This window comes from Symsagittifera roscoffensis, chromosome 2, assembly GCF_963678635.1.
Source record: "Symsagittifera roscoffensis chromosome 2, txSymRosc1.1, whole genome shotgun sequence".
Taxonomy (NCBI): domain Eukaryota; kingdom Metazoa; phylum Xenacoelomorpha; order Acoela; family Convolutidae; genus Symsagittifera; species Symsagittifera roscoffensis.
Genome location: NC_087063.1, coordinates 41,551,184 through 41,695,362, shown reverse-complemented (window position 1 = coordinate 41,695,362; position 144,179 = coordinate 41,551,184). Strand labels below are relative to the sequence as shown.

Sequence of the window (144,179 nt, the reverse complement as noted above, 5' to 3'; positions counted from 1 at the left end):
CATCTTGTTTTTCGGCGATTTGTCAATGCTCCATCTCCTCCTCCTGCGACATTGACTCTGCACTTTCAGTTTCCGTGTCCTGCAACACATCGGTAGCTATCCTGACGCTGTTGGAAGCAGTCCTCCAACACTTCTGCTTTTCTACCCTTTGTTTACAATAAAGTAGGGGGTCAACGTTAGATTCTCTGTTTCGGCAGAAGCTGTTGTGGAGGCACAACGTCACGTTTCTCTCCAAATCTTCCTTCAATATCTCTTCTTTCTCCCTTCCATTACATTCACTCGTCCTGGAAGTTCTCTTCACTGCGGTGGTCACCGCATTCCGATGAGTTACAAAAGCTCGCTTGAAAGCTCCTGCACCAATGTCCAGCTGATACGCACTGTACACTCTGCCGTGCTTCGAAAAAAGCTTCTTAGCATATTTGTACAACCATGCAGTCATGTTGGCTCTAAAACATGGCATCAGACGTCTCCTGGCCAAAATCTTTTTCACTTCCATCGGAATGTTCAAGATTTTGCACATTGTCTCAAAAAGATCTCTGCAATTGTTCTCCCGTCGGCGCCTCCTGTCAATTGATCTCCTTCACATGAGCTTCCAGCCAACGTATCGCCATTATAATTCCCACTATCACTATCGTTATGGGCCGTGATGAGTCTGGTAAACCCATGGAGAGCAGCTCTCCACAGTCCCAGATCAACTACGCCCGGGGTACCACCATGTTTGCAACAAACAATGGCAGGGAAACTCATCATGTGTTGACATATTGCTCCTTCAATTACGCTTTCCCGAAGCTTCCAGTAGTGGTCCCACTTCCATCATCACTCGGTGGACTTCATCATTTTCATCTACCGCATTGTAATCCGTGACGGTTGATCCTTTCTGCTTCTGTCTCTCAAAGTCACTGAAGTTCCCACTGGCGCATCCCATGAACTTCCTTCCCAGTATCGACTCTAACTCTTCTTTAGTTCTCTCCGGAACCGCTGAGAGTATTTTACACAATAACTCGTACCATTTTTCTGACATTCTCGCTAGTCTTACGCATTTTGGCACCGAGAAGGCTTGATCCACGTTCGTTCTCGTACTTTTCACAACCACAGCTACGAAATGCACTGGGTATCTGCTCTTACACATTGGACCCAATGTCGATCCCACCAAATATCGCGCTCCCGACGGTCTGCGATATGTCTCACTGTGTCGGATGTTCATTTCCGCCTCGACTGCTTCTCTCCACCTTCCTATGTGTTTTTGCTCAGTCTGCAAAACTCCTGGGACCACTTCTACACTGATGGCCGTGACCATCTCATGCGTTTGTTCTAGATTCAATAGTGACTCTAAAGAACCAAACATGCTGTAGAATCCTAGTGCAGTCACTAGATTCACTTCGGTTTCTCCATGGCAATCCGCAGTTAGTTCCGTTTCTGTCTTCGCCTTCATCACAATGTTCCCAAACGAAATCGTCAACTGCTTGTGTTGTTTCTCCAAGGTCTTCACGCAATCCAGACCGCCACAGACATGACCTTCCAGTCCACAGACTTCTGCCAGACAGTTACCAGGTTTGACCCCGTCCTCTGGTCCCCAGCCAGGCAACTCTACTTTGTCTTCTCCGTTGCTCCTAGAGGCTGTTGTCATCACGTTATAGATGATATTAAGATCACGCAGATTACAGTCTGAGTTCAGTTCCCTCTGTACGTCTTGTGTTGCACGTAATATCGAATCAGCGTTGGGACTCGGACACCACGATAGTTTCATCATTTCCCACACTACCATCAAATTCGTTCTCAGCAGTTCGTCTGAGAATCCCAATCCAAATTCTACCCGGTTGTCCAATTTTGGCACTAAAGGTGCAGTCACCGTTTCCTCCAAAACTAGGCCCAGCTTGGCCTGCTGATTAGCAACGCTTCTTTTTGTTGCAATTCTCGACGTCCAGAATCTTAGCAACACTGCTTGCTCGTAATCAAAGATGCAATCGCGTATGTCCTCATTTAGGAAAGGGTTGTACGCAATCCCTATGATTCCGCACACGTAACTGTAGGACTTCTTCCTGATTGGTCCACAGTATTCACTGGATTTCGGCAGTGCTCCCATGAATTCCTTAGTGAGCTTCAGCTCTTTGTTTGAGAATCTCCTTATTTCGTCTATTTTTCTCATGGGTTCTAGTTCCACGGGTTCCTTCATGTTCACTCGCATTGGTTTGCTTTGATGCATATCTAGCAGTGCTAGCAAGAGCAAGGCTTTCGCACGTTCATCGCCTTCCTTTAGCATCTTAATACAGGTGTTCAAAACTGGCACTGACATTTGTTCTATCATGAATCGAATGAAACAGAGAGCGTCTCTCCGCTTCGCGCACGCTATTGCTGCTCCTTCTTGGGTCATCAGATCTCTCACACTCGTCATTAAGAACACTTTCTCCTCTTTCCATCTCTTCCTTTCTTCTGAATCATATTCTCCACGGGTCAGTCCGATCATGCACCAGGCGAACCTCAGTTGTAACTCAGTTCTCACGTAAGGCACTGCTATCAGAGTGTGTATCTTCGGCGTGGTTCTCATCTCTTCTTCGAAAAACCGTAACACTATCGCTCTCCATGGAAGGCTCACCAACTGCTCTATCGTTTCTGTATGCATCTCAGAAGATACCAGAGTCCCGTATGCTTTCTGCTTCAGGGTGGTGCCTTGGATCATTGTTTCCAAGTAACCTTCCATGGCACTTGGATCTTCCAGAGCCATCAAGTGTCCTCTGGCCAAATTTCTGTACTCCAGCATCTCCATGTATCCATTAGCGGGTTCATCTATTGATACAGTACCCGACACTGTCAGCCGGTTATATTCCACTGGGACTAGCTGTCCTACAACACTTCCTTTTCCATGGTTCATGGGAGACGGTTTAAAGTCTTTCGTAGTACTCTCCCCACATTGGCTGAGTATTTCCATTTCTAAAGTTGCTCCAGTCAGAGTGCGGTCACTCTTCTTGGTCTTGTAACCGGTTGACTTTATTCCTGCCATGAAAATGGGTGGCACCATCGCTACATCAGTCAGCATCCTGTCTGTGCCAGGCAATCGATCATCACCTTGTGCCAGATCCATAGCTTCTTCGACTCGCTTTCTTTTCGCTGAATTGACAGCTTTATCAAGATTTCGGAATCCACCTTCGTCTTTCCCGCCTTTCTCAATGTTACCTTGCTGCCCAGTTTAATTTTCATTTCATTAATCTTGACAATTACTAATTTTGACTGCATTGTTCCTTTCCGGGTTTTTGACAGATTTACCACTTCTCCTTTGTCTTCTTGCGGCGTCATCTTGATAGGAGAGTTTGCCTTACTTTCGTCAGTGGCTGAGTCGAGCAATTACTCGCTCAATCTCCCTTCACACTTGTCGAATTTGTCAAGGACCTCCCGCATTAGTTGTCGGTTGAGACCTAATTTCAAAATGGACTGGGTACGTAGCTCTGAACTACCGTCCAGACCTCTTCCATAAAGGCTACTCTGTCCATTCTACATCCCGTCCTATTTTCATGGTTCCTTTGATGCACCTCCCAATCTTCTTTGGCAACTTTCCTAAGAAGGGTACTCTGGCAGCGCCTTCTATTCTTCTTCTCCTTGGTGATTCCATGAGGAGTCTCTGTTCGTTGTCTTTAGAATTGCCCGGAGAGCTGCTCTCCGGCAAATTCCGGTTCATTTCCATAAAGGCCGATGGAGGTTCCAGCGTCGAAGTACCTTCTTTTGCTGGTTCAGTCGTCTCCAACGCATCCAGCTAATTCAGCCCTGAGTGGCCTCAGATTCTCCATCTTTATCTCGCGATTTGGGGCAGATTTGATCACATCATATTTCCCTTCCGAGAGCAAAACCACAATCGCATACACGAACTTCAGTCCATCCGGGAGATGTGCATATCCCGGAGACAGTGCAAACACGGCTCTCGGTGTTATTTTAGTGAAAGCACCCTCTTTCAGGGTATCCTCTACTTCACCCATTGACTCGAGGATATCTTTTATAGCTGGCCATACAGCGGCTTGGGCTGTCGTAGGCTCTCTGAGTCTGCTCAGGAAACCTCTGCTGTGTAGATGGTCATTGATGCCAGCGAACACAATTGTGATTGGGTTCATATCTGACTGCCTTTGCACTCCGATCGCCATCGACACGGATTGTGTTAGGTCCAGGTCAACCGCTGCCAACACTAACACATCAGGCAAAAACATAGACTTTAAAATTGAATTATAAAAATCAAAAACAAGGAACAATCTCAACCGAGCTCAGTAGGTCCAGCGGTGCACCACCAGACTCTTCAAGCCAGTTCCAATTTCCCACCTCCCCACAGAAAGCCACTTGACAGACCTGGCTCTAAAATCCCTCAGAGGGCGCTCCAGAAACAGGCACAAACATCAAACATAACAAATCTATTTGATAAGCTTATCACAACAATTGCAGTGTAACTTATTAAATAGTTTCCGATTGTGATGCGATGAGTCTGACTCGATCACAATCCAGGTCTATTGATTCCCAACACCAGCGATGCAGCAGCGCGTCCCATTGGAACTTCATTTACAGAGGCGAAGCAGAGCTTCGCACCAGTTGCGATACAAAAATGAATGATTATCACTTCTTGCAGTGTAACATTAGCCCGGAAGTACATATCGACGGAAAATAGAGCTAAGCTATAAAACGACTGGCCAGCGTCTAAACAAAGCTCTACATGCTTTTCACCGACTCTACCAAAGCCAGTTCTTTTGGTGGTCTTCCTAACATCGGGTCGACAAAATGTTACTGCTTTCGGCTTCGACCAGAACGCTCAAATTAACTTACTTACATGCAAAAATAGTGAGCTCATGGCTAGGTCTCAGTATCCCCAGACTACGAGGTCACTCCTAAAAACAGGGCTTTTACTATTTCTTATTTTACTAATGTTTTTATTCAGTAGATAAAAATCATCATCTCTATCGAAGATGGATCAACCCTTTCCCTTAACTCCTAGTTTCTCATCGTCAGAAAATGAATCCAGTTGTTAATTAAATTCAATTCAGGACATAACCAGGAAGCTAAAAGTTCGTGTAAAACGGTTCAAGTGCAAGTCCCAAGAACCCTCCGGATTCCCGAATCCGGGGAAATAACACCCCTATTCCCTCTCCGGAAGTCTGGTTTCTACCCTTCACCATTAGCGTGAATGGCCTTGCAACGATTAATGCGACACAATCGTTGCAACTCGGAGCGGTCTCTACTAATACTCTGTCGTATTTTTCTATTTCATGTCGTCGTTTTTCTCGCAACTATCGTCATTGTTGTTTTCGCAACTTCTATCGTTGTTGTGTTTCATTTTAGATTTCTTCCAAAATGGACGTTTTTGACGTTTCTTGGAAAATCTGATGTCATCATCCGAAATTTTAAAAATTTAAAATACCAGAAAATTCTGACCCCCACAGTTTGTCTAATGGTTCAAATAACGTCACTAATCTGCTAAAACTGCCAATTCTCAAGGTCACCGGCTATTAACTAGCCCGGAAGTACATATCGACAGAAAATAGAGCTAAGCTATAAAACGACTGGCCAGCGCCTAAACAAAGCTCTACATGCTTTTCACCGACTCTACCAAAGCCAATTCTTTTGGTGGTCTTTCTAACATCGGGTCGACAAAACGTTACTGCTTTCGGCTTCGACCAGAACGCTCAAATTAACTTACAAACATGCAAAATTAGTGAGCTCATGGCTAGGTCTCAGTATCCCCAGACTACGAGGTCACTCCTAAAAACAGGGCTTTTACTATTTCTTATTTTACTAATGTTTTTACTAAAGCTGTTGTGGAGGCACAACGTCACGTTTCTCTCCAAATCTTCCTTCAATATCTCTTCTTTCTCCCTTCCATTACATTCACTCGTCCTGGAAGTTCTCTTCACTGCGGTGGTCACCGCATTCCGATGAGTTACAAAAGCTCGCTTGAAAGCTCCTGCTCCAATGTCCAGCTGATACGCACTGTACACTCTGCCGTGCTTCGAAAAAAGCTTCTTATTATATTTGTACAACCATGCAGTCATGTTGGCTCTAAAACATGGCATCAGACGTCTCCTGGCCCAAATCTTTTTCACTTTCATCGGAATGTTCAAGATTTTGCACATTGTCTCAAAAAGATCTAAATCTTTTATACAATCCAATTTCTGCAATTGTTCTCTCGTCGGCGCCTCCTGTCAATTGATCTCCTTCACATGAGCTTCCAGCCAACGTATCGCAGTAGTATGCATATAGTGCGTTAGGATCGGGGGGGTTGTCATACATGGATGACCATTAGGTATAAATCATAATGGTCACCATGTATTAAATGATCAGCAATGGTCACCATGTAATAATCCTAATTGTCACCATGTATAATTTTATACCTAATGGTCACTATGTAATAATCCTAATTGTCACCATGTATAATTTTATACCTAATAGTCTTCATGGAGAACTTCGGTATATTATTGAGTATTCCCACTGAACGTTGTGGAAACGGGAATGGAATTAGGTTTTGGTCGGTGCATGTTTTCCCTTCTAACGTTTGGGGTATTGGTTTGTTTACATGTAAAATGACGTTATATACCTATTATATGCGACCAAACTATATGGTATATAGGAAAGCACAAGATTTTGGCAGCGTAGCTTAACTGTTGGCTGCGGTGAACGATTTCCTTCAAAAATGCATGTTTTATTACTGAATCTCGAAGAAAGCAAACCTCGTCAAGTGCGGCGGCCGCCACCTTCATTTAGGCAAAAATCAATTTGACTGAAATAAGAATGAAAAATTTCGTTCAGCCAAATGAAGGTAAAAACAAAGAAAAATTACGAAACACTGAAAACTCTAAAATAATGAAATTGGCTTGAAAATTTCGACATTTCCATTTTCCGTGTCTACAGGAGACTGAAAAAACTTCTAAAATCTATGACAAAAGCTTTGATTTAATAGAAAGGTTGAAAGAGCTAATAAAGTGAAGTGGGTAAAGATCTTGAAAAACGAGAACACTGATGAAAACCAAAATGGCCGATTAATTGCTGCAGCCATTTCTAAGACTTGCATATACCACTTTTTATAGTAAAAAGGAAACAATTTTCGGGGCTTCTAGAAAACGTTTAGTATTTCCTATTAACTTTTTTGTGCTAACAGAAATTTTGAAAATTTTCATCAAAACGGACATAGAAACTGGGGGAAAACTGTTATTTGTGTGCCAATATATACGACAGAACAGAGTAACCATCGAAAAAAGCAGGTGAAAACTTATTTGCGACTTTTAAGGAAAGCAGTTATTCAAATTAGAGCAAATTCAATCGGGAAAGACTGAACACAAACTAAGACAAGTTATGGATACAAACTCAAAACTTGATATGAACTCGGAGTTATAATTAGAGCATCCAAAATTTTTGATTTTTCCATTAAAAGAATATGCAATTAAATAATTTTTAATTTGATACTACAATCTAGTCAACTGTTCTCAGTATCTTCTAATTAAATCAATTTGGTTTTAGCAAGAGCTTTCTATTCAAAATTTTGAAGCGCTATCAGTTATTATCAGTGATTAACCCTCTGTTCAACAATTTAAATTTTGAGTTTTTTAATATAAATCTGATCTTTTGAATGTTTCCTTGATTACGCTATTGTCTCTCAAAATACGGTGGCTTTTTGACCAAAATAATTGATTATTCATCTGCAACTAATTGTGTTATCAAGAGTTCAACCTTTCTTTCAATATATGTTTGAGGTGATCACTACTAGCAGTATCAAAACAGTTCGCATCATGAAATTTCTTCTCATTTTTGCATCGATATTTGTCTTCTCTATTAACAAAACATATCTTCGAAAAACGGTTAGTTGATTGAAATTTTAAGATAAAAAATCAAGCCTTATCATCAACACTCTACCTGAATCTTCGGATTCCGTCAGGATGATACCTGTTTCACACTAAACAACGCTTTCACACCAATTTGGCTACAGCAGTTTCCGAAAACTTGTAAGTGCCATTTTCTAGTTTCAATGCATTTCGATAAACGTCAAACGCCGAGAGCAAAGCCACAATCGCATACACGAACTTCAGTCCATCCGGGAGATGTGCATATCCCGGAGACAGTACAAACACGGCCCTCGGTGTTATTTTAGTGAAAGCACCCTCTTTCAGGGTATCCTCTACTTCACCCATTGACTCGAGGATATCTTTTATAGCTGGTCATACAGCGGCTTGGGCTGTCGTAGGCTCTCTGAGTCTGCTCAGGAAACCTCTGCTGTGTAGATGGTCATTGATGCCAGCGAACACAATTGTGATTGGGTTCATATCTGTCTGCCTTTGCACTCCGATCGCCATCGACACGGATTGTGTTAGGTCCAGGTCAACCGCTGCCAACATTAACACATCAGACAAAAACAGAGACTTTAAAATCGAATTATAAAAATCAAAAACAAGGCACAATCTCAACCGAGCTCAGTAGGTCCAGCGGTGCACCACCGGACTCTTCAAGCCAGTTCCAATTTCCCACCTCCCCACAGAAAGCCACTTGACAGACCTGGCTCTAAAATCCCTCAGAGGGCGCTCCAGAAACAGGCACAAACATCAAACATAACAAATCTATTTGATAAGCTTATCACAACAATTGCAGTGTAACTTATTAAATAGTTTCCGATTGTGATGCGATGAGTCTGACTCGATCACAATCCAGGTCTATTAATTCCCAACACCAGCGATGCAGCAGCGCGTCCCATTGGATACAAAAAATAATGATTATCACTTCTTGCAGTGTAACATTAGCCCGGAAGAACATATCGACGGAAAATAGAGCTAAGCTATAAAACGACTGGCGAGCGTCTAAACAAAGCTCTACATGCTTTTCACCGACTCTACCAAAGCCAGTTCTTTTGGTGGTTTTTCTAACATCGGGTCGACAAAACGTTACTGCTTTCGGCTTCGACCAGAACGCTCAAATTAACTTACTTACATGCAAAATTAGTGAGCTCATGGCTAGGTCTCAGTATCCCCAGACTACGAGGTCACTCCTAAAAACAGGGCTTTTACTATTTCTTATTTTACTAATGTTTTTATTCAGTAGATAAAAATCATCATCTCCATCGAAGATGGATCAACCCTTTCCCTTAACTCCTAGTTTCTCATCGTCAGAAAATGAATCCAGTTGTTAATTAAATTCAGTTCAGGACATAACCAGGAAGCTAAAAGTTCGTATAAAATGGTTCAAGTGCAAGTTCCAAGAACCCTCCGGATTCCCGAATCCGGGGAAATAACACCCCTATTCCCTCTCCGGAAGTCTGGTTTCCACCCTTCACCGTTAGTGTGAATGGCCTTGCAACGATTAATGCGACACAATCGTTGCAACTCGGAGCGATCTCTACTAATACTCTGTCGTATTTTTCTATTTCATGTCGTCGTTTTTCTCGCAACTATCGTCATTGTTGTTTTCGCAACTTCTATCGTTGATCTGTTTCATTTGAGATTTCTTCCAAAATGGCCGTTTTTGACGTTTCTTGGAAAATCTGACGTCATCATCCGAAATTTTAAAAATTTAAAATACCAGAAAATTTTGACCTCCACAGTTTGTCTAATGGTTCAAATAACGTCACTAATCTGTTAAAACTGCCAATTCTCAAGGTCAGCGGCTATTAACTAGCCCGGAAGTACATATCGACAGAAAATAGAGCTAAGCTATAAAACGACTGGCCAGCGTCTAAACAAAGCTCTACATGCTTTTCACCGACTCTACCAAAGCCAGTTCTTTTGGTGGTCTTCCTAACATCGGGTCGACAAAATGTTACTGCTTTCGGCTTCGACCAGAACGCTCAAATTAACTTACTTACATGCAAAAATAGTGAGCTCATGGCTAGGTCTCAGTATCCCCAGACTACGAGGTCACTCCTAAAAACAGGGCTTTTACTTTTTCTTATATTACTAATGTTTTTATTCAGTAGATAAAAACCATCATCTCCATCGAAGATGGATCAACCCTTTCCCTTAACTCCTAGTTTCTCATCGTCAGAAAATGAATCCAGTTGTTAATTAAATTCAATTCAGGACATAACCAGGAAGCTAAAAGTTCGTATAAAATGGTTCAAGTGCAAGTCCCAAGAACCCTCCGGATTCCTGAATCCGGGGAAATAACACCCCTATTCCCTCTCCGGAAGTCTGGTTTCCACCCTTCACCGTTAGTGTGAATGGCCTTGCAACGATTAATGCGACACAATCGTTGCAACTCGGAGCGGTCTCTACTATTACTCTGTCGTACTTTTCTATTTCATGTCGTCGTTTTTCTCGCAAGTATCGTCATTGTTGTCTTCGCAACTTCTATTGTTGTTCTGTTTCATTTTAGATTTCTTCCAAAATGGCCGTTTTTGACGTTTCTTGGAAAATCTGACGTCATCATCCAAAATTTTAAAAATTTAAAATACCAGAAAATTCTGACCTCCACAGTTTGTCTAATGGTTCAAATAACGTCACTAATCTGTTAAAACTGCCAATTCTCAAGGTCAGCGGCTATTAACTCGAACTGGCCTTTTTTGTCAATTCTGGTCGAACGTCACATACTCCCCGGACAGCCCGGTTAATGTCCCCATTGAATCTCGTAGTCTTCGTAAAAATGGTACAGTGCCATTGAACAGAATTTACAAAATGCACGAAATCACTTTTATCCACGTCATATCGACTCACTGCAGAATATAAATGGCATTATACTACATCACTATAGCCTTCCAAATTCTTTCATTAATCTGCACTTCCGAGGATATGATCTAAGATAAAACATTTTATCTGACTTTCAATGCCAATGCCCTGATTTAAAACTTTTTCTCCTAGGTATTAAAAGATGTTAGTTTGCAGGACAGTCCTGCCAGCCAACAAGCTAAAATTATCCTACTATGCTTCTTCCCTTCGTAAATTTTAGTTGTTCTTGGTCCTGAATATTTAAATTAAGGAATTCTGTGGTTAGAAAGAACAATGAAATAATCTCCCTCTTCAAGAGATTACCCAAGCCTTTCATGTCACCACAAAGTGATCAGTCGTCCTAGTTGAATAAAAACAATAATGCAGGCTAGAATATTTAAATATACTCTTCACTCAAGCCTTTCTAAACAAATAGTAACTGTCTCTAAAGCCACTAACTAAAATCAAAATGCAAATTTATAATTGCAACAAATTCTTCTAATAATCAAAACTCAACTAAATGTTTTCTTTCAGTTTCAATTACAACTTGGTTGCTTTGTTTCTCATATGAGTTTTTCTGTCACATACAAAACAATTCCGAGTTTTAACTTCTTCTCTTTCATCACTTCTTTGTTTCTTCGTTTTTCATCGTTTAGAAAATCTACAACTTCTAAATTCTTCTAATTTCGTTTCTTTTTGCATCTTGTTTTTCGGCGATTTGTCAATGCTCCATCTCCTCCTCCTGCAACATTGACTCTGCACTTTCAGTTTCCGTGTCCTGCAACACATCGGTAGCTATCCTGACGCTGTTGGAAGCAGTCCTCCAACACTTCTGCTTTTCTACCCTTTGTTTACAATAAGGTAGGGGGTCAACGTTAGATTCTCTGTTTCGGCAGAAGCTGTTGTGGAGGCACAACGTCACGTTTCTCTCCAAATCTTCCTTCAATATCTCTTCTTTCTCCCTTCCATTACATTCACTCGTCCTGGAAGTTCTCTTCACTGCGGTGGTCACCGCATTCCGATGAGTTACAAAAGCTCGCTTGAAAGCTCCTGCTCCAATGTCCAGCTGATACGCACTGTACACTCTGCCGTGCTTCGAAAAAAGCTTCTTAGCATATTTGTACAACCATGCAGTCATGTTGGCTCTTAACCATGGCATCAGACGTCCCTGGCCCAAATCTTTTTCACTTCCATCGGAATGTTCAAGATTTTGCACATTGTCTCAAAAAGATCTAAATCTTTTATACAATCCAATTTCTGCAATTGTTCTCTCGTCGGCGCCTCCTGTCAATTGATCTCCTTCACATGAGCTTCCAGCCAACGTATCGCATTAGTATGCATATAGTGCGTTAGCATCGGGGGGTTGTCATACATGGATGACGATTAGGTATAAATCATAATGGTCACCATGTATTAAATGATCAGCAATGGTCACCATGTAATAATCCTAATTGTCACCATGTATAATTTTATACCTAATGGTCACTATGTAATAATCCTAATTGTCACCATGTATAATTTTATACCTAATAGTCCTCATGTAGAACTTCGGTATATTATTGAGTATTCCCACTGAACGTTGTGGAAACGGGAATGGAATTAGGTTTTGGTCGGTGCATGTTTTCCCTTCTAACGTTTGGGGTATTGGTTTGTTTACATGTAAAATGACGTTATATACCTATTATATGCGACCAAACTATATGGTATATAGGAAAGCACAAGATTTTGGCAGCGTAGCTTAACTGTTGGCTGCGGTGAACGATTTCCTTCAAAAATGCATGTTTTATTACTGAATCTCGAAGAAAGCAAACCTCGTCAAGTGCGGCGGCCGCCACCTTCATTTAGGCAAAAATCAATTTGACTGAAATAAGAATGAAAAATTTCGTTCAGCCAAATGAAGGTAAAAACAAAGAAAAATTACGAAACACTGAAAACTCTAAAATAATGAAATTGGCTTGAAAATTTCGACATTTCCATTTTCCGTGTCTACAGGAGACTGAAAAAACTTCTAAAATCTATGACAAAAGCTTTGATTTAATAGAAAGGTTGAAAGAGCTAATAAAGTGAAGTGGGTAAAGATCTTGAAAAACGAGAACACTGATGAAAACCAAAATGGCCGATTAATTGCTGCAGCCATTTCTAAGACTTGCATATACCACTTTTTATAGTAAAAAGGAAACAATTTTCGGGGCTTCTAGAAAACGTTTAGTATTTCCTATTAACTTTTTTGTGCTAACAGAAATTTTGAAAATTTTCATCAAAGCGGACCTAGAAACTGGGGGAAAACTGTTATTTGTGTGCCAATATATACGACAGAACATAGTAACCATCGAATAAAGCAGGTGAAAACATATTTGCGACTTTTAAGGAAAGCAGTTGTTCAAATTAGAGCAAATTCAATCGGGAAAGACTGAACACAAACTAAGACAAGTTATGGATACAATTTCAAAACTTGATATGAACTCGGAGTTATAATTAGAGCATCCAAAATTTTTGATTTTTCCATTAAAAGAATATGCAATTAAATAATTTTTAATTTGATACTACAATCTAGTCAACTGTTCTCAGTATCTTCTAATTAACTCAATTTGGCTTTAGCAAGAGCTTTCTATTCAAAATTTTGAAGCGCTATCAGTTATTATCAGTGATTAACCCTTTGTTCAACAAATTAATTTTTGAGTTTTTTAATATAAAACTGATCTTTTGAATGTTTCCTTGATTACGCTATTGTCTCTCAAAATACGGTGGCTTTTTGACCAAAATATTTGATTATTCATCTGCAACTAATTGTGTTATCAAGAGTTCAACCTTTCTTTCAATATATGTTTGAGGTGATCACTACTAGCAGTATCAAAACAGTTCGCATCATGAAATTTCTTCTCATTTTTGCATCGATATTGGTCTTCTCTATTAACAAAACATATCTTCGAAAAACGGTTAGTTGATTGAAATTTTAAGATAAAAAATCAAGCCTTATCATCAACACTCTACCTGCTGAATCTTCGGATTCCGTCAGGATGATAGCTGTTTCACACTAAACAACGCTTTCACACCAATTTGGCTACAGCAGTTTCCGAAAACTTGTAAGTGCCATTTTCTAGTTTCAATGCATTTCGATAAACGTCAATTATGTTGTGTTATCTTCAGCTAGAACGACTAGCAAAGACATGTTTAATTTGACAATAAAAAGTTTGTTAGACAGTTTTACTTTGAGGAATTGAAATTTTGAGCCTCAATGCAGAAAGACTTGCTATTCATTTCAAAAAAAAAGGCGTAAGCATTTTGAGCTATTTCATAAAAAGCTCTATCGATTAAATAAATCTTGAATTTAAAAAAAGTGGTACTGACTGTTTATCTGATTACACAATTGCTTCACTTCTGTGGGTTTATAACTTTGATTCAAAATAATGATTTTTCAAATGAAAACCATTGAAAATTTGTGGTTTTTAAAGATTGATCAATCATCCTTCAAATATACAGTACCTGCCACTGAGACTTTGCTCGCTTACCGTCTTCAGCTCTCCAGCCGCATGTCTGCACGATCAATGATTTTCCTCAATAAACCATAAATTTTTTCTAATAAGTTTCTTATCGTAATTTTTACATCTATGAGTAACAGTTCATCAAACACTTTGGACTCCATGCTGTCTCCAATTGGACTTGTTGTTTGATGCTTCCATCGACAAAATTTTGTGAAAACTTACTGATCTTTCTTGTTACAATTTTGAAACACTTTTCATAATCCTTGATTGCAGATAAATTGAAATTATCAATGCAACATATGCCACTTTTTCAAAGTGAAATGTTCATAATGAGGATACCTGGAAGATCAAATATTTCACGGAAAACTTTTTTAAAAAAATTATCAAATTGTTTTGCAAATCAAGAAAACGAAAAAAAAAAACAGTCATTATAGTGTCTAGTTGATTATTCTAGAATATTCGAGAAACTTAAGAAGAAAGATAAAAAAGATTTGGATTGAGTTACATATATACTTTTATATGAAATAAAATAAATGATTACAACTAAACTCAAACATATATAGCCCATCAAACATATAAAGCTGCATACTTGTAAAGATAAAAAAAGATAAACACATTTTCATAAGTTGCAAACTTAAATGCATACTCACAAAAAACAGTCATGCGTGTTTTATTACAAACATACGTTTATTCATACACATTTAAATACTTACATAAGGTTAATCATGCAAACTTTTATTCAAAAACAATAACGTACACACTTACTGAATACAAACATACATACATGTATACATAAGTACAAACTTACTTAAACACATACATACATGCATACATAGATACATACATACAAACTTACATGTATACATACATATATAAAGTTACTTAGAGACATTCATACAACCATACGTACAAAATTACATACATATATGCAAAAATACTTCTTTACATACAAACATTCAAAAATGAAGTCTTACATAAAGGTATGAATACAAACGTACATAGTCTTATACATAAGAAGAAGGCAAATAAACTACCATACAAACATAAATTTTACATACTTACTTACATGCTTTTAAACCTGCAACCAATTATACGAAAATTTCGCTTTTACACATGCAAAGATTTTGACTTAATATTTCTGCTGACCTTTACAATAGAACCACATTTAAACACACAAACCAGCTTAATTTCACTTCACACTTTCGAGACGAATATATACACACATTCAGACAAAAAGAGTCAGGCATTAGAGACTGGCATTCATGCGTCTTTACATACAATCATATAAACGTGTCTTTCATACTCATATACGAAAATGCATAAGTACTTAACTACGAACAGACATGGTTCGTACTATACAAGCATGTTACGACTCATGTGTACACACTTTCCTTTTAAACAGGCATGAAACTTCAATCATAAGTTTGTACAATTTGCAAACAAGCAAATTTTAAAATATTTTTAAACTGAAAAACATACATTGATACAAAATAATTGCTGGTCTTCATTCACTCAATCAAGCGGACATGCATTCAAGAATTCTTACTTACATAAAAACATACAAATATACATTTGAAAAAATACAAACTTGTAAGAACTCAAATAGTATGTGCATACATGATTAAGTACATTTATAAATGCAAAAAATTGTACACTTTTACATAGATACATACAGTTTACATATATAGACACACACGCAAGTTTTGCTTACATACATGCAAAGATTTCACTCATTAGTTCTGCTGACCTTTAAAATACAAGCACATGTAAACACACAAACCAATTTGCATTCACTTCACACTTTCAAGACTAATTTATACACACATTCAGACAAAAAGAATCACGCATTACAGACTGGCATTCATATGTCTTTACATAAAATCATATAAACGTGCCTTTCATACTCATATACGAATATGTATAAGTACTTGCCTGCAAAAAGACATGGAATGTACTTTACAAGCATGCAACTACTCATGTGTACACACTTTCCGTTTAAACAGACATAAAACTTCAATCATAAGTTTGTACAATTTGCAAACCAGCTAACTTTTAAAAGCTTTTAAACTGAAAAACATACATTGATACAAAATAATTGCTGGTCTTCATTCACTCAATCAAGCGGACTGGCATTCGAGAATTCTTATTTACATAAAAACATACAAATATACATAACTTCTAAATACTCAAATGAATACACACAAATAGTATGTGCATACATGATTAATTACATTTATACATGCAAAAAGTTGTACACTTTTTCATAGATACATACAGTTTACATAAATAGACACACACGCAAGTTTTGTTTACATACATGCAAAGATTTTACTTATTAGTTCTGCTGACCTTTGAAATACAAACACCTGTAAACACACAAATCAACTTGCATTCACTTCACACATTCAGACAAAACGAATCACGCATTACAGACTGGCATTCATACGTCTTTACATACAATCATATAACCGTGCCTTTCATACTGATATACGAATATGCAGAAATAGTTGCCTAAAAACATACATTGGTTAAAAAAATATGCTTGTATTCATTCACTCAATCAAGCGGACATGCAGTCAAGAGTTCGTACTTACATAAAAACATACAATTTTACATAACTTCTAAATACTCAAATGAGTACACACAAACAGTAGGTACATACATGATTAATTACATTTATACATGCAAAATTTGTACACTTTTACATAGATACATACAGTTTACACATATACACACATACGCAAAGCATATGTGCGTACATATATACTATGCTTATAGTATCTTGTCTAACTTTCAAGAAAAACTAGAAACATTAGTAAAATTCAAGTTAGGTTATAGTTATTCTTCTAGTTACAATTGGTTTGGTTTACGCGCGCATAAGGAAAAAAATTGTACTCATACTTACAAACACATCAACTTGCATACATACACGCATACACAAAAAGTATTTTTTCTTGCATTTGTTTATAGATTACCAGAAGTATTCACACAAAAATATATTCATTACGTTTTACGTATGACTATATTCAAATACAGTCAAACCTACATACACACTTTGATTTTTACAATGCAAACGTCGCAAGCAGAGATTTGCAAAGAAATGCCAGCTTTCAGCCAACTCATCTACACCATTTAGCAATGTTGTTCATCTTTGAAAAAATAAAAAAGGGCGATAAACAATTTTTTAATATGTCTGTTGATCTCCCAAACGAATTTTCCAACGGTATCAAACTTCAACTCAAAATTGACCAGTGAGTCATGAGAAGCGCTTTTAGTGCTCAGAAGAAAAAATCGAGGCTTACTAACTTTCATAACACGGGAAAATTCCAAAACAAATTATTGAAAGTTTTTTGTTGGACGGTCCGCATAGAGTTTTTTGACATATAGAAAATTGATTTCAAGTAATTATTTAGTTTTGTACAGAAAATTTAAGACAGTGGAAATTTTGGTTCGAAAAAAAAATTAGCCATTGTTCTAAGAATTGTAATCTTTTTAAAAAAACTCTGTTTTTTGATTCATTTGTTAGTTCTGTAGTTTGATATATCTTCAGTTGACGATTAAGCTGCAGGTTTAACCGTACACCAAATTACATTGACTAGAGTTGCACATTATGTTGTTTTCTCGCTAAACCATCAAAACTTTTTTTTGTTTGAAAAAATAAATTGGTTCTGAAAAAGCTATTCAATACAGGTTCAACTGTTCTTTTTTTTTATCTTTTCCCCCGTATTTATGCAATATCGATAGTTTGAGCTATAGTATCTTAGAAAATAATCTTTTAACTATGATAAAATTAACGGTAAAGGGTATGTTTTAGAGAAAACAAAAGTTGTTCTAAGCTGATGTTCAGCTCATTTTTTCAGTAATAAAGAAAACTTTCAGTAATTTTTTAAATTTGTGCAAAATAAACAACCCAATCTTTTTTTGCGATTTTGAATTTTCTAGAACGACTGTTTTTTAGACATGATTCTAAATTAAACACAAGTTTTTTATAATTTTAAAGAATTAGGAGCAAAAAAACTTTTGTTCTTTTTGATGTATTTAATTTGGATTACAAAACAAACAGCTAAACATTAATAAATTCAACTTAACTTTTTGAAAAAAAGCAACACAAAACAGACTGAAAACTTTTCAATTGACGCCACGTATAACAGAGATTGATGCGTTCCGATCCTTTTTCTTGTTTTTTGCGAGCAACTGGCGTTTACATTTGGCTAATATCGGTTGTCTGCCTACTGCACCAAGGGCTCACTGTTAGACTGATTTCTGCAACGAGAGTAACAAGGTGAAGCTGGTGGCTCCATTTCCAGGCTGACTTGGGCCTCTCGACTTCCTGGGAAGATCCAAATTGTCTCTATGAAAGAGGAATGCGCTCATAAGGAGATGAGTAAATCTAGATCCTTGATTAGCATAACTTTTGCTATTTGCGCTGAATCGATGATATAAACTCCGATGATCAAAAAATTATCTTTTCTGATGGCGTTTTAAACCATATTTAACTAAATTTTTTAAATATATAAATGCAAAAAGATAACCTAAATGGAAAATATGTGATTTAGAGTGGTCCAATTATCATTATTTGAATTTAATTGTTGTCTACTAAGGAAAGAAAAACTCCAGGAGCAGTCTTTTCAAAAATAATACGTTCTTGAGCGGAATCAGTCAAAACTTACACATACAGTTTTTTAAGGTTTTGCGGTAACGGAAAGCAAACATTGAATTGAAACGGGTAAAATTATGAATCAAATGATGAAAGCACGCGCCTGCAGAGGCGTTGTTATTGCGCTAAAAACAGAACAAGTCTTATCATGCATTGGAAATGAAATAGCTGATAAATGCTTTGTTTTGTATAATCAAGACCACATCTTTTGTAACTTTTGATAGTAATTTTATCGACTCTTCTTCAAATTGAACACTTTCGGACAAGTATTAAAACGCAGCATAGTTTTGGGCTCACTTTCATATCTTGTATTCAGCGGCTAATCTAAAATGAACACATAAATTTCCTTATGTCTGATTGAGATTTATGATTGGGTATAGATGTCAGTCCACAACCAGAAAGTTTTTCAAAAAGAAACCCTTTACATTTTAACCTGATTTAGTCTTACCAGAATTTGTTTATCTGCTGGGAAACTTATCCAATTTGGCTACGCTGTGTATGATCTATCACTGGCTGATAAACGAATGGTTCGAATAAACTTGAAATTATGTACATAAGTCCGTGTTTGATTTTTTACGCGTGTTTATCGGTATGTGTAATTGTTATTTTTTATGTATATATAATCAGAAGTGTAACAATAGCTAAGAGTTAAGCCACAAATCAAATTCAATGTAGCTTTAGTTCCAGATTAGTCGAAATTTTCTAGAACATTTTACTAGGTGTTGTATATGTACTATGTTCAACCAGATACTACAAAGTAAAATAATTATGTGTAAATTGTGTGCATTGCATGATCGATATTTACTTGCTTTACGGTTTGCTTGTATTGGAAATGTTATATCAGAAAAGATGTACAAGCATGTTGTCCAAAACGTTTTCGAATCAATTTAGGATAAATAATTGTAATTGGATATAAAATTTGATGTCAAAATCAATCCAAATTCTTCTTTTTACTTCTCTTCATTATTCTAGATTGTTTCACCAGCCGCTAAGTGGGTACAGATTATCAATCAAATTTTATACGTAAAAATAGTGCGTGTAGATAGGCTTTTTAACCAGTTTTTATTTGTAAATGTAAGCACGATTAATGTCGACTTTGTATGTTTTTGGTTATATACATTTGTTTATAATGATTCATATGTACAAAGTTACTTATGCGATCAAAAATATGCCATCAGAAGTGCCCTTTTAAATAGAAAAACAATTCATCTCATACTTTTTTGCTGCTCTTGATTTCTGAATAGTTCACCACATACTAAAAATTACCAGATACAACATTAAAACGAATTTTTATGGCTACATAGACATATAGTGTGTGATATAGTTTTACAAAAGTTATCATTAGTTTCTTAACCTGTAACATATTCCTGCTCTATGTTGACAATCTGGCCACACGTTGGTCTTACTGTTGTTGTCAATATCAATTTTGCTTAAAGTTCAATCTGTTAAACAAGGCTAGATTTTATATACATGCCCTTCATTAGCAGGTTTTAATTTTTTTTTCAGTTTTTTTTATCTTTGATAAATCAGATGATTGCACGTTTCGCCCAAAATTCACACATAATCTGCAGTTGTTAACTTAAATGCAATCATTGTTCGTGAAGTTTTGCCATATATACTTTCAAAAAATTGTACTCAATTATCTATCTATCAAATTAACATTTTTTAAATTCGCTCGATAATCCTTAAATTTTTCTGTTCCTATCTTGACCTAGCCTCATTCGGTAAAACAGTGTTTTTATTGTTGGGATGATAGTTAAGCCATACCGACTACACCAGTGAGAGGCGTTGCTCGTCGCTACTTTCCTCAGAATGCCCCTCACTGGTGTAGTCGGTATGGCTTAACTATCATCCCAACAATAAAAACACCGGTTTACCGATTGAGGCTAGGTCAAGATTGGAACAGAAAAATTTAAGGATTATCGAGCGAATTTTTAAAATGTTAATTTGATAGATAGATAATTGAGTACAATTTTTTGAAAGTATATGTGGCAAAACTTCACGAACAATGATTGCATTTAAGTTAACAACTGCAGCTTATGTGTGAATTTTGGGCAAAACGTGCAATCATCTGATTTATCAAAGATAAAAAAAACTGAAAAAAAAATTAAAACCTGCTAATGAAGGGCATGTATATAAAATCTAGCCTTGTTTAACAGATTAAATTTTAAGCAAAATTGATATTGACAACAACAGTAAGATCAACGTGTGGCCAGATTATCAACATAGAGCAGGAATGTGTTACAGGTTAAGAAACTAATGATAAGTTTTGTAAAACTATATCACACACTATATGTCTATGTAGCCATAAAAATTCGTTTTAATGTTGTATTTGGTAATTTTTAGTATGTGGTGAACTATTCAGAAATCAAGAGCAGCAAAAAAGTATGAGATGAATTGTTTTTCTATTTAAAAGGGCACTTCTGATGGCATATTTTTGATCGCATAAGTAACTTTATACATATGAATCATTATAAACAAATGTATATAACCAAAAACATACAAAGTAGACATTAATCGTGCTTAAATTTACAAATAAAAACTGATTAAAATGCCTATTTACACGCACTATTTTTACGTATCCAAATTTGATTGATAATCTGTACCCACTTAGCATCTGGTGAAACAATCTAGAAGAATGAAGAGAAATAAAAATAAGAATTTGGATTGATTTTGACATCGAATTTTATTTCCAATTACATTTTTTTATCCTAAATTGATTCGAAAACGTTTTGGAACAACATGTTTGTACATCTTTTCTGATATAACATTTCCAATACAAGCAAACCGTAAAGCAAGTAAATATTGATCATGCAATGCACACAATTTACACATAATTATTTTACTTTGTAGTATCTGGTTTAACATAGTACAGATACAACACCTAGTAAAATGTTCTAGAAAATCTCGACTAATCTGGAATTAAAGCTACATTGAATTTGATTTGTGGCTTAACTCTTAGCTATTGTTACACTTCTGAACATATATACATAAAAATTAACAATTACACATACCGATAAACACGCGTAAAAAATCAAACACGGACTTATGTACATAAATTCAAGTTTATTCGAACCATTCGCTTATCAGCCAGTGATAGATCATACACAGCGTAGCCAAATGGGATAAGTTTCCCAGCAGATAAACAAATTCTGGTAAGACTAGATCAGGTTAAAATGTAAAGGGTTTCTTTTTGAAAAACTTTCTGGTTGTGGACTGACATCTATACCCAATCATAAATCTCAATCAGACATAAGGAAATTTATGTGTTCATTTTAGATTAGCCGCTGAATACAAGATATGAAAGTGAGCCCAAAACTATGCTGCGTTTTAATACTTGTCCGAAAGTGTTCAATTTGAAGAAGACTCGATAAAATTACTATCAAAAGTTACAAAAGATGTGGTCTTGATTATACAAAACAAAGCATTTATCAGCTATTTCATTTCCAATTCATGATAAGACTTGTTCTGTTTTTAGCGCAATAACAACGCCTCTGCAGGCACGTGCTTTCATCATTTGATTCATAATTTTACCCGTTTCAATTCAATGTTTGCTCTCTGTTACCGCAAAACCTTAAAAAACTGTATGTGTAAGTTTTGACTGATTCCGCTCAAGAACGTATTATTTTTGAAAAGACTGCTCCTGGAGTTTTTCTTTCCTTATTAGACAACAATTAAATTCAAATAATGATAATTGGATCACTCTAAATTACATATTTTCCATTTAGGTTATCTTTTTGCATTTATATATTTAAAAAATTTAGTTAAATATGGTTTAAAACGCCATCAGAAAAGATAATTTTTGATCATCGGAGTTTATATCATCAATTCAGCGCAAATAGCAAAAGTTATGCTAATCAAGGATCTAGATTTACTCATCTCCTTATGAGCGCATTCCTCTTTCATAGAGACAATTTGGATCTTCCCAGGAAGTCGAGAGGCCCAAGTCGGCCTGGAAATGGAGCCACCAGCTTCACCTTGTTACTCTCGTTGCAGAAATCAGTCTAACAGTGAGCCCTTGGTGCAGTAGGCAGACAACCGATATTAGCCAAATGTAAACGCCAGTTGCTCGCAAAAAACAAGAAAAAGGATCGGAACGCATCAATCTCTGTTATACGTTGCGTCAATTGAAAAGTTTTCAGTCTGTTTTGTGTTGCTTTTTTTTCAAATAGTTAAGTTGAATTTATTAATGTTTAGCTGTTTGTTTTGTAATCCAAATTAAATAAAACAAAAAGAACAAAATTTTTTTTGCTCCTAATTCTTTAAAATTATAAAAAACTTGTGTTTCATTTAGAGTCATGTCTAAAAAACAGTCGTTCGAGAAAATTCAAAATCGCAAAAAAAGATTGGGTTGTTTATTTTGCACAAATTCAAAAAACTACTGAAAGTTTTCTTTATTACTGAAAAAATGAGCTGAATATCAGCTTAGAACAACTTTTGTTTTCTCTAAAACATACCCTTTACCGTTAATTTTATCATAGTTAAAAGATTATTTTCTAAGATACTATAGCTCAAACTATCGATATTGCATAAAAACGGGGGAAAAAGATGAAAAAAAAGAACAGTTGAACCTGTATTGAATAGCTTTTTCAGAACCAAATATATTTTTTCAAACAAAAAAAAGTTTTGATGGTTTAGCGAGAAAACAACATAATGTGCAACTCTAGTCAATGTTTTTTGGCGTACGGTTAAACCTGCAGCTTAATCGTCAACTGAAGATATATCAAACTACAGAACTAACAAATGAATCAAAAAACAAAGTTTTTTTTAAAAAGATTACAATTCTTAGAACAATGGCTAATTTTTTTTTTGAACCAAAATTTCCACTGTCTTAAATTTTCTGTACAAAACTAAATAATTACTTGAAATCAATTTTCTATATGTCAAAAAACTCTATGCGGACCGTCCATCAAAAAACTTTCAATAATTTGTTTTGGAATTTTCCCGTGTTATGAAAGTTAGTAAGCCTCGATTTTTTCTTCTGACCACTAAAAGCGCTTCTCATGACTCACTGGTCAATTTTGAGTTGAAGTTTGATACCGTTGGAAAATTCGTTTGGGAGATCAACAGACATATTAAAAAATTGTTTATCGCCCTTTTTAATTTTTTCAAAGATGAACAACATTGCTAAATGGTGTAGATGAGTTGGCTGAAAGCTGGCATTTCTTTGCAAATCTCTGCTTGCGACATTTGCATTGTAAAAATCAAAGTGTGTATGTAGGTTTGACTGTATTTGAATATAGTCATACGTAAAACGTAATGAATATATTTTTTTGTGTGAATACTTCTGGTAATCTATAAACAAATGCAAGAAAAAATACTTTTTGTGTATGCGTGTATGTATGCAAGTTGATGTGTTTGTAAGTATGAGTACAATTTTTTTCCTTATGCGCGTTTAAACCAAACCAATTGTAACTAGAAGAATAACTATAACCTAACTTGAATTTTACTAATGTTTCTAGTTTTTCTTGAAAGTTAGACAAGATACTATAAGCATAGTATATATGTACGCACATATGCTTTGCATATGTGTGTATATATGTAAACTGTATGTATCTATGTAAAAGTGTACAACTTTTTGCATGTTTAAATTTAATTAATCATGTATGTACATACTGTTTGTGTGTACTCATTTGAGTATTTAGAAGTTATGTAAATTTGTATGTTTTTATGTATGTAAGAACTCTTGACTGCATGTCCGCTTGATTGAGTGAATGAATACAAGCATATTTTTTCAACCAATGTATGTTTTTAGTCAAGTATTTCTGCATATTCGTATATCAGTATGAAAGGCACGGTTATATGATTGAATATAAAGACGTATGAATGCCAGTCTGTATTGCGTGATTCGTTTTGTCTGAATGTGTGAAGTGAATGCAAGTTGGTTTGTGTGTTTACAGGTGTTTGTATTTCAAAGGTCAGCAGAACTAATAAGTAAAATCTTTGCATGTATGTAAACAAAAGTTGCGTGTGTGTCTACTTATGTAAACTGTATGTATCTATGAAAAAGTGTACAATTTTTTGCATGTATAAATGTAATTAATCATGTATGCACATACTATTTGTGTGTTTTCATTTGAGTATTTAGCAGTTATGTATATTTGTATGTTTTTATGTAAATAAGAATTCTCGAAAGCCATTCCGCTTGATTGAGTGAATGAAGACCAGCAATTATTTTGTATCAATGTATGTTTTTCAGTTTAAAAGCTTTTAAAAGTTAGCTGGTTTGCAAATTGTACAAACTTATGATTGAAGTTTTATGTCTGTTTAAACAGAAAGTGTGTACACATGAGTAGTTGCATGCTTGTAAAGTACATTCCATGTCTTTTTGTAGGCATGTTCTTATACATATTCGTATATGAGTATGAAAGGCACGTTTATATGATTTTATGTAAAGACATATGAATGCCAGTCTGTAATGCGTGATTCTTTTTGTCTGAATGTGTGTATAAATTAGTCTTGAAAGTGTGAAGTGAATGCAAGTTGACTTGTGTGTTTACATGTGCTTGTATTTTAAAGGTCAGCAGAACTAATAAGTGAAATCTTTGCATGTATGTAAGCAAAACTTGCGTGTGTGTCTATCTATGTAAACTGTATGTATCTATGTAAAAGTGTACAATTTTTTGCATTTATAAATGTACTTAATCATGTATGCACATACTATTTGAGTATTTACAAGTTTGTATGTTTTCAAATGTATATTTGTATGTTTCTATGTAAGTAAGAATTCTTGAATGCATGTCCCCTTGAGTGAGTGAATGAAGACCAGCAATTATTTTGTATCAATGTATGTTTTTCAGTTTAAAAATATTTTAAAATTTGCTTGTTTGCAAATTGTACAAACTTATGATTGAAGTTTCATGCCTGTTTAAAAGGAAAGTGTGTACACATGAGTCGTAACATGCTTGTATAGTACGAACCATGTCTGTTCGTAGTTAAGTACTTATGCATTTTCGTATATGAGTATGAAAAACACGTTTATATGATTGTATGTAAAGACGCATGAATGCCAGTCTCTAATGCCTGACTCTTTTTGTCTGAATGTGTGTATATATTCGTCTTGAAAGTGTGAAGTGAAATTAAGCTGGTTTGTGTGTTTAAATGTGGTTCTATTGTAAAGGTCAGCAGAAATATTAAGTCAAAATCTTTGCATGTGTAAAAGCGAAATTTTCGTATAATTGGTTGCAGGTTTAAAAGCATGTAAGCAAGTATGTAAAATTTATTTTTGTATGGTAGTTTATTTGCCTTCTTCTTATGTATAAGACTATGTACGTTTGTATTCATACCTTTATGTAAGACTTCATTTTTGAGTGTTTGTATGTATAGAAGTATTTTTGCATATATGTATGTAATTATGTACGTATGGTTGTATGAATGTCTCTAAGTAACTTTATATATGTATGTATACATGTAAGTTTGTATGTATGTATCTATGTATGCATGTATGTATGTGTTTAAGTAAGTTTGTACTTATGTATACATGTATGTATGTTTGTATTCAGTAAGTGTGTACGTCATTGTTTTTGAATGTAAGTTTGCATGATTAACTTTATGTAAGTATTTAATTGTGTATGAATAAACGTATGTTTGTAATAAAATACGCATGACTGTTTTTTGTGAGTATGCATTTAAGTTTGCAACTTATGAAAATGTGTTTATGTTTTTTATCTTTACAAGTATGCAGCTTTATATGTTTGGTGGGGTATATATGTTTGAGTTTAGTTGTAATCATTTAATTTATTTCATATAAAAGTATATATGTAACTCAATCCAAATCTTTTTTATCTTTCTTCTTAAGTATCTCGAATATTCTAGAATAATCAACTAGACACTAGAATGACAGTTTTTTTTTTCGTTTTCTTGATTTGCAAAACAATTTGATAATTTTTTAAAAAAAGTTTTCCGTGAAATATTTGATCTTCCAGGTATCCTCATTATGAACATTTCACTTTGAAAAAGTGGCATATGTTGCATTGATAATTTCAATTTATCTGCAGTCAAGGATTATGAAAAATGTTTCAAAATTGTAACAAGAAAGATCAGTAAGTTTTCACAAAATTTTGTCGATGGAAGCATCAATCAAGTCCAATTGGAGACAGCATGGAGTCCAAAGTGTTTGATGAACTTTTACTCATAGATGTAAAAATTACGATAAGAAACTTATTAGAAAAAATTTATGGTTTATTGAGGAAAATCATTGATCGTGCAGACATGCGGCTGGTAGAGCTGAAGACGGTAAGCGAGCAAAGTCTCAGTGACAGGTACTGTATATTTGAAGGATGATTGATCAATCTCTAAAAACCACAAATTTTCAATGGTTTTCATTTGAAAAATCATTATTTTGAATCAAAGTTATAAACCCACAGAAGTGAAGCAATTGTGTAATCAGATAAACAGTCAGTACCACTTTTTTTACATTCGTCGATAGAGCTTTTTATGAAATAGCTCAAAATGCTTACGCCTTTTTTCTTTGAAATGAATAGCAAGTCTTTCTGCATTGAGGCTCAAAATTTTAATTCCTCAAAGTGAACTGTCTAACAAACTTTTTATTGTCAAATTAAACATGTCTTTGTTAGTCGTTCTAGCTGAAGATAACACAACATAATTGACGTTTATCGAAATGCATTGAAACTAGAAAATGGCACTTACAAGTTTTCGGAAACTGCTGTAGCCAAATTGGTGTGAAAGCGTTGTTTAGTGTGAAACAGCTATCATCCTGACGGAATCCGAACATTCAGGTAGAGTGTTGATGATAAGGCTTGATTTTTTATCTTAAAATTTCAAACAACTAACCGTTTTTCGAAGACATGTTTTGTTAATAGAGAAGACCAATATCGATGCAAAAATGAGAAGAAATTTCATGATGCGAACTGTTTTGATACTGCTAGTAGTGATCACCTCAAACATATATTGAAAGAAAGGTTGAACTCTTGATAACACAATTAGTTGCAGATGAATAATCAAATATTTTGGTCAAAAAGCCACCGTATTTTGAGAGACAATAGCGTAATCAAGGAAACATTCAAAAGATCAGATTTATATTAAAAAACTCAAAATTTAATTTGTTGAACAGAGGGTTAATCACTGATAATAACTGATAGCGCTTCAAAGTTTTGAATAGAAAGCTCTTGCTAAAGCCAAATTGAGTTAATTAGAAGATACTGAGAACAGTTGACTAGATTGTAGTATCAAATTAAAAATTATTTAATTGCATATTCTTTTAATGGAAAAATCAAAAATTTTGGATGCTCTAATTATAACTCCGAGTTCATATCAATTTTTGAGTTTGTATCCATAACTTGTCTTAGTTTGTGTTCAGTCTTTCCCGATTGAATTTGCTCTAATTTGAATAACTGCTTTCCTTAAAAGTCGCAAATAAGTTTTCACCTGCTTTATTCGATGGATACAAATAACAGTTTTCCCCCAGTTTCTAGGTCCGCTTTGATGAAAATTTTCAAAATTTCTGTTAGCATAAAAAAGTTAATAGGAAAAACTAAACGTTTTCTAGAAGCCCCGAAAATTGTTTCCTTTTTACTATAAAAAGTGGTATATGCAAGTCTTAGAAATGGCTGCAGCAAAATTAATCGGCCATTTTGGTTTTCATCAGTGTTCTCGTTTTTCAAGATCTTTACCCACCTCATTTTATTAGCTCTTTCAACCTTTCTATTAAATCAAAGCTTTTGTCATAGATTTTAGAAGTTTTTTCAGTCTCCTGTAGACACCGAAATTGGAAATGTCGAAATTTTTAAGCCAATTTCATTATTTTAGAGTTTTCAGTGTTTCGTAATTTTTCTTTGTTTTTACCTTCATTTGGCTGAACGAAATTTTTCATTCTTATTTCGGTCAAATTGATTTTTGCCTAAATAGAGGTGGCGGCCGCCGCACTTGACGAGTTTTGCTTTCTTCGAGATTCAGTAATAAAACATGCATTTTTGAAGGAAATCGTTCACCGCAGCCAACAGTTAAGCTACGCTGCCAAAATCTAGTGCTTTCCTATATACCATATAGTTTGGTCGCATATAATAGGTATATAACGTCATTTTACATGTAAACAAACCAACACCACAAACTTTAGAAGGGAAAACATGCACCGACCAAAACCTAATTCCATTCCCGTTCCATACTCAATAATATACCGAAGTTTTACATGATGACTATTAGGTATAAAATTATACATGGTGACAATTAGTATTATTACATAGTGACCATTAGGTATAAAATTATACATGGTGACAATTAGGATTATTACACGGTGAGCATTGCTGATCATTTAATACATGGTGACCATTATGATTTATACCTAATGGTCATCCATGTATGACAACCCCCCCCCCGATCCTAACGCACTATATGCATACTACTTATCGCCATTATAATTCCCACTATCACTATCGTTATGGGATGTGATGAGTCGGGTAAACCCATGGAGAGCAGCTCTCCACAGTCCCAGATCAACTACGCCCGGGGTACCACCATGTTTGCAACAAACAATGGCAGGGAAACTCATCATGTGTTGACATGATGCTCCTTCAATTACGCTTTCCCGAAGCTTCCAGTAGTGGTCCCACTTCCATCATCACTCGGTGGACTTCATCATTTTCATCTACTGCATTGTAATCCGTGACGGTTGATCCTTTCTGCTTCTGTCTCTCAAAGTCACTGAAGTTCCCACTGGCGCATCCCATGAACTTCGTTCCCAGTATCGACTCTAACTCTTCTTTAGTTCTCTCCGGAACCGCTGAGAGTATTTTACATTTACTACAATCGCGTATGTCCTCATTTAGGAAAGGGTTGTACGCCATCCCTATGATTCCGCACACGTAACTGTAGGACTTCTTCCTGATTGGTCCACAGTAATCACTGGATTTCGGCAGTGCTCCCATGGATTCCTTAGTGATCCTCAGCTCTTTGTTTGAGAATCTCCTTATTTTGTCTATTTTCCTCATGGGTTCTAGTTCCACGGGTTCCTTCATGTTCACTCGCATTGGTTTGCTTTGATGCATATCCAGCAGTGCTAGCAAGAGCAAGGCTTTCGCTCGTTCATCGCTTTTCTTTAGCATCTTAATACAGGTGTTCAATGCTGACGCTGACATTTGTTCTATCATGAATCGAATGAAATAGAGAGCGTCTCTCCGCTTTGCGCACGCTATTGCTGCTCCTTCTTGGGTCATCAGATCTCTCACACTCGTCATTAAGAACATTTTCTCCTCTTTCCATCTCTTCCTTTCTTCTGAATCATATTCTCCGCGGATCAGTCCGATCATGCACTAGGCGAACCTCAGTTGTAACTCAGTTCTCACGTAAGGCACTGCTATCAGAGCGTGTATCTTCGGCGTGGTTCTCATGTCTTCTTCGAAAAACCGTAACACTATCGCTCTCCATGGAAGAGTCACCAACTGCTCTATCGTTTCTGTATGCATCTCAGAAGATACCAGAGTCCCGTATGCTTTCTGCTTCAGGGTGGTGCCTTGGATCATTGTTTCTAAGTAACCTTCCATGGCACTTGGATCTTCCAGAGCCATCAAGTGTCTTCTGGCCGAATTTCTTCATTCCAGCATCTCCATGTATCCATTGGCGGGTTCATCTATTGATACAGTACCCGACACTGACAGCCGGTTATATTCCACTGGGACTAGCTGTCCTACAACACTTCCTTTTCCATGGTTCATGGGAGACGGTTTAAAGTCTTTCATAGTACTCTCCCCACATTGGCTGAGTATTTCCATTTCTAATACTGCTCCAGTCAGAGTGCGGTCACTCTTCTTGGTCTAGTAACCGGTTGACTTTTTTCCTGCCATGAAAATGGGTGGCACCATCGCTATATCAGTCAGCATCCTGTCTGTGCCAGGCAATCGATCATCACCTTGTGCCAGATCCATAGCTTCTTCGACTCGCTTTCTTTTCGCTGATTTGACAGCCTTTATCAAGATTTCTGAATCCACCTTCGTCTTTTCCTCCTTTCTCATTGTCACCTTGCTGCCCAGTTTGATTTTCATTTCATTAATTTTGTCAATTACTAATTTTGACTGCATTGTTCCTTTCCGGGTTTTTGACAGGTTTACCACTTCTCCTTTGTCTTCTTGCGGCGTCATCTTGATAGGAGAGTTTGCCTCACTTTCGTCATTGGCTGAGTCGAGCAATAACATACTCAATCTTCCTTCACACTCGTCGAGTTTGTCAAGGAAATCCCGCATTAGTGGTCGGTTGAGACCTAATTTCAAAATGGACTGGGTACCGTAGCTCTGAACTACCGTCCAGACCTCTTCCATAAAGGCTACTCTGTCCATTCTACATCCCGTCCTATTTTCATGGTCCCTGTGATGCACCTCCCAATCTTCTTCGGGCAACGTTCCTAAGAAGGGTACTCTGGCAGCGCCTTCTATTCTACTTCTCCTTGGTGATTCCATGAGGAGTCCCTGTTCGTTGTCTTTAGAATTGCCCGGAGAGCTGCTCTCCGGCAAATTCCGGTTCATTTCCATAAAGGCCGACGGAGGTTCTAGCGTCGAAGTACCCTCTTCTGCTGGTTCAGTCGACTCCAACGCATCCGCGCAGTTCTCAAAATCACTGAGGAAACTGAAGTCTAGGCTGGATACTCCTCCTGTTGATGCCTTATTGTCCTCTTTTCTCGGCCTGATCGGGTTCCTGTTGCATAGGTTCTTCCGATTGACGGCTTCCGCCCTGCCCATCGTCTCCTTCTGGTTTCTCTTTCGAATTTGAGGGCCCTTGCTCTTCACTTCTGGCCCCTTCCGGAAATTTCGTTATGACTAGCTTACCAGCTGACAGATCTTCTTCCTCTCCATAGATTATTTTGACCTCCTCATATCCGAAGGGTGCTAGCAAAGCTCTCGTCTGTAGCGTTCCTCCCACCGTTAACTCCGGCTTCACACTCTTGAAGATCAGGGAAGACTCTGGTAATTCAGCTCTGCCTCTCATTTTCATAGGCGCTAGATCCAGTTTCGCCCACTCCTTGTCAAATCCTCCAGGCTTCGGAGTCGCTGCGTTACTTATCCGCCTTCTCGTTGCTTGATCCGTGTAAACAAATTGCGTATGCTGCAACACTGCGGCATTCTGCCCACAAAACACGGATCCATCGTTTCCGAGAATTTCGCCACTCTCCTTTCATTTGTCTCAAACGCTCTCAATCTGGGAGTTTGCACTACGGAGACTGCTCCGAGCAACATCCTTCTTATCAGAGGGAACTCAGGGATTTCCTCAGGCAACTTCTTTTAATCAACCCAACTTTTCGTCTCTTCTCTCACCTTGTGGTACGCCGCAGTGGGTCGAGGAATTCTCGTGATCTCGCCATTTGTTTTGTCATAGGGCCTTAGGTTCCAGAGCTTCGGGAACACCTCAATGTGCCCTCTGTTCACCTCTCCCATGCGATCACGGAAGTGATCATCGAAGTTGACGACCGTCATCTCTGGCTCCGATATCTTGGCAAACAACAGATCTTCGCTCATGAGTTCTCGCAATGCGTGCTGCTCACACCAATTCAGCGCACATTCGTCCACTACTGATATGAGGTTCAGGTGCAGCACCGACCTCCTGTATGCTTCCATCTTAACACAGGGAACGCAAACGTGACTGCTGGTCCGTATATGACTGTCACGAACTCCGTGGCTCCTCTGATCAACGCTAAGGGATCGGTCCTCATAGCTAAGCTCGGATCAGTTAACAGGGGCATGCCCCCAACATGTCGTCGCACGTCTTCCTCCCTCTGGATTGTTTTATCCTCTCCTGTTTCAAAGCGATTCTGCTGCAGGAGGTACTGGATAAGAGTATGTCTCAAATCTCTTATGTTATTCCAGGAATCCGTAGCTCGCTTCCTGTCGAGTTTCCTCACATTCTCTCTCATCTGCTCTGGGTAGCGCGTCAAATTCATCAGCCCTCCCAAGTTTTTACGCGTAATTGCAATCAACGCTAGAAGTCCATCTAATCGCAGGTTTTGAATTCCTTCGGTGAGCAGTACAACCGGTCCTTTCACAAAGTTTTCTGCTCCAAATGTCACGAACAAGGCTAGTAGTTCAACGATCGATACTCCCACTACTGCTTGGAGGAATTCTTTTATTAAATATCGGGAACAGTTTGGGTAAATTTTCGCCAAGAAGGACGCGGTCCATCCGGCTCCTAGCCCTTCCAGCATGCTATCAGTCCGGTCAAGCCTTCTTCCCCCTTCACTTTCTGCGCCCAGAAAGCTTCCAGGGTAACTTGGCACACTCTGTTTACAAACTCGGCTGATTTATCTTCAGCAATTTCGGCCAGATTCACCTCCTTCACTAAATAGGCATGGCTCTTCTTGATCATCACTGGGCCTTGCTCGATAGCATTCGCTCCCAATGCTGCTATCCGTGGGGTTAAGTGCAGGCACTGGTTAGCCTCTGGTTTCGTCCTCAAAACCAGAGATGTCGTCCTCAAACCTCCTCATGTCGTCTCTGGTTTCGTCCTCAAACCTCCTCATTCGAGATGTCTGACCACACCGCAGGTAATTCAGCCCTGAGTGGCCTCAGATTCTCCATCTTTATCTCGCGATTCGGGGCAGATATGATCACATCATATTTCCCTTCCGAGAGCAAAGCCACAATCGCATACACAAACTTCAGTCCATCCGGGAGATGTGCATATCCCGTAGACAGTGCAAACACGGCTCTCGGTGTTATTTTAGTGAAGGCACCCTCTTTCAGGGTATCCTCTACTTCACCCATTGACTCGAGGATATCTTTAATAGCTGGCCATACAGCGGCTTCGGCTGTCGTAGGCTCTCTGAGTCTGCTCAGGAAACCTCTGCTGTGTAGATGGTCATTGATGCCAGCGAACACAATTGTGATTGGGTTCATATCTGTCTGCCTTTGCACTCCGATCTCCATCGACACGGATTGTGTTAGGTCCAGGTCGACCGCTGCCAACATTAACACATCAGACCAAAACAGAGACTGGGAGGTATATACGAACTCTGAACTCGCGACTATCATGATCTTGGCCTTCCTCATTTCTGCCTTGTCGTATGCAGCAAAGATGGTCTCATATTTCTTTATCGCCTTCAAACCACCGTATCTCTGAACATCACCTTCCTGATTCACTTGTTTCGGATACGCTCTTTCTTTCACATTGCCTGGGGGCGCTTTCACCTGCCTGAACATCTTCACATGTTGTTCAATTGGTGCCCTCGTCGTCAGGAATCTTCCAGGTCTCTCTTCTCGATGTCCTTCGTCGTGATTCAGGTTCACGTCTTGTAACGGTCTTGCATTCACTGGACCCATTGTATTGTTCGAGGGCAGTCCCTCTAGGTCGGCAAAACTCAAGTCAGTTGTAGAGCTGAAGTTTATGCCAGCAGCTGTTAACCAGTCCACGCCTGTTATTGAGTACAGTCCGTTGACGGACAATCTCGCTCCGATCAACATCCTCATGGCATCTGCTGCAAAGCTCACCGTCTGAAGATTCAGTTTCATCAGATCATCCTTATAAATGTGCCAGGGAGAAGGTATGGGCCTCGACCACATCAGAGAGCTCCTGTTTGGGCGTCGCTCCTCTCGACTGGTGCTTGTCGTCTCTGATCTCGTATCCGATCTAGAGCTGCTGGTCGTTTCCGCTGTCGGGTTGATAGGCCCTAGTCTTCGTCTAGGATTGATGGTTCTTCTCAAGGGCGCTTCCCCCAATCGATCTTGTACGTCCGTTCTTTGCCCGGGTTCGCTAGAGCTTTGTGGCCTATACATCCTGTCTGAGTAGGTGTCGATTCCTGAGTTCCGGGAGTTGTCATCCATTGAAGAGTCTGCGATAGAGCACGTCCCCTCCTCCAGATCAGTTCTGTGCCTTCTTCGCATCCATCTGAACTCCCCGGACAAAACTTTGTTCTCCAGGTCCTGTTTCTCATCAGGAACTTTTTCATCTACATCAGACTCCCCGGACAAACTTCCTTGTCCCTGATGTTGATCTTGAACTCGCCGGTTCTTCTCACCGTTCGTCTCCCCGGACAAACAATCTTGCACCAGGTTTCGTTCAACCTTCTCACCTTCTTTATCCTGGTCCACAAAGGTAACGGTTTTCTTTTGCGTATCGTTACCCTGTTCTTTCCGACCGTATGAAGTACTGGTTAAAACCTCATGGGGTATTGAAGATACTAATTGCTGAACTATTGTCCTACAATCCCTCTCATTTTCTTTGTGTTGTCGTCTGGACGGCATGATCTTTGCCTTTTCACTGACTGTCAGTGATGCCAATGCTGCTGCCCACTCGGGGCCATCTCTGGTCACTTCTCTCTCTAACAATCCACCCAGCATCCGCATCACTTGCGGTGTGACCTGCACCGTTTTATCCAATAATGAGAGGCTGATAATGTTCATGCGAGAGAATTCCTGCTGGACCAGATTTGAGCGCAGCTACAGGTCCAAGTACGCTGGGTCCTTCTGGGATAGAATGTTTATCTCGGCTGCTTTCTCTACAGGTAACTCAGGATGTCCTGGGATTGGATGTCCAGATTTATCCAACCATCTCCTCAAGGGAAGCGCTTCATAATTTTGTTTATCGAGAAACGAGAATCCTTCCTTGATTTCTGCCTGATTGGCTTGCTTCTGTTCCAATCTTTGATAGAACTCGGTTTTCTTGCTGAGGCTGTCAGCATTCTGGTGTTTGTCACGCATCCTGTGCTCGATTATCATGTGTTAGCCATCTAATCTCACTTCTTCCAATATAACTCTGATCCATCGAGTATGTCTTCAACCAGGATAACGCCCTGTTGTCCACGCGTAACTTAAAGGGAGCGCTCCCCAAGTATGCGCGGTACTTTTCCACAAATGTGACTACTGCAAGCGTTTCTGGCTTTGGTGCACCATATTTCATGTCAGTGTCACTTAACACCTTTCTGCTATATGCAATGGGACGGAGAACGGTTCTCCCATTCCAACCCTGCTCCTGATGCAGTATTCCCGAGATGGCTACTACTGATGCGTCTGTGTCAAGAACATACATGCCCTTTTCAGTAGGCATGCCTAGCACTGGCGCTTCGCACAGTTCCCGATTTATGTTTCCAAAGGCCGTTTGAGCTTCATCGCTCCATTCGAACTTCTTTCCTTTGTTGCGCATCAGCTTCTGCATCGGATACACCTTGTCTGCATATCCTTTTATGAACTCACGGTAATAATTGGCAAACCCTAGGAAGCTCATGAGATGTGTGTCCGTTCTGGGAGCCTTCCATGTCAACACAGCTTCTACTGCTTCCGGGTCCGGCCTCACACCATGCCTGTCCACCATTCTTCCTAGATACTTGATCGAATCCCTTAGAATCTCGCAGTTCGATGGTTTGCATTTTAAGCCTGCTCTCTTCATGCAATCAAAGACCTCATCGAATCGATCAATGTGGTCTTCCAGGGTTGGTGTTGCTATGACCACGTCATCCACGTAACACATCACAAGATTCCCGTACTTCTTCGTCACTCTTTGTCAAAGCCTGAGCCATCAGTCTTTGAAAAGTGGCCGTTGCGTTGCACAAGCCGAAGGGCATCATCTTCCACTGATACAACCCCAACTCGCGTGCGAATCCGGTCTTTTCTCTATCCTTCTTACGCAAAGGGACCTGCCAGAAGGCAGAACCGAAGTCCAACGTGGTGAAGAACTTGGCGTCGCCAAGTTTAGAGAGGCTCTCGTCTATCCGCGGTATCGGGTACGCATCTTTTATTGTTACCGCGTTCAAGTAGCGAAAGTCGCAACAAAACCTAAGCTGCCCCCTTTCTTCTTCGCCATCACTACCCCGCAAGCCCATGGCGATTTTGACGGTTCAATCATGTCGTATTCGAGCAACATTTCTATTTCTGCTCGGCACGCTTCCAATTTATGTGGCGTCATTTGTCTTGCGCCTAACCTATGGGGAACGGCGCCTTACTAAAGTTCAATTTCGTGTTCGATGAAATTACAGCAATCAATATCCGCCTCGTGTCAAAGAGTTCTACTTCCATTTCATCTAGTCGCCCTTGGAAGACTCTGTTCAACCATACTTTTCACTCGATGCTGTCAAAGTGGATGCCGTCAGTAGTCAGTCTGGCCTGATCCATAGCTCTCAGCTCATGCTCAATATCCATAAGGATCATCCGTCCAGCATTCCGACTCGCAAGATTCCTCAGGCTGTTGTTCAACCTGATTCCTCCTTCATTATGTCTCCTCCCTGCTGCTATCAACATCTTCGTGCTCATTGGTACAGTGCAGACGGTAAGTATCGCGCAGTTGAACTTCTGCCAGAGAGTAGTAAATAGGCACACCATCATCGATTCCCATAGTGCCTCTTCCTCATCTGAGCTTCTCGAGATGTTCTTTGTCCCTACTAGGATCATAACGTGAGGGATTCTCCCTGGGTTCATCAGCTCCACCATCCGAAAAAACTGGGCTATCGTTGCGCCTCCAAACGCCATCACCGTGGTGATCCAGGAAGTCCTCAAATTTTGGAGCACTCTGACCAAGCTGTCCCCCAGTATCAGATGTGATGTCCCAAGTGGCGGTTGCTGCAGGTTTACTGCTGGGTTCCAAGTCGCTCGGTTGAAGCAGGCTCTCGGATCCGTATCCGGAACTCATGTGAAGCTATAATTCAACTGATTGTTCTTTTGCACGTCCATCACTCGGGACGATTTCTTCTCTCAGTTGTGAACTAGACGAGGCAGCCTCGCTGTTCTTTTCCTGATACATCCTCCTCAGTCCAGGCTTAGGCTTGGTCGGCAAAGGCATAACACCTGGTTGGTAGGTCCTTGAAGTTCCCAATCCAGGTTCGTTCGCCAAGTCACTCCCTGAGAGAGCCCCGTTTCTCCACCTCATCACTCTTATGTTTGGGCCGTCTAGTACTCAGTCGGTTATCATCCCCAAGATGTTTATCAAGGCGGTCAGCAACATGACTACAGCTGGGTCCTCCAGAGCGAAGTCTCGATCCATTAGCCTCCGATAGATCGCATCAACCATCGGTCCTACATATGCCTCTGCCATGTCCATCAATTCATCCAAGTTGAAATTATCCATCCTCTTGCAAGTTTGATTTTAGTATCGATTCGATGATTTGAAATCAAGTGGGAGTTTAAACGATCAATCAGGATCTAGAAAAAAGGTCACGAATATCACATTTGTCAACTTTACACTAGTTTTGTATTAAGTTTTTTTAAAAACAGTCAGATAAAAAAATTTTGAACTTAAAATTTATTAAAATCAATCAATTTCTAAAATTTTGGAATTCGACCTAAGATTGGACAGTCCAAACTTTGGATCTATTCCTAAGATTGTCATTCAGTTGTTCCTGGTCACTAACTCCTTCTTACCCTTATGTCTTAAAAACATAACACATAACATAACATAACACACGTATCACCCACTACACATTTTTTTTGTCTGACACCCTCTTGCATGCCACCTGAACTCAGCCTATACTCAAGTAATATTTCTTATGCAAGTATACTTGTATATTAGTAACAGAGAAGATTACGTGTATCAGCGCGTACAGTTCCCGTGGATGCAGTCGTCCTCTGTTCGGATCGTACACTGGAAGCGAAAGTTCCTTCACTTCCCTTTCCACGAGGAAGTCTCTCAATCTCGCCAAGGACAAGACTAGGTTTTCCGGGTCCACGTGCCGCTTCTCCGTCGCCCTCGCCACCAAGAAGCATAAGTATTTTCCCGGTATCTGTGACGCCGCCGGAGGCGAGGCTGCTACGCCCCCTATTTCTGGTTTTTGCTTCCAAAGGAATTCTATGTTTTTATATTCTCTCTTAAAATATGCTGCTAACGCTGTCTTAAAACTCATGTCTGCTGTGATTGCACATGTTCTATTTGTGAGTATGAAATCGCTATCTGTTAGTATTATGCTACTTGAATATTCATTTGGTAAGTTAAAATATGACTCAACTACCCTCCCTATGTCCGGTTTCTTAGGGTCCTCGCCTGTTTCCGCTTCTAAATCTCCTGTCTCTCTTGCTATTCTTAATTTTTTTATCAATAAAATTTCAGTGTGGGTAAGTCCTATCCCCACTCCCCGGACAACAAATATCCATCAACGTCCCCGTCGATCGCATACCGGATATCAAGTCGAGATTGGAAGACGAAATGAGGTGTCGCCCTTCCTGGGAAGTCCAGGAAGGATCTTCTTGTTCGGTTTTCCTGTATTTCATGCTTTCACGTTCTACATCTTGAATCGTGACACTGGTGGTCTCCTTTGGATCCGATGTCATTTCGTTCAAACACTCCAAGACACGCAGATTCGTCAAATCTTGTTCGTAGGATTGCTGTTGCTCGTCGTCGAATTCTACCTCGGGTTTAGACCGGTCCTCGATCCACTCATCGTCGTGATCATCGACTATGGCAATGTCCTGTGACACAGTTATATCTTCTAGACCTACTAATTCTTCCACTATCTTCTTAAGATCTATCCTGTCCACTACAACGTCGCCGCCGTAAGGATTATATTTCTTCTTGGATCGTGTCCTGTCATTCTGCCGAGTCTTCATCGTGAACGGAAGATCAGGTTCTAAGTTCCTGGTAATTTCCCTTTGTTCAGGGTCTTGCCAGTCCTCCTCTGCGTATGGTAAGGTTTCTTCATCCGCTTCAATCACCTCGTTTGGATCCAGGTCCAGTGGTGGACTTGTTCCTTACTCTACGACTTCATTCCCATCGTTCTTTCCCCTGGTGCCCTTCTGGTTGACCTCACAGGCAGGGTCCATCATCAAGTAATCCACTTCTTCCATGTCTGCAGGTATACACCAATCTTCTGTCGATGGGTTGTGTGGCTTAATGTTTTCGTGTTGAGCGGCTTTGTCTATAAAAGCGTCCCTCCTGGTGCACCTCCGTAATCATGAACGGTCCTATCTACTTTTCTAGGAGCTTTTTCGTTCCTTTCGTGGGTATGACGTTCTGAAATACCCATACGTAGCCCCCTACCGAATAAGCTTTTGCACCAGCTGCTTTCTTGTTAAATCTTTTCCTCTGCCTTGCTTGTGCTCGCTGAGTATTTCGTCTACATAAGTCGTTTAACTCCTGTTGACGTCTTACTACATCCCTTACATAGACCTGTGGTGACGTCTTCTTACCCTCATACTTTGGGTAGAAGAAAGTCAAGGGCAAAAACTTCTCGTGTCCGGTTCGCATCAAGTGTGGAATAACTCTGGTGGTGGGATGTTGCGTGCTATTATAAGCCCCCATCACTTGTGGAAGGTATCTGTCCCAATCGGTCATGTCTTCTTCTCTTCTCTTGCAAGCCACGATCCCGTCATTGTTCAGATATAACCTTCCCTCTTTCTGCATAAAGTACTGTCGCAGAATGCGGTAACTGTCTTCCTCGAGGTCTCCTTTGTCCGAAGCACCATTTTCGATCCACCTTTTCAGGTTGCTTGTCATGCGGTCATTTCTCTGCGCTCTTAGTAGATCCGAGAGTCTGTATCTCGCCTTCAAGTACGTCTTCATGACCCTCATTTGACTATTCTACTCATTGGGCTGATGCGTGTCTTCTTCCATCTGAACGCACAAAATCTTTGCCAACGGTTGTGTTTCCTGTTCGAATGGCTGAAGATCAGTCCTGACTAAGTCTTTTTGTGGCAACAGTTTCATCGAACGTTTCGATACCGCTATTGTTTCCAGATCATCCGCTGCGTAATCAAAGACTCTTTCACCTGGTATGAGCTAGCGATCACTGTCAGGGTCTTGATATATTTCCCTGTCCAGATACTTGCTCGAGTCTCCACTAGCAGTGCGTGGATCGCCAGCTCTGACAGTTCCGATCCTGAACTCGAGTTCCTGTCTGAGTAGGTGTCGATTCCTGAGTTCCAGGAGTTGTCATCCATTGTAGAGTCTGCGATAGAGCACGTCCCCTCCTCCAGATTAGTTATGTGCCTTCTTTGCATCCATCTGAACTCCTCGGACAAAACTTTGTTCTCCAGGTCCTGTTTCTCATCAGGAATTTTTTCGTCTAGATCAGACTCCCCGGACAAACTTCCTTGTCCCTGGTGTTGATCTTGAACTCGCCGGTTCTTCTCACCGTTCGTCCCCCTGGACAAACAATCTTGCACCAGGTTTCGTTCAACCTTCTCACCTTCTTTATCCTGGTCCACAAAGGTAACGGTTTTCTTTTGCGTATCGTTACCCTGTTCTTTCCGACCGTATGAAGTACTGGTTAAAACCTCGTGGGGTATTGAAGATACTAATTGCTGAACTATTGTTCTACAATCCCTCTCATTCACTTTGTGTTGTCGTCTGGACGGCATGATCTTCGCCTTCTCACTGACTGTCAGTGATGCCAATGCTGCTGCCCACTCGGGCCATCTCTGGTCACTTCTCTCTCTAACAATCCACCCAGCATCCGCATCATTTGCGGTGTGACCAGCACCGTTTTATCCAATAATGGGTGGCTGTTAATGTTCATGCGAGAGAGTTTCTGCTGGACCAGGTTTGAGCGCAGCTACAGGTCCAAGTACACCGGGTTCTTCTGGGATAGAATCTTTATCTCGGCTGCTTTCTCTACAGGTAACTCAGGATTTCCTGGGATTGGATGTCCAGATTTATCCATTCATCTCGTTAAGGTAAGCGCTTCATAAGTTTCTTTATCCAGAAACAAGAATCCTTCCTTGATTTCTGCCTGATTGGCTTGCTTCTGTTCCATTTTTTCATAGAACTCGGTTTTCTCGCTGAGGCTGTCAGCATTCTGGTGTTTGTCAAGCATCCTGTGCTCGATTATCATGTGGTAGTCATCTAATCTCACTATCCATCTTCCAATATAACTCTGATCCATCCAGTATGTCTTCAACCAGGATAAAGCCCTGTTGTCTACGCATAACTTAAAGGGAGTGCTCCCCAAGTATGTGCGATACTTTTCCACAAATGTGACTACTGCAAACATTTCTGCCTTTGGTGCACCATTTTTCATCTCAGTGTCACTTAACACCTTACTGCCATATGCAATGGGACGGAGAACGGTTCTCCCATTCCACTCCTGCTGCTGATGCAGTATTCCCGCGATGGCTACTACTGATGCGTCTGTGTCAAGAACGTACATGCCCTTTTCAGTAGGCATGCCTAGCACTGGTGCTTCGCACAGTTCCCGATTTATGTTCTCAAAGGCCGTTTGAGCTTCATCGCTCCATTCCAACTTCTTTCTTTTGTTGCGCATCAGCTTCTGCATCGGATACACCTTGACTGCATATCCTTTTATGAACTCACGGTAATAATTTGCAAACCCTAGGACGCTCATGAGCTGTGCGTCCGTTCTGGGAGCCTTCCATGTCAACACAGCTTCTACTGCTTCCGGGTCCGGCCTCACACCATGCATGTCTACCATTCTTCCTAAATACTTGATCGAATCCCTCAGGATTTTGCACATCGATGATTTGTATTTTAAGCCTGCTCTCTTCATGCAATCAAAGACCTCAACGAGCCGATCAATGTGGTCTTCCAGGGTTGGTGTTGCTATGACCACGTCATCCACGTAACACATCACCAGATTCCCGTACTTCTTCGTCACTCTGGTCAAAGCCAGAGCCATCAGTCTTTGAAAAGTGGCCGTTGCATTCTACAAGACGAAGGGCATCCTCTTCCACTGATACAACCCCAACTCGCATGCGAATCCGGTCTTTTCTCTATCCTTCTTACACAAAGGGACCTGCCAGAAGGCAGAACCGAAGTCCAACGTGGTGAAGAACTTGGCATCGCCAAGTTTAGAGAGGCTCTCGTCTATCCGCGGTATCGCGTACGAATCTTTTATTGCTACCGCGTTCAAGTAGCAAAAATTGCAAAAAAACCTAAGCTGCCCCCTTTCTTCTTCGCCATCATTACCCCGCAAGCCCATGGCAATTTTGAGAGTTCAATCATGTCGTATTCGAGCAACAATTCTATTTCTGCTCGGCACGCTTCCAATTTATGTGGCGTCATTTGTCTTGCGCCTAACCTATGGGGAACGGCGCCTTACTAAAGTTCAATTTCGTGTTCGATGAAATTACAGCAATCAATATCCGCCTCATGTTTTGAAAATACATTCGCGTTCCGATTTAAAACCGCCCGTAATAAGTCAAAATCTCCCTTATCTATTTTCCCCTTTAAGTGTTCTATTTCTGGCAAAACCGGTTTGTCAGTTTCTAGTTCATATGACGAGGGGCGTTCCGGAAAATTCGAGCAGCTCTACAAGCCGTCGTCCGTCTCAGACTTTAGTGAAAACAGTTTGTGAATAGATTTTAATTCATTAATCCTTTTTAAAATTTTATTTTCTTTGGCATGATAAGGACAGTCTTTCACACTATATTTCTTCAAGTTTTGTGTCTCTTCAAAGTCGGTCCTCATCGGCAAAGCGTAACCAAATTTTTTTCCACGCTGGATTGACAACGTGGTGTCCAGCGTGTTCAATAACACACTGACACACAGTCCGTTTCGAGTTACCGAGAAACTCCGGCCTAAAATCACTGAACTTTGACTATTTGGATTCGGTACCAAACAAACCTGTTTACTATCACTTAACGAGTTTAAATTTCTCATTCTAAAAATTGCTACTAGTTCTTGTCCCGGCTGTAGTTTTACCTTTCTATCTAAAAAGATTGGCATCTTATTTTCAACTGTTATTATTCTATTAATTGGTTTCTTAACATACTTCCAGTCCGGGTTCCTAATCCTTATTAGACCGTTGTTCAAGTCAATCATCACCTCAAAATTCCTGACAAAATTTCTGAACAAGATGAATTGGTCGGAGTCATCCAGATTCTCTTTTACCAGGAAGCTCATCCAAAGATCCCGTCCTCCCATGTGGAGGACCATCATTGGTGTTCTTCCGGCTACGTAAACCGCTCCTTGATTAGCCGCGGCCAGTCGGAGATTCGTCTGAATTAGATCTTGCCTCGTGAAGCCCATTATTTTCCCAGTTTTAATCGGCATCACGCTCACTACAGCTCCTGTGTCCAGAAGCCCCGTGACTCCGATTTTCTTTCCGTTGGTGTCGAGCAGATGTGCAGTCACATCTGCTTCGTATCCAATGTGTACCGCATCTTGCTCCATCATGGTGTCATGGCCTATCCTACGGACTTTGAGTTCTTCATCACCCAAATAGATCTGTCCTATTTGGTCAATGTCTGTTGTCACATATGTCCTAGTGTAGATGCTAATCCCATCCACGTTCAGCATCACTTGATATGGTCCATAGACTTCCACGTAGCGCCCGTGAAGCTTCTTTAATCGAGGGCCACCCGTTGTTAGTAGTGCAGTGCTCGCACAGCTCTTGACTCAGTGCGTGGCTCCACCTGCCTCAGATAATCTGCACATGTGTCCAAATGCATCAAAGTGAACTCCTTGTGTATTTTGCTTCCTTGTGGCACCATACCGAACCTCTGCCCGGAGATCACATTTAATTTCTTGCTCAAGCTACTTTCGTGCATTCGTTTCTTCGACCTCTGATGCCTCGAACGTGTTCAGTTTTTCCTGTTATTTCTCATTTTCCAATTCGAGCTTCACCTTTTGTTCGATCTCCTTCGTTACAAATCCCTGCTGGACTCCATTTAGAGCATCCCTCGCTGCTGCCCTATAATCGATCTTGAAGTCATCCGCCGCAGTCACCGGTTCCGGTTCACATGTCTCTTCCGTTACCGCCTGCATCTTATTCGTTGCCAGCTCTTGCGGTTTTTCTTTTCTGCGCGCCTCCGCTTCACTCAATAGGCGAGCCTTGCTGGCTTTCACACCCGATAAAACTTCCTCATGCCTTGGATGCTTGATGTCTGCTACAGCATCCCAGAATTGCGGACAATCCAATTTAAAAGTTGCAAAAGAAACACCTCGGGCCGAACTTTGCAATTACTCCTCTCATGAAATCTTCATGGTCGAATTCTGACGCATCTTCATCCTCAAGGCTAAATTCTATTGCTTTCATGCCCTTTTTGTAAGTTGGGCATGCTGACACATGATGGTCCGTCGAACTGCAATTTGCACAAGAGCGCCTCTTGTCCATATCTTCCCTCGGTTTATACCAGTTGTTCCTTTGGTTTGCTGGTGCATTGTTAAAATTGCCATAATTGTTCTTGTAATATCCAGATCTTGATGGAGGCTTCAGCAAAAGATAATCTTTTGACTTGAGTCTCAACTCCTCTTGCGCATTTGTTGAGAGTGGTGTGTAATGTGTTGCTAACAATGTTCGAAGCTCATCATTTTTCACACTATCGATGAATTTTGAAGCTACCGCCAGGTTCATCCTTCTGTTTGACTCATCTGGTTGGCTACGCCTTCTCAGCATCTCCAAAACGTCTAGAAACTTGTCTATCGTCTCATCTTCTCGTTGCCTCCGTTTCTCGAAGCGCATCTATGCTTGGTGTCCCTGCACCCCTGAGCCAAAACAATTTAACAAAAATTCAAAGATTTTCTCAGCAGTGTCCCGTTGGTACTGCTTTTTGGCCTTCACGCAGCTTAGGGCTGTCCCCTCCAAGTTACTGGTAAGCGCACTGCATTCTTGACTTTCTGATTAGTCCTCTTCCTCAAAATGCAGTTTCATCACGTCTATTCAGGTATCAATACAGCCATCAGATCCGTCCTTGTAGCATCTTGGTTTCTTAAAAACCCTTCTGGACTTTTCGCTACGTTCATTGGTTCTAGATAACCTCGTAAGGAATGTCTCCAAAGACCTGTTCAGAGGTTTAAAGGCCGTGGCCATTGATGTAGCATCTCTTGAATGCCCCGCCTGAACATCATTGCCCCCTGATAAGGGTTCTGCACTTGGAACTTCCCTTCCGTCCGAATAGCTCGGATTGTTTCTTCTTTGGCTCGCATGACTCCTGTTCCTGTAATCACCTCTCCCAGTCGCATGTGTGCCTTGCGTCGGTCGTTCGTTTGAGGTCTGTCTGCTGCCAGTTGAACTGTTGCACAAAAGGGCTAATGTTCTAATATCCCCTGTGGCATAGCCTGCTGAACTGCCCCTACCTCTAGTTTACTCATTCTTATTGACATCTGTTCATTCTGTTCTCCTATGCTGCCCACTATGTTGGTCACGACGGCTCCTTCAATCGATGCTCCGTTATCCACTAGTGGCGTCACAAGTGGCGGTGTCACCCTGTCGATCCCAAGTAGCTTGGTGCTGGTCGAGGTTCGGGCTTTGATTCTCTGCCTCGACGTCTTTTCATTATCCACCTCTGGATCCGCCAGTGCGTTGCTTAGCCCTGTGTGGTTTTGCTTATTGTCCTCACTACACCAAATTGGTCCATGGTACCAGTCCCTCTGTCGGTGTATGCTTCATTCTCCTGAGTCGAACTATTGAGGCTGACTTGAGATCCAAGGTCAGCTTGCTCTTCATTGTCCTCTTCTTCCTCCTGGGATTCTCCTTCATCGCCTGTACCCGCTCCCATGGTAAATGGAAAGGTGTTTCCGAAAGTGTTCTTCACTCTTTCTGAAAACGATGAGGACGTTGCCTGTTTCTCCGTCACGCCTGCCATTATGGTGTTGTCTGTGGGAGATCTTCTAGTTGCCACAATGTCAATAGAGATGTCGGACAGTTCTGACATCTCCTCTCGGTCCAGTGTCCCGGTGGAAGTGGCAAAAATTTGGCCTTGTTCTACCGGATTAAATTCACTCGCCAGCCTTCTGTTTCCTCTCCCCTCCGGTCCATGTATTTCCTGGTTCTCATCCATGGCCTGTTCCGGATGGACCTCCACTTCTAGCTTTGCTTTTTGCTCTTCTGAGGACTTTTGACTCCTGGTCTCAACCATTCTGCCTGAAACCGTCTCCCCAATGTCGGTCCGGGTTCGTGTGATCCTTTCCACAAAAGGGTCGGTCATTGCTTTTCTCTGTTTCTCAGGTATGAATTTGCTGGAGCTATCACCTAGCTTAGGTATCCTTGACTTGTCTAGACTCATATTCAATTTACCACTTCTAACTGCCTATATACTCAATTCGTTTGCTAGTGTCCTTTTGATCTGACTACTGATAATAATAACACAACACAATAAATTTCAATTGTTTCTATTAAATAGTGACCAGGAATCTTGTATGTTATCACAGTACAACGTGTATACAATTTCTTCACAATGATCAATTATTAGTTGTAAAATATGAAGCTAGCAAAGTATGATGATATCAGTCTATTTAAAAGATAGTGTTCTCACTACCCAATCAAGCACAAATAGTATTGATTCAAAACCAAAATTGAAAAAAAAATTTGAATATTTTCTATGAAAAACGTATGTGTTTTGTACTTTTAGTCAGTCGCAATACAAAAGTCGAACTTGTTTTCAAAGAAAGAGCTTTCCCTGCTTGGTGCTGCACCAAACAGACAAAACTTGAAGGCAGTTATTTTCTCAAGTGGGCGTCTATTGCACCCACCAAGTCCTGTGTTACCTATCTGCCTTCGGACTGCCCGAGCTAGACCTACTAAAATCCTCAGGGTAATCACTTTTCTCAAAAACGTTTTGGATTTCAATCCACACCAATGAGTTATACACTCTTGTTCAATTTGGAATTAGTGTCGCAAATATCCGAGTTTAGACATGTTTTGTTTTAGTTTGGTTTTTTTTATAAAAGGCAAGTTACCAGTGCAGTCACTGGTTCCCAGCCTATCTCTTTATAACCTGATACCTTTAATTATTTTCTTTTCTTTTGTCTTCTTAAGTCTTGACAAAACAATACCCCTCCGGATTGACGAATATAGGACCCTTCCGGATTAGTAAAAACAGGACCCCTCCGGATTGGCAAAAACAAGACCCTTCCGGATTGGCAAAATTGGGACCCCTCCGGATTGGCAAAAACAGGACCCCTCTGGATTGGCAGCAACAAGACCCTTCCGGATTGGCAAAATTGAGATCCCTCCGGATTGACAAAATTAAGATCCCTCCGGATTGGGAAAAATAAGACCCCTCGGGATTGGGACCCCTCCGGGTCTGTAAAAATAGCTTCTCGTAGACTTTCTAACTTTTCACCCGATACCCTTCCAGATACGTTCTCCGATGTTTTTATGCTGTTTGAAATAATTAGGAAGGGTGTTACGTCTTTCCCAAGACCCTTCCGGATTGAAGTTAATAATTTGACAATTCATTTGACAATTCACCCTAACGGTGAAGGGTCTTATCGCTAGCCTATTTTCGACTTGACTAAGGTTTTCTGGTACCCTTAGCCTTCCCTTTTTGTCTAGAACAGCGTAAAATTGCCTTATTCAACCGTTACTAACCTTTGGTAGGGGTGTAAGGGCTTTCCAAAAAAAATTTTTTTAAACGTGAAGGGTCTACCATCCCGAATTGGTGAATTTGCTAAAAACAATCCTAAAAAATTGTCACGCTTATTTTTTTGAACAATTCATGTTTGTATTAGTAAGCTCAACTAATTTCCGATCTAATGGTACCAAGATCAACTGGATCAGTCCAGTAGTTCCAAATTTATTTACCAAAACGAAATTTTTCTACAGTCAAAAAATTTCTCTCTTATAGGTTCCGCCTAACTTCGTAATTCTGTTCTTTTCGACCTAAAAATTATTGATCCGAGCTTAGAAGGCCTGTACTCTTCTAGCTCAATGCAAAAAAAAAACCGATCTAAAACACTCTAGTTGAAAAAATTTGCGAAAAACTATGCTATTCGGACCCCTCCGGATTGATGAATCCACTAAATCAAACACGTTAAGTTCGATTTCTTTGTGACCCGGAAAGTTATCGGCAAACGGGTTTTTAAATCTGTCGATTCACTAGTGGACGTTGTCCAAACAACAATTTTTACTGTTCTAACTCAAAAATTTCAAAAAAATTTCTTATTTTATAGCGTTTCGTTTATTCAAAAATCGGTTTTTTGTACCCAAATAGTTCCAACCACTTCTGAACTAAACTCAACCGGTTTTACCTATTATACCAGTACAGTAACGATGTAACTCATTATTTTAGCGCTTTTTTTGTTAAAAAAATATCCATATTTCAAAAACCGCGATTTGTGGGGGGATCAAAATATCGCTATTTTGACCCTAAAAACCGGTCCGCTTACTGTGTTTTTGACTGAAAAACGATATAGGAGTTTTTTTATAGGCTGTATAATTAATAATAATAGTATAAATATACCCCTCCGGTTTATTCAATATCCGAATTAAGGTGCTTAACTCGGAATTTCGCAATTCGGTGAAGGGTCACTACAGTGCAGCACTGTCGAGCCCCCCACAGAATAATATCTTATTTTTTGTACCAAAAGGGATGCAAAACTTGTTAACGATACCCAACAGTCGACTATTGTTGTCGTTGATTCCCCTCTTGTCACTCCTTGTACTGCTTGCCGGATCAGTCTTCTTCACTAATCCCGAGATCCTTCCGGATTGAGCGCAAATTAGCATTAACGTGCTTAAATTCTCAAATAACCCTTCAGTACAAGCCTCACAAACGGGCCACAAAAACGATCGTAACAATCCTGACTGATATAAATGCCTGTAACAACAATATATCTAACAGCAACAAACGGGAGGGTCGGATCACATCTCGTCTGGGGGGATGATTTCTACTGATTTTATTCTTTTTTCTTACTGTTTTTGTTTTTTCGGTTATTTTTTTATGTTTTTTGTTTCTTCTTGGGTACTATACTAGTTTTTGTTTGGTTTCCTATTTATCTTTAAGTGTTTTTGGTCACGCACCACTCAGTAAATGACGGGACCGCGAATCCCCCCACCCTTCCTGGTTCGTGAATTTTCGGTCTTAACTAGGTTAAAAAGCTATTCGCGGGAATCCGGAAGGCTTCCGCGTTCCGAACTACCCTTCCGCCCTGGCGGTTAAGGCCTATTAAGGGCGTTATTACGAGCTTCCGCTCGGCGCGGAGTGCTCGTCAAGGGTTCTGCCGGTCATGATGTTAAAAAAGAATAACACCCAGGAGCGCCATAAAAACATCTATGTAACATTCGCCCGGAAGTACATATCGACGAAAAATAGAGCTAAGCTATAAAACGACTGGTCAGCGTCTAAACAAAGCTCTACATGCTTTTCACCGACTCTATCAAAGCCTGTTCTTTTGGTGGTCTTTCTAACATCGGGTCGACAAAACGTTACTGCTTTCGGCTTCGACCAGAACGCTCAAATTAACTTACTTACATGCAAAATTAGTGAGCTCATGGCTGGGTCTCAGTATCCCCAGACTACGAGGTCACTCCTAAAAACAGGGCTTTTACTATTTCTTATATTAATAATGTTTTTATTCAGTAGAGAAAAATCATCATCTCCATCGAAGATGGATCAACCCTTTCCCTTAACTCCTAGTTACTCATCGTCAGAAAATGAATCCAGTTGTTAATTAAATTCAATTCAGGACATAACCAGGAAGGTAAAAGTTCGTATAAATTGGTTCAAGTTCAAGTCCCAAGACCCCTCCGGATTCCTGACTCCGGGGAAATAACACCCTTATTCCCTCTCCGGAAGGCTGGTTTCCACCCTTCACCGTTAGTGTGAATGGCCTTGCAACGATTGTAGCGACACAATCGTTGCAACTCGGAGCGGTCTCTTCTAATACTTTGTCGTATTTTTCTATTTCTTGTCGTCGTTTTTCTCGCATCTATCGTCGTTGTTGTTTTCGCAACTTCTATCGTTGTTCTGTTTTTTTTTTGGATTTCTGACGTCATCATTCGAAATTTTAAAAATTTGAAATACCAGAATATTCTGACTTTCTTAGTTTGTCTAATCGTTCCAATAACTTCGCTAATCTGTTAAAACTGCCAATTTTCAAGGTCAGCGGCTAATAACTCGAACAGGCCTTTTTTGTCATTTCTGGTCGAATGTCACACAGATTGTCATATAGTCTTTTCTGTCTGTTATTTTATAAAGCGGTAGGTGGTTCTCGAGCTGTTATGTTATTAATTAGCACTACTGGCTATCAGTGTTTACTCTTGTTATAATATGTTTCGAGTTGTTTGACATATCTTGCACTGAGGGATGCTTGGGTCAAAGCTATTCCTCTAGATTATCTCATCGATCGGAGCAAGGCGCTGGTAAGTCAAACATATAATCTTGTTTGACTTACCCTATTTGTTGTGATAAACTTACTAAATAGTTTCATGTGATATGATACGCTCATAATGGCACGCTTGTAATTTTTTTTATTTTTTTTTAAACTGTCAGATTTAAATTAAACTCCTTGATTCATTGGCTATCCATTCTCCCAATTTTCTACGTAACAGCTTCTCCGTTTCCTTCGCTGTCTGTGTTTCAGGTGGATGCCCCGATTCCAGGCAAGGCGCTTCCCTGACTTTTCCCAGAAACTTGTAATTGTCACATCAAGGACAAAATATATCAAACCAGCGCTAGTAAAATCTACAATTCACTCTTACCGCGGCGCCACACTCCAAGATCTGTATAAAACTGTTTTACAATACAGACCAAAGCGCCTTAATACAGCTACCATTATTTCCAGGTTCAATCATAATAGTTTCTATGCACAAGAAGTTGAGCAAATTTGGAAAAACTAAATCAACCTAATTACTAACAAGTTCCAGCCCAAAACCCTGATTATCCCCAAAATATTCCAAAGCTCCAATAACAATGATGTTAACCGCAAACTCTACATTCATAACCATGTGTTGTTTAACTTAATCAATAAATTTGTTCTTCCACACACACTCATTGTTTCGCCCAATCTTAACTTAAATCTAAGCCCTCAAATGTTCTGCCGAGACGGCATCTACTTCTCGTTCTTTGGTTATGAATTCTTTACAATTTTTCTTGCTTATACTATTTATAAATTCTCTTGATAATCTGACGATACCGTTCCTCCTCAAATGATGTCCGATCAAACACATTGTATCAAATGTAACAACCACCTACGCGGCCGTGGAATATGGTGCACAACATGCGCAGCCTATATGCATGTAAAATGCAGCAGCCTGAACTGAGCCAGCGACCACGACGAAAATTTTAGCTGCATGCGCTGCACCTCCCTGATTACAGACAACAATACAACTGACAAGCCCCCAGCCCTTCCAACAATTTACAAGCCCCTCCAACTCAACCTCAAAACGCTCCTTTGACTAACGATCAAAACTGTGCCATTGCAAACAGCAACGAAACTATAACAGCCAAACCCGACCCCTGGTCAAATCCCACATCTGAACCAAAAGATAAAATTAGAACAATCTACAGCCGAGTAGTGCACTGGAAACCAGTCTTCATGATCCTTGCAAAAAGTAAAATTGGGTTTAAATATATAGAAACTCTTAATAGAACCCTCATCTCGTTAATTGAAACACAAAAAAACACATAGGCAATGCACGCAACAATGATATTCCCTCACCTCATGCTATGTAAAACCAAATCGGAGAGTGATGGTTCGAACTCCAAAACTGTAGAAAGAAGGCTTAAGCAATGGCATAAGGGCGAACTGGACGAACTTTTTAACGAGGGAAAAGCGCTGCAAATGCGCTTGGTAAAGTGTAAAAAAAACAATAGAAACTGAAGCACGGCAATTTAAAAAATTAATGAACACCTGAGAAAAATTGAGTGTTGTTGCTTAATTAACTGATACCTCCGAGGGAGTTCTCTCACTCGAGGAAACCGTCAAAGGTCAAACTGTTGAGCAAATCCTCATCGAGAAACAACACCCTCCCGATGAGCCAGTAAACAGCAACAATATAACATCCTGGTCGGAAGATACAATCCCTTTCCACTCAACCACGTTCAACCAAATAAACGCCCAGAAAATTAGGAAGGCTGCCATGAAAACACATGGTTCTCATGGACCCTCAGGTATGAATGCAAATGAGTGGAGACGCATACTAACGCACTTTGGTCAACAATCAGTTGAAATATCAAAATCACTAGCCAAAATTGCACAAAAAATATCGACAGAAATATTAAGTCATGAGCTTCTTGAACCATATAATGCCTCTCGACTAACTCCACTTGATAAAAACCAAGGAGTTAGGCCAATTGGCATAGGCGAAGTCATCCGCAGAATTATATGTAGAACGATCACAAAGTGTTTAAAAAGCGAACTTATGGTACTCGGATCGAATTACCAACTATGCCTTGGCCGAAAATGATGCATCGAATATGCAATTCATAGGCTTAGGAAGCAATACGAGAAAACAGATTCCGATGCAATATTACTGATAGACGAGGAAAATGCATTTAACTCCCTAAACCGGAGTCTGGCTTTAAAAAACATTTCAAATATTTGCCCTTCGATACTACCAGCAATACAGAACTCATACTCTAATCCATCCAAACTCTTCGTAAAAAAAACGTAATCCTATCTAGAGAAGGAACCACCTAAGAAGACCCATTAGCAATTGCAATGAAGGGACTAGCCACTTTACCTTTAAAAAACCTAGTCAACGATTACAGCCTAACACAGAAATGGTATGCAGACGATGGGAACGCAGTCGGTAAATTGAAAAGCCTGCGAAACAACATTATCAAACACGGAGAATATTTTGGATATCATGTAAAGTCATCGAAATGCCAGCTCATTGTAAAAGATGAAAAATACGAGGAGGCGATAAAAGTATTCAAAATACCGAAATTGAAATGAAGAAAGTGGCCAGAGTACCTAGTTCTGCCATAGGATCCGAGACTGAATGCAAAATTTTCTTAGAAACTCAGTTAGAAGAACATAATGAAAAACTGAAAAAACTTGGCAAGATCGCGAAAACATCACCACAAAACGTGTACTCCTGTTACATCAAAGGGGCACAAGAAAAATTAATGTTTTTAGCTAGAAGTACCCCCAATACCACAGAAAACATGCAGGCCTGCGAAAAGATACTGCAGGAAAATCTAACTCCAAATTTATTTGGTAAAGATAATATCAGCCATCAATTCAGAGACATCGCTTCTTCTCAAGCTACCTTCTGACTATGAGAATTTTTTTGAATGGTCAATTTAAACCTTGTCAGTCCTAGACACATACGATCCATTAACAGCTAAACCTGAGCAAGAGAAAATCTATACAAAAAATTAAAATACTTAAAACTGAAAGAAGAAACCAAAAGAGAACTAACATTTTGAACAACTTGAGCGACAATAAAAGTACGCACTTGAGCTGGCCTCCAAAAAAGGAGCCTCATACTGGTTAATTGCACTGCCTCTTAGCAGATTTAATTTTAATCTGAATAAATCCGAATTCCAGGATGGAATTTATCTCAGATATGGATGGGAACCAACCAACATTCCACTCACATGTGCATGTGGTCAATCTTTTGACCTTACCCACGCCGTTCACTGTGCAAGGGGTGGATATACCCACATGAGGCATAACGTAATCAGAGATATCTTTGCCACCCTCATGAGCGAGGTTTGCTTTGATGTTGAAATCGAGCCGAATTTTCAGTCGTTGCAAGGCGAGAGCTTTGTCAACAATTCAACCACAACTGATGAAGATGCTCGACCAGATGTAAAAGCAAATGGATTATAAGGCTCAAGGTTTAGCCGAACCTTCTTTGATGTCAAAGTCTTCAACCCGCACACAAAAACTTCACGAAGACTACTGAAAGACGTCTATAAGTACCACGAATCACTAAAAACTCAAAATACGAACACTGAGTTCTACAAGTCAAACAGAGCAGCTTCAGCCCGCTCATTTTTAGCTGCTAAAAAAAATTAGTGAAAAAAGGCATGAAAGCTACGCAGAAACAATAAACTATACAAGAACTAAGATAAGCCTCGCGCTGCTCAGGAGCGCTATCTTTTGTATACGGGGTTGCAGATCACTTGTGCACCACTTGTGCACCACCGTACCTAAACGGAAGGCCCCTTTCATAATTTAACTTTTATGTGAGAAGAAGGCCCGGTACGGGATTTTAGAGAAAAACTCGTCAAGCAGCGATACTCCCCCTCTACACGGACATCCCCGCCGGAACCTCCACCCGTGAAAAACCAGGTTGTAATCGCTTTCATTTCTTTTTTGCTATTTGTTATTTAAATCCATTTCTCTACAATCCATTTTACAATCTATTATTTCTCTTGTTTTGCCTCTTTTGTTCCTTGTTTAGTGAATGTCCGCTAGAAAGGCCGAAGTGGCTGCCCAAGTGGAGCAGGAAACTGGTAAAACGAACCTCAAGGACCAAGTACTTCAGCCCAAAGAGGTCGGAGCCACGTTCACTCGTACAGAGGTGCAAAGCTAGCCGACCTTGCCGCTAATGTCTCGCGCTACCCCTCGCAGAAACTGAACTGTGTTACTATAATAGCAGGATATAATGAAGATAAGAAGATTTTTAATAAATTTGATAATTCATAAGTTTAACCCAAATATGCTAAATATCCCCGCAACCATCCTCTCTGCAAATAATCACTTCACAAACAGAAAACTTGGTGCACTAAATAACTCTTTGTTTCGCCTTATTAATACATTTTACCACTCAAGAATCCAAATAATTTCCCCCCAATCTAAACGTTAACTTTAGTGCTAATATGTTTTGTAAAGATGGTATTCGTTTTTTATGGTAATAAAATCTTCAGTTTACTGCTCGCTCAGCTAACTTGTATATATTCACCACAAATTTACCCTCCTCGCAGCCAAATTATGGCCGATCAAACGCACTAACATATTTGCAAACGCCAACCAGAGAACTTTGCAAAAGAGCCCAACTCCACCAACAGACCAACAAGCACAGCCCCCATCAAAAATCCAAAACCAACAAGCACAGCCCCCATCACAACTCAAAAAGAAACATCACCATCAGCACCTGAAACAAACGTACTGCCCAACGCAACACAATCTTATCCATCGCCCCCAGCAATCACTACAGTCCCCTTCGACCCCTGGAAATTTATCGACCAAGAACTTGAAATCAAAATAAACGACATATATAAAATTGTCGTTAACTGGAAACCGCGCTTCATAATTCTAAGCAAGAACAAGCCCGGTTTCCAATTCATAGAATTACTGAACCAGCAGCTGTTGTCATTAGTAGAAGAAGCACCAAATTCTAACGTCGCAATGAAAGCAGCAATGATTCTTCCACATCTGCTCCTCCCCAAAACTAAACCAGAAACAAACGGATTAAACTCTAAAACACTAATCCGCCGCATAATTTTATGGAAGCAAGGCCAATAGACGAACTTTTCACTGAAGCGAAAGCTCTCCAAAATAGACATCCAAAACAGAAGAAGTCCGAAGTAAAACGAGTAAGTTATGCAATTCGATAAAATAATGAGTACAGGAAAATTATCTGCAGCCATTGGCTGCCTTTCAGACAAGAAAACAAAAGGAGTACTTCCCCTAAACGAAGTCATTGAAGGAAAAACAGTCCTTAGTATCCTGAAAGAAAAACACTCTCAAGCCAAAACAACGAACACTAACCATATGTAACATAAGCGGCTGTGGAATATGGTGCACAACATGCGCAACCTATATGCATATAAAATGCAGCGGCCTTAACCGAGCCAGAGACCACGACGAAAATTTCAGCTGCATTCGCTGCACCTCCCTGATTACAGACAACACTACAACTGACATTCAAGCCCCTCCAACTCAGCCTCAACACGCTCCTTCGACTAACGATCGAAATCCTGCCATTGCAAACAGCAACGAAACTATAATAGCCACACCCGACCCCTGATCAAACCCCACACCTGATATAAAAGATGAAAAAAGAACAACTACAGCCAAGTAGTTCACTGGAAACCAGTCTTCATGAACAAATAAACGCCAAGACATTTCAAAAAACAACCCTGAAAACGCACTGAAGCCACGCTCCCTCAGTTCTAGAAGCGTGCGAATGGAGAAGAATATTAGCTCACTTCAACCAGGCATCCATTGAGCTTTGCAAATCAACTGCTAAACTATCCGATACAATAGCAACTGAAGTTCTCCCCCATGAAAACCTAACGGCGTACAACTCGTGTCGCTTGATACCTCTGGACAAAAATACAGGGTTACGGCCCATTGGTATAGGCGAAGCTCTGAGAAGAATAATTGGCAAAACAATCATCCAATGTATAAAATCAGACCTTAAAAATCTCGGAAAAAACTTCCAACACTGCTTAGGTCAGAAGTGTGAATTGAATATGCTATCCACAGCTTGGGATCGAGTTTGAGAAACCAGAAACGCACGCCATAATATTTAGAAAATGCCTTCAACTCGCTCAATAGAGATCTTGCTTTAAAAAATGTAGAAATCCTTTGTCCGGCGCTACATCATGCGCTGGCCAACTCATATAAACATCCCTCAAATCTATATGTCAATAACACGGTTTTGACATCTACCAAAGGCTCAACGAAGGGTGATCCCCTCGCAATGGCTATGTACGGAATTGGGATAACCCCACTGATTGAGCTCCTGCAAAATCAAATTGTCACCCTAAAATAGCACGCAGATGATGGAAGCGCTGCAGGTAATCTTAAGAGTCTCCGCGCAATACTGGACAACTTGGATGTGCACGGAAAGGATTTCGGATACAATGTGAAGTCTTCCACGTGTCAACTCATAAAAAAAGAAAACCGCCGTGACAGCGCCAAAAAAGTATTCGAAGGCACAAATATTACAATGGTAGACGGTTTTAGAGTCCTTGGATTGGTTATAGGAACACCATCAGCATGCGATAAATACATGGAAAGCGAAATTGAAAACTGAAAAGCTTTCTAAAATAGCTAAAACATCACCACAAAATGCATACTCTACCTACACAAATGAGTTCAAAATATTTTAAGCTTTCTAACCAGAACAACTCCGGAAGCATTTAATAAAATGGATGAAATTGAGAAAAATGTAAGACATCAGCTACTTCCTAATATTACTGGTAAAAACCATATAACCGATGAAGATCGAAACCTTTTTTGCACTACCACTAAGAATGGGAGGACTAGACCTCCTCAAAAACACGGACTTTTCCAGAAACTATGAGTTGTCACAAGCCATTTGTGATCCGTTAGAAAACAGTGATCCAGAAATAGCTGAAACGAAACAAACTCTGATAAATAGAAACATCAAAACTGAAAGACAGAACATCACACTCTCAAAAAAGGCTAAAATTATGCAAAAAATGCTCATCAGAAAAAAAACTGACAATAAATCTAGCGTCACAGAAAGGAGCATCGAATTGGCTAAGCGTGCTACCCTTAAAAAGATAAAAAAAATTTCCCTCAACGAATCAGAGTTTAAATATGGATTACATCTGAGATATGGATGGGAACCTTCAAAAACCCCACATACATGCCCATGTAGACAACCGTTCACACTGACCCATTCTCTACACTGTCCCAAAGGTGGATACACTCACCTAAGACATAATGAAATTCGCGATACCTTTGCGACACTCCTGGATGAAAAATGCCATAACGTTGAAATAGAGGCAAAACTTCAATCGTTGGAAGACGAAAGCTTTCACAAAAAAACAACCACTACTGAAGATGATGCTCGACTTGACATCAAGGCAAATGGACTCTGGGGAGGCCGATTCAGCCGAATGTTTTTCGATGTAAAAATTTTCAACCCCCATGCTAAATCCTGCCCCAAAACTTTATCTGACGCCCAGAAATATCATGAATATGTCAAAACATTAAAATACTAACAAAGAATTCTGGATGTGGAACACAGCAGCTTTGTTCCACTAATTTTTGCGTGTACCGGAGGAGCAGCACCAGGCTCTACAAAACCATCCAGAAACTAGCGGACAAACTAAGCGAGAAACGGAACGAATCATACTCGGACATAATACACTTTATAAGAACAAAAATGAGGAGCAATCGTGTGCCTTAGGTGGTGCAAAAAATACATCCAACTTAGACAATTCTATCTTTGCTATAATCGAGGAGGGTAGATTTTAATTGACAATTCTCTTGATGCATGAATTTCGACTTGATTTATTCATAAATTTTTGCCGATGTATTTATATAGCGTTGGTACGGCCCTATCCAACTTGAGCACGTACCGTCGCATGACGGAAGAGCCCATTTTAATCGATCGGAGCAAGTCAGAGCATGATTGGAATTTGATCTCTATCTATTCTGATCAGTTATTTTACAAATCTGTTAAATCTCTCTAATGTTTCATAGAGTGAGTGATCATTACTTACATAGTTCAGTAAAAATAAGTTTGAGCTCCAGCTTAAATTTAAGGTGAATTTCATTATAATTTATAATATGGCGAAGTGCTTTGTTCAACCAAAAAACACAAGATAAAAGATCAATTAAATATTAAGTTGAGGTCAACAGGGGGGCCACCCGCCCGTTTATATGGTTTAGCTAAGGTACACAAGGCTGAGACACTCCTACGACTACTACTATCACTTCCGGACAGCTCGTATGAGAACCTTAACAAAACACTAGCAAAGTTTTTGACAATATCGATGGAGCCAATATAGAAACCAATATTAAAGTTGCCAGAGGATCAATTGAAAATATTTCTCTAGATCAGGATGAAACCATAATATCTCTGATGTCAAAAGTTTTTACACTAATGCTCCTCGAAGCTGTGCCTGACAGAAGCTGTACAGCGAGTAGTCTCCTCCTGAAAATCAAAGAGAAACCATGAAAATGCTTTTGAATATGGCGGTCAGTATATTTCAACTGTAATGATTCATGGTATGTGCAGGTTCATGGTCTAGCAATGGGTGCTTCCCTCGAGGTAATTCAGGAAAACCTATGGCTGAAAGAGTACGAGTTTGCTCTGAGACAAGAAATATCAGTGGGAACTGAGATACAGCCAATGAATGACTAAAACGGTTTGTGCCGAGTTGTGTTCTCGATGCCGCCATTTCTCTTCATTAAAATCTACAGTTCACTCTAGAAGAAACTAATTCAGAAGGAAGTTTGCCGTTCCTGGATTTGAACATAAATGTATCGCAGGATAGGGGTGTACCCTCCAATTGTTATCAAAAATCAACAGATACTGGGACTAAACTGAACTATAGAAGCTGCGCCTCAACTCAGTATAAACGTAGTGTTATATAAGGCACTGTATTCAGAGTTTGTAGGAGTAAATCTAACTGGCAGCAATTTGATAAGGCTATGGAATTTAATAGGGCGCAATGGCTGACAAATCAGTACCCTGAAAATTGGTCCCCTAAGGTGGCGGTAGACGCCCTGTGCAAAATCATCGTGGGTAAGAGCGAGCCCGTGGATAGTGAGAATAGTTCTTCAACTCAAGCACCAGAGGATGTGAAACCACCAATGCTGATGGTGCAATATAGAGGTAACCAAAGCCAATAAATTGTAAACAGGTTACGAAATTTAACTAACGCTCAAGTGGTTTTCACCACAAGAAAACTATAATCGTGTTTACCCTCACTGAAGTCAGCATTTTCTAATGACCTCAAGTCATGAGTGGTTTATAAATTGTCATGTAGTGGATGCATTTCCACCTATGTCGGACAAACTGTTCGACATTTGACCACTAGAATTGAGGAACATAAACAAGCAGACTCACCGGTAGGCTTTCAGCAATGTAGTCTTTATGGAAATAGCGCAGATCTTAGTTGGGAAATTATAGATAGGTCAAACAACCAAACAAAACGTTTAACGATAGGCACTACATATCAGGAAAGAGAAACCGGGCTTAAACAAGCGCGATGAGTTTAGGAGAAATGAGTTAACACAGAAAATTTAGTCCCAAAAAATTTAGTAATTTATATTTAGTAATTTAGTAATTTTGAAAGTCAACTCTGATTGGCTAACTTTTTAACATGATAGTTTAGAACCAAAGTTTATGTGAATTTTTGTAAATAACGTCTGTAAATTAATATTTTATTGTCATTTAGATTAGTTTATTGTAAAAGTCTTGAAAATGCACATATTTGTAAAAGCGTTTGAAATTTACTTTTTATCAAAAACTTTTTCAATATCAAATGCATTACGTCAAGCAGGGACTTCACAAAACCTCTTAAGAAGAAATTGTACCAAACGATTGATTTTTGACTGTAAAAGGATTCGACTAAAAAGTTCGCCCACTGAAGTCACAACTTGCAAACCTCTGATTGGTTGATTTTTTTTTGAATAGTTTATGTTTTAGGACAATTTTATGATTGACGATCATTTGAAAAAGTTTTAATTGAAGAAATTTTTGATAGAAAATCGAATTTTAAACGTTTTCGCAACTAATGGAATGTTTGTATGTAAAGTTCCTTTTAATATGTACACGTCGTATCTCTACATGATCATCGTCAGGATTCTCACAAAAAGTTTATCTAAATTACGATAAAACATCAGCTTATACTTTTTAAGATAAAAAGTTTTAAAATTTGGATTCGAACGTTTTCGGAACTATGTCCATCGTCAGGTTAAAAGATATTGATTATAAAAATGATTTACAGACGCTAAAACATCATGAAGGACCATTAGGTGGTTCTAAACAAAAACCAAAATCTCTCCACCAATCAATTTAAGCATTATTACGAAGTTTTGATTCAGAGCGGCCTCGCCTGAATTAGGTAAGACGCTTTCAATTGGCTGCTGAGAATGAAGTTTTTGCTACAATTTTTCTAAGCTGTTCTGTTTATATCGAAAGTTTTTCAATGGTTTAATGTGAAAGTTATGAACAATCCTCAGTTTCAGGAGCACTGCTCGAAAACTCGCCGGTGTTATGAAAGCTGTGCTATGAATAGATTAGTTTGTTTTTCATTGAGGTGAGCCGTATGATAGACTTTTCAGAATCACTCCGGGTAACGTTTGTGAACCGCATTTCAGTTCAAATTTCATCTTTAAATTTTTCAGGCTACAATCCACTGATATTTTTGGATAAAACCCCCTTGGGTTATTCAAAAAAAAATTGGGCAAATTTTGTAGCTAAACTGGTATCTGTCGACGCACAAGCTTCCATAACTTACCTTTGGGTCGGGGAGTTGTTTCAAAAGACTTGCTTTCGAAAGTTATGACCAATCAATCTTTGATTTTTTTCTGATTTTTTAAGTTTTCCTTACTTTCCATTCTTTTCTGAGTCTTGTCTTGTAGTCTATCAAAAAGCGTGCGATGGGTGTCTTTGAATCTATTAGTATTCGGTGCAATTGTTGCGAGCAGTTTTGATTGTGTTAAATGATAATAGAATCAATAATAAACGTTTTCATGATTGTTTCTCTTGTTCGAAAAGTTTGTCCAAAATAGGTCGAATTACATCTACAACAAGACAGTTTGTAAACCACATGGGGTTTCAGATCACGGGAGAAGGACGACCTAAGGGAGGAAAGAGTGGTTTTTTTCCGGGTCGTTAACACAGTTTGTGCGTTGGTGATGCTGCGCACCTTGTTTGCAAACAATTGACTTTGATTTCCTCGATATTGAAGCATGAGCATTGGGGGTTTTTTGTCTAGCTTGTCATTTGTTGCCCGAGTTTCTATCTTTGTTGGTTTTAATTTTGCAAGAATTTTGTATAGTTCAAAAGAGTTTTCCAGTCATATAAGTCATTTTTTTCTGAGAATGAATTTCAGGAACGTCGATGGTAAATGCACAATGTTTCTTGCCCTGCCGGCAACGAGAAACAAAATCTCACAAGGTGCTAACAGCGCAAATCCCAGAATGCAATTAACCTCACTGTGGTTCCAGCTTGTCGTCCTCCTGCTGTCTATCCGTAGCTACCCGCTTCGCCTGTGACCTGCGCCGGGTCTGCGAAAGTCTTTTCTGCTGATTCTTTTTTCCAAATCAGTTCGCAAAAACGCTCCTTGTGCTCCCACACGAGGCTCAAAAACTTTAGTTCGAGTTCGTGTTGTTGGTGGAGCTCAGTGTACACTTCAATGATCTCGGGTTGACATTTCTCCTTGAACTTGGAGACCTGAAACTTTTTCTTCGAGATGGTCAGAATCCCCGTCTATATCAATTCCTCCATTACGTTGTGGGCACCCTTCCTTCGACAGTACATGATGGTTCGAATATGGTCGTTTTTGTTTTCTACATTCTTGTTAGATTAATCTAAATTTTAGATTAAAATGCTTTTAACCTCTAAATTTATATAAACATTTTTTGATAATTTGTCTGGATGTTTCTGAGTCATAATTTTGATTTAGACATGACGTTTTTAAATAGGAAACCAAAATTAATTTGGGACTAAATTTTCAGTATCAACTCCCTGTTCATACACCCATCGCGCGTGTTCAAGCCCGATTCCTCCTTGCTGATATGTAGTGCCTCTAGTATTAGCAGTTTTTTTGATTGCTTGAGCTTTCTATAATTTGCCAACTAACATCTGCGTTATTAGCTTAAGTTTTAATACTTTCTAACCTGATGAAGCCAAAATGTGCAAAAACAATCGTAATTTACTTTTTCAATTCTCTCTGTCCCTAAGTCACATGAGCTTAAAAAAATAAGTCCTATAATCATTGGCTCAAGGTCAGGGGCACTTTCTTTTGTTTTTGTGTACTTCAACCTGTCGGATTCAATTCGGTTCACTTAAGATATGTGACATCGATATCTTGTTACAGCTTGAAGACTACTAATTACACCCGCTCTACTCTAGAAAAGAGCACGTCCCCAGGTTAGGTCTCCAAATGCCTAAAACACGCAAACGCTGCTTAGAACAAGATTGGAAGCTCAAGTAAAAACAATTAGATTTTGTTGGACAATGGACCTTTGATCCATTTTAGAAGGATCAATCAGAAACTCGCCTTATTTAAACATAACTCTATAAAATGCACTCTGGTAATTAAATTCAGTACTCACATCTAGACAACAACTCTGGAACTGATCAAGTAAAACAACTAGAATAACTCTAGAAGCTGTAACAAAGCGATAACTTTTGACTCAAGAAGTTTTATAAGTTCTGAAACACTGAGTCACTTGAGTGGGCGACCTTATCAGGCACAGTTCTCCTTCCTCCAAAAATAGCACTCGCGAATCCACCCTCGATGCTCTCTATCGGGAACAAAAGAGCTCTACTCGAATTGATTTTGTTTGGACAGGTTTTGAATAGCAACTTGACTCCAGATCGGTTTTCCTCACTATCACGCAATTATGAATTCGGTTCTTCTGATTTTTTTTACATTCGGTTTAAGCTGTTGCGAGAAACTTGAGCACTGTATGGTCAATTCAATTTTTTTCGAAAAGTCCATTTCACCCCAAAAAGAAGATGAACGTCAGGATATGACCGACTGGCACAAATGTTTCATGTAAAAATTTTCAGTCAATGTCGATAATGATCTTGCTTTTTGTAATGGATTACCTATCCATCGCTAAGATTACCGGCTATTCAGAATTTCGTTGATGCAATTTCAAAAAATGCATCTTTGTGAAAATGATATGAAATCATACTGGTTTGATAGCGAATTCATTGTTGAGACACCTTGAGTCGAAATATGAGGGGAAAAGTGACTAATGATGAATTCTAGTTTTATTGATAGTTTTTGGTAAGCATACAGGTTTTTGATTCTGATATGAATATTTCTCTAAATTTAACTAGCTTTGCTTGGCAAAAGTTGTTGTTTCCAACAGCTAGCGCAGCTTCTTTGTGCCGATTTTCTTGATGACGCATATTTGTTGTTACTTTTCTTCTGTATTATTTTGTGTTTGAAAAGATTTGCTCAATTGAAGCAGTTGTTGTTTCTAAGTTACTGCTAAGATTTCATTTTTTGCTTTCAAATGAGGCATTTCAATTAACGCAGTATCTTCATTTAGCGCGAATTTATTTCAACGAAATTATATTGATGCGTTTTGTTGAATTTGTTTGCGTTTTTTAGTAACTTGCAGCACGGGCTTAATTGATATATATACGCTTTCAAACATGCACTCTTCTTTCTAGTGTTTTGTATTATCTTTTCTGAGGGCGTTTCTTGCCTAAACAGAGCCTTAATCCTGAAAAAAAATTTGACTTGACTTTAATTGAAACAGTAATGCACATTTTTGATGATATTTTGCTTATTTGAGTCCATCAACTTTTGCGAGAACTGTTATTTCAATTGAAAACTTGTGTCTACTGATAGAAGCGTTAGCAGCTGGTTCGCGATTAAGTTAAGTTTTGATTCAGAGCGGGCTCGAATGAATTAGGTAAGATGCTTTCAATTGGCTGCTGAGAATGAAGTTTTTGCTACATTTTTTCTAAGCTGTTCTGATTATATCGAAAGTTTTTCAATAGTTTAACGTGAAAGTGATATGAATATTCCTCAGTTTCAGGAGCACTGCTCAAAAACTAGCCGTTGTTATGAAAGCTGTGCTATGAATAGAATGGTTTGTTTTTCATTGAGGTAAGCCGTTTGATAGATTTTTCAGAACCACTCCGGGTAACGTTTGTGAACCGCATTTCAGTTCAAATTTCATCTGTAATTTTTTCAGGCTATAATCCACTGAAATTTTTTGATAAAACCCCCATGGGTTATTCAAAAAAAAACACTGGGCAATTTTTGTAGCTAAACTGGTATCTGTCGACGCACAAGCTTCCATAACTTACCCTTAGGTCGGGGAGTTGTTTCAAAAGACTTGCTTTCGAAAGTTATGACCAATCAATCTTTGATTTTTTTCTGATTTTTTAAGTTTTCTGTACTTTCCATTCTTTTCTGAGTCTTGTCTTGTAGTCTATCAAAATGCGTGCGATGGGTGTCTTTGAATCTATTAATATTCGGTGCAATTTTTGCGAGCAGTTTTGACTGTGTTAAAAGATAATAGAATCAATAATAAACGTTTTCATGATTGTTTCTCTTGTTCGAAAAGTTTGTCCAAAATAGGTCGAATTACATCTACAACAAGACAGTTTGTAAACCACATGGGGTTTCAGATCACGGGAGAAGGACGATCTAAGGGAGGAAAGAGTGGTTTTTTTCCGGGTCGTTAACACAGTTTGTGCGTTGGTGATGATGCGCACCTTGTTTGCAAACAATTGACTTTGATTTCCTCGATATTGAAGCATGAGCATTGGGGGTTTTTTGTCTAGCTTGTCATTTGTTGCCCGAGTTTCTATCTTTGTTGGTTTTAATTTTGCAAGAATTTTGTATAATTCAAAAGAGTTTTCCAGTCATATAAGTCATTTTTTTCTGAGAATGAATTTCAGGAACGTCGATGGTAAATGCACAATGTTTCTTGCCCTGCCGGCAACGAGAAATAAAATCTCACAAGGTGCTAACAGCGCAAATCCCAGAATGCAATTAACCTCACTGTGGTTACAGCTTGTCGTCCTCCTGCTGTCTATTCGTCGCTACCCGCTTCGCCTGTGCCCTGCGCCGGGTCTGCGAAAGTCTTTTCTGCTGATTCATTTTTTCCAAATCAGTTCGCAAAACGCTCCTTGTGCTCCCACACGAGGCTCAAAAACTTTAGTTCGAGTTCGTGTTGTTGGTAGAGCTCAGTGTACACTTCAATGATCTCGGGTTGACATTTCTCCTTGAACTTGGAGACCTGAAACTTTTTCTTCGAGATGGTCAGAATCACCGTCTATATCAATTACTCCATTACGTTGTGGGCAACCTTCCTTCGACAGTACATGATGGTTCGAATATGGTCGTTTTTGTTTTCTAGATTCTTGTTAGATTAATCTTCTAAATTTTAGATTAAAATGCTTTTAACCTCTAAATTTATATAAACATTTTTTGATAATTTGTCTGGATGTTTCTGAGTCATAATTTTGATTTAGACATGACGTTTTTAAATAGGAAACCAAAATTAGTTTGGGACTAAATTTTCAGTATCAACTCCCTGTTCATACACCCATCGCGCGTGTTCAAGCCCGATTCCTCCTTGCTGATATGTAGTGCCTCTAGTATTAGCAGTTTTTTTGATTGCTTGAGCTTTCTATAATTTGCCAACTAACATCTGCGCTATTAGCTTAAGTTTTAATACTTTCTAACCTGATGAAGCCAAAATGTGCAAAAACAATCGTAATTTACTTTTTCAATTCTCTCTGTCCCTAAGTCACAAATGAGCTTAAAAAAATAAGTCCTATAATCATTGGCTCAAGGTCAGGGGCACTTTCTTTTGTTTTTGTGTACTTCAACCTGTCGGATTCAATTCGGTTCACTTAAGATATGTGACATCGATATCGTGTTACAGCTTGAAGACTACTAATTACACCCGCTCTACTCTAGAAAAGAGCACATCCCCAGGTTAGGTCTCCAAATGCCTAAAACACGCAAACGCTGCTTAGAACAAGATTGGAAACTCAAGTAAAAACAATTAGATTTTGTTGGACAATGGACCTTTGATCCATTTTAGAAGGATCAATCAGAAACTCGCCTTATTTAAACATAACTCTATAAAATGCACTCTGGTAATTAAATTCAGTACTCACATCTAGACAACAACTCTGGAACTGATCAAGTAAAACAACTAGAATAACTCTAGAAGCTGTAACAAAGCGATAACTTTTGACTCAAGAAGTTTTATAAGTTCTGAAACACTGAGTCACTTGAGTGGGCGACCTTATCAGGCACAGTTCTCCTTCCTCCAAAAATAGCACTCGCGAATCCACCCTCGATGCTCTCTATCGGGAACAAAAGAGCTCTACTCGAATTGATTTTTTTTGGACAAGTTTTGAATAGCAACTTGACTCCAGATCGGTTTTCCTCACTATCACGCAATTATGAATTCGATTCTTCTGATTTTTTTTACATTCGGTTTAAGCTGTTGCGAGAAACTTGAGCACTGTATGGTCAATTCAATTTTTTCGAAAAGTCCATTTCACCCCAAAAATAAGATGAACGTCAGGATATGACCGACTGGCACAAATGTTTCATGTAAAAATTTTCAGTCAATGTCGATAATGATCTTGCTTTTTGTAATGGATTACCTATCCATCGCTAAGATTACCGGCTATTCAGAATTTCGTTGATGCAATTTCAAAAAATGCATCTTTGTGAAAATGATATGAAATCATAATGGTTTGATAGCGAATTCATTGTTGAGACACCTTGAGTCGAAATATGAGGGGAAAAGTGACTAATGATGAATTCTAGTTTTATTGATAGTTTTTGGTAAGCATACAGGTTTTTGATTCTGATATGAATATTTCTCTAAATTTAACTAGCTTTGCTTGGCAAAAGTTGTTGTTTCCAACAGCTAGCGCAGCGTCTTTGTGCCGATTTTCTTGATGACACATATTTGTTGTTACTTTTCTTCTGTATTATTTTGTGTTTGAAAAGATTTGCTCAATTGAAGCAGTTGTTGTTTCTAAGTTACTGCTAAGATTTCATTTTTTGCTTTCAAATGAAGCATTTCAATTAACGCAGTATCTTCATTTAGCGCGAATTTATTTCAACGAAATTATATTGATGAGTTTTGTTGAGTTTGTTTGCGTTTTTTAGTAACTTGCAGCACGGGTTTAATTGATATATATACGCTTTCAAACATGCACTCTTCTTTCTAGTGTTTTGTATTATCTTTTCTGAGGGCGTTTCTTGCCTAAACAGGGCCTTAATCCTGAAAAAAAAAAATTTGACTTGACTTTAATTGAAACAGTAATGCACATTTTTGATGACATTTTGCTTATTTGAGTCCATCAACTTTTGCGAGAACTGTTATTTCAATTGAAAATTTGTGTCTACTGATAGAAGCGTTAGCAGCTGGTTCGCGATTAAGTTAAGTTTTGATTCAGAGCGGGCTCGAATGAATTAGGTAAGACGCTTTCAATTGGCTGCTGAGAATGAAGTTTTTGCTACATTTTTTCTAAGCTGTTCTGATTATATCGAAAGTATTTCTATGGTTTAATGTGAAAGTTATATGAATATTCCTCAGTTTCAGGAGCACTGCTCAAAAACTAGCCGGTGTTATGAAAGCTGTGCTATGAATAGAATGGTTTGTTTTTCATTGAGGTAAGCCGTTTGATAGATTTTTCAGAACCACTCCGGGTAACGTTTGTGAACCGCATTTCAGTTCAAATTTCATCTGTAATTTTTTCAGGCTATAATCCACTGAAATTTTTTGATAAAACCCCCATGGGTTATTCAAAAAAAACACGGGGCAATTTTTGTAGCTAAACTGGTATCTGTCGACGCACAAGCTTCCATTACTTACCCTTAGGTCGGGGAGTTGTTTCAAAAGACTTGCTTTCGAAAGTTATGACCAATCAATCTTTGATTTTTTTTCTGATTTCTTAAGTTTTCTGTACTTTCCATTCTTTTCTGAGTCTTGTCTTGTAGTCTATCAAAATGCGTGCGATGGGTGTCTTTGAATCTATTAGTAACCGGTGCAATTTTTGCGAGCAGTTTTGACTGTGTTAAATGATAATAGAATCAATAAAAAAAATTTTTTTGATTGTTTCTCTTGTTCGATCGAAGTCATCTGGCTTTATCATCTTCAGTAAATTTTCAGCATCCATTATACATCATCATGTTATTATTTTTGTTCTCTGTTTTTTTAGTGGATATTGGTACCGGAGATAGCTATCGATTCTTTCTGGGAGCTCCTGATACACATATATAAAAACTTGGGTGTCTGTTTCACAAAAACCTCGTTAGTTATATGAAAAACAGATAATTCTTTCAATTTTTCAAGTCGAAATCCTATTTTTAGTAGCACTAATTGTGATTCACTTTGCTTGGTTAGCACTTTCGAATGCAATTAAGGCTGCGCGATAGATTTTAATAGTTTAGTTTTTTGGAAAACTGACTTTTCATGCCTAGATTAAAGATTGTGGTATACTGTTCTTCTGTTGTGGTATACGCATTGACACTGATGCTCCAACTTGTGGGTTTTCTATGGCTTGGAGAGTTGTCTCTAACCCTGGGTAGACTTCTCTGATCTGGCGCGCTAATCCCATGTTCATTTGAAAGTCACTCGAGACACAAGCAGCCATGGTATTTAAGAAAATTAGAACAGTTCCTGGTCCATAGAAAATGTTTGAAACTTCGAAATCGCGTTGATGGTCAGGTTATTTAGGCCAGCGCATGCGCTCGCGCTATTAATTCTTATTGTCTGTTTTGCTCGTCGTACTATTGATCGAATGATGTCCTTCTTTTCATCGCTTGATAGATTTTTGTTGTTGACCTCTTTTACTGTTTTCCGTGTTTTCGCTTGTTCTTCCGGTGTTGGCTTTGTACTCAATGTGATGGGTACCGTTTCTTGTCTGTTTAAAGTCCGAGGCTAAATTTTTAAGGCTTGTGTTCTCGCTGTGGAATTGATTGAACGCGGACGTCGTCGCTTAATCTAACTTGTCCGTAAATTCAATCTCTGGCTTCATCTGCTGTTTTTTTCTTTTTGTTCACGGTGGTTCCATAACCATTTCAACGCCTTTTGATTGATCCTGCGGTTGAGTTGGACGAGGTAAGATTTAATGAACACACTGGGTAAAGTTCGTTCCAACTTTCCGAATAACGTAGTTCAATTTGTTAAACGTTTTTCAATTCTGTAGAATAGTATCCAAACTTGCATCGATGTGCTTCCAAAATCGCATTGAATAGTCAACAGCAGATTCAGTAAAAGGCAGACTGAATGAAGTTTTTGTGGCTGTGAGAAAGCTTTCTGGTCATATTAGCTTCGGTATCTTCGGTATAATTAAAGTAGCATTGTTCTTCTTAAATTTTTTCCAGCAGCGCATCTTGCATTGACGTAACAAACTCTGATTCTGCTGTTACTGCTTCTATTGTTTTCGTCAAAAAGCGAAGATCAAGAGGTGTTGTTGGCTCTTTTCCGTGGAAATCTGAGCTTGGACAACTTTCAAATGATGACTAGTTTGATAAGTTATGATTAAAATTTGCCAGTGGGAAATCATTGAGCCAATCTGACAATTTTTGGTCACTGTTCAACCTCAGTATGCTTTTAGGAGATCCATAAGGTCGTTCAACAATTCCAATTGAATGTTTAAGCGTCGCGTGTTTAATTTTAATCAGTTATGCCGTGAAGCTTTTTCCAAGATCTGCTATTTATTTTGGTATGTAACCATTTGGGAATTTTTTTTGAGCTCTCGCGCAACAGTATCTGCGCTAGCAATCGTCACTGGTGCTACAAATAGGTTTTTGGAGAATACTTTGATTCCAGTGAGAACGAATTTGTACACTGGTGACTTCATAGGTCCAACGATAACGACTTGTATCATGCCTTTTGGGAAACATCGCAATGACGAAATTGGTTTGAGCATCAAAAAGCGTCAATCTTCGCGTCAATCTTCGCATTCTTGAACATTTAACTCGCGGAAACAGGACTCATAAAGTTCATGCTTCTGCTATTGTGCTTTCAAGGTGTCGTCAATTGTGGTGTCGTCCTATTTGGAGAAGGCATTTTCCAGTGAGTCAGCCAGGTTGAGCGATGCATCAGGTACTTTCGCTGTCGTGTCAATCTGTATCTCTTTTACTAGAATTTTGTCTAAATTAATTGAAGCTGATGGATCGGTTTGCATTCTAGACAAGAAATTTGCTGCATAACTTGTCTTTCCGTGAATATGCGCGATAATTTTTTAAAGGCCATGCCTGGATCCAAAAAACTACAGAGTGAAGGCATAGTTTTTTTGGCTAAGAAAAATTGCGCTAAGCTCCAATTGTCACCGGGAATTATCACTGGCTTTGAAGATCCCAGATCAAATGAGAGAATAAATCAAGAGCGAAGTAGAGCAGCAAAAACAAAAACTCTTTATAGTAGATGGTGACCTTCATTTGAGTTGTGTTGAAGAGTCTCGAACCAAATGAAACTGGTGCATACGTTTTCATTTCACTTTTTTTCAGTTTTCATTAGTCTTCAACCATTAGCACAAAACCGTTTCCATGGTAGCTTCCGTTACTAAGCATAACCTATTGTAACCCTGGTTTATGCAAAAAAGTGTTACCTTCGTTGCTTGGAATAGGTAAGGCTTTAACACTTCAAGACTTTTATGGTGCGCATATTTCATCTTGAATTTGACCTCTTTTCTTTGTAATTTTTTGAAATGATAGGAGTTCATTGCCTAAGCTTGGTATATAGTTCCTAAAAAATTGTATGAAACCAATCAGTTTTTTCATTTGCTTAAGAGTTTGCGGCATTTTTTCACTTTTCTTAGAAACGAGAAAAAGTTTATATTTCAAGCGCTACGCCTGCTGGTGTAACAAACTTGCCCCAAAATTACATTATTTGAGATCCAATTTCACATTTACTTTTGACAATTTAAGTCCAAACTTTCTAATGCTTTGAAAATTTTTCAAAAAAAATTGATAATAATTCATCAAATTTTCTCAGAGCACTTCCTACGTCATCCATGAACTGAGTGCACAAATCAGCTGATAGACATGTATCAAGGTAGTGGCGTAAAAACAACTAGATCCCGTGACAGATTTTCTTAAACCTTGAGCGATGTATTTGTAAGCGTAAATTCGAGATCAGGAAAAATTGCCAAAAAAAGGACAGAAAGGTCATCTGTCATTTGTACCCAGTGATAAAATTGAGAGCAATCAAACTTGGTAAACAACCTTTTTCCGAAATTTGATTCGATGAATTGGTCATAATTGAAAATGAAAAGTTGCTGTTTATATGATCAGTTTTGATTGAGTGATATGTTCGCCTAAGGTTAATCAACATTCGCAAATTTCCCGATGGTTTTCTATGTGCAAACAGTGGACTACTGTATTTTGAATGCGATAATTCTTGTTATCAGTCCATAGTATTAGTCATTTCGTGTCTCAAAAAATTCGGCTTTGGTGATCCTTGTGTGTAAAGGGGACGAAGTTAATCGTGTGACAGCTTTTTCTGAAATTACGATAAGTAACCCACGTCAAATCTGTGTATGGCGAAAAATGTCATCCGCAAAGGGGGAAGTTGCGTAATCCTTTGATCGGCCGATTTAGTCTGACCACCAACATAACCCTTTCGGGATTGTGGATCATATCGTGTCTTAGTGTCCCCCGCTATTACACGGTATAAAGGGGAGAATCTCTGCGGCAGTTGAGTAGAGTGAAAGCGTGCTTAGAGGAGACGACTCGCCGGAAAAGAATCTACACTTACAATTTCCCCTCCCTAAAGTCCAAAGTTATTTTTTATTTCATGCTTCTTTTAATTTCACTAGAGTGTTAATGATTCAGGCGTAACTTGCATTAGATGTTATTTAAAATGAATAACTAACAAAACAAAATGTAAGTAGTATACGGAAAAGTTTTTATATTTTTTAAAATTGTAATCAAGAATAATTATCTAATTTTTAAAGGTGAGAAAATTCTTGAATTTTGTCAGTCGAATCACGACTGAAATGGCTTGATTATGAATTTTCATTCAACTCATTTCGATGATTTTTATGGTAGTTGCTTGTGGGCATAAAAAAGCGTAAGCACACTCGAAAACAAAGTTTCTAATTTTTTTATATGGTCGGAACGATGACATTATTCAAGCATGATGGATAATTATCATATGAATGATTTTTGAATAATTATCATACTTTTGTTTTCAAATATGATGATCTGATTTATGGGAATTGAGGGGGAGGGGAACGGTCGCCCCTACCCCCCCCCCCTCGGCACGCTATTTTGGTCAGGCTAGGTGATAATCTGGTCTGCTAGTTATTTATATGTAGGCAATCGAGAAATGAAATTTTTAAAATCCTGATAGCGTTTTTATCTGTCAGTTCGACGTACAATACATCATTTTAACTTTGTCTGATAGCCTTTTGTAAAAATTTTCAGAAAATACAACATATTTAAATGCTCAGATTATGAACATTGTTAAGCAGCATTAAAAGGGACATTTAACCAACAAATTTTCTGAAAGACTTTCAAGACTTTTGTTTAAAAAATAATTGTTCCGACTTAAGAAGAAAACGGAATATTTATGCTCGGTGTGGTTGTTTTTATTCAGTCAATTTTCACCTATCGAAATAATAATTTTCAACAAAAAACTTTTCTACCCCATTGAAAATAACGACTTTCTGAGTTGAAATGAAAAAAGATATTCGCCTCCGATCATTTTTTGTAAAGTTATGGGATTTGAATATTGCCAAACTTTCCATGTTCTGGACTAAATTATGGGCGCTTTGAAGAGTTTATTCATAATGCTGAGAGCCTAACGCGAATTGTTTACGCGTGGCAAACTATCCCGCGTAACAAAATTGTTCTAAATTGAATTGAGGCTAGCTAATTGGTCTTATTAATTTCGTACCGCTTAAAATTTTACACTTTGATATTGTCCAAAATGTAGAGGTTTTTAATTAATTAATTAATTGTAGTTCCTGCGAATCGCAGAGGAGCTATCAGTAGGCTTTAACAGTCCTGTCGAGGATAGTCCGTTTATATTATTTCCCCACATTCCAGACTGTGTTATTTTGTTGAGCGAAGCTCTTATTTGCGACTCAAGGCCGTTTTTGTGCGTCTAGAACTTTCATGTGGTACCACTATTGCAGTCAAATTTGGTCAGGTTGTGGTAGACCTGAAGCTAGAGGTCAAGTGAGAGCTCGTCCTCACACACTATCATTGCCATGGCATGGGATCGATTACACGATCTGACGATTCTAAAGTGAACGCCTTACCACTATGCTAAGTGCTAGGTTTTCAATATTTTTTTTCCAAAAACTATTCGATGTTAATTTTAGTAGTGAAATGGCTAGGTGTTAAAATGTACGGTGTTAAATTGTATGGTATTAAATTGTAGGACACCGAATTAAGGGACAGTCGGAACATTCATGGCTTTGCCCTGATAAATGAGCAGTTTTGTATTTCTTCTCAATCCAATTTAGAACGCCAAAAGAGTCGTACCGATACAAAAATCTCACTTATGCTCATTTGAAAACAAAAATTTTTACCATCTGATTTGGAATTCGCTATATAAAAACGACAACAATTAAGATCTCGAAACCAAGTATTACTTTAAAACGTTAATGTCTACGAGAAATAACACAAAATAAACTGAATTGAGTTTTATTTTCATTCTACAAATTTCACTTTACTCTGTTTTAGTCTTTTTCATAAAAGTTTTACTTCAAAAAACGTCTTGGGCAAAATTCTTTTCTGCCTAAAACTCTCCTGAATCTTAAATTCGCGGCTGCCTGGTCTCTGACACTGAAAATGTTTTCTGAGGATTTTCTTCCTCCATTTTCAAATGACTTTATCTGTAACCGGGACGCGGTAAACTTCCCCCAGATCCCGCGGACGAATTAGAATGATGTCGGTTCTCCACTGATTTATAGGTACTGTTGGCAACGGGGGGCCTTTGGTGGTTCCTGTCATAGATTTCTTTTCTCCCTTTTATGTGCTCATCGTAACACTTGTGAAGAATATTTGTCGACTCAACGTCAATCGCACAGTACTGCACTGTTGGCTGCACTCGTGTCCCGTTCGGTTTTACGGTTCCCGAGGGACTTCGATTCGAGCACCCTGGATTTTTCTTTTCTAGGGACCGGTTAATTGCTTGCTGCCTAGCAACTTGCGCTGCGGCATCTGAAGCGGGCGAAAAGTCTATATAGTTCAAGTGGACTTTGCCTTGCTGTGGTTGCGCGACCACAAACTCATCGCTTCGACCCGATCGGTTTGAGTTGGTTTCGGTACGCCGTTTGGCACCTGTGTAGCTAATGCTGTGATATATAGAATCGTTGGGATTTGGAGGCTTCTGCTGTCTAAACTGTCCTCCGTGCACCGCAACTACATTCTCATAAGGCGCCTTTCGGAACCCAAAGTCGGCTTTCGTCGGGGAAAATGAGTCACGGGTTCCGAGAGCAGAGATACTATCGCACGAACTTGGAAGATTAGCCTCTCGCTTGACTTGGAATATGTTATCAATGCATTCTACGTTTACATACTCATGTTTCACGCTGTTTCTTCGAGGCTGTTTTGCGTTGTCGTACGGTCCGTAGTTTATACTTGAGTAGCAACCTATCGAATCAGTGGTGAGATTACGGTGTCCCAGATTTCGAGGAACTCCGTAGTCTTTGCCATTGCGAGGCCGGTCAGTAGTTTTGCTTGAAGACTTTTTCCTCAACCTGTGCGCAAACGATTCTTTCTGTCCGTATCCTTGAGCATGTGAGTTAATTTCGTCTTCATAAGACAAAGTGGAGCCGTTACGTATATGAACTTTTGCTTCAATTTCACGAGCCATACCAACACAATTATTTCCTCCTGCGTAGTCGACGTCGTCGACAAAGACCTCGTCGCGTGATCCGTCCAATGAAAGTTGATCAGGGTCTGGCGAAACATCCCGTGAGCCATAGCTGGCACCTTTGTATGGTAAAGAAGAGTCGGTTGACGGAAGAACATTATCACTGTTAGACGTTGTTTTCTTTCTTCTTTGGTAACTACCACTATTGTTAACAGTAGTGCTCGGGGTAAAACTGGGCGCCGGAAGTAAGTCTACATTAGCCCGGGATAACTTGGCGTCGGCTGTGGTCGAATTTGAAATCAGTTTTTGGTAGTTTCCGTTTTGTACCACCTTAGTCTGGGTCGAGGTGGGGGAGGGGGAGGCACCCGTGGAGCTGTGTTGTGGGGTTCGCTGGCGGTTGTGTGCGTTTCTTCTCGAACCACTGTTGGCGTTGAACTCGTTATGGAGACTGTCGGCTTCACTGCTGTTCATTGAGGGTCTGATTTCTTCTAAAATGCAGACATTTTGAAACAAAAGTATCCAATTTTCCAGTTGAAACATGCACCATCTTTTTTTGCTTTTTAAATAAACAATTGGTGAGCTCGAGCACCAACAACGGTCAGTAACAAAACTATATTAGAATTTAAAGAATATCAGAAAGGTTTTTGACTGATTTAAATTTGAGATTGTTACCTGATATTAAACTCTGTCTGATTTTGTCTATTTGCGAGTAGTGATGGTCTGAATTGTTGTTGTTGTTTTCAACTGAGCCATGCTGTGCCCGACTGCTGTGCAGGGTATTAGGTTGGGAGTGTGTCTCGAACTGATTGCTGTTATTACTGCTACTTGCGTTACTAGTCTTCGATCGTCTCGGAATCGACGATGGCTGACCCGATGACCGAAGGTGATTCATCGGGTGATTCGGATTCACTTCGTTCGGCGACGAGCAGTCGGAGAGTCGGGGCTCGCTTGCGGACGATGAAAATTGGGTGTGCTGAGGGGTCGTTTCGGGGTGATGAGTATTTGCCCAATGAATATTAACATAAACAGGTCCATTTCTGAAAGCTTCTCCGTGAAGTGAAATCATTTCATCCAGTTCCCCTGCTATGTTCGGTTCTTGAGGTCGGTAGTAATTTGGGTTTGACGTCTTTTTGCTGACATGAAGCGGAGTGCTATGTTTGCTAGTAGAGGGAGTAGTACTTGAGTCTGCAGTTATAGTTCCCGAGTTGTTTCTGCTAGTCTTCGAGTGAAGGGGCATGTTGGATCCCGATGCAACCGAGTTTCGTTCTCGGATGGACTTGCGAAGTTCTGTTAGGAGGTGAAGATTGAACACTTGACCGTCGGCTGGATCTCTGGAACGAACCAATTTTTGTCTACAATATATTGGTGCTCATATTAATGTTCCAGGTGTTTTAATGTTCCAAAAACCGCCCAGTGCAAAAATAGAGCGAAACTAAGCTGACTGAAAGCTTTAGTCTTAACTGTGATTATTATAACTCGGGCTTTAATCAAAAGTTTTTTTAAAGAAGTGCCAATTTAAATCCAGTCGGGATTTTTTCAAGTTCAATCAAGTTTCCCTATATGAAAACTCAAGTATTCTTTTCGGAACTTCATAAAACTGAAACCTTTCTCAACTTTTCAAGTTATGAAAGGACATAAAAATTTTAAAATGTGATACTTAAATAAGGTGCAGTATATTTGAACGTACTGCTGACTGAATGCCTGGTCGATATCACATCCACACAACTCCAGAGCTTCTTCAAACTGGCTCTCATATGTGTCCAGATACTGCACGTGCTGGTCACTTCCCCACCTCTTGTAAGCCGAGAAGTGCGCGCCGCGACTAGCTAGAGTACCCTCGGCACGCATCGACAACGCATCTATTGAGTCCAGTCGGCTGCCGTCTCCTCCTGTGCCTACCTGAACTGGCATCCTCTTGGCGTTGACTCGCTTTATGCACTTGCGCTGCTTGCATGATTCTCGTGCCAGGTTGGGACAACTGCGGTTAAGGTACGTTCCACAATCACACTTTTCTGGAACAACCATTTCAGTTTACTTTTGAGTTTCTACGAAGCAAATAGATATATCACTTTTGAGCAAAAACTTTCTATCTTACTAATCGAATGAAAAACCGAAGGCTTCTTTTATATTCTAACTAAGCCATTAAGCTAGTATCCCGACATTGAAAAAATATACATCCAAATTTCCGCAGAAATGTTTCGGTTACCAGGATATAAAAACTCAGTTGTGCTTCAAAAGTCGAAAAAATCAATTCAAAATGCTTGACGCAGAACTTACGCCACGAAGCGGCCAGTCGCGTGCGAATACACTCTGTAATTTGACTTTTAGTAGGCGACACTGAAATCCTAGGAGTGTGTCGTACTGGTACCTCCGGTGCCGGAGATCCCGACTTGTTCAGGCCGCGACTGCCTCCGTGCTGTCGCTTTGAAATGGGCGGAGGAGGATTGGGGAATTGGAGATCTGCGTAGTCTCCTCCCCCGTTTCCAGCGCCCATTGAGGGTCGCCTAGGGGGTGTCATTGTGGCGGAGTGTTTGTATGTGTCTTGTTGAATGTCGTTTTGGAGGCGGTGCTGATGTTGTCGTTGCTGTAGGGTGTAACTGGCGGCTGGTTGCAATAGGGACGAGTGATGGTCCAGCATACTTTCTGGGGATTGAATTTGCTGATTTATATACGAAGAAGATGGAGAATCTAAAATAAAGAACACAAATAGTCACATTAAAATTACGAACAAATAGTAAAAAAAAAATCTAAATCTATTCGAGCTATACCTTAAGATTACTGAGCCTCTGAGCAAAAAATAACATCAAAATATGAATGTAAATTTAATGAGATAAATCACGAATAGAGTAAGCGCGATATAATTGAGACGAGATTTTTTGTTACTCTACTCACGCGAATAGGAGAGTGATCCGTTCCGGTGATCACGTGAAGACATCTCCCTTCCCCCTTCCTCTTCATCGTCGTCATCTCTCCTCATTGGGGGAGAATGATCATCGGAGCATGATGGCTTGGGCGCATACATCTCCTTATGGGCTTTTCTGCCCACCCCTCCGCCACTGGACGGGGGGATGTTCTGACCACAATTGGACGAGGTCGTGATGTTGGGTGACCAACCCGCAGGTGTGGCCATTATGTCCCCCTGATAGCCACCTCGGGGTGGGGTCGACTGCTTGAAGTTGAAGGGCGGCTGGAAGGCTAAAGATGAAACCATTCGGATAATCCAGGTTCAAACGCTTAATATACATTTAATTAAAAAAATCATCAGATAAATTCGAGGAGCTTGAAAAATAAAAAGCATTTAATGAATTATATCGCGATCACAACAGTCGAAAATTAACAAAAAAAAACTTGGTGAAAATCAGCTGTTCAAAATAGTCATATACCTTTGCCGTATGTTTCCTCTGTAATCTGCGGTATAAACCGTTTTTGGGTAAAAGTGAAAATCTTCATGATTGCATAAGAAGATCTCAGATGAAAGCTTTCATAATTGCAAAAAAAGACCATAACTATGGAATCTGACCATCAACTTACGTTTAGGACCATTCATAGTCCCACCCACTCCTATTGAAGGGGTGGGTCTGTGCTGGGCCACGAGCGAAGGTGCCGTGGATATAGAGCCAGAGTAGAAGTTAGGGTTCGAGGGCCGTCCTAGTCCCCCCAGGCCTCCCATCGGGAACATGTTGGACACTGCGGGGTGTTGTTCTGGCTGCACTGTAAAACTGCTGCTATCTCCGCCGTTAGAGTTGAACTGCATGTGCGCTAAAACGAACGATCGAGTTGTCTCTAGATAAGAAATAGATGTGATTTTTTGGTATTTTTTTGGCCTCAGAAATGTTTCGCTAATGCAAGTAAAGAGCACCGTCTTCGGTGATCCCCGTATCGTACCATCGGATTTTAGATACACAGGCAAAGATAATGCCAATACTTTCTTTAGTTTTAATCACTTGTTTGACAATTATTCTAAAGTTTTTTTCTTATCTTAATTTAATAGTTTAAGAACTAAATATCTAATTTAGTGCAAAGAGCCTTGAAATTTACTTGCATAACTTTTCCACCGTTCTGCATCAATTGCACTGTAACATAATTGTTTGTTTGATTGAACCATATGGGATGTCTTAATTTAGAATCAGAACGAGATAAATTTATCAATATCTTTCAATTCAAGCAAACAATGGTAGCCGGTTGCTGCACAAGAAGCACAGAATGTTCCGATCACAGCGATTGACGTAGAGAACTTTAAAGTCTAAAAAGCTTTTTTTTGCCAAATTAACCTGTTGCCGATATTTTTGATAAAAAGCAGTTGCAATTGAATGATGTCAAAAACTGCGAAAATGATGAAAAATAATTGCAATATTTAAGTAAAAATTGCACTAAAATTGAACTGAGGGTTCAGACCAGTGTAATTCGTAAATTTTATGTCATTCAGTCTGAAAAACGGAAAAGTTCAGACGAGTTTTTTCAAAACTGAGACACCTGTTTTACGGATTTTTGGAATCCTAATCACGGATTTGGGAATCCGAAAGGGCTTTATTATGATGCCACACTTAACTACCAGCGAGCTTTATTTAAGGTAACAGAACTGGGCGAAAAAAAATACTCGCTAAGCCATAGTTCCTTCCTGTCACTTTGAGTGACGCGGTCGGAACAATAAGCAACTAAACTAGAATAGAACACAACCTCAAAGTAAACAAGTTCAAAAACACGTCTTCATTATTTTCCCATTGCATTTTTGGGGGAGTTTTATCCTACAGGTAAAAACTGTTTTGTCCTAACTTACGCATTGTTGTCGGTAAAAACTACACGAAAATGCTTGTTAGTCTGAACCAGGAGTACAACAACGGTTAGCTGTACAATTTAGGAGCTAGTATATGGGTCGTTTATTTTCCAAATGTTTAAAATTCTGTCGTGAACAGAAATTGATTTAATTAGAAAAACTGTTTTTATTAATTTACCTGGTGCAAATCGGCTTCTCGTGAACTCAGTATCAGCGCCTGTTTGTACGTCGAACGCGTTTTGAATCGCAGTTCCGTCTGATGTTTCAAGCCGGAAGAAAGTCTTGCGCCCCTTTTGGTAGCACTCGAACCCAAAACCCCCATCTACTGCACCATATGCATATACTTCGGAAAGATTCCACACGCCAAGTTTCTTAATCGGGGGTTTCATAGTTGTAAGGGCGAATTGAGTGGCCGTTAGACATAGGTTGGCAGTAATTCCACAGCCCATCTTTCTTTCCGAGGGTTTCATCTTCATCAAGAAGGGTTTGTTGGGGATCTTGACAATGAATTGTTCTTCTGGAAACGGAAAAAATACTAATGATAGCTGTCTGTACATACTCCCAAACTTATGTGAGTCAATTGGCGTAGTAAGAAACGACGATTCTTAGAAAACGATGGATTGTAAATAAAGTATATGGATCACTCTAATTTTTCCTCCCTCAAAAGACTCTGCTAGCAAAAAAAAATTACCCTAAAAACAGCATAATTGGCTTTTAAGACCATTTATCCACGGGGCAAAGGACCAACACAAGAGCTGTACAGCTCATCACGGCGAACCGCTGTTGTGTCCCTGTTTAAGAACTACATGCTTTTTTTTGGTTTATTTTTCTGGGCTGGGTAATGTTGCTTCACCCTCAAGCAACGAGCACGGATCATGGTGGGCCTCGAACATCCGACCTTTCGATTGAGAGGCGGAGACGTAACCACTTCACCTCCACTCCCCGCTTGAAATTTTGAACCTTTCAAAGAGCTGATCTGCCGACAGATGATGAATGAGAAACTTGGAAATGAATTTGGCCGAATTTGAATTACGAACCAAGGCATATTTATGCAAAACTGAGCCAATTTACAACAAGAACAGAACTTCAGATTCAAGAAAATCTAAATTCTTAATCTTTTGAATTCGAATCTTAGTTTTTATCACTAGTATTGCTAGTGTTATGTAACTTATGTAAAATCGGATGTTTGCGCTATCGGTTGTTTAACCTATTGGATGTGTATCTGCTCTAGCAGCCCTCTCCTCTCCTCTCCCCTCCCCCCCCCCCCCCATAGTATTTTAACTGGACCCACCTTCTCCGAACACTTGTCTGATCTTCAACTCCCAGTCCCTCATGGTGTATTTGGTAGTGAACCCAAGAGTGATAAGGTGTTTCATCAGAACTATCACCAGAGTATATTGGATCCCATCTATCTCCTGGCCAGTAAGGATGCCAACGTAGTTCTCCAATAGGAAACTCTTTTTCACTGTCTCCGTTGTGATTGGCTCTCCTTTCTTCTCGTGCTTCGGCTGTTTCTTGAAGTCCATCGTACACTTGTCTGAAACATTTTAACAACATTCTCTAAATATAGCTTGGTCAGAACATTTTTTCCAGCGATATATACTGCTTGGTGCGTTTAAAAATCTTAGATACAAAAAACTTAAGAGCGCTGGATGCAGCAGATGTCGGCATTTTTAAATTTTGTCAAACACACTCGGGCTCAAAATGCAGAAAACAAAGAAGAGTTTTTAAATAAAAAGAGTCGAAGGTGTTATTTGGGTTAAACAAAATTGGTTTGGCACAAAAAAACTCAACCTATTGGAAACAAAGCATTTTAAAATGCATCTCGACATAAATTCTTTTAACAGTTTTATTCATTTATCCACAAAGTGAACAGCAAGCAAAAAGCACACTACTAAGTACCAGTAAAAGTTTAAGGTCTGCAGAAATGCCGAGACATTTTGCGGAAATCGAAGCACATGGCAGCAATTCTGTATCAACTTTCAACAGCCATCATGCTCAAAAGAACTAATGTGGTACTTCTGGGAGTGGAAGTGGTTAACCGCTTTAAATTTTAAATTGGTTCAAATTTGAACAACCGCATGCTTTCACATATTGGTTTTGAAAAAAAAAATTGAACAAGACCTCGCTGAAACTAATCAATTCTTTTAAAATATGACGAATAATCGGGAACAATCCATTAATCACTAATCCGCTGTATGGCTGGAATTGTATGTCAAAAAATCTGAATATGAAACCTATTGAGTTTGTATCTTACCCCTGACCAAGTTAAGATCCTCCACCGAGAGTTTGAATTGGATTAAATTTGCTGGCCCTACGCAAAAATGCTTATATTCTGATTGGTTGAAAATTCCATCTCAAAACCAAGTTAACATCCTCCCACCTAAATTTAAATAATCGGACCAGGGGGTTCGGGATTGTACGGTTGATTCGGGGACCAAGTGAACAATCTCCCCACTAAATCAAATTAGGGAGGAGATAGTTCACTTGGTTAAAAGTAATATTTTTCAACCAATCAGATTTGAGCACAGCACATATATGCCGAACTGCTTGAATTTGCCATTCAATTTTAGGGGGGACAGATTGTTCACATGGGCCTGATTCGTTTTCAGTACTTGAAACGATACAGAATAAACTTTCGATTTAACAAAGACTCGGACTAAAAAAAACATTGCAGCCTTATAAGAACTTTCGAAACATTAAATTTTGCAAAATCTGAATAATCTGGTGTAAAATGCACCCGCTTATAATCCTTAGTCTTCAAAGGCATAGTCAACCTTATAAAATGAAGCACTAACGTAGCGAGGTTCCAATTAACATCAAAGAGGGTCCAATTTGGACCTGTGGTTTTTGGCGGCATACCATTTCAATTTGTGTAACTCCAGATCAGTAACTTCCTACTCAGTTAATCTATCTAACCTATGGGTCTCAGCTTGACCTATAGTGTGGAAAGCACCAAAGTGCTAGACCACCGAAAAAGCAACTCAACAAAAACGATAAGAAAGAAACGTTTCAAGCAAAACAACAACAAAAAATGATGGCTCAGTAGAAAAGCCTTGTGCACTTGCAGAGCGCAAAATGCTAGATAAAATCATTCTACATATACTTCGGCGTTCCAAACTATCGGTGGTTTGAGCTTGCACCCTTTTTATGGTGTGACGTAACCTTTCGCCTGAGCTGGTGACGTCAGCACGTGACGTAGTAAGAAGTACACGGCACTATCCGTCACTGCCGGATTTGAGCGATTAACCAAACACCCTTTAAGTCTGTTGAGCAAACATTATAATTATTCCTAGGGAATACTACCGGTATTATTAGCACACCACGCATTGCTAATACCACCCACCACTATTCAGTTCATATTTATGGTGTGAAATCAATGGAAATGTTTTATATAATATTGGGTTGGGTTCAACAAGCCGATTACTCCAGTAGCATGGGGGATAGATGAGGTGTGTCGTGTGTGGGGTGGATGGGGGTTGGGGTGGAGAATGCTTTTTAGAGCTTGAATTCATAAGTTTTAAAACAGTGTCTGGATTACACATTGTGATATTAAGTTGGTAATCTGAATTGGGATTTTAAGTGTCCAATTACCTTTTTCAACAATTGATATATGATTTTTAACCCCAATTGACACAAAAATAGTCCATTAATTATTCAGTTTGAAAAAACCATGTGCTTTGGCTCTTTTTAGAAATGATTAATACCAATATCTGATTAATGTGTCAAACTCGGTAGGAAACTTTAAAAAAATCAAGGAAGCAAATTTTGCATTGCCTGAAAATACCAGGGGCTTATTTCCGTTTGCGGGCTATTTTTATCGTTGAAGCAGGTGAATTCGGTTAGCTCTAATTACCAAATGCTTTTTTACTCTGCAATTGCAAAAGCATGACTAATTTTCCGAGAAGCCATTAACAGGATATAGCAATACGGTCTTTTTCTCTTGTAAAAGAAGATTAGTTAAATTATTGCAAAACTGCAAAAAAGTCTTTCTTTATATGGCGTTGTGACATATTCATTCTCTCATGATCCATGAATTCGTCAAATTCATCCAACTCTTTCTCCGAACGAAACGTTTTACTTAAACAAAAAGTGAATTTGCTTCTAACAAAAGAGCTGACTGAGCCTTTTCAACTTCAAAATCATTGAAAATTTCTTCAAGTTTGGTTTTAAATTAAAGGTGAGCGCTCATATGATTATAATTTTTGTGACTAGGGCATCTTAAGCATGCTTCGCCGGATTCAGGAAAAAAGGTTTTATTTGACTTAATAATTCCTCAAAAAAAAAAACGAACTAATTGAAGAAAAGTTAATAAAACAAACTCGCTATTTTAAAAAATTTTGCAGCAAGTGGCAGCAAAAAACTCATTTTGAACTAATTTTCTATTAATAAATGCAAAGAGTCAGAAAACAAACCCGCATTTTCATACTCAGTATTTCATTTAACCGTAACATTTACAAGAATTTTTCAAGTTTTCAGTTTTGCAATTTACAGCTTCTAGCCAACTCACCCACTTTGTCTACTAACTCCATTTTCAAAGTAATCTACTACCTCCATTTTCAAAGTAATAGTTAGTTAACAACAAACAAATATTTTTTCAACTTGAATCCGGGGCCTGATATCAAGTCCGATGAAAACATGAATTTTTCATGTGAAAAAAAATGATTTCACTTGGCTGAAAAATTCATTCTTCTGGCTCAGTAGTTTAGCCAGCAGATATTTCAATAAATTGCTCACGCATCCGGGACGCATACGTAAAAAACAGTGCTAGTCAAGGGCGAAGGAAAAACAAATTGGAAAACAAATCGACAAAACGACTCCAAATCATAGCACACGGTTTTCAACAACCAACGTCAAATCATATTGCGTTTTTGGGATTTTGACAACAAGTCTCCTGTAGTTCACAAGGATAGCCGGCAGCATGTTTTTTATTTTCAAAGTAGTGAAATTTTTTCTGCGTGGTGTGACAAAAGGATCTGAGTAAAACTATATTTTAGGCATATTCGACAGTCTTAGTAAAATAGGCAAACAGGAGAACAGTTTTGGAAGAAAAATGATTTCAAATTTTTTTTTAAATCGATTTTTTTTTCAAAATTTCGTTTTCAAATTTTTTTTTCTTCAGTTTTTTGAGTTTTTTGATTCGCAAAGTGGCATTAAAAATCTCCAAAAACTAATTTTACTCGAGTAAAATTAAATTCAGAATGAATAAGCTATTGTAAACGGCCTAAATTAAGCATAAAAAAGAGTGCTCGAATTTAGGCAAAAAATCAAAAATTTTAAACCTGTTTTTCTCGACACTGGGAAAACTTTTTCATAATTTAAAAACATAATTCGAATAACGAATAATTCGAATAACGAACTTTTTAAATAACATAATTCGAATAACGACTGAAAGGGTTCAAAAATTATATATCATTCAAATCTCTCCCATGATTATTTGCGGTAGCGTGGAAAACAAAAAAAGCAAAAAAACTAAAACACATCCGAATACAAGTTTCCTCGCCATTTTTCAAATGGTCAGAACAAAAAAAAAATGGTTAAAATTATTATTTTAGCAATTTTTAATAGAAATTTTCTGTTATTTTCTTTTTCTAGAAACGGCCATTGAATTGGAACAAGAGTGCAAAAAATATCGCTGACTATAGTTGAATAACGTTAAAATGTGGAGGTCAGTCTCTCATCAAATTTCGTGCAATTTTGTCTGAAACAGCAAGACTAGTTTTTTCGACAAATACAAACTGTTTGAATATTTTAAAACGCAAATCACGACCAAAAGGGCTTGAATATGAAACCACTTTTAACCCCCCGCGAGCTTTTCTCGAAGTAGTCAAAATTGGCTAAGAAACCGCCCAATCCAAATTTTTTACCACTCTTTGAAGTTAGAACAACAAGATCCCGTTTTCACATTGAAATGCAGCAAAAAAAAATGCTCAAACCCGCCGATTGTAGTTTTTGTTTTTTATGCACAGCAACGCCGATTGGCTGTGGTATCAGCAAAACTCTTCGAATTTTACGAACATTTTATGATAAACAGTTTTTGATAAAAACTATTCTCATTTGAGAAAACGGTATCCATAAAAAGTTTTTGGGGAGGGTAAATTAGAGAGCATCTTTCGCTATTTAGGAGCGTAAATTTCCTTCCGTTTAGCACACGAATTTGAATTTGTCTTTAGAAGAAATCGAAAGTCAAACCGCTAGAAATAAATAATTTTGTGCGTGAACAATTTTTCTGACTTTTTTGAAAAAAAAAACACACGATCCACAACGTTTTCTCTTCTTTCATTGACGCAATTCAAAATTTTCTGCACGAAATTGCTAGTTAAAAAATTTAATCTCATCGAGAAAAAAAAACAGCACAAATATTCCGTCCCTTTCTTCGAAAGTCGGAGCGATATAATAAAACAAGAAAAACTGAAAAAATTCAGGGAACATTTCAGGCTCACAAAAAAATTTAATGAACTAGGACAAATTCCAAGAAAAAAATCGCGAAGAAAAAATTTCAATAACAGTTTTATTGCACAAAATCTCCGAAGTAAGCAAAACACTCATAGGTGCAACTGTACAATTAGAACAGATAAAGTTTAAACTTCATGTTCATAACAAGAATTATAAAATTTGAAATAGAGATTCTTTCGGAGCTGCGGTTTGGTTGCATTTGATCTGTGACCCAGATTTCACTTCAACGGAACGAGATCAGCCGACATGTTTGTTTCATCTCAAACGCACTACTCCATTTTTGTATTCGTTCATGATTGTTTCAGATATTGATGCGCCGCAAGTCTCGGAAAAATTATACAATACTTCAAATAAATTGGACACAAAATCGTTTTTAAAATGCAGAAAAACGTATTCGAATAAAAAAATTTTTTTTTGGTTCTCCCTCGAGCTGCAGGTAGTCAAAGGAGTTCACGTAGTTAGTTTTTCATATTAAGATTTTTGTCAGCAGAATATTCATAGTCCACCGAAAAATGGGAAAAGAGTTCCCGAACTATTGAATTTCCAAGGTTCGGAGTTTGAACTTAAAAATTGCAACCAGAAACAAAAAATGCTCTAGAAAAGATTCCAAAAACGAGCTATTCAATTTTACTTTGCAACGACACCGATAATTTTTTGTTAAGAAAATTCGTTCCATTTTATAAAAAGGTTTTTTTTCTCATTCTCGTCAGCGAAGGCCATTGACCAAGGTGGGCCTCGAACCAACAAGCTTTCGGTGGAAAGGTGAAGAGGCAACTTATTTAACATGTAAAATTTGCAAAGATTTCAGAACAAATTCAAACTGGCCTAAATTGCTTTGATGTGTGGAACTTCATATTACTTTGCTGAATAGCACAGCTCTTAAAAAAAAAGATTTCTTCACCTCGTGTTGTTTTTTATTAGTCGTCCCATTTCCAATGAATTTGCAATTACTGGATAGATTTATCACATTTGCATTTTCTCTCTTTGCTTCCCAGACATTTTACATGTAAAGCTTAATTTGCCAGTTTTTACCGCCGGTTTTTTTGAACCGATCACATGCGACATCAGATTGGGAAAAATGAATTTGGACGTTCACACCAACATCCACAACGACAAACTATCCCTGTAAAATCATTTTTATATTTCAAAGAGTATTTTTATGGACTAATCTAATTTTGAACAATTACAGCTTATTGAAATTTCAGGCCAAACATAAAAAATAGTAATTTGAACAACCCAAAACGATTCCTACGGGAAATTTTCTATTAATACTCTGTTTACCAATTCCGAGGGCCCTAAAAACAGAAATAGAGCAAAAATAAACATCAAAACTTGAAGTTTAATGACGCTAGTAAAAATAGAAGCGTAAAAAAACAAGGGAAATGTTCAATGTTAAACTGAAGTTAGGACAAAAAAACTTCCTTAAATGTCAGTTACGCTAGTCTATGACGCAGGAGCGTGAATATCAAGTCACGTTAACATTTAAAACTAGTTTTAAAAAACGGGGATACATTTATTAAGCGCTATTTTTATACCAATTATGTTGTTTGATAGATTTTGCTTTCGTCATGGCTTGCGAATGGGATAAACAAGGCAATAAAATTATATATTTATAGATAATAACAGATTTTAAAATATTGAAAGCAGAGAAGAGCAAACAGATTGGTGAATTTTAATTAATAAATTCAAAACGCGTGACCGAATTCAGAAATTGAACTTGAATAAAAGCCTCCCACTCGAATTCTCCCACTTCTTCATCAGGAAGAAGACAATCTTTTTCAACCAATGACTTTCATCGTCATTATCCTATGGATAGGTATGACAAAATGATACGATAGCTTTTTAAGACTTAATGGAAATAAACATTTACGGACGAGACCAGAATTTTTTTGCCATTTTTGTTTTTTGAACCAAGTTGCCAACTTCGGGGTCAAATAATATTCTTCAAATTTGCACTTAAAATACTAAAAAAGCCTTGTTTTTGAAGAACGTCTGAAACCCACAAAGAACCTAGGCAATCGTGGACAATGGTAAGATATTAAACTACAATGCACGTGATTTCAGTAGACTAGACAGGTTTTATCGCGCTTAAAAGCTCTGAAGCGCTTATGAAGGACCTTCAGTGAACCAAGCAAAACCGTTCAATTCAGACAAACACCGTCTGGCTACTCTTTCGAAGTGATAAAACTGTGTTGGCTTCATGTAGCGAACAGTTTTAAGGGCTCTTGAAGAGCAACTAAATCGTACCATAAGACTAAACAAGTATGCTCTTCCATGTAAAATCCTACTTGAAACGTCACACAAGCGTTCTCGTATTTTGCAGACATAGTTTGAAGCTCTTGATGTCATTGCAAATTAAAATCAAACCGGAAAACCAAGAGTATAAAACCGGGCTATGAAAGTTTCAAGTTTTCCTCTTGATGACCAAAATCCTACAGCTTTTTTGATCACAAAGATGTTCCGACCATAGTTAGTTATCTTTGCAAAAACAAATTAAAAACTATAAAAAAATATTTCCAAAAAACTAGATTTTTCTAATTAAATTTTTGGCATTTGTAGGTGCGAAGGGATAGAGGAACTTAACATCTTTTTGCGGTTTATATCTTTGTTTTATTTCTAACTTTGAATTTCGGAATAGCAACTCCTCGAATCAGTACACAGCCCAGAATATTTAATACGTATTGTTCCGACCACTGAGGATTTTTGTATTCGAGCGTGTTTTTCAACACAAAATCAAGCACTGGAAATAGACATCTTAAAATTCTTTTGGTCATTATTCGAGAGTCAAGAAAATTTAGCTTGAAATTTTCATTTTTTAAACTGCATTTAGAGTGCATCGACAGGAAAGCAAACCAATTTCAAACTGTAACAAGAAGAGCCAGTTGCTGTGCAAGTAGCACAGAATGTTCCGACCAAAGTTTTAAGAAAAACGTTTTTTTTTTCTCAAATTAGTGCCGTTTTTCTGCGTTGTGTAATGAAAAGATAGCACCCAAAAAAAAAGATCTTCAAAAAATACATGAACGAAAAAAAAATTTCCTCATTTTTCCCACTAAAAATTTAAATTTGTATGCAAATTTTTATGATCAAAAAATGCTTAATGAAGTTTCCAAAACTGGTTTTATTTTTGGTGAAATCAATTTTTCTTTAGCCTAAATGGCCAATATTTATATAACGTTAATCGATCACTTTACTCATTCCGATGATTAGATGTGGCACCTGAGTTTGCGTGAAAATTAAAAAATTTAGAACATAACCCAATGCAAAGTTCTTCCACAATTTTCAAATGGTCAGAAGAACACGGATAGCCGGTTGCTGTGCAAGTAGCACAGAGTGATCTGACCATATCTTTTGAAAAACTACAAAACAAAGTCTTTTTTTTTCAAATTAAAATCGTTTTTTGTGCGTAGGGTGATGAAAAGATCTGAACGAAAGTGCAAAACTTATGCATATTCAAAAATCATACAAAAAATAAATGTTGAACAATAGCTTTTTAAAAAATTCATTTAAAAAATAAACAAATTTTTCAAAAAAGTTTTCAGAAAATTTTCTCTAATTTTGACATTTCTTTATTCCCAAGATGGCACCAGAAATTTTACAAACTATTATTAAGTCCAAACCGGTTTTTCTCGACACTGAGAAAACATTTTGAAAATTTAAATGCTATTTGAACCATGACTGAAAGGTTTTTCAAATGATATAACAATTGACCAATTCCGATGAACTTTTAAGCAACCTTATTTTGCGTGGTAAAAAACTAAAACACACACGAAGACCAAATTTCCTCTCAATTTTCAAAAGTCGAAACTAAAAAATAGTCGGTTGCAGTTCAAGTAGAAAAATAATCCCACCACGGTCATCATTTGAAATTAAATCAGAAAAAAAAACGTTATTTCTCTAAGAACAACCTTTTATTTTGTTATTCAAACTTTTTATTTTGTTATTCAAGCAGAAAATTATTAAAGTTAACCTTCAAATAGAAAAAGCTAAGCAACGCTTCAACTTTTCCAAAAATAGATTGCGAGTGAGAGAGCGCAAACAATTTGAAAGCTAGTCTGAAAAGTAGTGAAGATTATTGAGTAGATAACAAACTCGATAATCTATGAGTGTTCCTTGAAGTACCCGATATTTCGTGAATAACCACAAACCCCCCCCCCCCCCCCAAGCCATGCGTGCTCGTAGGCACAAAAATAATTTTAAAATCAAATTAGACATGTATTAACAGATTTTAACGGGATTTAATTCAATAACTAATACTTAAGCTTTGCTGTTATAATTTTCAGTTTTCGGTTATATATTTTTTTCTGCGATAAACAAAAAATGGAAATTTAATTTTTTAGAAGTATGTACCAAAAAATATGATTACAATCACCAAAATATTGGAACTTTGCGTTCAAAAGATTTTACACTCAAATCTAAGAATCACGAGCATAATCTAGATGAGATCTAGCGATAAATCATACCAAACCCTTTCAATTTTCGTTTGAGCTGCAACAAAAAAACATTATCTGTGTTGAGAAAAAAAGGATTGGAGCTTACGGTTTTAAAGGTAAATATTGAGAAATTGGGTCTATTTCTCTAGAAACTGACATGTTAAGAAATTTGGTTCACAGGAAGCTATAAAAACTCATATTAAGTTTGTTTATTGACTACTTTGCTTTCTGCGACAAAAACAAACAAATTCAAACAAGGATCGCCGGGTGCTCTGCAGGAGCACAGAATATTCCGAACATACTCATAAAAACACGTGAAAAAGCTTTTTATGTTCTTATTTCAAATTAGTGTTGGTTTTTGTGAGTCGCGTGTAAAAGGATCTGACAAAAACATAGACTTAAGTCATATTCGACACTCACAGGAAAAAAGGCAAATCGAGCAATAGTTTTAGTCGAAGTTGTTTAGAAAAGAAACAAAAAAATTCTAAATATATAACTTCAAGATGGCACTAAAATTTTCGAAAAATCATTTTAGTTCTATAATAAGCCTTCTCGCTTGCTTTACTCGCTCGAAATGAGACTAAAACTCAAAAATTTGAAACCGGTTTTTCTCAAAACTAAACAAGTTTTTGAAAAATTTTCAACGTCGTTCGAATCACGATTGAAAGGCTTTAATATATTATATCACCCCACCTATTACGATGATTATTTGCGGCAAATACTTTTGAATGAACAACAAAATAAGCCTGCTCGCTCACCTCATTTGCTCGAAATTAGACCATAAATCAAAAAATTTAAACACGTTTTTCTCAACTACAGGAAAAATGTTTTGAAGTTGTTCGAATCGCGACTGAAAGGGTTTCAATATGATATATCAATCGGCCCATTCTGATGATTATTTGGTGGTCGGAGCAAAAAATCAAATTTTATTTCGATAGAATAGTTTTTTCTTTGAAACCACCATTGCCCTTAAAATACTCCATGCTACTTGGCTATTTTTCTTATGATTGATGATCGGAAGTATGCAAAGACTAAATAGCAGGATATCATCAAATATACTTCAGAAAAAGAGTAATTCAGAGCTTCGCCGTGAGGCGATAACTTTGCTGGGTGGTCGAACTTTTACGGCCATCCTTTGCGACGAGTGCAATTCACTTTTAACAAGCAAGAACGAGTTTTTAATTGGCTCGCACAAAACCAACTTAGCAAGTAAATTATCACTCAATATTTTTATCACTCAAAGTTTTTATTGATATTTTCAAACATTGAGACTTGTTTCCAGATCTAGGAAAAACAAAACTGAAAATTAACTGGCGAAAACGAATACTTTTGGGAGAAAACTGACTTTTTGTTCTATAAAAGAACTAAATAGAAATCACACATGTTCTCGAAAGATTCATTCATGTCAATGAAATTTTTTGGAAAAACCCATAGCTAATCAATCCAGATTTGCTCTGATAATAAAGTCAAGCAAAACTGCAAGTATTAGGGCGAAGCCCTGAATGCTCAGAATGCATTTATAGGTCTATAGAGAAGTGGTCGCTTTAGGAAAATGGGTGACATTGTTTTTATTAATTTTTTTTTTCATTTTTTTTTCAAAGCATCCGCCACACGCTATTTGAAGTACAAAGTGATATATTTTGCTTATCTATCTAGCAAGCTTGAGTTTCTTGAAGAATCTAAACGGAAAAATCTGTGGTCCAGGTTATCTGTCGAGCTCTTCCAGACTGAGTGAGCAAGTCTAAAACGCTAGCTGAGAGAAAAAATCAATTTTTATAAACTCAATTTGTGTATGTTACCTATTTAATACTTCCCTATAAACAAAATATATCACTTTGTACGTCAAATAGCGTGCGGGGATGAGTTTTAAAAAATGTCACCCCTTTTTTAAAGCAAACACTACTCCATAGACCTTAAAATGCAGTCGGAACATTCAGGGCTTCGCCCTGATACGAGCAATCTTGTATGATATTATTATCAGATCAAATCTGGATTTACATTTTATGTTATATTTATGACTTAAAACGAAAAAGAGATAATTACCTTAGCAATTTTTATTGAGCGAAATAAATTTTTCGAGAACGTTTTTGCGGCACAATATAAGATTTTGACGACTTGAGCTGAGTTTCGATCATATTTCTTAAAAAACACCTCACTGTAAAAACCTTTTTGTCAAATCGTGAAAACAAGGTCGGCGTGTCTAAGAATTGCATATGAATGTTTCATTTCATTCACATGCGGTCTCCATGGTTATGCTTTCAGATGCAGTTTGAAGATCTATTGCAGTTTTTTCCCCAATTTTATTGATCTAATTATAAATTGACCAGTTGGTTGTTCTAGCATGATACACCTTTCATTGAATTTATTCAGGTGTATCATATGTTTGTTTTGGATTCCGTTCAGGCTGCGCTCTGGCTCAGCTCTTTCATATCATTCAACCAGGCATGAACATTTTGCAAAAAAATCAGGTAAAAAAAGTCGCTTATTTATTATGACCGTCAAAATTTGCATCAAAAACACTTTCCTAATTTTTAAAAAAAGATTGAGTACTTAAAATTCAGGCAAACTTATGTAAAGAACCGAGCACAATTGATTCTATTTTTGCACTTAAATGAGTCTTTTATGCAATTGCTTTTTTGCTCAGCATCGATAACTTAAGTCAATCATAAACGAAATGACTGCAAGTATTGCACACAAAATGGGGATAGAATATACAAATCGATCCGTAAGAGTACAATGGTCATGCGTTCAATCTTGCAAACATGGTAGAGAATCGCTACCAACTATTATTACTTGCTCCAATAATAAATGTCCAGGGTTGCTTCTTAGGCAAATACACGCGACTTGTCAAGACAGAAATCCAGGACATTTCTACCTTTAGACATTGGTATAAAACAATACCCTGCCATGAAACAATGGCAGCAACTAAATTGAAGGAAATATACTTCTACAACTAGGGTAACTGTAGCATTTGCTAGGGCCCAGACAATAGCCATTTCTTCCTTCCCTACCCGATTCTCGACAGCTTCGTATCTCGGGCTAATTCGGAGCCTGGAATGGCGTCTAGGTTGTAAATTAACCACAGACGTTTTGCGGCAGAGAATATCGGGGGTTTTGTGTAGTAGTATAGCGCCCTGCGGATGCAGAAGGTCTGATGACATACATATATGTGAGTTCGTGCGTAGTGAAGAAAAAGGGAGAAAAAGGCGCATGGCAGGTTTTAGACCCGACACAGCATAGTAGTGTTAGCCTGGTTTATAGCATTCTACAAGAGCTGATCAAGTCTCTGGAGGGCTGGCCTCGCACTTAAGCATGCAATTCACATTCCTACTCATTTCACTCTCCTTCAGTTAAATGGCGGTGGCAGTTCAGTTGATATTTAGATTCGCTCTTGTACTTCTGCGTCGCTTTGCTTGCCTGGTCTTTCCTCCATTTCCTCTGCTTTACTCAGTATTCAGTTCAAACCAACACACACCACTACCGCCGGTTCATTCATCTATTCCTTTCGCGTCCTTTGTCCCCACTTACTTTGCTACTAGTTTCCCTTTTTCCATCTCATTTCACGTCACGCTTCCAAAACAGCAGCACCGGTGCCTGGTAGTGCTGCTAGTGCTAGTGGTAGCTATGTTGCGTAATTTCGCGCTCACTTTCCAAATGGCAATTCGTGATAGAGGAACGAGAAATGGAAAATTTAAATGTCATATTACTACTGTAATATAGTCACCACCACATATATATATATATATATATATATATAGTAGAAACACCACAAGCTAAATACGAAATAAAAATCCAGGCTTCTTTCTATATTTCTTTCAAAGCCGAGAATGTAAAACCGTAAGCAGATTAAATTTTCGTCTGTCTAGAAAAAAAAGTGAAGACCGAATGCAATGGTAAAAATAGAGCGAAATTTTTAAGAGATATTCTCTTTGTGCGTTTTTATAAATTCGATTCTATTTTTATCTTTTTGGAGCACCCTTGAAGCAAGTGCCACCGCGCATTGTAATAAAAAAAAACAAATTTCAGAATCAAATTTTCATATTTATGCACGTATTTCCTGGCATGAAAAACAAAATATTTCCCAAGGACCCAACTAGCCACATTTTTCATTGCAAAAAACACGGTAAATCAAGGCTATCTGAACCTTTCCTGAGAACACAGAGCAACCACATTTTTTGATTCGAACAATTTTTCCGAGAAGCAAAAAACTTGATTAGTTTTCAATTTAACTCATTCTCTTTGAAAAATGCTAGTGCTGCATATAAAAGTGACATGGGCCCAAATTAACTTCTTTTAAAATCAAGACTAAGGGCACAAAACAGCAACATGTATTGGATATATTTTTCTAAACCTCAAAAATCTAGTGTTTTGCGTTCACATTATATAAAACGTCTCTACAATCCAGATTTTAATTTCATACAGGAATATTTGTCTGGCCTATATTTCTGGCCGCCTAAACCTCTATCACGCCACGCAATGGAATTCGTGCACCATCGACAGTCAGCATGCCATTTGAAGTCTGGCTACGAAATAAAAACAACTAGGCTGTCAAAGGAACGAAAGGGACCGAAAATAAAATAGCAGTCTGCTCCTAAAATAGATAGAAATTTCCAACCGCAGGATTACAAAACTTAAAAAAATTCTAATTGCGATACAACCTATTTGATATACCTTCCGAACTACTGCGATAGATGAACTTACATATGTTTTCGGAAGTTTCTTCAGGTCGATCTACCTAAAGCCCCAGGCTCCTCCTCAACAAATACCCGAAGAGAATTTTTGCATTGCCAACGGGACTAAGTTAAGCTCAGTCTGTGATTTCATGAAAGCAGTTACATTTCTGAATAAGGAAAGCCGCCTGCTTTAAAACGGATCTGTGCTTAAAGCAAAAGTATTTGGCAGACAAGTCATTTTTCGTCTAATTGCTAATTGAAGAAAAATTGAGTTCAGATATGGCTTTGATTGGCAACGAACTTTCAGAACTTTAGCTTTGCGTCACGCAAGGATCAGACATAGCGTGTAGTGGAAGATTCTATCAGCAATCTAAACAAGGATACCCGGTTACTGTGCAAGTAGCACAGAATGTTCTGACCAGTTTTCCGACCAAGTAGCACAGAATGTTCCGATATAAAATACATTTTTTTTTCAAATTAGTGTCGTTTTTTCTGCGTTGTGATAAAAAAAATCTGACGAAAAAAAATAGAACTTGAGCATATTTGACTGTCATAGTAACATGGGCAAAATAGAAATCAGTTACTTTATAGAAAAATGACTGGAAAAACGAAAAAAATCCTAAAAACTTCAAGTTCCTATTTTTTTCAAATATTTTTGAATTTTTGAAGTCTTCGATTCTCAAAACGGCGCTAACGAACTCCAATCACTTACTTTAGTCAAGTAAAACTAAGCTCTCGCGGCACGCTCACTTTGATTTAAGCCTGCACGCCCACCTTATTAGCTCAAAATTACCCCAAAATCAAAAATGTTAAGCCAGTTTTTCTCGACATTTTTAAATTATACACAGTATGTTGTATTTTCTACACAGCTGCAATTGAGCCCATGCCACTGCAAAAGTTATAAAACATTTTTTATTCAGATTTACAAACATGTTTTTTGCTTTAATGTTTAAAAACATGTTGTAAAACATCATATCCTGCCGTCAAATAGTATAAAATACTTTCTTACAGAAAATGATAACAGAAAAAATAGCGAGGAAAAAATACAAAATGAATCAAAAACTGAATCTGCATTTTTTAAAATCAGAAGTGATTAAAATATTTTTCATCTCAAATGTCATAATGTTATCTAAAACTGTTGTTCTACAAAATTGCTCAAAAAAATTAAGATAAAAACGAAAACAGACTGGTCTAAATCAAAAATGACCGATTGTTGCAACATCAGAAGAAAAGTATGCGCGTTCAATGAACTTGGAAAAAGTCTTCCATTGTCAGTTGCAATCCATACGCGGTGTACGGTAAACAACTCCTCTATTCAATCTGACATCATCTGTCTTCCCTCTAAATCAATTATATCGATCTGAAATTTGTAACGCCTCGAAAGAAATCGCCGTCATGGCCTCAAAGAGGTCACGTCCTTTACCTCATATGATGTCAAATATTGCTTTTGTTATCCCTTTGAAGGCTTTGAAGAGGCATCTACATTGATTGAGTACTTCAAATTTGAATAACGTTCAGAGAATTCGGCTAGTGGAAAAAAATGATGCAACTTTGATTAAAAACTGCAAAATTTTCGAGAAGTATAAAAAAAATAATTTCCGCATGAATTTTTTAGATCCAAGAGCATCAAGTTTAAACTAACTTATTTTCGTTACTAAAAATATCATCATCACAAAACTTATATATGCAACTAACATACAGTTAAACAGTTAAAAAACTTCTCCAGAAAATCGGAACACTGCTAAATTTTTAGACTACCATATGTTTTGGGAACCAAATAATTTCCATAACCTAAACTAAAAGAGATATTACGACCCACTTAGATATTCTAACATTTTAAATAGAAAAAAAATGCCGAGAAAAATTACATTCAAAAGAAGACTCATGTCAATAAATTCAATGAGATGTTGCTAAATGTCATACCGCTACTGCAGTAGCAGTACTCACTATACGGATGTACAGCCAACCTCTGGTGTTAAATCATTATTTTATGGTACGCTCAAGGTCATACATAAGTGATGACACTGAGACTAAGTGAGAGATCAGAGTACTTAACAACGATCTATCTCTCAGTACATAAGAAAACAAAGAAAAGAGAAAATCTAAATTCAATCTTCTAAATAAAGTATTGAATTCCAACTTGTTTTCAATTTGATATCGCAACGCATATCACATGGCGCAGCCAGCAGGATTCGCAGCTCAAGACAACAGAACGGATATGGGAATCCCGGTATTTTGGGCATCAGCGAATTTAGACCCTCCGTGGCAATTTAAAATTTGGTTCGAACAATTTCTCATGGCGGTTACGGTAAAAGAAAATGTGAACCCAGAGATTATTTTGGAAGAACCAAAAGACATATTAGAGGAACCACCACCACGCCCGGAAACGCCCAGGGATGGGGAGAACGAAGATGCGAGGAACGCTAGAATCCTTAGAGATAAACTAGCAAGAAACAGAGTAGCATTGGAGAACGAAGAGAAAAGAACAAGAGGCCCAAGAGTTGGACACAATGTCTTCTACAACGAAGTACAAAAGAAACTGGTGTCACGACTATTTCTATCTTTGGGCACTGAGGGAAAGAAAAGATTCCTACAGAAGAATCCGCACGCAGAAATATCAAAAATGACGTTCAGAGAAGTAACAGATCTGGCAGAAGTCTCGTTTCAAAAAGTGAAATGTGTAACCTACGAGAGATACAAGTTATTTACGAGAATGCAAGAATCTGGAGAATCTCTAGAATCATTTCACGCAGCGTTAACTGCTCAGGCAGCCAGATCAGAACTAGGAACATTGGAAAATGAAATAGTGCGAGACTTATTCATCTCGAAGATGAAGAACATGACATTACAGGATACGTTGACATTCGAAACTCTGGATCCAGAGGAAGTTCTAAAAAGAGCTATAAAATTCGAACATAGCAAGTTAACCACAATGGCATTTCAAAAGACTAATGCTGCGGCTGCAGGAGGATCAAGTAGCAATTACACATCGGGTGTAAGAATAAAACAGGAACCTGTAATGGCAGTACGAAATTTGGGGGGGAAAACCAAAACTCCAAATAGAAGAGAAAATAATAACAGACAGAATAATAACAAAAATCAAAACACGAAAACGAAACCATGTAATAGATGTGGAAGGATGTTTGAACAAGGACACCTAAAAAACTGTCCAGCGATGGGAAAGGACTGTAAAAACTGTGGTAAACCGAATCATTTCGCTAAAATGTGCAGATCACAACAAGTAAGTGAAATTGCGGAAGATTCGGAAGAATCGATAGTGGAATGCGACCAGATCAGTGAAGGTGTTGGGTCATGTAGTGAATTTGAAGTCATGTTGATACATACCCATTTACCGGAAAATGAACGAGTTTCAAAATATGTGAAAGATCGAATCAATGAAATGAGAAAAGAAACAAACGGAAAAGTGGTTAGAGTTCAGAAAATAGACTCTATTCGAGATCCAACATTGAACCGCGTAAAGTCACTAAAGGCTATGGTACGAATAGATAACCAGATTATTCAACTAACAGTGGATACTGGTAGTCCTGTTTCATTTCTTAACTGGGCAACGACGAAAGAAATCATGGAAAAATCAAACAAAGTGAGATTCATACCGTCCGACAAATTGAATTTACAAACCAAATTTGTGGACTACAACAAACAACCGATCAGTATCCTGGGAGCCCTAAAAACCAATCTGAGGTCAGCGGGCTGGGAAGTTAAGGGCGCAACCTTTCTGGTATCAGAGCGAAAAACTAGATGCATCATGGGATTAGACTTGCAAGGACAAGTGGGAATAGTGACTACACAAAGAACAGCGCCAAAAGAACTCACTAGGTTTGACGTGCTCATGTGCGAGCAGTCGGAAGGTTGGAAAGAAAAATTTTTCAATAAATTTAAGAACTTATTTGAAAGGCAAGGCATTTCTAAAAACCACATCGCCAGTTCAAAATTCAAATACCCACTATGTCCGATACAAGAAAAGGGGAGAAGAATCCCAATTCATATACAAGATAAAGTCGAAAAAGAAATCGAGAAGTTATTGACAGAAGGTCATATAACAAAACTTGATAAGTGTACAAGTGATTGCTTTATCGCCCCGATTGTGATAACAGTAAAGAAGGACGACTCAATAAAATTGGCAATGGACGCGAAACCAATCAATAGACAATTGTTTAAAAACAAATACCAAATGCCGAATGTAGACGAACTTATTGATGGGGTAAGCCAGATTGTAACCGAAAACAAAAAGGGTACGCTATATTTTTCGGTGTTAGATTTGAAATATGCGTACAGTCAACTAAAATTGGCTGCGGATACAGCTAGGCAATGTAATTTTAACATTGTGGGCGGAAAAGCAACCGGAACTTACAGATTCTTGACAGGATTCTACGGACTAGCAGATATGCCAGCTGAATTTCAAAAGGCTATGGATAGAACCATCAATCATGCTAAAAACACATTCTGTTTCCTGGATGACATACTTATTGTGTCAAAGGGAAGTGAAACCGAACATGCCAACTTAGTAGAAGCAGTATTAAAGAAATTGGATGCGGAAAATTTGGCACTGAAACTATCAAAATGTGAATTTTTTAAACAAGAAGTGAATTGGTTGGGTCATCACCTCTCAGAAGAAGGAGTTAGACCGAAGATCACTAAAACGGAAGCGGTAGTAAACTTGAACCCGCCGAAATCCCTAAAACAACTAAGGTCATTTCTAGGAAGCATAAATCATCTAGCTAAATTTATACCTAACGTAGCAAGTCTGACAGAAAAATTAAGACCTCTTCTTAAAGAAGAAAATCAAAAGAAAAAGTTAAAAAACATGAAACTCCCGGTGAAAAAATTCGAGTGGGGGGATGTTCACACAGAAGCATTTAATGCTATAAAAGGAGCTGTGGCAAATATTACGAAAGTGCATTATTATGATGCAAATCGACAAACACGAGTTAAGTGCGATGCTAGCCATGATGGACTAGGGTCCACTTTAGAACAACAAAATGATGAAGGGTTGTGGGTCCCAATTTCGTTCGCATCTCGATACCTAAATGCTCAAGAAAAAAAATATTCAACAAATGAGTTGGAACTATTGGCAGTTGTTTGGGCAGTAGACAGATATAAACACTATCTTCTGGGGAAACCATTTACCATCGCAACTGACCATAAAGCTCTTACAACAGCATTGGATGTTAATCAATCAAACAAGACCTATCAGTCACGCTTAACCCGGTGGGTTGACCGGTTACTGCCATATCAGTTCAACATAGTTCACATTCCGGGGAGGGACATGGGCATAGTTGATTATTTATCGCGTGATCCTTTCAATGATCCCTGGCCCGAATCAGAATTAGACGAAAAGTTTGTAGTAGCTATGATAAACTCCTTTCATGAAGCGTTCGACTGCTGGAACAGTAGGCTTAAAGATTCAAGTTCGCTCAACCGGAACGAAAACGTTCTAGAATGTTCTAGAAGGAATGTTAGGAAACAGTCATCAAGTAATGGTTGCTATAGCAACCAAAACGGTCAAAACCGAACAAAGCTCGACCGGAACGAGAGAAAAAAGTTTCCACGACCGCAAAAACAGCTAAACACAACAGTTCAACAGAAACAAATCACTTTTTCGTCAAATCAACCCAGCAAACAGTCAGTCTCAAAAAATTGCAAAATAAAAAAAACGACCAGTACCGGAAAAAATAGAAAAAACAGACTCAAGAATCGAGATGTCAGAAAATACAAACAAAACATACGACTGGTGGTCCAGCTCACCACAAGATTGGCGGAATGAGGAGCGTGAAGAAAGCTTAATGGACCCAAAGTGGAACCGATCATTTTCCACCAACAACGAACTCTCGGGAGAAGAGGAAATCACAGAGACAGTACAACGTACAAGAAAGATTATACGAGGAGGAAGAAAAAATAGGGACAGCTCAGACAGCGAAACACGTCAACAACAACGAGTAAAATGGTCGCTGGAACCGGAACAACAACGATTAGCGGACCAAAGACTGCTCTCTTTCTGGCAATTAATAGGCGGAGAAAACAATGTTCAGGAAAATCGAGAACTGGTGGCCGATACTCAAGAAGTCAGAGAAAATCTGGAAGACGAATTCAATCCAACATCGTCAAAACCGATCGCATCGACAGAACGAAAACTCAGTGAGGTGAACGTAATAGAAGTCGACCTAACAACCACAGAAGAGGCGGAGAGTGAGGAGGAAGTGTGCTCAATCCAACCGCCAAAGGGTCTAGGAAAGTTAAGGCTGCAAAAGCAGCAACAAGTAGAGACTCTGGACAACCTCGCAAAACTGTTCGACAAAAACTTACTAGCAGAACTGACCACAGAAGACACGTGGATGGACCGCCTCAGGAGAGTGATAGAGAGAGGGGACAAACAAGGATTCGAACTGATGGGACCCTATACAAATCCGTTGTGGTCGCAGATGGCAGTTCAGGACGACTGCATCTTGGTGAATAATCGGCTAGCAGTACCAGTTCAACTACAAGCTGTCCTGAAACGAATACATCGGGGACACCCAGGACAGGAAGCGATGTTGGGAGCAGCGCAATATCTGTGGTGGCCACATATGAATAAGGACATCGTGAATTTGGCAGAGGAGTGCCGTAGTCGTCAAAACCACTACCACTGCTCACGCAGCCGGGACAGGAGGTACAACTAGACTATGCGGGGCCTATAGAAAATCAAAAAGGAAAAAAAATCTATCTTTTAGTAGCTATTGATCGATTCTCAAAATTTCCATCTGTGAAGGTTACAAAATCCACAAGCGGAAAAAGCACAGTAAAATTCTTGAGATCATATATCGACACTCATGGAGTCCCTGAATCAATTCGTTCGGATCAATTTTCAGGCTTTAAGGGAAAAACTCTAAAAAAATTTTGTTCGGAACTCAATATCGAGCAAAAATTCTGTCCGGTGGGGGATCACAGAGGTTGTGGGTTGGTTGAACGTACAATTCAAACAATAAAGAGAAGACTGGGAGTGATGATGCTCGATGAAAATAATAAATCAATCAAATTATGTCTCAGTATTATAATGCGAGATTTACGATGGAACAAGCAGAAAGCAGAGGGATAGGTTTTTAAATAATTCTGATTCTTTAGACAAACAACACTTGGAACGCTCAGCACTGACTGCGTCTCAAATGAAAAGGAGGATTGACCAGTCAAGAGAGAATCTCAAGATAGTGCGCAAGGGACAACTGAGCAGGGATACAAGCCCACTGCACAAGCAGCAGCTAACATCGGACAGAGACAAAGAAAGAGCCAAAGCTCTAAAGGAATTGTTGGAGGCAAACGCCCGTTGGAACTACGAAAGAAGGGACGCAGCTAAAAATGACATCAGGAAATTAGTGGACGAGACAGGTCAACTCAATCCCGACCTTCGAAAAGAAATGATTTACTCTTGGGAAAAAGGATTTGTGGAAGATAAAGTAGAAAACCAATGCAAGTCACCACCCAAGACAATACTTAGAAAGGACCCCCTAAGGAAAAGCGGACAAGCCCTAACCAGACCACTAAAGGGGAAAATAGCTTCAGAAACGGACTCAACAATTAAGACATCGGCCGGTTCGATCTATAGAAAATCGGACATAGCTCAATCAAAAACCGTACTTACACAAGAAAAACAGAGAAGCACAAGTAAAAGTCCATCGTCGGAACCTACAAAAAAGTTCAAACGAGTCAGTTCTCCAGAACTACTAGAGGAGTGGGAATCGGAGGACGAACTCCAAGGAGAAATGGAAATCGCAAATGAAATGGACCCAATAGAGCGCTTTCAGAAGAGCCAAACAATCGTCACTTCTAAGGACACGGAAGCCGGGGGAGGATTGAATCTTGCTATAAAAAGAGCAAAACCAAATTTGGCGGGACCAAAATCATCAGAGGAAATAATCACGAACAAGCCGGAAAAAAGCGGAAAAGAGAAGAAAGGCCGAAGCAAACAACAACAGGGGACAAACGCAAACCAAACTGCGACTGCAGTCAACTCGGAACAAGAGCAAGCAATATCTAAGCCGGATTCGGTCACAGTAGATACCAAAATCCAGTCGAGTTCTACGCCGAAAACCAAACAGCGTCCGAAACTGAAGGGCATTGACGCGCACACCCCTCTTGAAGATATAGTGGAGACTTTTCACAATAGAAATTTGGCACCATCTGACTGGGAAAAGTACGCGGACCAATTGTTAAAAAGAGGAGTGCAGCGAGTTGCGGATGAACTTAGAGAAAATCCTCAAAAAGGCTCATAATTGGATACGAATTTCGAACCACCACAAGGATTCTCGGACGAATCAAGTGCGGAAGAGTCAGGTGTTCGAAGGAGTTCAAGACAAACAAAAAATAAAGAACCCAAACGTTTCGGAGATCCGATAAAACATTCAATCAAAGAAATATCCGAAAATCTTACAGGCAGAAGTCTTTTGAAGGAGGCACTTAAAGAATACAGAAACCAGCTGAGAGAGTTCAAAGATCGGGAAGACAGACCTTTGGAATCAAAAGTGCGGCGACTCGAAAGACATTTATTTATGCGAAAATTCGGATATGCCACTTTAGATGAAGGAGTAGATTGGAACCCGAGTTGGGAAATTGAGCTAGAGGAAAACTGAAATCTACATAATCCAAAAACTGTCATTCATCTTAAGAACTTTCTTCCGAACTGAGTAAATTAAAACTCTTTTAAATAAATTATCCTACTGATGTTGTATAATTTATTTCTTTCACCGAGGGGGGTGTGTCATACCGCTACTGCAGTAGCAGTACTCACTATACGGATGTACAGCCAACCTCTGGTGTTAAATCATTATTTTATGGTACGCTCAAGGTCATACATAAGTGATGACACTGAGACTAAGTGAGAGATCAGAGTACTTAACAACGATCTATCTCTCAGTACATAAGAAAACAAAGAAAAGAGAAAATCTAAATTCAATCTTCTAAATAAAGTATTGAATTCCAACTTGTTTTCAATTTGATATCGCAACGCATATCACACTAAACAAGAGTACCACTCGTTCAGAGTTTCACTCGTTAACTCAGAAAAATGTTTTTCGCATGCAAGGAAAAAGCAAGTCAATAGTATGTTAATAATCCTGATTGAGCACTTCGTTAATATCACACCATCCAGAAGTATTTGTCGTCTGAATTTAAAAACTGTATTTGCCGCCTGCGGTAAATATTCTGGAATCATTCTTCCAGAAAAAAAAATTTACGGACAAAACATCTTAGTTTAACATTTGCATAGCAATCAAAATAAACAATACGAGAGAACATTTTTTTACAGCTTGAGAAGACACTGAAGGCTGTTCAGCTTGCTAAAAACTCCGAGAACGAACTTCTAACTTTTGAGAAATCATCGCTTGTCAAATTTTAAATTAACCTGAAAATGTTTATTCCCATAAACAATACTTTCCCATTAACACACTAATTATGATAAACATCTAGTCTTTTTTCTGTTTAAAATTTAAAACTTTTTACTGATTGTCGCATTTTTACTTTTCAATATTTTCTATGGTTGAAATTTGATTAAACTTTGCTGAAATTGAATTAAATGTCCACCCTGTCGAGTAGACTGGTTGGTTCGTTTCAACTTTCGGAGAAAATAAGAAAAATTCGTACCGAAATTGTTTTCTCTCGGAAAAATCGACTCGCTCATCAGCAGTTTATGGCAGAAATGTGTATACCATTGAGAGAAAGATGTCATTATCACGAGCTCAATGTGAAATGCATTTTAAAACTGCAAACATTTGTAATTCAACAGTGAGGCTTTGAAAATACTGATGCTCACTCTAATTCATATGCCTATTATGACCAGGAACAAAAAATAAAGGCGGCGCATTGTTCCGCCTTTTTCTGGCTAATTTCCGCTTTTTTCTTCTACTTTAAGGATAAATCGTTTTAATTTAACAAAAATGGTTTATAGATTTAAATTCGTTCCCACAACTTTTTAAAAAGCAGAAGAACGAAAACGTGCAAAGTTGACTTCGGCTGAACTGTTATGCTCGAGACAGTTTTGTATAATTGAACAAGAGTTTCGCCAACAAAAGTAAGGTTTAACCCCCAAAAAATGCGTCTAAAACAAGGATGAATGGTATGGTGATTGGGAATACTGAGACTTCCGTTTCTCTTCAGACATCAAAATCATTAAAGAGTAGCAGTAGTTTATTTCATGCGATGATTACGATTATTATAGACCCATCGCAAAAAAAAAAACAAGTTTTAGGACGAGAAAAAATTGCCACTTTAGTTTTTCTCCTCGGAAAAAAATAACTCTCGCAAAAAAAGTTCATGGCGGAAACGTTAATACCATTTAATTTAAAAAAAATATTGATATCAAGAGCTCAATATAAAGTTTTTCTCTCAAACAACATGTGGATTTTTTTCTCAAAGGCAAACTTTTTCAATAAACGAGAAGCTAAATATGAAATACAAATTAAACCTGCAATCAATTAAATAAAACAGCGAGACTTTGCATTTACTGATGCTCGCTTTGAATACAAATGCCGATTATGACTAGGCACAGAAAGTTTATGCGTTGCATTTTCCGCCTTCTTCTGGCTGAAATTAGGAACGGTTGAACTCGTTCCTAATTTTTAAAAATGCTAAAAAACGAAAATGCGCGAAATCAACTTCGTCCAAACCATTATGCTCGAGACAGTTTTTTATCTTTGAACCACAGTTTCGCCACAAAAAATGAGATTTGGCTCCAAAAAAGCAACTAAAACAATGATAAATGGTATGGCGAAAAACCATTCGATGGCTACGATTTTTCATGCATTTCATCTCCAAATAAACTTCAAGTTTTGCCACCAGAGCAAAATGCCTAATTTGTTTTTTTTCTCGGAAAAAATAGATAGCAGAAACAGCTCATGGCGGAAATGCAAAAATCATTTCAAAAAAAAAATATTGATATCATGAGCTCAATATGAAACACAATTTACAGGTGCAATCATTTTTGATAAAAACTGAGGTTTTGAGCTTATTGATGCTCACTATAACTCCATATATCTATTATGACCGGAAACAGAAAGTTTAAGTGGCACCGTTTCCGCCTTATTGGCTATTTTTTGCATTTTTTTCTCAAGGAGAATGTGGATTTTTTTTCGAAAAATGAGACGCGCAAGCACAGTAAGAATTGTTTTTGGCTGCATGATCATTCTGCGTATTACACTGATGCTAGTCTAATTATCGTCTGATCTCGGCTCGTGTTTTATTCGATAGTAATAAAAAAAATTGGATTTAACACAACTCAAATTCATGAGAGGGAAATGAAAAATCAACCTCAATTGACTTTTTGTCCAAAATTAATGTTTCAAAGGTCCACCTAAAATCGCATAATTTAGCCTAAAGAGTCCGCCCTTCCTTCTAATATTACTGTTGTTAAAATCATCGCATAGCAAATTTTAACTAAACATAATTGATATCGTGTAAAAAAAACCGGAAAACATACTTTTTCGTTTTTTAGACTAAACAATTTCAGCCTACCTACAGAGCAGTCAGTAGAATCAGGGCTTCGCACTGATTCAACAAACTCTAGTCTTATTAAGCTAGGTATACATCATAAACAAGACTGCTACCATAAGGTAACAACCAGGGGAGCGGGTGCAAAGCGATTACGACTCTGCCTTGTAATCGGAAAGTCAGATGTTTGAGGACCACCATGATCCGTTGACTGAGGATGAGGCAAAATTACCCAGCCCAGAAAAAATAACCGAAAAAAACTGACAAAAACAACCGAAAAAAACTGACGAAAACAGCCGTACAGTTCTCCGTGATGAGTTGTACGGCTTCTAGGTAGGTTGGACCTTTTTGGTGGATAAATTGTCTTAATTTAACAAAATTGGTTCCCACATTTTAATTCGTTTTCACAATTTTAAAAATACAAGAACAAATATGCGCGAAATCAATTTCGTCCAAAACATTATGCTCAAGACAGTTTTACAAATCTGAACAACAGTTTCGCCAAAAAAGTCGGATTTAGTTCCAAAAAATAAGTCTAGAATAGCAATAGCATGTTTCATAAAATGGTTACGATTGTTTATGGATTTTATCTCAAAATCTAATTCAAGTTTGAGACCGAGAGCAAAATGGCAGGCAGGTGCTTCTAAATTTGAGAGATCCGCATTAAAAAATAAAGCCAGAGCATAGAAAAACAATCAAAAATTGCATGTGCGTCGTTATATACAATTGAAAATTATCTATTCAGACTTGAGTTCCCATTTATTTTTGGCCTCAATCACAGCAAAAAAAAACAAGCGATATCATGATAAAAATTTAACTTTACGTGAAAGACTAGATAATCATTTATCTATGCGGAGTTGCTAAAAATAAAAAAAGGAATTAAGACTCATTCGTAAATTTTTTTAATCAAAGATGTTGTTTTGCTTCTTTAAACTCATTGAAAAGCATATCCTCACAAAACAAAACAATCCAGTTGAAAATTTATAAATAGATTGTCACTTCCCGACTAGTTGTCACTTCCCGAATTATCAACTCCTGCGCTAATATCATTAAGCGCTATCTTCATATTAATTTTTAAAATGGCCAGAACAACATGAATCAATTTGGTGTAGTTATATTTTCTCAGTAAAAATAAAAAAAATCTGTGGCCGTACTCGACCTAATAATATCTTTTTCCAAAATAAACAACAATTTTCAAGCTATGAAAATGAATTAACCTCTTTTCTCACTTGCTGTAAGCAACAAGACGGCCAATTTCCCCAATTGATTGAAAACATATAAGAATAACAGTAGAAAAAAAACAGAAAAATCAGATTCTAAAATTCCGAGAGTCCGTATAGAATGCTATATATCGAAACATATTCCGGCAGCTCTTAAAATGACACCAATCATTTTCGTCACTCCGAGCGAAGTTTCGAAGAAGAGACCTTCAAATGTTGTGCTTCACGTTTTTTTCACTGACAACAAACATTTGAAAAAATCGACTAAGTTTTTCTGTGAAATTTTTTGTGAAAGCATTATCTATATAAAATTGATGCAAATAGCACCGCTAGTGGAGGCTAAAATTGTGTATTTAGGCGTGAAATCACATCTTCAAAGAAAAGGCTTCCTTTGGTTTAACTCAAACAGACGAGGACGCTGAGCAGAGGCAGAAATTCCCCCATTGAAAGATGAAAAAGACGTCTCAGATTTGTCTTGAAAGAAAAGATGAAAACTTTGATTCAACGGGGAAAACTTTTCATCTTTTATCTCTTGCCTACAAAATATTGGTGTCATCATCACATTCGAAAGGAAACATTCGATTGACTAGTACTGATGCTAACATTTACCTAAATCGGCCATCCATGGAAATTGGAAATAAGTACTCTTTCTGGGTACGCGTAACAATTCCTTGGATTAGGACATTTAGGGCAATTTGTGGCTTTGAGTCAAAAGATAAAAATTGATCTCACGATTCTTGTATTGTAAATCTTTTCTATGCCTAATTATAACTTAGTAAAAGCGCAGCTCAGGTGTATTCTAAATAGCTATTAAAGACTAACACTGTAAGATACTCAATATTGAATTGTTAGCTTAAAAAGACAAACTGATAACAAACAGGGGAGGGAGCATAATTGTGATAGTTAGTACCTGGATGCTGTTAAAATTGAAAATACCTATGATTTTTATTGCCCCCAACTTATCCTATATTTTCCCATCAGTTTTCCAAAAAAATCATCGGAAATGCTTAAAATGTTAGTTTTTTAGCGCGGCTTGCAATTTTCTAACTTTTGCGTTACTGAAAACCAGAGACTAGCACTCTAAAATTTTTGAAATTTTCAGTGAAATATATTATTTAGTCTTGCTCCAATAACTTCTTGTGTAGTGACTTTATAAACGAGAGATTGATGTGTTTTGAATACGATATCATATCCTTGATATGACGGTGTAAGGCCATAAATCACCAGATTCTAAAATGCGACTCCAAATTCGGTTGAGGTCAAAAGGATTTCAGCATGATCAGATGTTAGGAAATCGAGAAAACTTCAGCCTGAAGCTGTTCTCAAACTGAGCCTCCACGTGCATTTATCTGAACAAATCTTTCAGCTGTTCAGATTGGTGTCCCATAAATGAGACGACAGTTGTTAAGACGACAAGTGACGTTTTCTTCTGTAAATTTCTTGAAAGTAATATAACGTTATAAGAACCAATGGCGCTCTAGGATTTTATGGAGGGAGACGATTTTATGGATTTTTTTAGAACGACCAAATTGATTTTCAGCGCTCTCAAAATTTGCTTTGACAAAATGTTCCGCGCTTCGGGTTCAAAAACAAAAGATCAATTCTGGATAATTAACTCTAATTTTTCTGCAAATAGGATTCGTTTCAGCAAAAAAAAATCGCAATTTTTTTTTATAAGAGCTTCATCAACTCTAAAATAATGATGTAATTTATAAACTATGGTCCCAACGAGGAAAAAAATCGTCTAACTGTCTTGTCGTCTTAATGTTGTGTCGTCTTCTTAACATAGCACTATTCAGATTCAACCATATAAATACAGAGACTTATCTTTCAGGAAACCATTGACGAATTCTGCTATTGAAGAACAAAATATATTTAAACGAAAAAATTTGATTTTCCCCCAGGGTTTTTGATTTTACATCTGCTACTCGAAAGCAAAAAACCATGCAAGTTCGGGCAAATAAATTGTCAAACGGTCCAGTTAAATCAAATATGGGCATCAGTGGAATTATTTATATTCAATTTTGATTAATACTACATAATTCAAAAATGGTAATATTTCTGGGCAGGTTTTCAAAGAAAGCGAAAAAGTAAGAATACAACCTTTTATAATAGCCATTTTTTTGCTTTATTTCAAAATGCGTTCAGAATTTTCATCATTCGCGAATTCTAATCTAATTTCAATTCACCGATGAGCCTTTTGCTAGACATTGCCTATCTGGTGAATTATGTTAAGATATCTTGTTCTTCAGAAAAATTTTCTTGGCTTTAGAGTTACTAGTACTTCGAACTATTGCACAGTAACCATTGGCAATTCTACGTAGACGGAGCCATAAAATGGTTTGAAAGCTATTGATACAAGCCCCCAGTTATCGAGGCATAGCTAAACACAAAAGTGGTCAAACCACAAACTAAGCCGCAAATAAGACTCGTTTTACGGCCTCCTCAAAATGTGTGAGGTCTGAACATATAAGACTAGCACAATGGCAGCTTAAATGCGCCCGTCGTCGCAAGACTAAAGATTTAATTTGTAGCCCAAACATTTTAATGGCGCAAAATAAAATTTCTGCACCTGTACTTCTGTCTATTCATGATTATCATATCAAAAAGACAGTGAGTGTACCGAATCGAAATAATTTCGTAGTACTCAAAGTACACCCAAAAGATTTCCGATTTTAGCTGATTTCCGACTTCAGCCACGCTTGAATGGACCAAAGCGATGCAATTGTTTTTTTGAATCAATGGTGCAATAAATCAAATTTCATGACGTAATAAGTCTAATTACTTGGCATTAGTTTTAGGTATGTAATAATTTATGTAATACAAGGCTGACTGACCTGCCACAGGAGACTGTCTGGAGAGTACTGCCCATCTGTTCTTCCACTGAAACAGCAAAACATTAATAAAAAAAACTACTGGACCAATTATTAGAATACCAAGTAAGTTTCATTGGATCTAGCGGACAAAGCGGTCTTTTCTTTAAGTAGTGAGCATGACAAACGATCTTAGACTAATGACCTGGTACTCGCCCCAAAAGACCTACATTTCGATTATTAGAAATGATTAAACTATCATTAAAACATTAAGGACACTAAATTTATTAGACTATCATTCATCTCCGATCATTCGTAAAATGATTCGATCATTGAAAGCGATACGTTCTATTTAATTTAAGGTCAAGGATTTTAAGTCAGTTCCATCGGTTTGCTTATTTCTAAACCGAACTAAACTTAACCTAAATCAAAGCTTAGATACAATCTGGCAGCTTTTTGTTTACTCTGCCATCGAAATCTTAAACTCAAATACGTCGAGGAAAAGAGACTAATAAATAACTTGCGATATGATCAGCATGTCTAATTCGCAAACTTTAATCAGCGGTTTTTTCAATTTCATTCATGAAGTCAAAACTATAACGCAAACAGTATTTTTTTGTCTTTTTCATAAACACGGCAACAAAAATGGTGTCCAATAGTGGAATGCTCATGTATAAGCGAATTAAGTGTATAAATCACTTCACAAGTTTGTTCTACGGTGCTCGAAGGTTAGTAGTAAGTAGGGCTCAAATTCTTAGAGGATAATTGGGTCAAGCGACCCAATAAAAACAACAAGCAGACCCTTTAGCCACTTTTCTCACAAATTTAAACAATTAAGCTCTTTGAGCCTAGTCCCCCGTGAAACAATAACATTTAGGGCGAGGACCAGACGGCGTGCTTTGATTCTTTTCGAACACCAGGACAACAAGTACAATCATCACCCCCCCCCCCCCCCCACACACACACACACACACACAGACAAACAAAACGAAGGCAGGCGAATCAGAATAACGGAAATAATTTGATAGTTGTACTTCTCAAAAACAATAAAATTATGTCACTAGTGTCACTATCACAGAGCCTAGATATGGACCAGCAGGGAGACGCCCTTTTACCAGAATTTTTTTTCCGACCGACTTTTAGCCAAAAAATTGAAATACAGGCCTTTTACCAGACTACTTTGATAACTGTCTGCATTCGGAAGCTTAGATAACCTGATAGGGAAGCTTAGACAATAGTCGGATTTGAAGGGTCTCCGAAGCGCCAACTAATTTAGCGCCAAACACTGATTTTCGGGCAATTTACCTCCAAGTGCCGCCAAATATAAGCGCAGCGGAGCGAGCGCTCGCTAACCGTGAATATTTTGTCTGAAATGAGCGTTGAAGGAGGTAACTTGTTTTGTGGTCTGTTGAAAAGACCTAGCATCGAGAATAATTTTTTGTATTTTTAAGAGATAAAGAGATAGAGCAGTTTTTGTTGAAAGTTAAGTCAAGTAGAGCATAGATGCCTATTTGTTGTTTCTGAGAAATAATTGCAGCATTAATTTTATAATTTTTTTAGAAGATTTTTGAGAAAAATGATAAATTCTGCCGCATGATAGAAATTCTGCTCTATCTCCTGCTCTATAAAATATCTGCTCCATAAGCCGAATTCTGCGAAATTTGCTAAATTCTGCTGCTAGCAGAATCCTTTGGAACCTGACTGAAACCGAAACTCGAACATTTCACACATTTTATTTTGCCGACGCCTTATTGCGTGCAGATTGAGTTTGAGTTATTGTTCCGACTTTCGATACAGGGGCGGACGCGCCCCCCTCAGGGATTCGACCCCCTGCCGACCCAAACGGTCCCCCTTTGATACTTTTTCCGAAATCCAGTTTTGGCCGACCGACCCTAAAATTTTTCTAGAGACGCCTTCGGCGCCAATATATACTAACTTTGAGGACGATTTTTTTGTCAAAATTTTTCAAAAAGTTCCCAAAAACGGTTTTTTGACTGTTTTTTTTCAAAAATGCAGAAATTGTTGCCAAAATAGGGGCAAAACGGTGCTTTGGGAGAGCTCGAAAAATCAATTTGGTCGACCTAAAAAAAAAAAAAGTCGTCAAAATTTTGGAAATTTTTTGAAAATCCCCCCCCCCCTCGAGAAAATCCTAGATCCGCCCCTGTTTCGATACGAAAGTAACGGAATATTTGTGCTCGGGGTGGGTTTTTTTTTCAGACAAATTTCGACTTTTCTAGCCATTTTTGACTGATTTTGATATCATTCGAAAGCTATTGTTGTCCTGAGCTTATATTTGAAAAGATATTTCACCTGTGATCATTTTTCGTGAAGTTATGAGGGTTTAAAGATTGCCATTTTGACCAATTTCGGACAATTAACGCGCGATATAATTCGCGCTATTAACGCGTAAGCGAAGATTTAATCCGTCTTAGAAATTGTTCCAAATTAGTTGGAAGAAGCTTATTTGCCATAATTGATTTGTTACAAGGAGCGAAATCTATCCTTTTGTACTTTATATGGCATGTGGGAGGATGATTTTCATAAAAAATTTCAAATTTTAGAATTTTTGTTTCATTTTTATTACATTTCATTAAACATTAAAAGGCAGTCGGAACATTCAGGGCTTCGCCCTGATACGAGCAGTCTTGTTAACATTTTTAGCTTAGAAACCAAACTGCCATGCGTCAAAACTAATCAATGTAAACAATTAAGGGGAAAAAAGACGATTATTTAATTAATTCAATCTGCTCTTGGGTACGTTCTGTTCTTAGACCATTTTGTTCAGTATAAACCCATAGCTAACTTCCCATAGCTTACCTAAAATTTACTTCTGGAAAGTGGATTCGTTTCCATAGCTAATTTTTTTGCTTTTAAATAAGGGTACAAGTGTGACAGTGCTAAGTTTTTTGGCATACCGGTTTGTTAGTAAACCGATCTTTCAGAGACTCAAAACATAACAAAGTACGAATGCTAACTTCAAACGCCTCATTGGCGAGTTGCGACCACTGCGCTTTGGCTGATATAAGGAGGCTCTTAGCACAGTGCAAGGCGCTCCTTTCGAAAGCGCCAGATCGTGTAATCGCTCCCCTGCCACGGCAATAATAGTTTGTGAGGACGACCTTCTTTTTGATTTCTAGCTTGAAGTATACCGCAGCCTGACTAATTTTGGCTGCAATAACGGTACCAAGTGCAAGTTTTGGACCAAAAAAACGGCCTTGAGACGCAAAAAAAGCTTCACTCAAGTAAAATAACTCTGGAATGTGAAATACGGAAAATGGACTATCCTTCGACAAAATTTGTGAGACTGAGATCACAGAAACCACAATTATTGGGACGTCTCTATCACATTTATACCCAAATAAGGATTCTTAGATTTTAAAAAAAATGTCACTTTTTATTATAACATTAAACTCATTTTTTCTTAAACCATAACGCAAACTTGAAATAAATTGAAAAGCAGTCTTGAGTTTGCCCTGATACGTGTATGTTGTGCCAAATTTTTTGGCGGATGTTAACTTTTCTAAAATTAGTTTCTGAAAAAAATCAAAAAATGGGAGCCCAATAATGATACAAGTGCAAAACGTAAAACGTGCGTTAAAGTCACTTTCACTAGCCTTTTTCTGTGAGATTATTCAATATTATATTTCGCTTAAATGCTGATATCATATAGCTCCAACTTTCGGCGAAAATGATGATTATATCTGCTTGGGTTGGTTTTTTAATTCAGAATATTTTTCACTAATTTGGGAGCTCGATCCCTGGACCTATGTGCCCCCTAGCGTGCGCACATCCCTATTGTAGCTTGATGTCTTTTCAATCTAAACCGAGTCTATCTCGAGTAAGCGAAACTGATCATTTTATAAGTTGATGCTGAAAGTCAAGGCGAACAAGACTGCTCGTATATCAGGGCGAAACCATGAATGTTCCGAGTACCCACCCCTTAATCCATACCGAATAATTTTTGGGAAGGAAATTATTGAAAAATTATAAAAACTTTGGAGAATATCAAGTGTAAAAATTTGAGTCGTACGAAATGAATACGACCGATAAGCTAGTCTCAATTCAATTTTGGACGATTTCGTTGAGCGGGATAATTCGCCAGGCATAAACAATTCGCCTTCCGTTTTCAGCATTCCGAAAAAAACCTTAAGTTAGTCCAGAGCATGGCCAAATTGAACATTTTCAAACTCTCAAAACTTTTCAAAAAAGATCGGAGGTAATATACTTTTTTTAGATTTGATTTCAGGCAAGCGATATCTGCAATGGTGCATAAAAATATTTTGTTGAAAACTATTATTAAAGTGCAGTCGGGACAGTGCTTTGCCCTGATACGAGCAGTCTTCTAGTTCCTTTAGTGTAAAAATGGCCCCAAATTACTAAGCTCATACTATTTTTGATACGAGCAGTCTTGTTAACATTTTTAGCTTAGAAACCAAACTGCCATGCGTCAAAACTAATCAATGTAAACAATTAAGGGGAAAAAAGACGATTATTTAATTAATTCAATCTGCTCTTGGGTGCGTTCTGTTCTTAGACCATTTTGTTCAGTATAAACCCATAGCTAACTTCCCATAGCTTACCTAAAGTTTACTTCTGGAAAGTGGATTCGTTTCCATAGCTAATTTTTTTGCTTTTAAATAAGGGTACAAGTGTGATAGTGCTAAGTTTTTTGGCATACCGGTTTGTTAGTAAACCGATCTTTCAGAGACTCAAAACATAACAAAGTACGAATGCTAACTTCAAACGCCTCATTGGCGAGTTGCGACCACTGCGCTTTGGCTGATATAAGGAGGCTCTTAGCACAGTGCAAGGCGCTCCTTTCGAAAGCGCCAGATCGTGTAATCGCTCCCCTGCCACGGCAATAATAGTTTGTGAGGACGACCTTCTTTTTGATTTCTAGCTTGAAGTATACCGCAGCCTGACTAATTTTGGCTGCAAAAACGGTACCAAGTGCAAGTTTTAGACCAACAAAACGGCCTTGAGACGCAAAAAAAGCTTCACTCAAGTAAAATAACTCTGGAATGTGAAATACGGAAAATGGACTATCCTTCGACAAAATTATTGAGACTGAGATCACAGAAACCACAATTATTGGGACGTCTCTATCACATTTATACCCAAATAAGGATTCTTAGATTTAAAAAAAAATGTCACTTTTTATTATAACATTAAATTCATTTTTTCTTAAACCATAACGCAAACTTGAAATAAATTGAAAAGCAGTCTTGAGTTTGCCCTGATACGTGTATGTTGTGCCAAATTTTTTGGCGGATGTTAACTTTTCTAAAATTAGTTTCTGAAAAAATCAAAAAATGGGAGCCCAATAATGATACAAGTGCAAAACGTAAAACGTGCGTTAAAGTCACTTTCACTAGCCTTTTTCTGTGAGATTATTCAATATTATATTTCGCTTAAATGCTGATATCATATAGCTCCAACTTTCGGGGAAAATGATGATTATATCTGCTTGGGTTGGTTTTTTAATTCAGAATATTTTTCACTAATTTGGGAGCTCGATCCCTGGACCTATGTGCCCCCTAGCGTGCGCACACCCCTATTGTAGCTTGATGTCTTTTCAATCTAAACCGAGTCTATCTCGAGTAAGCGAAACTGATCATTTTATAAGTTGATGCTGAAAGTTCAAGGCGAACAAAACTGCTCGTATATCAGGGCGAAACCCTGAATGTTCCGAGTACCCACCCCTTAATCCATACCGAATAATTTTTGGGAAGGAAATTATTGAAAAATTATAAAAACTTTGGAGAATATCAAGTGTAAAAATTTGAGTCGTACGAAATGAATACGACCGATTAGCTAGTCTCAATTCAATTTTGGACGATTTCGTTGAGCGGGATAATTCGCCAGGCATAAACAATTCGCCTTCCGTTTTCAGCATTCCGAATAAAACCTTAAGTTAGTCCAGAGCATGGCCAAATTGAACATTTTCAAACTCTCAAAACTTTTCAAAAAAGATCGGAGGTAATATACTTTTTTTAGATTTGATTTCAGGTAAGCGATATCTGCAATGGTGCATAAAAATATTTTGTTGAAAACTATTATTAAAGTGCAGTCGGGACAGTGCTTTGCCCTGATACGAGCAGTCTTCTAGTTCCTTTAGTGTAAAAATGGCCCCAAATTACTAAGCTCATACTATTTTTGCTCATATTCGCTGGTTCCAACTTAGCAGATTTTTTCAAATTTGCTTGAAAACTTATGATGGCATTACTGGCCACTTAAAAATAATATTAAAAAAATTATTTGGCGCGTTTCCGTAGAAAACAGGCCCTCCCCAACTATGAGAAGTTCCAGCAAAGCTAGTACTTCAATTGAAACATTTTTAGAAAGAAAAATCGTATGCCCCCCTCCCCCTCCCTACAGTTCGCACCACCAACGATGGATGATTGGTTTCTCTTTACTCACTTTTTTGCCCTCCTTGAACTTGACAGCGCCCTCTTTGAGAACTACCCGGTCGTCGGACATGGTCAGCAACATAGGGACGCACAATCTGCACCTCAAAAGGTCACAATTCTTAAAAGGTCAAAGGTCAATTCAGGCCAACAGAGAGACAGACCACAAACGCCAGCTGCAGATGATTGGCTGCAATAATTTCTGAGAAGTAATTTCGTCTCTGTAAAATCAAGTGCCCAGCATAAATTTTGCCCACTTTTCTGATCACACTCAGCTCAGTATGTAAGTCCAGAGATTACGAATACTTTCGGCCACATTGAGCAAGTGAAACTTAAAATATTTCAAAGAATTTTGTCATTAAAGTTATATAAATTATTTTTCGATCAAATATTGAGATATGAAGTAAAGTGTTTCAGTAATTTGTGATGTAAGTTGGTTTGTTTTGTTGTCGATTTAGATGATAAATTTCGCAATATGACTATTTGTAAACTATGAATAATACAAACAAGGCGGTAACTTCCGAAACTATCTATCAATCAGTTGCCGTTTTCTCAGAAACTTACCTTTCTGAGTCAAAACTTCAATTGGTAAATCTAGATTTTCTGCCAGAATATCCGCTACAACTTTAAAACTATTTGTTTAGATAATCACTTACCTACCCCTGGATTTCGAGAGAATATTCAAAATATCGAAATAAGACTGCTGCAAAATTCGTAGTTGAGTTTGAGGTTTTCATTTGCAAGTTTCTTCGTGATATCGATATTTATGTGCTACTATCGATGCTTCGAACATGGACATGGTACAATTAGGAGCTGGTTTGTTTAAATGCTCACTTTTACTAATCGGTTTAAATGATGGATATTCAAGCACGTTTAATATTGTGTATGAGCCGATCATAAGTCGATGGTGAAGTTTGGGTGCTAAAATTGAGTCAGGCAGGAGCTATATCTGAGACGGCGAGCAAACATCACCCAAGCTCATAAGTAGAGATACTGTCATTTCAAAAGCATGAACCAAATTTTATGATATATTTTGCCACTCAACTTCGCACCATGCTCAAATCGCTGCTGGTCCATGCAATGACTTTAATTGCACAGCTGTGCTGACTAATTGGAAAGATCAATGGGTATAATGGTAAGATTGATAATTGCACTAAATAAAATCCAGGGACCTGAATCAAACACGCACCAAGTAATGCTTCAACAAATCGATGGCGTAATGATGCATAATGGCATAATCATGTAGAACTACCACAGATAAGATCATATCGTAACTCGAGTAGAATATTAAATCAAGAATCAGTAATTTTTTGAGAATTTATCTAAACAACTTTTTAATTTAAACAAATTTTTAGAACAGAGAGACGCGCGCATGTACTGAACTTACGCATGTAAATAATGATAGATGCGTATTTTGTTTCAAAAATTTAAAATGCTCAAAAAATCTTTAAATCAGCTCAATTTAAATCAGCGCAAAGCATAAAACAAATATGAGACACGTATTAGAATGCGGCCAACGTCTAAAATGCTTGAATTTATTTTTGTCGTCTACAGACAAAGCACAAATTTAATATTTTAGTTGTAAACTTTTCGCGATAGAATAAAATAGAGAGCTTCTAAGCATTTGGCGGAGAAAATACTGAGAATTCTGAGTTAAAGTTTGTTATTGTTAAGTATAAAAGTAGAGCGGCTCTTTGCCTTTTCTAACAAATAGCGAATTCTGTTTTGTGGATTTTGCCTTGTGTGTAAATTTCACTAGCAGTGTGTTGATTTTCCCGGCCTGTAGTGATTAGACTTATTTTCGTTTCGCTCGTGCGCACATGCGTTGCTTAGCTTACATGTGCACAAGATTTGCAATCGCGACTACAATACCACACTTATAAACATTCCGAGGCACGACAGTTGTTCGATAATATATTCATTTCAAGTCGTAAGAAACCATTCAGCTTTGAATACAATTCATTCTAGACACACTGAATGTATGCGACGGGAAAATAAATGGTCGTCTTTTACTTGATTATATTCATGCTCAATATTTGAAGACTGCAGGTGCCTGGATTTCTCAGCATACTACGCGCCTATTACATAATCCATAGCAATAAGACGATAGTTTTTCAGCCGCAAAAAAAAACAACTGTGTACTAGCAAATTTAACCTATATTGCACAGCAATTTTTGCTTAAGACTTCAGCTTTCGTTTAACTAGTCTATCGTCTAGTAGTAATTTTTTAAAGTATGTCGCGACTATGGCGTCTGGTTTTCGGGTAAATTTGTGTTACGCAACTGTCTGTATAAATGAACAGTCTTCGCTGCCGGTCGAATGAATAAGACGAGGACATCCGCTGTTGCCGCAGAGCTCTGCGGAAAGACTGCCAAAACCGCCAAATTGAACCAAATATTTTTTTCGATATTTTCTTTTACAGTATTTACCAAAATCGATCAGTAGTAATTAGGGGCGGGAGGAGGCAGGCATTATGAGATACAGGGGCACGCCCATTGCACAAATTTAGTCGTAAAGAGACACAGATGAACAAACACGCAGACAAGTTCGAATCTAATTTACTATTTCTAGTCTTTAGTGTTCTGTTACAGACCTACCCTAAGCTATATTTTGACCCCTTCTGTAATAGGTATCTTCTAAAATAGGTACAAACAGAAAATAAGGCGTATCTGATTGTACTGATTTGCCCTCGAAGTTGGAAAAATGGTATACCGCAGAACTAACCTTTTACCTGTGATTGGAGTCCCTAAACCATCATGCCAGGCCAGTGCATTTTAATAATCAATTACGTATTCGGGGCTAACTATTTTAAGAGCAATTAAGCTTTGTTCCAATTTGAATAATAACTTCTGATTCTGGTACTAAATTTGAATGGTTTAGACGAAAGCGTTACACATTTCATCGAAAATCGATCCTTGAATTTGAAAGTTCCACACGTCGAGAAAATCCCCTAATAACTGTTTTCCCGAAGTTCTCTTTGATATTCAGCAACCATCAGAGTGAGTTCTTTGATCGGCTAAAATGGCTAGCTGAAAAGTTTTGGTCTTTTTTATTACTCCGACTTTCGAAAAAAACGGAATAATTGTTGCGGCTTTCGAAGAAAACGCTGAGTATTTATGCTTGGCGTGGTTTCTGTTCCGACTTTCAAAGAAAGCGGAATATTTATGCTTGGTGTGAATTTTTTTATTCAGTCGATTTTCGGCTTTGAAAATTAGAGTTTTTAACAAATTTTTTGTACCCCATTGAAGATATCGACTCCTTGAAATCAAAATTAACAAAAATTTTACATCCGATCGATTTGCGAAGTTCTGGAAGTTTGAAAATTGCCAATTTGGCCATGCTCTGGACTAATTAATGCGCGTTTTAAAGATTTTATTTAGAACGCTGAAATGGTAAGGCGAATGGTTAATGAGTGGCGATTTATCTCGCTCAACGATAATTTTTCCTAAATGAATTGAGGCAAGATAATCGATATTGTCCAATATTTATAATTTTTTGGTTTTTCCCCCCAAAAATTTATTCGATATAAATTAAAGGGCAGTCGGAACATTCAGGGCTTTGCCCTGTTATACGAGCTGTCTCTTTTTTATTCAGTCAATTTTCGACTTGTTAACTAAGCGTTTTTGACAGAAGTTTTTACACCATCTTAGAGATATTGTTATCCTAAGCTCAAAATTCAAAAGATACATCAGCTGTGATCATGTTTCGTAAGTTACAGACATTTGAAAATTGCAAAGTTGACCAATCGGGGATAATTAAAGTGCGATATTTTGCGTAATTATAACAAAGCCAACTAACGCGTCCAAATTGAATTGAACTAGCATTTTATTCCTATTATCACAAAAAGAGACGCCAGAAACAACCTTTATATCTAACATAGCTAGATAAAATGAAGAAAATGTCTTTTTTTTAAGTTATTTTGTCATTTTTTCAGCCACAATTTTTTTTTAAATGGCCCTAAGTGCAGTTGGAACATTCAGGGCTTGGCCCTGCTATACGAGCAGTTTTGTTATACATGGTGTGGTCTTTTTATTCAGTCAATTTTTGTCGATCGAAAGAATAGTTCTCAACAAGGAGGTTTATATCCGGTTAAAGATTTTGACTCCTTGAAAACAAACTTGAAAAGATATTTTATCTGCAATCATTTTTGCAAAATTTTGGAAATTTGCCAAAATTTTGAAAATTGCCAATTTGGCCATGCTTTGAACTAATTAATGAGCGTTTTGAAATTTTTTTTCTTCAAAAAGCTGAAAGCGTATTATTTGTGCGTGGTGACTCCCGCTCATTAAAATTGTTCCTGATTGAATTGGAAAAAGTTAATCGATCGTATTAATTTCTTACGTTTTAATTTTTTTTGCACTCATTTCTTTATTTTGTCCAAAATTCATAGTTTTTCAGCATTTTCTCCTGCCGAAAATCTATTGGATACAGAGTAAGGGGCAGTCGGATCGTTGAAGGCTTTGCCCTGATAAACGAGCTTACTTGTTTTTTTATTCAGTCAGTTTTCGATTTGTTAACTAAGCGTTTTGGGTGGAGTTTATGCGTGGCGAATTATTCCGCTCAACAAAATTGTTCCTGATTGAATTGAGTAAAGCTAATCGATCGTATTAATTTCTTACGATATAATTTTTTTTCACTTATTTTTTGTTTTGTTCAAAATTTATAGTTTTTCAGTATTTTTTTTCCATAAATCAATCGATACCGAGTAAGGGGCAGTCGAAATTTCATGGCTTTTCTCTGACATACAAACAGTCTTGTTCTACTAGTCGTGGTTTTTTATTCAGTCGTTTTTCAGGGATCGAAATCATAGATTGTAAATAAAAAAATTTTATACCGCATCAAAATTTTTGACTCCCTGAAAACAAATTTAAAAAGATATTTTACCTCCGATTGTTTTTGCAAAGTTCTGAAAGTTTGAAAATGGCCATCAATTGATGCGCAATTTAAAATTTTATCAAACTGCTGAAAAAATAAGGCAAATTGCTTATGCCTGGCGAAGCATCCCGGTAAATAAAATTGTTTCTGATTGAATTGAGGAAAACCAAGCTATCGTATTATTTTCACCACTTATTTTTTGTTGTTGTTGAGTTTGTCCAAATTTCTTTGGTTTTGTCAGAATTTTTTTTTGTGGTTATTTTTCAGAACCTTGTAGTTTTTTCAGAACCTTGTTTTTCTGATCAGTCAATTTTCGACTTGTTAACTCAGCGTTTTTGACAGAGTCTATGCGTGGCAAATTATCCCGCTCAACCAAAATTTTCCTGATCGATTTGAGAAAAACTGATCGTTTTAATTTTGTACGATTTAATTTTCCACTCTTGAGTTTTGATATTGTCCACAATTTATAGTTTTTCAGTATTTTTTTGCGAAAGTCTATTCTAATTAGCTTAAGGGACAGTCGGAACTTTCAAGGCTTTGCTCTAACATACGAGCAACCTTGTTTTTTCAATCAAGTAATTTTCGAATTGTTAACTAAACGTTTTTGACAAAAATTTTTCACACCATCTGAGAGATATTGTTATCTTTAGCTCAAATTTGAAAAATATATCAATTTAAATTATTATTTTTTAAAAAGTTACAGTCATCTGAAAGTTGCTATTTTGACCAGTTTGGGGTTATCAAAGTGCAATTTGAGCGTACTCATAACACGCGTAAGTAGCAAATTGAAGCGTTTTAAGTTGAATTGAGCAAGCGTTTTAAAACTTTTTCACAAACCGAGATTTTAAACGCAACATTAATAGTTAACATAGCATGATGAAAAAAGGAATAGTGGAAAATTTCTTTTTTTTTGAATTGTTTTGTCAGTTTTTCCATCAGAAAAATTTTTTCAATTGGCCCTGAAACCAGTCGAAATGTTCAGGGCTTAGACTTGATATATGAGCAGTCTTGTTATCTTTGGTGTGGTATTATTATTCAGTCATTTTAGCGATCGGAAGAACAGTTCTCAACAAAAAAGTCTATATCCAATTAAAAATTTTGACCCATTGAAATCAATTTTGAAAAGATATTTCACCTGCAATCATTTTTGCAAAGTTCTGAATGTTTGAAAATTGCCAATTTTGCCATGCTTTGAACTAATTTATAAGCGTTTTGAAGAGTTTTTTTAAATAAATCTGAAAACGTAATACTCGTGCATCTTAAACTATCCCGCTCAATAAAAATGTTCTTGATTGAATTGAGGAAAGCTAATTGATCGTATAATTTTCTTACGCCTTAATTTTTTGCACTTAATTTTTTATTTTGTCCATAACTTATATTTTTCAGTATTTTCCCCTCTCAAAAATCTATTTGATACAGAGTCAGGGGCAGTCGGATCAATCAAGGTTTTGCCCTGACAAACGAGCTACTTTGTTTTTTTACTCAGTCAGTTTTCAACTTGTTAACTAAGCATTTTTGACGGATTCTCTGCGTGGCGAGTTGTCTCGCTCAACGAAATTGTTCCTGATCGAATTGAGGAAAGCTAATTGATTGTTTTTTTTTCGTACGACTTAATTTTCCGCACTTGATATTTGATATTGTCCATAATTTATAGTTTTCAGGGATTTTTTCCGATAGTCTATACTATTTAGTTTAAGGGGCAGTCGGAAAATTCAAGGCTTTGCTCTAATATACGAGCAACCTTGTTTTTTTAATCAAGCAATTTTTGAATTTTTAACTAAGCCTTTTTGACAAAAATTTTTCACTCCATCTGAAACATATTGTTATCTTAAGCTCAAATTTAAACAGATATATCAATTTTGATTATTTTAAAAAAGTTGCAGTCATCTGAAATTTGCTTTTTTGACCAATTTGGGACTATCAAAGTGCGATTTATGTGTACTTATAACACGCGTAAGTAGCAAAATAATGCAAATGAAGTTGAAATGAGTAAACGTTTTAAATTTATTATCACAAAACGAGACATCGAAAACACCCTTAATATTTAACATAGCGTGATGAAATGAAGGAAAAGTGAAAAACTACTTTTTTAACAATATTTTGTCAGTTTGGTCGCCAAAAATTTTTTTTTTATTTGGGCCTAAAAACAGTCAAAATGTTCAGGGCTTAGCCCTGATATATGAGCAGTCTTGTTATCTTTGGTGTGGTATTATCATTCAGTCATTTTGGCGATCGGCTTCAAGGCTTCACTCTAATATACGAGCCTCCTTGTTTTTTTCATCAGGTATTTTTCGACTTGTTAACTAAGCATTTTTGACAAAAATTGTTTTACACCATCTAAGAGATATAGTTATTGTAAGCCCAAATTTAAAAAAAACATGTCAATTCTGATCAAGTTTAAAAATTTACAATTAATTGAAAGTTGCTATTTTGACCAATTTGGGATAATCAAATTGCGATATACTGCGTAATTATAACACACGTAAGAAGCAAGTTAATCCGTTTCAAGTTTAATTAAGACTAGCATTTTAATACTATTATTACAAAACGAGATGTCAATCACACCCTTAATATTTAACATAGCGTGACGAAATGAAGGAAAAGTGAAAAACTACTTTTTTTAACAATGTTTTGTCAGTTTTTCAGCCAAAAAAAAACTTTTCAACTGGCCCTAAAAGCAGTCGAAACGATCAGGGCTTAGCCTTGATATACGAGCAGTCTTGTTACATTTGGTGTGATTTTATTAAGCAGTCACTTTTGAAGATTGCAAGAATATTTCGTAACAAAATTTTTTTACCCCATTAAAAATATTGACTCCCTGAAAACATGTTTAAAAAGATATTTTTCTTCCGATCGTTTTTGAAAAAATTCTGAAAGTTTGAAAATTGCCATTTTGGCCATGCTCTGGACAATTTATTGCGCGGCTTAAAGATTTTAATCAAGATGCTGAAAAATTAAGGCGAATTGTTTATGCCTGGCTAATTATAACGCTCAACAAAATTGTTCGTAATTGAAATGAGGAAAGCTAATTGATCGTATTAATTTCTCACGACATATTTTTTTGCACTTGATTTTTTAATTTATCCAAAATTTATAGTTTTTCAGTATTTTCTATTCTCTTATTTGTTTTATACAGAGTAAAGGGCATTCGGATCATTCAAGGCTTTGCCTTGATATACGAGCAGTCATGTTATGCTTGATGTGATTTTTTTACTCATTCAGTTTTTGACGATCGAAATAAAAATTCATATCAAAAATTTTTATACCCTATTGAAGATATCGATTCTATGAAATTGAATTTGAAAATTTTTCTTATCTCCAATAGTTTTTGCAAGTTTCTGGAAGTTTGAAAAATGCTAACCTGGCCATACTTTGGACTAATTTATGGGCTTTTGAAGAATTTTTTCATCAAGCTGAAAACCTATCAGTTATGCGTGAGGAATTATCCCGCCCATTGAAATCGTTCCTAATTTCCTGATTGAATTGAGAAACGCTAATCGATCGTATTAATATCTTGCGACTTAATTTTTTGCACTTAATTTTTTATTTTGTCCAAAACTTATATTTTTCAGTATTTTCCCCTCTCAAAAATCTATTTGATACAGAGTCAGGGGCAGTCGGATCAATCAAGTTTTGCCCTGACAAACGAGCTACTTTGTTTTTTTACTCAGTCAGTTTTCAACTCAACTTGTTAACTAAGCGTTTTTGACGGATTCTCTACGTGGCGAATTATCTCGCTCAACGAAATTGTTCCTGATCGAATTGAGGAAAGCTAATAGATTGTTTTTTCGTACGACTTATTTTTCCGCACTTGATTTTTGATATTGTCCATAATTTATAGTTTTCAGGGGTTTTTTCCGATAGTCTATTCTATTTAGTTTAAGGGGCAGTCGGAAAATTCAAGGCTTTGCTCTAATATACGAGCAATTTTATTTTATTAATCAGTCAATTTTCGAATTAATAACTAAACGTTTTTGAAGTAAACCTTTGCTTGGTGAATAATCCCGCTCAATAAATTTATTCCTGATCGATTTGAGGCAAGCTAATAGATCGTTTGAATTTCGTGCGACTAAGTTTTCCACATTTGATTTTTGATATAGTTTTTCAGTATTTTTTTTCCAAAAGTGTATTCTATATAGCTTATGGTGGGGCAGTCAAAAAATGTACAAGCAGCCTTGTTTTTTCAATCAAGTTTTTTTTCTATTTATAAACTAAGCGTTTTTGGCAAAAAGTTTTGTCACCATCTGAGAGATCTTGTTATCTTAACCTCAAATTTAAAAAAAATATATCAAAGTTGAATAATTTTGAAAAGTTACAGTCATTTGAAAGTTGCTATTTTGACCAATTTGGGATAATTATAACACGCGTAAGAAGCAAATTTTTGCGTTTTAAGTTGAATTGAGACCAGCATTTTAGTACTATTACCCCAAAACGAGACGTCAAACACACTCTTAATAATTAACATAGCGTGATAAAATGAAGGAACAATGGAAATTTTTATTATTTTTGACTATATTTTGTCAGTTTTTCAGCCAAAAAAACTTTTCAATCAGCCCTAAAAGCAGTCAAAACGTTAGGGCTTAGCCTTAATATATGAGCAGTCTTGTTATATTGGGTGTGGTTTTATTATTCAGTCATTTTTGGCGATCGGAAGAATCGTTCCTAACAAAAATATTTTACCCCATTGAAGATATTTACTCCGAAAGTTTAAAAATTACCAATTTGGCCATGCTCTGGACTATTTAATGCGCGTCTTAAAGATTTTATTCAGAATGCTAAAAAAATAGGGCGAATTGTTTATGCATGGGTAATTATCCCGCCCAAGAAAATCGTTCCTTATTGAAATGAGGAAAACTAATCGATCGTATTAATTTCGTAAGACTTAAATTTTCATACACTTTATTGATATTGTCCAAAATTTATATTTTTTCAGTTTTTGTTTTCCCGAAAATCTAATCGATACAGAGTAAGGGGCAGTAGGAACATTCAAGGCTTTGCCCTGATATACGAGCAGTTTTGTTATGCTTGGTGTGGTTTTTTGTTCATTCATTTTTTGACGTTCGAAATAATAGTTCATATCAAAAATTCTTATACCCTATTGAAGATATCGTCTCTATGAAGTTGAATTTAAAAAAGATATTTTACCTCCAATGGTTTTTGCAAAATTTTGAAAATTTGAAAATTGCCAACGTAGCCATGCTTTGGACTAATTTATGGGCTGAAAATGTATCATTTATGCGTGGTTAGTTATCCCGCCCATTAAAATCGTTCCTAATTGATATGAGTAAAGCTAAACGATCGTAATAATTTCTCACGACGTAATGTTTTGCTCTTGATTTGTTATTTTGTCCAAAGCTTATAGTTTTTCAGTATTTTCTTCTCCCGAAAATCTAATCGATACAGAGTAAGGGGCAGTCGGAACATTCAAGTCTTCGTCCTGATATAAGAGCAACTTTGTTTTTTTATTCAGTCAATTTTCGTCTTTTTGACGGAGTTTTTGACGGAGTTTTTGACGGAGATTTTTTTTAATGCCATCTGAGAGATATTGTTATTTTAAGCTCAAACTTAAAACGATATAACACCTGCGATCTTTTTTTCATTGTTACCAGCATTTGAAAACTGCTAACCTGACCAATTTGGGATAATTAAAGTGCGATATATTTCGTTGTTATAACACGCTTAATAAGCGAATTAATACGTTCCAAAATGAACTGAGGCCAGCAATTGTTTTCTATTAACACAAAACGAGATGCTAAACACACCCTTATCGCCTAACATAGCGTGAAAAAAGGCAAAAAAGGAATAAAATTGACATTTTCTCAATTATTCTTGAGCAGTCTTGTTTTGGTTTAAGTCGGTTTCATGCAATTTGATTTGCCCATTATCCTGGCTTTTTAAATGCATTGATAATAGTGACATCAGGAGCCAGCTTTTTGCCAAGTAAAGCTGTTGTCTTTAGGATTTGCACACACTGTCTTGCGAAGCTATCCCTTTTACCGTGCTAAAGCAGGGGGCACTAAGGCTCAGTATTAACGACAATCCCGAAAGGGTTATTTTAGTGGTGAGTTGTCCTCTACTGTATTCTTTTGCTCCCCCTTGGTCAGTGATGCTCTTGCTCGCTATATCTCGCTTGAAGTCGCGTATAACGATTTCTTTTCTCTCAAATGAATTCAATATATATAAGTCTGAATGAATACAAAGGGCCTACTAGTTCGGCCAGCGTATAATTTAATAATATACAACAGAATGGTTTGCGATCTGTACACGCTTAACAATTTCTTCTGCGTACTCGGTCAGTACACGTGTCGACTAAGCTCTCTGACTTGTGCTAGCTTCTGTTCTAACTAATTTTCCACAAGGCACTTCGACTGACTTGCGTTCTTACTTCACTCGCTGTGAAACAATTAACTGTTGAGTTCAGATAGCGACCACAACTGGGACCTAATGAATCTTACGCTCATTAACTCGTTCTCCTAAAATCCGCTCTCTAACCTCCACTTCTTATCTCTATTTGCGCTCCGTTTTTGTTAAATTCACGCCACTTCATATCGGTGTTGTCATCCCCTTAAGCACAACCGCCCCCTATAGTTTTCCCTTTTACCTACTCCCCCTGTCAAAGCTGACGGGTCCCAAGTCCGGGGTTTTTATCGACTTGTTCACGTTTCGTAAATACATCCCCCTACGGTTGGCATCGTAAGTCAGGTAAGTAACCGAAGTCGTATGATTCTTATCAGTTAAATCCCCCTTCGCTACTTACTTAAATACCAATTGACTTCGGTGTCAAATCTTGACCCAAGCAACAAAGTCATACGATCGCAATAAAATAATCATAACCCGATTTTGAACCAAATTTACTAATATTTTCCCTATCATGTTAGGATAAAATGCATGGTCGGTAACTCGAAAATTTGCTAGAATTACCGATTCTACAGTCTTCCCTTCTAGTCTATTATTCTCCCGAATAATGTTAGGTTTTTCTCTCCCCCTTTTTTCCTTCATTAAATACTGAATTACTGACTATATGCAATCTATACTTTATTTAGGTGTAAGCTATAGTTAAGTTTAAGTTTAAGCTATAAGTTTAATCAGTTCCTTCCTTTATAAATTCCTTGGTTATTAGCGAGAGTTTATAAACTGTCCTCTCCTAACTTTCGGCCCCCGAATTGGTTGAGGATTCGTCATATTCGTCTGACCAATTCCCTTCTCCCCATTGGGCCTGGAGCGCCCGATATTCTTCCTCCCCAATGGTATGTCTGATTTTGTCAAAGAGGTCCCTAATTTTGGGCCTATCACTGGGCCTCCTCCTCCTAGCCCTTGCTATGTCGGAGAGGGAAATTGAGTGGGTGCTTGCAGAGTCCTCATCATTCTCGCAACTGAGAAATCTCTCCCGCCTAGACTTCTCCGAAGGCGGTTGACTCTCGGGTCGAGCAAGTGTCAGTTGCCGGATCCAGGGCGGGCTCATGTACATGAAATTGGCCCGCAGTTGAGCAACTCTCCAGATCGGGCTCCCCCGGATTGAACTTCCAGAGAGCTGTGCTCACATCCGGCACCGTCTCTTCGACTCTAGGGTAGTGTCGGAAAGGCCGTGGGCCACCCTGCACAGCAACCGGAACTCATGCCAGGAGGCGGTGTCTGCCAATAGGTGCAGGGAGGCACCACTCTTCAGTGAAAGAGTTATATACTCATCTTCTTCCTGGTAGTCTAGGATGGTGAAGAAGGCTCGGAGGATGAAGGATCTCCACACAATTTTCATTTTGGCGACTTTTTTTTCTTTTGTAATTTAGAGAATTTATTAGAATTCGAAGGTTCCTTAACGACTGAGTTTTGATAGTAACAATGCACGGTTTCAGCCTTCGTGGTTCTCTTTTTCCCTTATCTTCACCTGTTCAGATGTTCGTATCGAGAGTACAGCACCCAAGCTGGTATTGCTCGCATCCGTGTCCAATATAAAGGTTCCTGTATAGTCAGGAAATTCCAGAACTGGGGCCGTAATAAGCTCTTTCCGTAGTCTATCGAAGGCTGTCTGACATTCGTCGTTCCAGATAAAGGGCACCTTCTTTTTCGTCAAAGAGGACAGGGGACTCGCAATCCCGGCAAATTCCTTCACAAATCGACGGTAGTAATTGCAGAATCCGAGTAAAGACCTCACCCCCTTAACTGTTTTGGGCACTGGCCAGTTCTCAACCACTTCAACTTTCTTGGGATCCACTTGGATACCTTCATTTCCAATTTTGTGGCTCAAATAAGTCACCTCCTTCTGTACCCACCTGCATTTCTTCGGCTTCAGTTTCAAATTTGCCTCCCGTAGCAGCTGGAAGGTAGCCTTCAGGCGTGCAAAATGGTCGTCTTCGCACTTGCTATACACCAGCACATCATCGAGGAATACTAGGGCCCACTTCCACAGGTGGTCCCGAAACAATTCATTCATGAGCCGCTGGAACGTTCCTGGAGCATTGGACAGCCCAAAGGGCATCAAAACGTACTCATAGAATCCTCCATCCGGTGTCACAAAGGCTGTCTTGTGTCGGTCTTCCTCGGCTACAGGCACTTGCCAATACCCACTCGCCAGGTCGAGGGAAGAGAAGTACTTCTGCCCGTTAAGAGCATCGAACGTTTGATGTATCTTTGGAATCGGAAATGCGTCCTTGACCGTTACATCATTCAGCTTCCGATAATCCACACAGAACCGCCAACTCCCGTATTTCTTCATTTGCAAGACAATTGGTGCACTATAAGGGCTTTTTGAGGGTTGAATCACCCCTTTCTCCAGCATGCTCGGAACTTCGTCCCTGATGATCGGCATCTTTGCGGGAGATGTTCGATGGGGGGATCTTGATAGGGGCCGAGTCTCCAGTATCAATCCGATGTGTCACCAATTTAGTTTGGCCAAGTTCGGCATCTGTCAAAGCGAACACATCTCACATCTCTATAAGTACTGATCAACTGTTTCAGCCGGTCCCTCTCCGTTCCTGTCACCTCGGGAGCTGCTAGTTCTAGAATCTTCTCTATATCTTCATCTAGATGTCGTTTAGCCTGTACTTGAAAGTCCATTGACCCTTCCTCTTGCTTCCCTGCACCTCGTGGTCCTGACTGACGCGGGGCAAACCTTCTACAACATCCCCCATTGCATATTATGACTCAACGTTTGACCCACCAAGAAGAGTGTGTGGTTCGGTTAAGGGGGTACTATGCGACGAGTTTACGTCCCAGTAATTATCGTCCTCTGGCGGGTGTTTAGGGTATGAGGTCACCTTCAATATTTCATATTGCAGGGGAACTATAGATCCCTCTTTCCGTCCCGTCCAGAGGTTGTCACACTGGAAATCTAACGAGCATTCATGCTCCTTTAATGACCGAAGTCCTATGATCATTTCAGCTTTCAGCTCAGGCACCACCAGGGCTTCGACCTCATCGTCGATTGACCCTAGCTCCAAATTAGCCGTCACCCATCCCTCGACTCCCACTTGCCTTCCATCCGCTGTTTCTAGTGTCCCTTTGTAGGGCCGTAAGGGTGGGGCTGTAGTCAAATTATGTTACACCTCGCTTCGTATTAGGTTGATCGTAGCTCCCGTATCCACTAGTGCTTTTACCGGTAGCCCACCCAAAATCGCTTCCGCTATTAGCCCGAATGGTGCTTCGGGCACTCGGCAAACACTCACGAATTCCAAGGAACTCTCTGTCTGACACTGGATACTCGTGAGTTGTTTAGGTTCTTCCAGTCGACTGGGGGTCGTTTGGTGGAATAAAGTCTGAACCTGTTCTGTTCCTCGAAAGCCTTTGCCTCTCATTTGCACCTGAGGGCTCGTCGTGGGGTCCAAGCGGTACATAGAGAGGTTGGAAGTGGGGGATGGGTGATTTACTCGCTGTTGATTCTTTATCTCGGCCGGGACAAAACCTCCCTGATGAATATTCAATGCCCCGGCCCTTGGTAGTTTAAATGATCCGAATTCTTCTTGGGTCACTCCTTCGCAAAATGACCCGGCTGGCCGCAGCCAAAACAGTTCCCACGGGTTATCTGGTTTTTCATTCCGTAACGACCTCCAAGGCCAGGAGATAAGTTCGATCTATTCTCGCTGGGTTGGGGTTCGTATAGTTGTCGGGGTCGTTGGGAAGGTTCCGACCGCGGTAAGTTTTCCGGGTGGGGAACGGGGATGATAGAATTAACAAACCTACCCATCATGGCCGTCATGTTCTGCATCTGAGCTAACAGATCATTCTGGAAACTCACCAGTTGGTCGATGCGGGGGTCATTGCTCGCCTGCTGACGTCCCTGACTAGCTCCCACGGGTTGGTTTCGAGGGATCTGTCCGCCTACACTCCGACCAGCCTCAGCACCCGGCTCTGGGACATTTTCGGCAACCCTCGCAAGGTGCATCTTTCTCCGGTTCCTGGCCCTGGACGTTTTATTCACAAGATCCAAGGCTTGGGCGCGGGCAACTGCTTGCGCTAGGCTTCCAAGATCTTCTCGCAGAAGTAGGTCTTGAAGGTCCACGTCAAATAGCCCGTCTATGAACTGTTCTCGGTTCATATCGTCTCGAGCTTGAGCACCACATTTCCATTAGCAACATCTCCAAGTGATCGGATTCGCCGAGAGAATTCCCTCAAACCCTCCTTGTCTCCTTGCATCAGACTTTTGAACTCCGCCCTAGCCGCTGCTTGAGTTTGGAAGGGCATCATACGCTGGTCTAGTTCGGCCAGCATCCGTGCAAGTGTTGGCGCTGGGAAACCGTCTTCCTCCTCTCTGAAGTGGGCTGGCATGCTGGTAAATTCATCCAGAGCCCATCCTGTCAGACACGTAGGCAACACCATCCGAGCCTGTTCATCTTCCCATCTGTTAGCATCCGCAACCTAGGCGAAATGCTTCCTCCAGTCGGCCCAGTTTTGATAGCTACAGGAGAGAAACCGATCGGGGCGAATGGTGCCAAAGCCAAAGACTCCTTGCTGCCTGTCCAAAGCATTCGCTGCCGCCACAGCAGCCTCTGCCAATGCAGCTCTATCGTCGTCGTTCATCATCGTGTTTGCTCACGGGATGGTTGTTTTTTCGTTTGCAACTTCAGTCTAGGACAAAGCCCACCCAGGAGCGCCAATGTCGTCTTTAGGATTTCCACACACGGTCTTGCGAAGCTATCCCTTTTACCGTGCTAAAGCAGGGGGCACTAAGGCTCGGTATTAACGACAATCCCGAAAGGGTTATTTTAGTGGTGAGTTGTCCTCTACTGTATTCTATTGCTCCCCTTTGGTCAGTGATGCTCTTGCTCGCTATATCTTGCTTGAAGTCGCGTATAACGAATTCTTTTCTCTCAAATGAATTCAATATATATAAGTCTGAATGAATACAAAGGGCCTACTAGTTTGGCCAGCGTATAATTTAATAATATACAACAGAATGGTTTGCGATCTGTACACGCTTAACAATTTCTTCTGCGTACTCGGTCAGTACACGCGTCGACTAAGCTCTCTGACTTGTGCTAGCTTCTGCTCTAACTAATATTCCACAAGGCACTTCGACTTGCGTTCTTACTTCACTCGCTGTGAAACAATTAACTGTTGAGTTCAGATAGCGACCACAACTGGGACCTACTGAATCTTACGCTCGTTAACTCGTTCTCCTAAAATCCGCTCTCTAACCTCCACTTCTTATCTCTAATTGCGCTCCGTTTTTGTTAAAGTCACGCCACTTCATATCGGTGTTGTCATCCCCTTAAGCACAACCACCCCCTATGGTTTTCCGTTTTACCTACTCCCCCTGTCAAAGCTGACGGGTCCCAAATCCGGGGTTTTATCGACTTGTTCACGTTTCGTAAATACATCCCCCTGCGGTTGGCATCGTAAATCGGGTAAGTAACCGAAGTCGTATGATTCTTATCAGTTAAATCCCCCCTTCGCTACTTACTTAAATACCAACTGACTTCGGTGTCAAATTTTGACCCAAGCAACAAAGTCATACGATCCCAATAAACTAATCATAACCCGATTTTGAACCAAATTTACTAATATTTTCCCTATCATGTTAGGATAAAATGCACGGTCGGTAAGTCGAAAATTTGCTAGAATTACCGATTCTACAAAAGCGAACTTTACGAGCAGTTTGTCTATTTTATTCTGTGTTTTGGCATGAAGAAAACTTCAATTTTGTTTGGAGACCTGGCGCAAAACTTTGTGAATCTGTCGGTGATCTTTCCCGCATCTTTCGCCGAAAAGTCCAATCAAAAATAACAAAAAACAACTAAACTGAATAACAGCAGAATCACATGCCTTATAACAAAGTAAGCATCAAATTATTTACATTAAATTACTGAGTCAAATGAAGCTTGTAGCTCTGACTTGAGTGAACCACGGGCCAAGTCCAATCCTGTCGAGATGCTGATCCTGATGTCTTGGTAATTCAAATAATTCTTTTTCCACAGAAAAACAAAAGCAGATGACAAATCGAAAGGAAGGGTAAATTATTTGGATTTGTTACTATATTACTCTTTTTGTATCTTTCAAACAAAGTGCACTCACTACTAATGCCTACCACTAGCAGTAGAAGATTTTTTGTGACTATTATTAATCAAATATTTTGAAACAAACAAAAGAAAATTAGTTTTAATCCTAAAACTCTTAGGCCCTTGTAACCAGTTTATTTAAAATTCTTGAGTTTGTTCACTTTATATCTATTGTTTCTACTAATTTTGACATGTGCCAAGAAACTCCGTATCACCCCTTGAACAGGCTGGAGGTTGGGCAGAAGAGAAACAACCGAGTCCCTGAAACAGTACCCAGTGATGTTCAAGAGGTGCTTCAGTTTACTGAACAAAAACTAAAACACATAACCAAGAATGGTTTGAAGATATCCATAGAAATGCTCCACAATAAAGGTTAGCTGGAAAATTAAGAACCTTTGATAGTTTTTGAACTTTTTTGCTAATTTTAACTTTTCAAAAAAATCTCGCGTGAAATTTTGTTTTCACAACATTAGCCGTCTAAAGTTCTGTAAACACAGCTACTGAATCGATTTTGATTCAATTATAGGAACAAATCAAACAAGGTAGCCGGTTACTGCGCAACAAACACAGAATGTTGCGACCATAGGTTCAATGTTTTTCCAACTTAGTGTCTATTTTAGCGTGGTTGGATAAAAGGATCTGAACGAAAAACTAGAGCTTAGGCATATTCGACAGTCATAGTAAAATAGGTAAACTTAATATTAATTTTTGTGGAAAAATGGTTGCAAGAAATCACTTAAAGTTTCGAAAGGAAAATCATAATTTTTTTTCTTACATTTGCAGAAACTTTTTGAGCTTTTTAGTTTTTGGTTCTTCAAATTGCGCTTGAAAACTCCAAAATTAACTTCACTCAAGCAAAACTAGATTTTAAAGGCTTAAATTAAGAATACAAAACCTCTTGTAAGCCTGCTCGACCTGATTTAAACCTGGTTTTCTCAATACTGGGTCATTTTTAAGATGCATTTTTGAAACCGTTCGAATCATCACTTAAACAGTTTCTTATATCATTTGACCGATTTCTTTGAATAATTGCGTTTCCTGATTTCGAATGAAACATAAAAAATTTAAAGCACATCTGTCTACAAATTTCCTCCCATTATAAAGCTTTGTAAGGATGCTTACGTTGAACTACGTGTACTGAATTGTGTTTATGAGACCTATAAATTTGATAGTAGATTTCAACTGTAATCAAGACAAGGATCAATTTTAACAATGTTTTGTTTTGAAACAGTCAATTACCTGAGAAAACTTCAAAGAACATCAGCAACATCCCACAACAGCAGCGTCATCTTTTTCAAAATATTTCTTGGAATGTTTTCAATGAGAAGATTAATTATTGTTGTTAGCAAAAAAAAACGTAGAAACAACGAGCCGATCTTTGTTTCCCTTCAACAATTGAGCTTTGAAGTCCATTTATTGCAATTGTTGTGACAATAGAATAATTTTTTAGAGAAGCAATACTGATACTCAATTAAGAGTGAAAACTCTCAAAAAAAAACGCGCTAACCTAAAACATAACAGTCTTTTCAAAATTTTAGCAAGTTATCTGATCAGAGAAATGGATCAAAACTCCAAATGTTTACCGTTTGTAGCAAAAATCTCATTTTTTTCAAGCATTTGAGCAAATCTTTTTCCTTTTTTGTCTGTCAGAATTACCAAAAAATGAAAAGAGCTGAATGAAAGTGAACAAATTTTTTTCCCTCTTTTAACTGTGACATTTTATCACTGTAAAAAGAGTGCTTGGGTTTGCGAGGGAGTGGCTTTTTTTTCTGTCACTCAGTATATTTTTCGATCCAACTGGGTGGGTTACTTTTTTGCTGCTTTTTAAAATCAAACATTTTCGCTGTTATGCTGTTAGTGATCCGTGTGTATTTCATTTTGGTGAATAGGAAAGTTTTTTGTCGTTGTAGAACCTTGTTTTTAGCAAAACATTTTTTGAACCATTTGCAAATATGGCTGAAAATTTCGATATTTTATTAGATCAATCGAAAGATTCATCAGTTCGAATCCAAATAGTTGATTTTAACATCAGTCGCGAATTTAAAATTAATTGACAGTTAAAAGTAACCTGAGAAGTCCCAACCTTGTACTGAATCAGTAACAATAGAAAAAGTTTTATTTTAATTTTGACCTTGCAGATTTCGCAGATGGTCTTGTTATCATCAGCTCTGTATTTGTGAAACACATGAGCCTTTAAAAAAATTATACTATCTTCGTTTTCGTGGCTTGTGTGTATAAATAAATCAACAACTAAAATTGTTTGAGTCTTCAATGCCATAATTTTAAGACTTGTTAATATTATTGCTTCAACTTTAATTGGTGCGGTGTAGAAACAGATTATTTTCAAGAGGGCATTCTTATTCAAATTCTGTTTGATGCCTCTTGCCTCCATGTCGCTACTCTATTGAAAACTACGGCATTAAATGTATTGCAAACTAGATTGCAAAACCTCTACTTTTTCAGTTTTCGCTCCTTGCAACAAACCAATTATGGCAAATAGGCTTCTTTTAACCAATTTGGAACGATTTCTAAGACGGATTAACTCTCCGCTTACGCGTTATAAGCGCGAAACATATCGCGCGTTAATTGTCCCAAATTGGCCAAAATGGCAATCTTTAGGCGCACAGACAATTATGCCAAAGACAATTCAGCCACTTGAAAATTCAGACAATTTAGCCAAAAATATACCGACACACTTCAGCCTGAGACAATTCAGCCAGTTTTACAAAACACTAGATTCGAAAGAAAAAATCAGAATTGGAGCTATGTCTCGGTTTAAGGTCGCCGGTGGGCGCGCTACGCGCGCGTCGCCGCTTAGCGGCGATAACCCGCTCACAATTTCGTAAAGAGTCCTAACCTCTGTAGACAAGCTCGCAACGTTGGTGCGGTTGTGGCGGTCACTATTATTGGCTGAATTGTCTGCATACTTTTGGCTGAATTGTCTGAATTTCAAATCGGCTGAATTGTCTTTGGCCTAATTGTCTGGACGCGAATCTTTGAACCCCCGTAACTTTACGAAAAATGATCACAGGTGAAATATCTTTTCAACTTTGAGCTCAGGACAACAATACTTTTCGAATGATATGAAAAAATTCCGTCAAAAATGGCTAATTAAAAAGTCTAAATTTGTATTAAGAAAAAAACCCACCCCGAGCACAATTATTCCGTTACTTTCGTATCGAAAGTCGGAACAAAAGTTCATCTAATAGTTTTTCTCAGAGCCCGTTCGAAAGACCACAATTTTAATTTTCATAAAACCATTTGTGTCTGTAAAACAAAAAACTTATGAAATTGGAGCTGGAATTCTCGTTAAGCACCTTATCAAAATTAACAGCTTTTATTGGTCTTTTTTTTCTGATTGTTGTTACTTTGGAATTAAAATTTTGTTTTTTATCTCTACTTTTTTATTTCTAGATTGCTTTCTTTGATTTGGGCATTTTTTCTTTTATATCAACAAGAATTTTTGAGTAGAATTTCTCAATAGTGCCTGTTTTCATTAGAACCCCAGTTCGAGAGCCATCTTCAGTTTGAAACCACATGTATAGCCGGCAAACTTGCCTTGCTGCAACAAAGTCCATATTACAACTGTTTTTTTTATGATCTCAACATCCCAGTTGTTGAGGAGATAACAGGCTGTTATATGCACAAGAACAGTTTTCAAGCTGATGCAAGAAAAACTCGCCTAAAAATATCCTTGAATAACTAGAATTCATTTAGGATTTCTCCATTATAATGAAAATTTTTTGAATTGTATTGTTACTGTTCTGATGTCTTCAACTGTTTATATTACAAGGTTTTTCAGCCCCTAGCTTCTCCTCTTAGTTTATAATCTGTTCCTTTTACTGGGAGATTTCGAAATTATTGTTCCAGATATCTTTCACCGAGTGATCAACATTTGCGCCTTTTCAGTTTTGGCTAATTCCTTGAGCATTCTTTCTGCCATATCAAGTTTTTGAAATTATATTGCGATTAGAATATTTTTATTGCTTGTTTTATTTTTCGTTGTTGGGAGAAGTTTGTGTTTATTCCAGTTTTTTTCGCTTGTATTTGCAGCTCGTTGAGGTTCAATACTCTCATGGTAAGATCTTCTGTTCGCTGTCCAAGTTAGCTAGCACGAGAAAGTGGAATTTTTGCATAGTTCCCGTTTCGATTAAAAGTACTAGACATGTGAAAGTTGGTCTAAATCAAGATTAAAAGAGAGTCATGTTCATAATGAAATATTTTTTCATTAGGGAGCGGAGATCAGGTAGGGAAAATTCATCCTGTGAGACGATAAAACTTGTGAAACGATAAATTAGAGGGGGAAAATTAGGTCAAAGAAAAACCTTAAGATGAGAAAATGCGCAGGATAATGTTAACAAGTTTTATTCTTCCAAATTAGGCATTCAAGTGATTTGATTTGCATTTCAGCAAATCAACGTCTTGGAGTTGTCCGATTGTTTTTATGGCCTATCTGTCAGATTTATATTGACCTTCGTTTTGAGGAAACTTGGGTATTCTTAATTGCAGCAAATAGTTAGAAGCTTAGGTTGAATATCAAAAATCCTCGATATTCCTTTTTGATAAATTTTCTAAGTGTACCTTCAAAAAATGGGAGAGGGCCTGGTCCGTGAGATTTGTTTCTTTTTTCGTAATGTCCCGTGACAGATGCAATCTACAATTAGGGTGGAAAAAATCCGTTTCGAGTCCTTCGATAAGTCGCACTTGTTGAGTTTAGTTTAGAAAGAACTGGTTGTTAATGGCAAGTGAGAAAAATATTGGTCTTCTTTGCGAGTAAAGTTGATAAGTGAGGGCGTGTTGGCGTTTTTCACGAGAACGCATAGGTCCTCGCGCCTTTAGCAACTCAGTCAGAGGAGCTGCTCAATTTTAGTCCTAAATTTTTTAAGGAAATAGGACTGTGTTGAGTGCAAACAAGGCTTCTCGATTTAAAAACGCGTTGCCTAAACAATTGAACAACTGATTGGAGCAAACATGCCAGACAATCTCACCGCACAGCGGCGAACTGCAGGGAAGTCCGCGGTCCTGGCCGCGTAAAAGTTGAGAGATTCTAAAAAGCGAGCACTCTAAGAGCTTGACAGCGGCCCTTGGTTGGAAACGATAGTGTTTCAAACACGCCATTAGGAGAGAAACTTTTCATTAGTTTTCGGCATTGAACAGCTACGAGGCATAGTTCCTTGCCTTTTATCACTTATTACTGCCTCATCTTCAATCTACTGAAACAAGGATCTTCTTAATAGGCGTCTTGCTTCTTCATCCTCACTGAGAGTAACTTTTTGTGCCAACATACGCTGTGCGGTAGGTTCATATTGATTTTCGTGCTCCGTCTTTTTTTAGTGGTTGGGAGGATCGCCGTTCAAATGATAGCTACTGGAGCAAAGAGATTTAGCAAAAATTTGTATTCGTTGTGCGCTGTGGAAAGGTCTTAGACTTTCTTTTATGGCAATGGTTACGAGTTTGCAAAGTCGTGGGCTGGGAAATGCGAGCAGAAAATAAGATACTTCACTGCTGTTGATCACCTACAGGCATTAGCTGCATGCGAGTCTCCTATATGTTTCAAACAGTCGCTTCTTGTTGACATTGTAATTAAGAAGAGACTGGAACCAGATCTACATTTTATTATTGGTTAAAAATTAGATATTTTATCACTATAAAATATTTAATATTAACCAATCATGATCCATCTAACTAACAACCCACTAATTTGTAAGTGCTGAAATTACTTGTAATTTCAGCACCAGAGAGATTTGAATTTAACGTAGAAATTAGTTACCTCTCCAAGAGACCTTTTGGCAATCGCAATAAGCCAGTATACTCTAGATCTATTGAGCCTAGCAGGGACTAGTTAAACACGCTGAGACTAGTACATTTAAGAGTAAGATTAGGATTGGTATTAGACTAAGAAGTTTCACGAATCTATCCAGCCGAAAAAAAGATAGCGTGACGAACAGACGATGTACCCTATCCGAAATTACTCTATGAGTCAGACCAAAGAACTTAACTCATCTCGTGCGACCATAAGTCTCGAAAAAGACCTTTAAAAACAAATTAGCTTAGAACTAACAAGATAGATTAGAATTAGACAGTAACATTTTCAAAATATTACAATACAATAATTTAATTGAAATGTCTCTACGACTCAATAGATCAGAGCCGCTATTCCTTACAATACGAGAACTACCCGGTATTGGAAGAAGACCTCGGACAAGAGACTATCTACAAGTATGAAGAAACTTAACATTAAGTTTCATGGTCGTACGGCAAAAGCCAACACAAACTTTTATATTTAGAATTTTACTAGCAATGAATTTAGATTTTCATTTGCAAACATAAAATCTCTGAAGAAAAATCTTCATTGATCATTTCAGGCGCTAAACCAAACTTACTATTGTACAATAACGATTGATAAAAACACCTCAAGTCATTTCCTTCAAAACTGCTGTAAGATTCAAAAAGATATCTGAAAAATATAATTAGTGAAAATAAAAAAAAATTATTTAACATGATCAGAAGTTATTAGTTTATACAAATTATCCTGTCATCTCCAGCTTCATCACCTAAACATAACAGCAATCATAAACCCTTAATACCATACGAAACTAAACCTTTCAATCAATTAAACGTAAATTATTTCTAAAGGCCTATCCTAATTTTTACCTTGATGTGACTTAGACTTATTTAATCTAAAATTAGGTCATCAAGGTTTTCCTTGAATCTCAATTAAATAGTTGAGTTTAATCCATTTTATACCCTTAAAATGTTTATCCTGATCATCAAGGCTTATCTTTGGATCAAATAGAACAATTTTGTTCTCCCCCACCCAATTAATAAAGTGTCTAACGACCTCAAACGTCGATTCACTGCCCAACCCTTTCAAAGACCCAGGACTAATAGAAATTTTTCAATCACTCTAACCATTCTAATTAGGCTAAACAGTGAAGAACTTCGGTTATTCATCCTTCACTTGATCCCCCCTCTTACCTGACCCAGGCTAAATCTTAATCTTAGTAAGTTTGAAAGAGTACCTAATGAACTACCTGCGTTCTAATTATACCTGAACCTTGTGGATTGATTTACTATTCTCCAACCCTTGAACACAATCACTACCACTAAGTAAGATTAAGTAAGTTAACACCTTAACTTAGAATAGCCACGAGAAAGTAACAATCATTCTTCGAATTGATAAATACTTTTCTCTCCAACCCTGAATATAAAGACCCAAGTTAGGCTAACCAAAAAATTGTTAGGACTAACCGTCTAGGATATTAAAATCACTAAAAATAATCTTGCATCCTTCATCCTAAACCTTATTTTACTGAATAAATTAGGAAATAAACAAACAATCGTACTATACAAATGTGAAATAAACAACGAAACATACGATCTTCTAATCACCCGCACAAACAAACAATTGGATATATTCGAACAAAACGACAAACAAAAAAAAGAAAAGTTTTAAGTAAACAAAGACAAATTACACAGAAAGGATTTTCTAAGCGAAGAAACGCAGTCTCCGAATCAGAATTCAGTAATTTAGATGCACTTTACAAACTAAAAGAAACAGTAAATAAAAACTACCCAGTCCATGATCAATTATACTTTTCCGATTCAGAAGCCACATCACATTCATCTAAACAAGCAAAAAGAAGAATAAAAAGTTATACAAAAACAAACCAGTACATTTATAAAATTGGAATCAATCAATCAGACACATTGAGCATTACGCACTAACAGTCATAAAACGAAAAATTGAGCCAAAGTCCAAGTGACGAAAGTCCAGACAAAAACTCTGTTTTTTTATTTCTAATCAATTCACGATAGAGGACAAATACAATTTTGCAATAACCTAATCGCAAAATTATTTGAACAACGAATTAGCCCATGTAAAGCAGAACTCCCAGAAATAAAAATCAAAAGACGAATTTTCGATCACTATTTAAAAGTTATATGTAACCTAACACAACAATATGGAATTTGCACCATAGAACTCAGTACAGCAAGTAAATTTCATGGTAAATATGTTATTCGAACAGACGACATCGACATAGAAATTTCAAAAGTTTTCACAGAATACATTAAAAAGATACAGCATCAAAATTCACAAAGAGCAAATTCAATATTTACTAACGATGTTTTTGCAATAATATACAGTTATTTATCCATACTAAAAAAGACAAAAATCGAAAGCACGTCACCAGTTCAAACATCAAGACACACGAATGACATCAAGACATAAAGAAATGAAGTTGCCGCATTCTCAGCATTTTTAAACACAATCCGTGAATATTGTTCAAGCAATGAAATTTCACAAAATGTTAAACACGTTTTACAAAAAATCGTGGTTCATAATTGACATGATTCATAATTGACGATTTCACACTTAATATTGATTTAATTGCACAAGCAAGAAAAACTTTAGAACTCAAAGTACCAATGATGACACTGTCATTGCAGAAAAATCAGATTAAATTTGGGACCTCGATTGGTCTCATCCATTATTCCTAAACATCCCAATAGACATCTCAAGTCAAACAATCAGTACAATTTCTATTCATAAAAACTATGTAAAAGTATTTCCACTTTTAATAGATGCAACACCTTTAAACTATAAATCACTTTTACCCGATAGAAGCCAAAATAATAGTTTAAATTCAACTCTTGTATAACAGGAAAATCTGAATAGAACTAGAAATCTTACACAACAGAATATTCAAACACCATCACATTTTATAAATGAAGAAGCAGTTGAAACAATAGTAACAACTACACAACAAGGTACACCAATACATCCAAACCTTACAACGCCAAAACCTAAAAATCCAACATTACCACAGTAACATTGTAATCTACGGTTAAACCCTCGGTTGCTCCAAACTATTCACATATGGCTTATCAGACATATAGACAAATAACGAAACCATTAAAAACGCGAAAAACGTTCACAAGAAATAATTTTGCAGAACACAATTATAATTATGTAAATCCATCACAAACAACTCATCCTCCCCGAATAAATAGGCAAAATCATTTATTTTCACAAAAATAAAATTTTCCAAATACATCAACAAATTCAG

At 38.0% G+C, this 144,179-nt stretch overlaps 1 protein-coding gene across 2 annotated transcripts; it reads right to left on the bottom strand.

The window, feature by feature from the left end:
• Positions 1–74,218: 74,218 nt before the first annotated feature.
• LOC134838979 (uncharacterized) lies at positions 74,219–119,646 on the bottom strand. 2 transcript variants are annotated; one of them, XM_063854351.1, is made up of 11 exons: positions 118,402–119,646; positions 117,759–117,966; positions 111,363–111,408; positions 81,566–81,811; positions 80,453–80,791; positions 79,032–79,259; positions 78,393–78,695; positions 77,778–78,188; positions 77,188–77,512; positions 76,173–76,831; positions 74,219–75,988 (listed from the first exon to the last, which is right to left on the bottom strand). In XM_063854351.1, the coding sequence occupies exons 2-11, from the start codon at positions 117,828–117,830 to the stop codon at positions 74,514–74,516; spliced, it is 4,104 nt and encodes a 1,367-aa protein (XP_063710421.1). In that variant the 5' UTR covers positions 117,831–117,966; positions 118,402–119,646; the 3' UTR covers positions 74,219–74,513. The 2 variants fall into 2 exon arrangements, with proteins under 2 accessions (XP_063710421.1, XP_063710422.1); XM_063854352.1 differs by having other exon boundaries at positions 118,406–119,646.
• Between the last annotated feature and the right edge of the window lie 24,533 nt (positions 119,647–144,179).

Bases quoted from the DNA above. Each gene is read 5' to 3' on its own strand.
- LOC134838979 (XM_063854351.1), bottom strand. From the start codon at position 117,830: ATGTTGCTGACCATGTCCGACGACCGGGTAGTTCTCAAAGAGGGCGCT. The intron at 111,409-117,758 runs GTGAGTAAAGAG...TTGCTGTTTCAG, and splicing joins AGTTCAAGGAGGGCAAAAAA to TGGAAGAACAGATGGGCAGT. The intron at 76,832-77,187 runs GTACGTTCAAAT...GGTTCGTTCCAG, and splicing joins GACCAGGCATTCAGTCAGCA to AGATCCAGCCGACGGTCAAG.